General features: G+C 38.0%; 8 protein-coding genes, 1 long non-coding RNA gene, 1 other non-coding gene and 1 pseudogene across 13 annotated transcripts; 7 read left to right on the top strand and 4 right to left on the bottom strand.

Annotated features, from left to right (window-relative positions):
* Positions 1-5,916: 5,916 nt before the first annotated feature.
* Positions 5,917-7,597, top strand: LOC126710047 (cytochrome P450 94A2-like; annotated as a pseudogene).
* Positions 7,598-8,651: 1,054 nt separating this feature from the next.
* On the bottom strand, positions 8,652-10,659 carry LOC126709609 (uncharacterized). Its single transcript, XM_050409909.1, has 2 exons — positions 10,248-10,659; positions 8,652-8,961 (listed from the first exon to the last, which is right to left on the bottom strand). The coding sequence occupies exons 1-2, from the start codon at positions 10,559-10,561 to the stop codon at positions 8,865-8,867; spliced, it is 411 nt and encodes a 136-aa protein (XP_050265866.1). The 5' UTR covers positions 10,562-10,659; the 3' UTR covers positions 8,652-8,864.
* A 5,907-nt stretch (positions 10,660-16,566) lies between these two features.
* On the bottom strand, positions 16,567-34,094 carry LOC126708290 (vicilin Jug r 6.0101-like). The gene is given in 8 exon segments (XM_050408092.1): positions 16,567-16,724; positions 17,387-17,702; positions 19,670-19,942; positions 20,040-20,103; positions 21,962-22,175; positions 28,246-28,331; positions 33,699-34,043; positions 34,045-34,094. Coding segments are annotated over 8 exon segments (1,506 nt in total).
* A 12,448-nt stretch (positions 34,095-46,542) lies between these two features.
* Positions 46,543-46,615, top strand: TRNAK-UUU (transfer RNA lysine (anticodon UUU)). Its single transcript has one exon. It is a non-coding gene; the product is annotated as a tRNA-Lys (tRNA).
* Positions 46,616-76,008: 29,393 nt separating this feature from the next.
* LOC126709445 (major pollen allergen Ole e 6-like) lies at positions 76,009-77,106 on the bottom strand. Its single transcript, XM_050409692.1, has 2 exons — positions 76,617-77,106; positions 76,009-76,183 (listed from the first exon to the last, which is right to left on the bottom strand). Exons 1-2 carry the CDS (start codon positions 76,816-76,818, stop codon positions 76,158-76,160), a joined length of 228 nt encoding a protein of 75 aa, XP_050265649.1. The 5' UTR covers positions 76,819-77,106; the 3' UTR covers positions 76,009-76,157.
* A 1,198-nt stretch (positions 77,107-78,304) lies between these two features.
* LOC126709851 (non-specific lipid transfer protein GPI-anchored 16-like) lies at positions 78,305-80,049 on the bottom strand. 3 transcript variants are annotated; one of them, XM_050410208.1, is made up of 6 exons: positions 79,636-80,047; positions 79,505-79,531; positions 79,301-79,360; positions 79,173-79,232; positions 79,038-79,097; positions 78,305-78,779 (listed from the first exon to the last, which is right to left on the bottom strand). In XM_050410208.1, the coding sequence occupies exons 1-6, from the start codon at positions 79,964-79,966 to the stop codon at positions 78,580-78,582; spliced, it is 738 nt and encodes a 245-aa protein (XP_050266165.1). In that variant the 5' UTR covers positions 79,967-80,047; the 3' UTR covers positions 78,305-78,579. The 3 variants fall into 3 exon arrangements, with proteins under 3 accessions (XP_050266165.1, XP_050266166.1, XP_050266167.1); XM_050410209.1 differs by lacking the exon at positions 79,173-79,232 and having other exon boundaries at positions 79,636-80,048; XM_050410210.1 differs by lacking the exons at positions 79,038-79,097; positions 79,173-79,232 and having other exon boundaries at positions 79,636-80,049.
* Positions 80,050-80,709: 660 nt separating this feature from the next.
* On the top strand, positions 80,710-85,317 carry LOC126709777 (non-specific lipid transfer protein GPI-anchored 5-like). The gene is made up of 5 exons (XM_050410115.1): positions 80,710-81,145; positions 81,368-81,463; positions 84,302-84,619; positions 84,727-84,771; positions 84,957-85,317. The coding sequence occupies exons 1-5, from the start codon at positions 80,875-80,877 to the stop codon at positions 85,085-85,087; spliced, it is 861 nt and encodes a 286-aa protein (XP_050266072.1). The 5' UTR covers positions 80,710-80,874; the 3' UTR covers positions 85,088-85,317.
* Positions 85,318-91,093: 5,776 nt separating this feature from the next.
* Positions 91,094-91,975, top strand: LOC126708289 (uncharacterized). The gene has a single exon (XM_050408091.1). It carries the CDS (start codon positions 91,094-91,096, stop codon positions 91,973-91,975), a length of 882 nt encoding a protein of 293 aa, XP_050264048.1.
* Positions 91,976-104,045: 12,070 nt separating this feature from the next.
* On the top strand, positions 104,046-108,845 carry LOC126709170 (F-box/kelch-repeat protein SKIP30). Its single transcript, XM_050409283.1, has 2 exons — positions 104,046-104,260; positions 107,512-108,845. The coding sequence occupies exon 2, from the start codon at positions 107,590-107,592 to the stop codon at positions 108,619-108,621; it is 1,032 nt and encodes a 343-aa protein (XP_050265240.1). The 5' UTR covers positions 104,046-104,260; positions 107,512-107,589; the 3' UTR covers positions 108,622-108,845.
* Positions 108,846-110,512: 1,667 nt separating this feature from the next.
* LOC126707905 (uncharacterized) lies at positions 110,513-116,048 on the top strand. 2 transcript variants are annotated; one of them, XM_050407639.1, is made up of 11 exons: positions 110,534-110,727; positions 111,288-111,452; positions 111,685-111,722; positions 113,046-113,226; positions 113,408-113,464; positions 113,558-113,628; positions 113,945-114,023; positions 114,110-114,169; positions 114,918-115,021; positions 115,117-115,177; positions 115,539-116,048. In XM_050407639.1, exons 2-11 carry the CDS (start codon positions 111,417-111,419, stop codon positions 115,914-115,916), a joined length of 1,065 nt encoding a protein of 354 aa, XP_050263596.1. In that variant the 5' UTR covers positions 110,534-110,727; positions 111,288-111,416; the 3' UTR covers positions 115,917-116,048. The 2 variants fall into 2 exon arrangements, with proteins under 2 accessions (XP_050263595.1, XP_050263596.1); XM_050407638.1 differs by lacking the exon at positions 111,685-111,722 and having other exon boundaries at positions 110,513-110,727.
* A 1,890-nt stretch (positions 116,049-117,938) lies between these two features.
* LOC126707906 (uncharacterized) lies at positions 117,939-123,689 on the top strand. The gene is made up of 5 exons (XR_007649160.1): positions 117,939-118,381; positions 122,007-122,157; positions 122,273-122,351; positions 122,439-122,498; positions 123,496-123,689. It is a non-coding gene; the product is annotated as an uncharacterized LOC126707906 (long non-coding RNA).
* The last annotated feature ends 20,490 nt before the right edge of the window (positions 123,690-144,179 follow it).

Here is a 144,179-nt window from a genome sequence, read left to right as displayed (position 1 = left end):
TTGGACTTGTTAGAGAGATAGAGTTTTACTCCTTATTAAGTTTGGACTAAACAAAAATAATTTTTTTTTTTTAAATGATAATGATAAGTTTGAGTTTAAGTTGGACTTGTTAGAGAGATAGAGTTTCACTGCTTGTTAAGTTTGGACTAAACAAAAATAATTTTATTTTAAAAAAGTGATAATGATGTGGCAAGCTTTGGAGAGGTTAATAAAAAGTCAAAGGCAAAAATGATAATGATGAATTTGAGTTTAATTTTAAGTTGAACTTGTTAGAGAGATAGAATTTTACTCATTGTTATGTTTGGACTAAACAAAAATAATTTTATTTTAAAAAAATGATAATGATGTGACAAACTTTAGAGAAGTCAATAAAAAGACAAAGGTTTCGGTTATATATATAGATTATGCAAAAGAAATTATAATTAGAGAAAGATGATAACCAACCTCACATATATAGTTATACATATGCCCTCCATAGGGGTATCTGGATGGTGAATTTATTAGTCTGGGGCATGGCATAAACTCGAAAGTCTTGAGTTCAATTCATCCTACTTTCGGTAGATAAAGTTTCTGAAGTATCTCAGGAAGTTGAATGGTGACAAATGTTTGTTAAAGGAATCTAAATGATTAGCAAGACTATAATTAGAGTGTTTGACAGGCTCTTAGAATATTGTTTGAGGACCACCATAAATATTATAGCCTTAACAACCAACAATCAGATTACATGATAGAGAGGAAAAACCTATATCTAGCCAACTACTTTTTTTGTTTTTGTTTTTTTCATTACAACAAATTTTCAATGGTTAGACTCATGCATTAAAGGGAAACAAAGGGCCCATTTTGAGACCCATTCATGGTTTGTACCCTATTCATATGCTTCAATGGATTATTATATCCATTCAAATTTTCCACGTCAGCACAATATTTAAAAAATAAAAAATAAAAATAAAAACAAAAACATTATAACTCCTCAAAACCCTAACAACCTTACCTCCCGCTCAAGTTAAGAAATATAAAGCCACGGTTTCTGCAAACTCTCTCTCTCCAAACGTAAATATCAAATTCAACCCCTTTAATTTCTCTTTATATTTTTGAGGCTTCTATAGAGTTATAGTGAGCTATGTTGATTTTTTTTTTTGTGTGTGTGTGTGTGTGTATAGATGGTCATAATACTCCGGTATTCCAAGAGAAGTTTGTGTTTTCGTTAATTGAAGGCCTTAGAGAGATAAGTGTTGCAGTTTGGAACAGCAATACAGAAGACGATTTCATTGGCAGCGGAAAGTAATTACTTTGTCTCATATTTTTGTTTTCTGAATTGATTTTGGGTGCTTTTTAGACCCTTTTGGATCAATTTTGTTAATTGGGTTTTTGTTGTTGTTGTTGTTGTTGTTGTTGTTGATAGGGTCCAATTGGGGAAGGTTCTTTCAAAGGGTTACGATGACTGCACTTGGTGTTTGTATACTAATAGTGGGGGGTAAGTGCTATAAATTATTAATCCTTTTAAGTGTATAATCTGTTTCTAAAATTTAAGTGGATGGAGGGGTTTAAGTTTGCTCAAATTAACAGAATCTTCACATGTTCTTGTAGTGGAAAGGCTTTGATAGTTTTATTGAGTTAATTCAAAGTCCTGATATATTAATAAGTTTGGATTATATAGTAACACAATCAAATTAAATTCGTTGCTACCCGTAGAATACTGTGTGAAGAAGTTGTTACAATGCTCAAATTTTAACTTCATTTTTGTTCACCATTGAATACTCATATAATCAATTTCCAATTCAGTGTTCAAGAATTAAACCAAAATTCTAACTGCGCTATCATAAAATATTATTATTAGTATGAATTTTATGGAGTTACAATGTTCAGGAATTAAACCAAAATTCTTTTAAATTATCTATAATATTTTGTCCTCCGAAAATTTTCTCTCTTTAATTTTAGTATATTGTGTTTCTTAAGCTATAGAGAGATTTTCTTTGTTACTTATTCTCAATAATAAATCATTTTATTGCAATACCGGTAATTGTTTGAGAAATCCAATATGTTCATATCTCTATAGAATAGAGAATAGTAGAAGCCAATTTTATTACAACTACTTAAATTGAGTTGACTTAATTCCGTACAATTACAAAGTATAGCATGAAAGATAATGGAATTAATTGTTGTAATTTTTATTTTCTTTCCATGTTTTGAATTTCCTCTATACTAGTCGCAGACCCACGCATTGCGCGTGATAATGTTTTAAATAAAATACTATTCTAGTCCCTAGATTTTATAAAGAGTTTTTTCTTTTTTTGATAGTTTTATCATATTTTTCGTAATCTTATCTATAACATTTTTTACCATTATCATATATTTATTGGTTGATGATTTGTATAAAATATACATTAAGTGAGAGGTAGAACTATTCAATAATTTTTTTTAACTCATGGTGTATGAATATTATGATTATATAAATAAATAAATAAATAAATATATATATATATATATATATATAAAATTTCCCTAGTAGAGTTTGATTAGTTTTAAGTTTAAATTTTTTATTATTGTATTTAATTATTGATTTTATTGCACTATAAAGTTTTTAATGTTCTCTGTATAGCCATCTCTATTTTATTTCTTACTCCTCTTTACCATCTTTTTATTTTCCAAATAACAGTTATTAATTGACGTTTGATTTCATTTCTTTTTTTCTTCCTTCATTTATTCTTTATTATTTTGTATGTTCCTTGCTAGTTGTAAATTTTATGGTTGTTAATAAGAAATAGATATCATGGATGGCTTAAATAGTCATAAATGTAGTTATGTTAGTGGTATGTCAAAGGTTTTTATTTTTATTTTTTATGGGGGATGTGGCTGAATTTAAATGTTAATAAAATGATATGAGAAAAAAATAAAAATGAAATACATAACAATAAAAACTAACTTATCCAAATAATTCTATGTAATATAATAATAGTACATTCTTATATACTATTTTTAATTATTTATAATGCAATATGATTATATTTAACAATCAAAGTCATAAAAAATAAAAATAAATAAAAACTTAAAACACAAAACTAAATCCCATCAACCAAAATAGAGTTCAAAAGAATACAAAACTTTATCAAGCTAAAATAGAGATGCAACAAAAATAAAAATAAAAATCCAACAAAAAATTGAGGGAGAAAGAGTTGGAATTAGCCACTTTTTTGTGAGAGAAAATTATATAAAGAATGGAAGAGTGAATGACAAACTTATACTAAGAGGATAATAATAAAAAGAAACAAAATAAAGGAAGATAAAAGGAAAGAAGAAGAGTGATATCAATATAGAATGTTTGGGAAGATGAAAAGATAAAGAGAAGGAGAAAGGTTGGAGAAAGTGTAAATGTTAAAAAAAATTAGTACAATTTGATGAGCACAATAAAAAATTACATTTTTTTTAAACAAAAAGAGAGAAAATATAAATAATTTAATGATAAGGAGGATGTGGTTGAATTTCAATATTGAGTAAAATAAAAGAGAAGAAAAAAAGAAGAAAAATTAAAAGATATAACAATAAATACTAAATTATCCAAATTATGGTATGTAATGAAATACTATTTTATTGTTATCTACTATCTTTAACTTTTTATAATGTAATCGGATAAAATTTAACAATCATAGAGCAAAATAATAATAATAATAACTTAAAACACAAAACTAAATTGTATCAACCTAAATTAAAGTTCTTAAAAACATAAAAATTTAAAAACCTAAAATGGAGATGTAAGAAAAAATAAAAATCCACCGAAACATTGAGAGAGAGAGAGAGAGAGAGAGAGAGAGAGAGAGAGAGAGAGAGAGAGAGAGAGAGAGAGAGAGAGAGAGAGAGAGAGAGAGAGAGAGAGAGAGAGAGAGAGAGAAAACCTTTTTGTGAGAGAAAACTATGCAAAGAATGAAAAAGAGTGACAAATTTATAGTAAGAGGGAAGGGATATGAAAAGACAAATAAAAGAAGATAAAGGAAAAGATGAATGACAATATTAAAGTAGATGGTAGTGAAGAGATAAAAAGGTTAGGGAAGAAGAAAGGTTGAAAAAAGTGTAAATATTAAAAAAAAAAAAGTGAATGTAAAAAAAATTATAGGAAAATTGAAAATAAAAAAGAAATATATATAAATGTTAAATCGACAGACATGAATATGTAAAGTCAATAATCTATTTATATATATATATATATATATATTGTAAATAATAATAAATAATAATTATGTGGCGAATGACGTGGCGATGAGAAATTAAGGTTCAGTTGCACAATATGTGTAAATTCTTCAGAAGGCTACTTTAAATAGTAAGTCAATGTGTCTTTTATATTTGGGTATTAGTTAGAATTATTTTCAAATGATTGTACCAATAAAAGTGAATGTGTATAAATTTTATTTAACTATTCCGTGCATTACACGGATTAGCGACTAGTCTATATATATATATAAAACCGAAGCCTCTGCTGGCACCACAATTTTCCACGTCAGCACAATATTTAAAAAATAAAAAATAACCAGGAATGAAAAAGCATATGAAGCTCAATAATCAATTTTAACATGGCTTTTACATCGTATTAAGCGTGTTCTAGGAATCAATATATGTTTCATTTTGCATTCCTATATTTTTCAACGATAGGTAATGGACCAACTATACATATGGCATATGTGCAGTTATTTTCATTGTATAATGTATTGCACGTACTCAATTCAAAAAAAAATTCTGCAAACTCTCTCTCTTCAAACGTAAATATCAAATTCAACCCCTTTAATTTCTCTTTATATTTTTGAGGCTTCTATAGAGTTATAGTGAGTTATGCTGATTTTGTTTTTTTTTTTTTGTGTGTGTATAGATGGTCATAATACTCCGGTATTCCAAGAAAAGTTTGTGTTTTCGTTAATTGAAGGCTTTAGAGAGATAAGTGTTGCAGTTTGGAACAACAATACAAAAGACGATTTCATTGGCAGCAGAAAGTAATTACTTTGTCTCATATTTTTGTTTTTTGAATTGATTTTGTGTGCTTTTTAGACCCTTTTGGATCAATTTTGTTAATTGGGTGTTTTTTTTTTTTTTTTTTTTTTTTTAATAGGGTCCAATTGGGAAAGGTTCTTTCAAAGGGTTACAATGACCGCACTTGGTATCTGTATACTAATAGTGGGGGGTAAGTGCTATAAATTACTAATCCTTTTAAGTGTATAATCTGTTTCTAAAATTATCTATAATATTTTGTCCTCCGAAAATTTTATCTCTTTAATTTTATTATATTGTGTTTCTTAAGTTATAGACAGATTTTCTTTGTTTCTTATTTTCAATAATAAATCATTTTATTGCAATACCGGTAATTGTTTGAGAAATCCAATATGTTCATATCTCTATAGAATAGAGAATAGTAGAAGCCAATTTTATTACAACTACTTAAATTGAGTTGACTTAATTCCGTACAATTACAAAGTATAGCATGAAAGATAATGGAATTAATTGTTGTAATTTTTATTTTCTTTCCATTTTTTGAATTTCCATGTTTTTATTGTTGATGAGAAATTAAGGCTCAGTTGCACAATATGTGTAAATTCTTCAGAAGGCTACTTTAAATAGTAAGTCAATGTATCTCTTACATTTGGGTATTAGTTAGAATTATTTTCAAATGATTGTACCAATAAAAGTAAATGTGTATAAATTTTGTTTAACTATCCCGTGCATCGCACGGGTTAGCGACTAGTTAATCTAATAAGGCAAGAACTGTACCAATTAACCAAACAAAGGGAACATCGACAAAATGATCGTATGTTATTACAAAAGACAAAAGCAAGAGAGCAATGGTCAAGGAAAGCCCAAGGCCCCCACCAAAGACTTCGTCATTGACTCTATTGGACCAATAGAACTGGATCTTGTGCTTCAAAAAAGACAAAGAAAACATCTGAGAAAGTGGAAGACCAGCCCACATTCACAAGCCGAAGCCATGTTGCCCATTTTCCTTCTCATTCTAATTCGTTTACTTTCCCTATTCTTCTTCTTCTTCCTCACCACCTCCAAATCCAACTCCAAAGCTCCCAAATCCTACCCTCTAGTGGGTTCATTCTTCGCCATCCTCGCCAACCGAGATCTCCAGCTCCAATGTTTCTAAGAGATCCTCCTAGATTCACCTTCCGCCACCTTCGTTCTCCGCCGCTCCTACTCCAACCGCCAAGTCTTCTCCGGCAACCCCGCCGTGGTGCAACACATCCTCAAGTCCAACTTCCAGAACTATGAAAAAGGCGAGACTTTTCGTTCAAGACTCACAGACTTTCTCGGCCATGGAATCTTCAACATCGACGGTGAGTCATGGAAGTTCCAAAGACAAGTCGCTAGCCACGAATTCAGCACCAAATCTCTCCGCAAGTTCGTTGAAACCGTTGTGGACACTGAGCTCTCTGACCGCTTAATCCCCATTCTCTCCTCAGCTGCCAAAAATGGAACTGTCCTAGATTTCCAAAACATTCTTCAAAGGTTTGCTTTTGATAATATATGTAAGATTGCTTTTGGGTCCGACCCGGTTTACTTGTCGCCCTCTCTTCCACAAGCCAAGTTCGCCTTAGCCTTTGAAGACAGTGTTCGAATCAGCTACGGGAGCGAGGCTCACTGCTTCAATCCCACTCATTTGGAAAATCAAGTAGTTTTTCAATATTGGGTCAGAAAAGAGTCTCAAAATGGCTGTCTCAGAAGTAAAAGAGTACGCCATGAACATAGTAAAACAAAAGAAGCAAAAGCTAGAGCAGCTGGGAGAGAAAGAGAGCCTCGATGATGACCTTTTGTCCAGGTTCTTGAGCTCTGGCCATGTGGACGAGAAGTTCGTGACCGACATTGTGATCAGCTTTCCAATCGATGGGCCTGACACTACATCAGCGGCTTTTTAACATGGTATTTCTGGCTTCTATCTCAGCACCCAGAAGTCCAATCCAATGTTGTGAAGGAAATCAAGGAACATTCCGAAGAGCCTGCTTATGAAGAAGTGAAAGACCTGGTGTACATTCACGCCTCTTTATGTGAATGCATGCGGCTGTACCCACCAGTCCCGTTGGACACGAAAGAGGCTCTGAACGACGACGTGTTGCCCGGAGGGATGGTGGTGAAGAAGGGGATGAGAGTTTCTTACTTTCCATACGCGATGGGGAGGTTGGAGTCGCTGTGGGGATCAGACTGGGCCGAGTTCAAGCCCGAGAGGTGGCTGCAGAAGGAGGAGAATTCCAAGTCATGGAGGTTTGTGCAGAGGGACTCATACCATTACCCGGTGTTCCAAGCGGGTCCTAGAATTTGTTTGGGGAAGGAGATGGCTTTCTTGCAGATGAAGAGAGTGGTGGCTGGGGTTTTAAGGTGGTGCCAGCGTTTGAACGAGAAGTTGTGGAACCAGAGTATAATATTTCCTACTTGACTGCCAAGATGAAAGGTGGGTTTCCTGTGAAGATTGTGGAGAGGGGTCAAGATGAGAATTGAGTGAACTCTTCCTACTCCTACTACTTACTTTCTGTGATTGAAGTTAATAAATTTGAATGATGATGTGAAATGTGCAATTTTATTTCCGTAAGTTATGATCAGATATTTGATTTATGTTAAGTAATTTTCAATGTTATAGATTAATAGTCACCTCCCTTCCTTACTTCCTGTGTTCTTTCCAATTCTTTAAATACTCTACGTCTCTACCCAAAACACCATACTGGTCAAAATTCAACAAGTTTGTCACTAGTTAATAATCCATCTAACTCAAGTATGATTCAATTCCACTCTTCTAAACAATTTAATAATATATATATATATATATTTTATATCTGTCCAAAGGTCAAACAAAGATGTCTTAGATATTAAAACCACAGTACACAAAAGTTTTCACTGTAACAATTAATCATGCCCTATAGTCTTTTGTGAATCACTTGCTGATACATCTAGTGCAGCACAAACTTGCACCTCATCATGTCCTATTAGCTAAAAGTAATTTTCTAAATTGGGTTTTCTACATTCATATAATTAATGATATGAGTGAAAGATAATTATGAAAGTTTCTTTTTCTTGTTACATTACTAGAAATTAGATGATGGTATTCAATTCTTCATACGTGGTTTAGTAAATCATCTAAAAAAGGTGTTGTACCTGAAATGTATAAGGATGAATTAGCCGTGTTGTTCTCAGTCTTCCGGACACATACAAGGACTAAATTGCATTTGCTTTGTGGATGCAATAGAAACATTTTACTGTAGGCATTAGGGAACTTCAATCATTAGATGATAATTGTGATGCGCTACAAAATAGGATGTCAGTACTGCACAACAAATGCTGTAACGTTTCCGAGAATCATAGAAGTTCATTGAGAAAGACACTTTATCAAGGAAAAAGAAAAATTGTTACAATTTTTCAAGCAAGGATATTTTAACAAATAGATATTATACGCTTCTAAGAACTATATATCAGTAACTACATTTAGATTATATGCTTCTGATCGAGCCCATATCAGTAACTACATTTAGGAAGAGCAAGACCAAATTTGGTCCAAGTACTATATTTCAGTAATAGTATAATACCTTAGTGGAAAATATATAAGCATAACCACATATCTAGTTACAATTTAAATTTTATTAAAAATTAAAATGAAATTCACAATCAATGTCATTACTTCCAGAACACAGAAGTTCTGATCCTAAACAAACCACTGTGGCTATTCAAGACCTAAAGATGTGTTAACTAAAAGAATCATGTGATGCCCTTTGCAAAAGTGCATGCCAATCACAAAAACCTGAAAGCTATGCACTGCAAATGTTAGTACTGGCTAGGAGTAGTTTGAGAATATGTGAATGCACTTTTCACAGTTGAACACCAAACACACTTCACAGCAATCATCTTGCTACCTTGCAATTGCTTCTTGTCTCCCCCGATTTGTCGATGAGGATCTGTTTACCGCGGCACTCTGAGGAACAAAATGCTTGCAAATTACTGCATTGCATCATCAAGTAAAGTCTAAGAATAGAGTGTAATAAAATTAATTTTACTTAAAAGGAATCAGAAAAATACATTTGACCCAAAAAAAATAGTATCACAATTATTTCCACAACTTGTTCATTTAGCAACTTGTGAATGGTGGAATTGTAGACCTCCATGGATCTACTATTGTAGGCAAGTTGTAGCCAAAATTGTGGAACTACAAATTTGGGAGGACAAAAATAAAGATAAATGGAAAAAAATATCCAACCAATCAAATTGTACCACATCATATAATCAAACAATTATGAAAAAAAAAACTAATTTGGATTTAATTTTCTGTTATTTTCTTAACAAATATAAATAGAGAAAAAATAAAAAATAATTTGATTCTAGATGTGTATTTTAATGATTTTGATCACGAGTTAAAAAAAAAAAGAGATTTTGATCACTGTTTTTCTTTTAAAAACTTAAAATAGACATAAAATTAAAATATGCTAAGAAATATATAAAATATACCATATATATATATATATATATAGGGTTGGGTTCAAGTTACACCTGGTGCAATGTTATACCACTCAATATTTTTTAATTGAATGCGAATATTGACAAATCCACCGTTAGATTACATTATCTTCGTATATTCTTCATGCTTGCAAAATTTCGAGGTGATCAAAGATTAATAGTCATGTCATCAATTAATTGTTAAAATTCAAATTTTTATAATTTAAAATAATGCATAAAAGATGAGTTTATAGATCAAATGGTAAATAACATTCGATTGATATGAAAATTGGCATGCATGTTAAGAACATGTAGAACATGTAATTCAACGGTTGGATTTTCAAAATATTAATTCAATAATAAGTTATTGAGTGGTGTAACATTACTTAGAGTTACACTAGGTGTAACTTGAAGGTTGAACCCAACCTATATATATATATATATATATAAATTAATTATGAGTTGTGACTTAATTTTTCAAGAATTGTCATGTCCAATTTCTATGTAAATTACAAGACACTTTTAGCTAAATTTTAAGAAGAAAGAATTTGCAATAAAATTGGCATAAAAAGAAAATATTGAATTTAATTTTCCATTATAATTTGCTATAACATTGGCTAAAAATATCAAACAATGACAACAACAACAAAAAGAAGACTAATTCGACTATAATTTTCCATTTTTATCTCAACAAATAAATAAAACCAAAAAGAACTTTCTTTTCTTTAGTTTTCTTTATTTTCTCAGTGGCCAAACAAGGACAAAGAAAAGGAAATATAGGATGCAAGACATACCCATACATGTACATGTCATTGTCACCGATCCACTTTTTGCAAAGGTGGCATCTTTCCAAGAAGTTCCCAAGCTGTGGTTGAGAGCTCTCCATTTTCACCAGAGCATCACCACTCGTCGGAGCCATACATGGCCAAAACATCATCGGCACCACTGGTACCGGCATCGCATAAACTGCATTCATCAGAACCATACTAGGATTGCACCAGAAGTCCGTAGTCGACGCCGGAGGCAAGACTTGGTTGAACATGAAGCTGTTGTTGTTGCCATCGCTCGAGGAGGAGGAGCTAGCAATTTGCGTGCATTTTGCTGACATCTTGATGAGAAAAAAATAGCAGGGTTTTAGTGAGAGAAAGTTAGGGTTTTAGAGAGAGAGAGAGAGAGAGAAAGGGTTTCAGAGAGACTGAGAGTGAGAGAGAGATAGGTCATGCGTAACTTGTGGAGGTTAAACGTTAGATTTATATATATATATATATATATAGGCTATTGTGGTCCCAGCAAAAGAGCGTTTCTTTTACTACTAAAATGGGAATCGAATTGTGTATTCCAAAATTTCCTCATTAGTATTTAAAAAAAAAAAAAAAAAAGTAATGAATGTTTTAGTGTAGGATGTCTGCTCTTAATGATAACTTTTTATCATTAAACCAAAATACTAATCGGTTTTTGGTATATGCCAAGATTAAACCCCAAATTTTTTATTTAACAATCACCAATTTTACCAATTAAGTTAACTAGAACTCACTAGTTGATAATTAGAAATTGTGGAATTCTTTTTCCTTTTTGGGTTGTGATGCGATGTGAATTGTAATTCAAGGAATTTAGGGGGACTATTAGATCCCACAAAATCTTGAATCTTATTCTAAATAATGATTGCTAGTGTGTGTTGTTGTGTTGTCAAACTCCATGATTTTTTTTTTAACAATTTATATAATTAGGTGAGATAATTATGTGTTGGGACTTACAAAAATATATGGTAAGAATTAAATCAGCAGCAAGTATAAAAGATTAATGGTGTGTTATCAAACTCCCATAGGGGTGTGCATGGGTTGGGTTGGGTCGGGTTGAGGGGATTTTTTGACCCAACCCACCATGGTGGGTCAAAAAAAACCCAACCCAACCCAACCCATCACATAAGTCCAACCCAACCCAACCCAACCCACATGAGTCGGGTTGGGTCGGGTTGAACCCATGGGTTTGAAATTTTTTTTATTATTATTAAATTGAGTAGAAAAAAAATATATTAAAATATTAAAAAAACCTAAAAATTAGTATCAATGTAACTCCTTAAAGGCAAACAACATTAATGACTAAACAACAATAGTAATTTATTAGAATTTGTGTGAACTAATTGGCTTTTATATAGGATAGGAAGAACTGGCTATTTAAAAAAATTTATTAATTATATAATATATTATATATATATATATATTAAATTAGTATTAGTAGGAGAAATTAAGGAAATGCTGCTCTACAACTGTTTTTTTTTTAATTATTAAATATAATATATATATATATATATATATAAAAGTGTCCTACAATTGATTTAAAAAAAAATTATTAAATATAAAAATATATTTTAAATATATATTAAATATGGGTGGGTCGGGTTGGGTTTGGCGGGTTTGTAATTTTATGACCCAAACTCAACCCAACCTGCCATAAATTTTTTTTTGTAACCCAACCCAACCCACCAAGCCTTAAAAACCGACCCAACCCGGCGGGTCGGGTTGGGTTGGGTCGGGTCGGGTTTGGCAGGTCGGTGGGTTTTCTGCATACCCCTAAACTCCCATGATTTGACACTTCAAAAAAAAAAAAACTCCCATGATTTGAGAGTCTGTGTTCTGTTACACCCAACTTGCACACACTAGATAAGATTTTTTTTTTTTGCTAAATCATTAGATAAGAAATTAACATGGTTTTAATAATACCAACTCATAGTTAAAAAAAGAAAAGAAAAAAGAATCAACTTATTATAGTTTTTGTACTTCATGACATTTAATTTCAATGTGTTTAGTATGCTTATAAAAGATAGTAATAGCAAGACCATGAAGTGTTGTCGGGTTGAATGCCCAAATCAAAATGCATGGATTGAAGCCTACCAATTCACTGGTTGTTGTTGCCTTTGCCTTATATTTGAATTTTATAGAACATTTTGACAATGTTATGCATTGTAATTTGCTTCTTTGTGCTCCATTTAATATGATTATTCGAATGTACAATGAATGACGGAACTACATTGCGACTACGAGGGGTCATGACCCACTGGAATTTTGAAGTTTTTTAATAATTTAAATTAATATATAAAATTGGAAAGTCTTGGGATCAAAAAGTTTTTACTTAGCCCTCCAAATTAAAAATTGTAGCACTCACATTGAAAATTGATCCCAGAATACCTAAAAAATTAAGGTTTTATTTGATTGTTTGGTAAGGAAGATGGAAAAGTGGAAACATGAAATAGAAAAGAGGAAGCAGTGCACAGCTAGAGGGACAAAGCTAGTCTTGTTGCTTCAATTTCCCTTTTCCCCCCTCAAATGGAAAACATCTAGAACCACCAATTTTCTCTCCTATTTTTCACTGTAAACTAAATAATGAAAAGACATCTTTCCTCTTTACTTCTCCTTCTTATATTTTTCATTCAATTATTTTTCACCCGACCAAACCCACTATAAAAGGATCAACAGTCAACAAACTCAAATATGTCGCCAGTGGCTCCCAAAATACACACACACACACAAAAACTCCTTTTATTTTATTTTATTTAAAAAAAAAAATCAAAACAAAACAATTCCCTTCTTAAAATATTAAAAAAAAAAAAAATCTAAAACTTAGAAACTAGGAAAATGACTTATACGTTATAGTTGTTTTATTTGGCATTACACTTTGGTTGTTTCTATTTTTGCCTATAGTTAAAAATTTGTCTTTTCGAGATTTGAATAAATCACCAGTTTAGTGAAAACGTATTGAAAATTAGTTATTAAAATAGTTAGCATTACACTCTAGTAGAAAAGTCTCTGATAGTTGAATAAGAGATCTGAAATTCAATTCCCGTTTACACTAAAAACCGATTCGTGTCTTGGTTTGATAATAAAAAGTTATATCATTAGAAGTGGACGCCATAAGTTGAAATTCAAAAAAAAAAAAAAAAAAAAACATTTTAAATATGAATTTAGTTATACTTGCACATAAGAAAGAAAACTCGAAAGGCCAAATTAAACCTCAAAAAATACCTGCACATAAGAAATGGTATTTACAGGATTAAGCTTGCGCACTTTGAATTGCAGGGTCTTGTCTCTACCTTCAGCCCTTCTCTTATTGATCCCAACAGTAGGCAGCTCAGTTGTTGTTTCCATTGGAACCACTTTTTGTTGGTCTCTGCTGCTTAATTAGAGTAATCTGGTGTTTTCTAGTACTGGTGTTTCTGCGTTTTTTTTTTTTTTTTTTGTGTGTAGCTTCAAACATTTATTAACTTGAATTTTTATTTTGTGTTAGCTTCAGCTTCTTCTTTCGTGAAACAGAGATTACACTATTATCTTTATGTATATTGTTGCTTATTGTTGGGCTGTGTTTTATATAGAGAAGACTCATACCTCAATTTTGTTTTAAATTTTAGGCAAAGCTTGAGTTCAGTGTTTAGTAGCACTAAATCGTGTAATAGCACTGAACTTGTCATAATAGTGACATGTGTCCATTTTTAATCACGTGTTATCATCTCAAAAGGTCCAATACACTGGAGATACTACACTTAAGTTGAGTCCTTATTTAAAAAAAAAAATTTAATTAAAAACAAGTGACAGCCCCCTTGGCAACTTAAGTGGCATAAAAATTTATCACCATTAATCATATCAACATTTATTACTATTTTAATACAATTCCAACCATTCCAAATTTACACACTATAAATTATGTTTAAATTTTATTCTATATTTAAACTCTTAATTAATTAGAATCTTACGTCATACAATTACTTAGAATCTTATGTCATATTTTCTTTAATTGATAGTCATAATTTCATATTTTCTGTAATTAATATATTTTCTTTAATTAATAGTTTCTTTAATTGATAGTCATATTTTCTTTAATTGGTAGTTTCTTTAATAGATAAAATAAATAATTCTCTATACAAACACTCATAATAAATATCTATTAATAATTATTATAATAATATATTTAATAATTACATTTTAAAACACATCATATTAAATACCTATTAATAAATGTCATAATTATCAAATTCATATTTAGTATTTCATACACAGATTCAATCATCAAAATAAATTTGCATTAATAACTATTATAATTTTCAAATAGGCCAAAATGTAAAACTCACTTTCTAAGTTTCATCATTTTTTTTTCATTTCAGTCCTATAAATTTGGGTTTTGTCATTTCAGTTCTCTAAGTTTCATTCTTTCCCAATTAAGTGTCTGTTTGACATGATTAATTTTTTCAATTTATTTTTGCTCGTATTCATGGGTCCCATTGTACTATTTTAGTTAATTTTTACTTTTATCTACATTACTTTCAGCAAAAAAATTTTAGTTTCAACAAAATAAGCAGATCACAAACAGACCTTAAGTCGTTCGTTAATATGTTATTAATTTCTGCCGTTAACATATATATATATATATATATATTATTTTTTTTAAAATTTTAGAAAAAATGTTAAGTAAAAAAAAAAAACAAGAAAGCCATTTAAAGGATCGTTCCCTCCCACACGAGAACGTTCCCCCAACATGAGTAATAAATACTCTGAGTAAGCTCAGATCAAATCGATACCCATTAAAAAAAGATAAGATAAAAAAAAAAAAAAAAAAAAAAAAACAAGAAAGCTATTTAGAGGAACATTCCCTTCCACACGTGAACGTTCCCCCAACCTGAGTAATCAATACTTTGAGTAAACTCAGATCAAATCGGTACCCATTAAAAAAAGAAAATAGAAAAAAAAAAGAAGAGACAACCCATTTAGGTTCATTTCATGTTTATACATTTCTAAACAGAATTCAGCAAAATAGTGGATTGGATCAATGACTCGCCGAGTTGACTCATAATTTTGAAGGTTAATGATTTACCAGTGTAGCACAGCTACTCATGGAAAATAGGATTCAAATCTGTAACCATTAATGCAAATGAGAAACTGAACAAACCCCTTTTTGGGAAATTTAATTTCTCCCTCAAATTCCATAAATATTTGTTAAAAAGTGAAGTCCAAACTAGACTCAGCGAGTCAACTCGTCCCCAGAAGAAGAAAATAACTATAAAAAGCTAAAGCAAGTCCACACCTTTTGGCAAATAGTGAGGAGGCACTTTCCATGAGCGTCCATGAGAATGATTTCACATTTGTCAACTCTCTCTCTCTCTCTCTCTCTCTCTCTCAGAGATCAGGGTGGGGTTTCATTTTTGTTATTCAGGTCTGGAAGGGAACGATACTCTAATTGGCTTCCTATTTTGCTAAAAAAAAAAAAAATTGCCTTTCTACTTTTTTTTTAATTAACATTTTTTCTAAAATTAAAAAATAAATAAAAAAGTAAAAAATTAATTAATTAATTAAAGACAGTATATTAACAAAACAGTAACGAAAATCTTAATTGAAATGAAATAAAACTTAGAGAATTGAAATGATAAAACTTAAACTTATAAAATTGAAATAAAAAATTATAAAACTTAAAAGATGTTTTTTGCATTTTGACCTTTCAAATAATATAGAATCATATTAAACTTTGTTGTGCATTGTTAAAATCGTAGTATTTAATATTTTATACAAAATACAATCATCATCAAAATAAATGAGTATTAATAACTATTATAATTTTCAAATAATATAAAATCATGTGTATTAATAGCTATTATAATTTTCAAATAATATAGAATCATAGTAAACTTCCTTATTTAAATTTTTTTTTTTTTAGAAGATAGTAAACTCCCTTGTTCATTGCAAGAGTTGCTGACTCATGTTTGGGGGAGAGACTAAAATTTTAAAATACCTTAACCTAGTCCTAGACACGGACGAGGAATATATATAATACAATTTGGATAGAAGCATCCGTGTCTTTGAGCTTGCAAGAATAGTCAGTCACCAGGAGAGGGAGAACACAGAAATAAAATCCAAACTCCTTTTTATTTATGTGTCTCTTATTCAAGGTTAGTACTCCAGCATATATTTACAACATTGCTCATATACTTAAGCATATTTTTACATCATTGCACATACTCAGCATACATCATACATATAAGGAAACCACAAAAACTTAAAACCCTCCTCAAAAGCTCTTATAATATAGCCACTTCCTACACCAACTTTCGACCCCCCATGCAATCCTCCTTACTCACAAAGCACGACCATATTCCTCTTCTCGTTCCTTTGGCCCTTGGAAAAATAAGTCCCCATCTTCGAGGTTGAAGATCCTTTCCACCTCTCTTGCCGGCGAGTTAAAGGCCAACTCCTTTGCCTCCTTCTCTAACTTATTCATAACATTCCCTTTCCCTAGACAATCAAATAAGGAAGAAACTAACACACAACACAGATAGTAACAACTTTAGAATATATAGCTAATTTGCAAATGTCCAATAACACAGTTCTAATCTCCCTAGTTAACTTTTTACTAATTATTTTTTGTCAAGAGTAAAAAGTTAACTTAAGTCGATGCCAAATTTGCAAATATGGGTGTCCAATAACAAATTTCTAATCTCCCTAGGTAAGTATAGGCGCCATTCATCAAGGTGATCCGTAAAATATTGACTAAGAGAAATCTATGAATATCTGATGAATATATCACATGAGAATTGGAAAGTGAAAAGGATACTCCTAAAATTGTAGTACACTCTCTATTCATTAGAATTTAGGAGTACTTTTCTTGTACCTTAATAAGGTATTTTGCTTGTATAGCACTAGAGGGATGCACAAGACTTGTGTCTGAGACTTAAACTTCGGACTCCAGATGCATGTATAAGGCCAAAACTACTGGACAACCCCTGGGATATATTCTAGTCTATTTATTCATGAGAAGTACGTACACCTTGCTTGTAAATTAATACAATATTTTGCTTCTACAGTGCATGAAGCTCCTACAGAGTAACATTACACAGTTTTCTCATTATTTTTTAAATAGAAAGCAATACGGTGGATCAAGGGAAAGACAAATATACCAGCAAGATGGTACCTAATGTTTCGTTTGGCAATGATCTCGAAGCAAACGACTTTCAGGTCACTATTCCGTGAAGCAATGACTGCAAAAGGATGGCTAGCAGGAGTTACAAACACCACGCCGTGTCTCAAGGCACCGCTAACCTTCCGGTATCTTGTGCTACTCTTTCTTGGTCCAGAGCTTCCCTTGCCACCTCTTTGCCCTCTTGATCTAGAGGAAGAAAGATGAGGGCATGCCATCTCGAAGTATCCTTCACCTTCAACTATGACAGAGATCTTTGTCGCCTTTGAGTAGTAAACAGGACCAATCATAGATACCTGTAGTTCAAATTTTACAAAAACATGTATATATATACATCAAGAAAGGAATGAGTAGAAAGTAAATGAAAGTTCAAATAGTGTAAAAACACCCTTGAACGTTTAAACCCCCAATTTACAAATTAACCAATTCAAGTTTTATGTCAAACAACTAGTGTGCGGAAAATGAACAAAAGTTATAAAACAGAATTGGAAAACAATCTAAGTTAAATTAAAATCACAACCCACAGCAGATAATAAAAGGTAAAGATAAAAGGGAAGGAAGATGCAAATACAAGGACAACACGCGATGTGTTATCGAAGAAGAAACCGAAGCCCTCAGCGTAAAACCTCTCCGCCGCCCTCCAAGCGGTAAACAATCCACTAGAAAATGTAGTTGAGATATATGGACAACAATAGACCCTCCAAGCCTAATCTACCAAATGCACCTAAGGCCTCCAAGCTTCTTGCTCCAACGAGGTTGCGCCGAACCTATTTCTTTTCTAGCTTCCCGGATTCCGCTACTTGACTATAGCATCAACCAATGTAAATTGGTTCCTTCCTAACTGCTTCCCAGACCACCAAACAACCCTCTTACAGTAATGGATATGGTGAGAAAAAGGTTTTGGTAAAATGCCTTTCAGGGGTTTAACATTGGAGAGGAAGAGAGTTGAGGAATTTGAAGAGACTCTTATGTAAAGATTGTAGATGAATCAATCTTGTTTTACTCAAGGGTTTCTTTCTCAAAATTTTATCTAGAAGCTCTCGTTCTTTTGTAGGAATAAGGGGTATTTATACTGGAGTGAGAAAAGAATGTGAAACGTCAGGTTTTTCAAAACAGGGGTGGCTCGCGGCTTGGACTCGCGACTTGACTGAGTTGCGAGATCCAGCCGCGTGATAACAGAACAGCCAGTTGTCCTATTTTGTCATATAGTGCTCCAGCTAGCATGACGCTTCAACTTCTGGCATGCTTGGCACGTGTGCTGCTTCTGGCGGCTTGCAGCCGCGAATCACCAGCGAGATCAAGCCACGAGACTTTGTTTTCTTGCACATTCTTGAGCATTCAAACACTCTATCTCACTCACTATCCTTACAACAAACCCACCTAAATACAGGGTTACTAATTGCTGAAATACAAGCAAATTTGGCACGGAATAAAGCCAACAAGATGGATGATTAAATTCAACCTTACAGTAAATATTTTTAAATGAAATGGAAAGGAAAAAAAATTCCTATAGAAAAAATAGAAATGGAAAGTAACGTAATTATATTTGTACTTCAATGACGTCACCTATATAATAACTCTATATAATAATCATATGAGTTGTTTAATCACTTATGGATGCTGTTAATGGACACTCGTTTAACGGGATAAAATTTAAAATAAATTATTCACTTTTTTTTAGGGATGTGAAAAAAATTAAATACGTATTAAATGTGTGTCAGTTTAGATGGAAAAAGTCAAATCATTTTATGATAAGCCACAGTTGAAAAGTAAAACTTTGCCAATTTCCTATGCAGTGGGATTTGTGATACATCATAAATGAACCACAGCTAGTTCATTAATAGGTGCTGGCCGGCACCTGTTAACAAAGTCCATCACTTATATATCAATCATATGATTGTTAAACAATCATTTAACAACACAAGTGATTAAAATATATACATGTGAAGATTGAAGGGAAACGTGAGTAAATTATTAAAAATCAATTATATAATCATACAAATGCTTGATAACTTCTTGTTTGTTGTGTAATATATTGATACATAATCAACTTTTTGTTTGTTTGTGTAATATATTGATATATAATGAGGTGTTAGTGTTGGACAGATGTGATACACAAAAAAATGTAAAATGATATTTCAATTAAGATTTTCACTTAAACAAGTTTAAAAAAAAAAAAAAAATTTGTATTTTTAATATTTGATCTTTAAATATAGATGGGATAAAAATACATTTGAAAATAGAATGGGAGATTTTTTATTACTCTGGTGATGTTAGCAAAGGCAACAAAAAGGTCGGGGTCTTGTAGCTGCTTGTAATCGTTGGGTAGGGCTTCATAGAGACTGCCATATTGGTTCGACTTAGATGGCTGTTTGTTGAAAAGATTGTATGGAGCGCTTGGAAAGCTACCAAAAGGCCAAATGCCAGCTGAACCTTGCTTGTGTTGACGCAAGGCCTCGATTTTTTCTTTGGAGGCTTTCATAATGCTTCCTTTCCTCTGCTTATGAAAGAGCTTGTCCAATTGAAACCCGTTTGCCTGGCTGATCATTTTGAAATTGAAAGAAGAAATATAAGTGTCAATCAAAGTTATATATAGAATCTCCAAGTGAACAAATTAGAGAGAGAATCTATACCTTCAGAGCGGCATGAAGAACTTCCCGATTGAATGCCGTGTAGAAAGATTCCAAGTCTTCGCCCCTGGCCCATTGAATGCCTACACCACAAGAATTACTGCAAGCAATTAGCGTAAGTTACAAAAATTAAGAGTCCATTTGGATCAAAGGTGATAGGCCAAGAATGTATTGACCCATTGTGATAAATTAACCAATTGATTTAGCCAAGTTAATTAATTAATTCAATTAACATGCAAAACGCAGTTAACAGCCTTGGTTCCTTCATAGGTTGTCTGGAGAATGATCCATGCTTCCTTCGCAGTTTCAGTAGAGGATATTTTCTTGAACTCCTCATTCGTGACTGCACTAAATAGAGCATTCAATGCCTTACTGTTGAAGTTTGCCACCTTAATCTTAGTATTATCCCAGTCGGCCGGCGCTTTCATAGGCTTAGTCCAGCCTATCTCCACAGCTCGCCACATTTTTTCATCTAATGACTACAAGAAAGCTATCATGCGTACTTTCCAATATGCATAGTTAGTGCCATCAAATAAAGGAGGTATGATAAAAGACTATCCTCTATCTATGATAACCAAGGGTCAATGGATCACACAGCAAAGATTAACACCTAATTAGAGTGAGCCTGCTTTGATACCACTTGATAGGCCAAGAATGTATTGACCCCTTGTGATAAATTAACCAATTGATTTAGCCAAGTTAATTAATTAATTCAATTAACATGCAAAACACGTGATAGCACAAACAAATCACCAATTAACTAAAGTGCAACGAAAATTAAATTGACACGGTGATTTGTTTATAAATGGGAAAAACCTACACGGCAAAAACCCTACCGGGTAATTTTAAGGTCACCACTCCCAAGAATCCACTATTATAAAAATAAGTGATTACAAGTAAAAGAATCCCAGTACCTTATACCAACCTACAGTTGAACCCTTACCCCAATACCCAATTGAACTTGTTCTATAGTGATAATCTCTCATTTTCAATGCATGGCTCCTAGTACGTGACCAACCAATATATATGCGGATCATAATACGTGACTTAATCACCAACTTGAGAAAGATGTTGACTGCAAAGTTCTTCAATTCATCACACGATGAAGATTAAGAAGTTCCTTGGTCACAAAAGCCTACGGTGTACAAACACAGCAGCTTCTTCAATAGAAAGATGAACTAGGGCAAATTCTATCTCCGGTCACAATTTGCATGAATAAAACTTTGTTTCACACTTGCGCAACTTTTGACGGCCCTTAAAATAATACCTATATATGTTTAGGGTTGTGAGAAAAGAAAGTCTAAACATGTACTCATGGATTGGATGAAAATCAATTCTGAAAAACTAAATTCCATAAACCTCGATAGATAGGGTATCTATCGAGCTAGTTGTTGAGTTTTGTGTTTCAGCAGCTTTTTAAACCTCGATAGATGCTAACTGTCGAGCTTTAAAATTCAATACTTCTTCCCTTGTTTCTTAGACAAATTTTCATGGTTTTAACACTTGAACTTGAAACCTTGTTTCTTGAAGCATTAAACACATTCTAAATCTACCAAATTACAAGTAAAGTGCGTTTTGTCAAAGGATTAGTCAATTACCTAAAATGTTGACATATGTTCCTAATATGATTCACATATGTCCTAACAAAAGGCGAGGAAATGGGAGTAAAGTAGAGTAGATTTAGTTTAAAATTAGCCTATTTTCAATCAACTTACTTTATTCTCATTCACTCCCCCTCAATCCCCCTCAATCCAAACGGATCCTAAGTGTTGCTTGCTAAGATGTCATGGTCTTGGAACATATTCAAACCAGTTGGAATGTAATGTTACCATTTAACCCTAACCCTATGATCGATGTTATTTCATTATTATTCTTTTACTCTAATTTCATTATGCCATCTTTGTAACAAGAAACTATATGGAGACATTGAGATTACCTCGAAATGCCCAAGAATAGAGATGGTTTGAAGGATTTTGACAACATAAAGCTTCTCATTTTCATCCCTATTGATCATATATATAGGCATTCCCACTTGAACCCTGAGTACATCTCCACATTCCAGGTTAAAGCTCTTTCTATCCTCATCACTCACAACGCTCATTCTCTTCTCATCCCTCACCATAGTAATAGTTGCTCGCCCTGATCACATTATACAATATTAACAAGAACCACAAATTTAGAATCCAAGCTAGATCAAGAATTGTAAATGACACAGCGTAGTTCTTAAAACTAACAAAATAAGTAATAGTTTTTTTAATAACATATTTCACATTAGATGACATGTGACATGTCATAATTCTGTTGGTGCAAGATTATGCATGATACAAATAGTATAAGTAGGAAGCCCATATAAAAGTAATACTACCCTATGAAAAATGAATGGAGATTCGATTTGATTTGATTTGATTTTTATAAATTCATGACACATTATAACATATTATAATGTATTAAGGTGTAAATGTGTACTGTGGGGCCCAATAATTGATGGGCCAGGCCCACTTGCTGATGGGGAGTCCAAAGGCCTAAGCCGAAAAAGGTCATGGCCCGAGCTCAAGAATAATAAGGCCCAATTGGCCCGGAGAAGCAACCGAGGACAGTGCAGTCCTCGGCTGACCCAAAGATCCACCAAGAGGAGGGGCAAAACGGTAAAGGGACGTACTTGAAAGGAAATCTAAAATATCTAGGAAAGGCTGCCCTTACTACCTTCCCCATGCATAGCTCTGCGCCTAAAAGAGCCTTATCCTTTAGCTTTATCAACCACTCCCAACCACTTTGGACTTGGACTGACGGGACAAGTATCAGTCTTGGAAAGGTTGACCCTACACGTGGACGAAGGAAAGTGAGCGCAGGCTAGTATAAAAGAAAAAATAAGTAATCTGGAGAGGGGGGGGGGGGCTGGAAAGACTGGCCAAAAAGGAGGGGCTTCTAGTCCACCTCCAGGAGAAAGACTCCAAGGGTGAAGGTACTTTAATCACATATGAACACCACCAAAACCCACCGCTGGGTAACTAGGGCCTAGCCTTGCGAATCCACTCTCTACAAATGATATTGTTTGGGCCCATTCACGTGCGAATCCAACACCACTACGGTTCGTCGCGGAACGTGACCCTACAATTGGCGCCATCTGTGGGGAAGGCTTGTGTGTTAGTTCGAGCGGCGGTGGAGTTAAGCTTCTGTCGAACAAGGGTCTACGAGGATGCCTTTACGACCGGCGACACGTTGTTGTTGTTCCGACACAAGTTCCCACTAGGGGCTACGCCTCGTAGCGCCAATGGTATAGCAAGTCTAGGGGCTTTAAACATCAAGTTAGCTTCCCCCACCTTATTCGAGAAGCTAACCTTTAGGAAGTAGGTAAATTAAGAAACGGAATACAAGTTTTGGACAGAACCAAGGCCTTGTATGGTCCTCGGACCCAAGCCTCTGGGGAAACCAACTACTTAAAAAGAGAATACAAGTTTTGGACAGAACCAAGGCCTTGTATGGTCCTCGGACCCAAGCCTCTGGGGAAACCAACTACTTACAAAGAGAATACAAGTTTTGGACAGAACCAAGGCCTTGTATGGTCCTCGGACCCAAGCCTCTGGGGAAACCAACTACTTACAAAGAGAATACAAGTTTTGGACAGAACCAAGGCCTTGTATGGTCCTCGGACCCAAGCCTCTGGGGAAACCAACTACTTACAAAGAGAATACAAGTTTTGGACAGAACCAAGGCCTTGTATGGTCCTCGGACCCAAGCCTCTGGGGAAACCAACAATTTAAAAGGAAAAACTACGTTACGTGGACCTTAGAATCTTCCCAAGGAAAACTCTCCATTAACAATTGGGTTAATTCCTGAACTACATGGATTCTCTAGTTTGCCCTCGGATCCTCAACACCAAAGGGACTAGTACGGAATGGGGCAACATGTTTCCAAAAGCATAAGCAAAGTCATTCAATGCTCGGTCATCCCCTTGGATGAATTATTTAGAATTTGTCGTTCTCAGACAGTATTCTCACACTTATTACAGAACGTTCAACCATTATCTCGGTTAGTTTCCTAAGTTCAACTTACTATGAATTGTTATTATTGTGCCTGGTAGTGTCGGCAAATTAGGATTAGTTGGATTGTATTTCGCGGGTTCTTGCTTTAAATATCGCCGAGAAGAAACAAACATATGGAGCACACCCATTCACAAAGTGGTGTTGCCAAAAGAACGGTATTCAAAACAAGTAAGTAAATTTCCCTTTTTACTAAAACAAAGAAATAGTACAGCGTACATTGAAAAGCTGGAATCAGCTTATGTCAGAGCTCACTACATAATTGAAAAGAAAGATACAAGAGAATAAGATAAAGCCGAGGAGGCAACAAAGAAAAGAGGTTGGCTACTGCCTCAAGACCTTGCTCTTCTTCAATGCTTTTACATGCCCATAGTTTAGGCAGTAAAAGAACCCAGCTTAGGGCTTGCACCGTCGAAGAAAAGGTGCAGAGAGAAAACCCAACTTGAGCCTCACACCGCCGAAGGAAAGGCGTAGGGAGCCGGAAGTTGAGGAGCCTTCACTAAAAATTTGCCTGCGACAGGGCAGAGACGCTGATGGCGGAGAATCTTTCTTCTGACACACCAAAATTCTGGCATGAATAGAACCTGCTTCGGATTTTGACTAAAAGAGGGAGAAACACCCTTTCCCCTCTGTCGAAACGGAATATTCTTTTGAATTTAGGCCTCCTTTGCCCGTACCTCACTACTCTGAGTCTCAGGAGGACACGGCGCCTCTGTGGCAGAAAGAGTTCCTTTTCCTCAACCCTCGCCTCAGACATGATATACTAAGGGAGGAAACTGAAGGACTTGTGCGAAGGTAAAACACCTTTCTCTCCTATTTATTTAAAAAGATCAGGTTGTGGCATTTAATTCTCGCAGCGTCCCAAGGAACGCTACAGACAAAATGACTCTGGCTCAACTTCCAACGCCACCTGCAACCATGAGATTAAAGGAGCCTCGTAAAGGCGCACCTCGAATACTGGGACGCCAAAAAGTACCACGTGGCCAAAGACTACAAGAAATATCTCTTAACTTGTGGGCCTAGTGAATTCGCGGCCCAGGCCCGTTCTACATGGGGGCCCAGGGACTATGGCCCACGTCGAGGAATAGTCGTTTCCAAGGACAATCTCCTGCTCGGCACCTCGTGAAATACCTGAGGAAAGGAAAAAAGTTTTGGACAAAACCAAGGCCTTGCATGGTCCTCGGACTCAATCCTATGGGGAAACCAAGTACACAAAAAGTTTTGGATAGAACCAAGGCCTTGCATGGTCCTCGGACTCAATCCTATGGGGAAACCAAGTACACAAAAAGTTTTGGACAGAACCAAGGCCTTGCATGGTCCTCGGACCCAAGCCTATGGGGAAACCAAGTACTCAAAAATTTTTGGACAGAACCAAGGCCTTGCATGGTCCTCGGACTCAAGCCTATTGAGATGCTAGTTACTCGGATGGGGAAAGTCCTCGACTCAAATACTGTAAAATGTTAAGGCCAATGAAAGCGTTTGGAGGATAGCGAGACGCCCCACTATTTGGTAGCCTACGGGGGTTGTTCATTCTTGCGGGAAATATGTCTTCGGATGATTATATCCTACACCGCATAGAGCATCCAGTTCTAATGTCGGCATTGTTTTGGGTAAGTATCGTTATTCACAGTTAGGCATTGCTGTGTCAAATAATGCTATTAAAGTTATGGTGACATCTTTTTATTAGCAAGTATTCCGGCCTTAGTTGTCATTGATTCAAATGCTATATTATTGTGCCGAGCAGCGCTTGTAAACTAGTAAAAACATAGAAACAAAACATGCGAGGTAAAATAACAACAATTTTTATTAATATGAAAAATTATTACAACGTACAAAGAGGGGCTTAAACAAGCCTATACAAAAGGTAAACTGCCGAAACAACAATAATATTTGCAATACAGATAAGTAAACAGTCAGGTGTCTTTTAAACTCGTCTTCAAAGTCTCTCCAATCTCTGCCTCAGCATTGCTCATATTGAGAGAAGAACTTTCTTTAGAAAAAGTTGAAGGAGAAGGAAGAAGAAAATGAAGGACAAGGAAGAAGAAGATGGAGGAGATGAATGAGGAAGATGGAGGACATGAGCAGAAGATGGAGGAGATGAATGAGGAAGATGGAGGACATGAGTAAAAGAAGGAGGAGAAGAAGAGGGAAAAGATGAGAAGGAAGAAAGAGAGGCAGAAGGAGGCGCCAGTGAACGAAGAGAGGAAGAAGCAGGGGCATTTAGTCCCTGCCCCAGTCCTGACTCCTAACACACTGGGGCCATATTAGGTATGCTCATAAGAGAGCGGGTAGTAATGATGATGTGTGTCCTCGGCTCAGTCACGCCGAAAGTGTGACGTGACGAGTCCCTGCTTCGGATTTTGGCTGAAAGAAAGGCGAGACAAATTTTGAGTCTCCGCCATCCTTGTCCTGACCGAGCCATTTCGAGCTTCATTAGAACACGGTGTTTTTGGGAGGGGAATGGTTTTTTCATTGCTTATTTCTATGGAGAATATATTTCAGGTTAGAGTATGACCGGAGAGTAAAAGTAAACTCAGGAAGGAATCTGAGGTTTTCAAATTTTGGTGGGGTTAAAGGGATTCATCTGTGGGAGAAACAACTCTTGTTTCTTCTCTTTATATAGGGGACGAAGAGGAGAGTACTTAATGTGTTCAGATCTCCAAGAAAATCTGTAAACATGAATGCGTCCGTTTCATTCCCCCACGCCATCAAAAACCGTTGAATCTGGGAAGTCTCGTAAAAGGAAGATATTAAAGACGCGCTTCGGATAACCAAACGGCATAAGAGCATCATGCGCAAATTAAGGGGAATCTCTTGCAAACCGGTACATTCCCTGGGCAGGTGAAGAGTCGCCAGCGTTAGTCAAGGGCTGAATTAAATGAGCCATGATAAATGCTCGGTATTATCAAAACCCTCCTCTCCAACCAGGATATCGGACAGCAGGGTTTTGAGGGGCTATTGTGGGGCCTAATAATTGATGGGCCAGGCCCACTTGCTGATGGGGAGTCCAAAGGCCTAAGCCGAAAAAGGTCATGGCCCAAGCTCAAGAATAATAAGGCCCAATTGGCCCGGAGAAGCAGCCGAGGACAGTGCAGTCCTCGGCTGACCCAAAGATCCACCAAGAGGAGGGGCAAAACGGTAAAGGGATGTACTTGAAAGGAAATCTAAAATATCTAGGAAAGGCTGCCCTTACTACCTTCCCCATGCATAGCTCTGCGCCTAACAGAGCCTTATCCTTTAGCTTTATCAACCACTCCCAACCACTTTGGACTTGGACTGACGGGACAAGTATCAGTCTTGGAAAGATTGACCCTACACGTGGACGAAGGAAAGTGAGCGCAGGCTAGTATAAAAGAAAAAATAAGTAATCTGGAGAGGGGGGGGGGCTGGAAAGACTGGCCAAAAAGGAGGGGCTTCTAGTCCACCTCCAGGAGAAAGACTCCAAGGGTGAAGGTACTTTAATCACATATGAACACCACCAAAACCCACCGCTAGGTAACTAGGGCCTAGCCTTGCGAATCCACTCTCTACAAATGATATTGTTTGGGCCCATTCACGTGCGAATCCAACACCACTGCGGTTCATCGCGGAACGTGACCCTACATGTACATATACCAATTTTTTTTTTAAAAAAAAAAAATATATATATTTATATATATATATATATATATATATATATATTTATATCAATTTATTACCTTAAACAAGTGACGAAAACATATCCACTCTCAAGGAAAAAGATCATCTCCATAACATAACATATCAAATTAAGAAGATCATCTCCATAACTTAACATATCAAATTGTAAAGCTTATGTACTAAAATTTAAAATATTTCTAGAAATACTTTATTCCATATTTCTGTTACCAATTTATTAAAAAGCTGATGATCGAGAATGAATCGATTTCATAAAGCTAAAATGGGATTTCATAAAGCTACAATGGGATGTGATGTAAGTTTCAGCTTATTTGAGTTTTTAGCTTCTTTTTGGTACTATTTATGGGTATTATTCAGTTAACTTTTAACTTTTTCTTTCTAAGTATTCATTTGAGAAAATAATCTTTGTTTAAAAACTGCCCCTAAAGGAGATGATCATATCCCTTATCCTCATCATTGCTCTAACTAATAACTAAATAAGATAAGAATTAGTAGGACGAAAAATTACGTGCCCTTGGCAACAAAGAGAATAAGTTCAGCATCAAAGTGAGCTGGGCTTATGAATGTCAGAGGATCGGCTTCAAGAATCACCACACGATAGTTCTATAAGAAAGCACAAAGAATCTTGAAGAAGAAACAGAAATCTAGAGAGAAAATTGGTGAAGAAAATTGACTTTTCACTGAATGAATGAATCTGTACAAGTAATTGTGACTAAATACAAAAACAGAGCAAAGCAAAATATCCCAAATTACATGGGATTAGTTATAGCACGTGTGTTAATTAGTTATCTCACGTGTGAACACATCCTACTTAAATACATCACTAAACTACAGGTAGCTTTAGTCTGCATTAAACTACAGTACTACAATAACTACACTACACTGCTGTCGTTTTATCTTAAACTTCATTTCTTCTCATCTTTCTTCTTTTGCTTCGTTCCTTTTCTTCCTTTCTGATTTGATTCACAACTTTGATACTCCCCCTCAAGATGAGAACCAGGATTGTGAATGTTCACAATGCTCATCTTGGTAAGTAGTGCTTTCAATTGTTGACCACTAAGAGCCTTTGTAAGAGGATCAGCTAACTGTGAATAAGTAGGAGTGAAGAACAATTTGATGACCTTATCTTGGACCTTATCTCTGACCAAGTGGCAATCTATTTCTATATGCTTGGTCCTTTCATGAAACATTGGGCTCTCACCAATATATATGGTTGCTTGATTGTCACAGAAGAGCATTGTAGATTTTGGATGAAATACTTCTAAATCCTTCAACAAAGCCAAAATCCAAGTGATTTCACAAGTAGTCACTGCCATAGCTCTATACTTTGCTTCAGCAGAAGATCTAGAGACTATGGATTGCTTCTTAGATTTCCATGAAATTAGAGAATCACCCAAGAAAATACAATACCTAGTAGTGGACCTTTTGATATCAATACAAGATGCCCAGTCTGCATCTGTGTATGCTTTCAAGTGCAAATCAGACTTGGATGACAAAAGAATACCCTGACTAGGACTTCCTTTAAGGTATTGTAACACTTTATAGGCTGCATCCAGATGAGGTTTTCATGGGTTGGACATAAATTGACTCAGTTTATGTACTGAGTAAGCAATATCTAGTTTGGTAATAGTGAGATATAACAATCTGCCTACCAATCTTCTGTAAACACCATGATCAGGTAGCAACTCTCCATAAAACTTGCTCAATTTTGAGTTTTACTCCATAGGAACTCTGCTAGGCTTGCATACTGTCATGCTTGCATTTTAAGTATCTCTAAGGCATACTTTCTTTGGCACAAAGATGTACCTTGTTTTGATCTGGCCACTTCAAGTCCAAGGAGGTTTCCAAGATTTTTGAGCTTGAATTCTTGATCCAAGAACACCTTAAGTTCTTCAATAGCATGAACATCATTGCTAGAAATGAGAATGTCATCAACATAAACTAATAGGGCTATGAAGGACTGATTGAACTTCTTGGTAAACAAAGAGTAATCGGACTTAGATTGCTTGAATCCACACTTCAAAATGGTAGATGAAAACTTGGAATACCACTGTCTTGAGGCCTGTTTGAGACCATACAATGATTTGTTGAGCTTACACACCAAATGCTCCCCTTTGCTGTGAAAAGCCTGAGGCAGCTGCATGTAAAACTTCCTCATGGAGATCACCATGGAGGAAAACATTGTTTACATCAAGCTGAATAAGGTGCCAACCCCTCACAGCAGCAATAGCAAGTAAAGTTTTGACTAAAGTCATCTTGGCTACAAGAGAGAAGGTTTCTGTGAAGTCTAGACCTTCCTGTTGAGCGAAACCCTTAGCCATAAGCCTTGCTTTATACCTCTCCACTGTCCCATCAACCTTATACTTGACCCTATATACCCACTTGCACCCAATAGCCCTTTTATGAGGAGGCAAGGGAGTGGCAGTCCAGGTCTAGTTAGATTCCAATGCTGCAATCTCAACAGCCATGGCATCCTGCCATTTAGGGTCTTTGACAGCCTTATTATAAGATTTGGGCTCAGGAATAGCAGTGATAAGAGAACAAAAATGGGCATAAGAGGGTGACAAACTAGAAGAATCAAGATATTGAGATAAAGGGTATTTAGTACCTGAAGTGGAGGAGGTGGATCCAGTCTTGAAGGTTGGATTGGAATGAACAAATTGATCTTGAACAACATTACTGCATTTATAATCTTGCAAATAAGCAGGAGCTTTAGTGATTCTGGTAGACTTCCTTAAAGGAGCAGAATTAGGAAGAGGAATAGGTACAGGATCTGCATTAGCAGAAGGAAGAGGAACGGTTGAAGGTGTAGGAGTAGAAACAGAATTTGGTAAATTAGAAATAGGTAAATCTGAAGTAGTGTGAGGTAAAGGTAGGTCAGAATTAGACAAGGCAAGTGTAGGAGTTGAATGACCAGGCGAATCAAGAATAGAAATGTCGATAGGATCAAAAGGATGAGAAACAGAAGGTAAAGAGTCATTAGCAATATCTAAGGAAGGGAAAATATGAGGGAAAGTGATGGTAGAATGAGGTGAGGAAGAATATGTGGAGGAAATAAAAGGAAAGACAATCTCATGAAAGAGAACATCTCTAGAAACAAAAATTTTCTTAGTTGCCAAATTAAGCACTTTAAAACCTTTAACACCATAAGGATACCCCAGAAAAACACATGGAATAGACCTAGGATCAAACTTAGATCTATTTTGAGACAAAGTAGAAGCAAAACAAAGACAACCAAACACCTTTAGATGATCATAGGAAGGAATTTTGTTATAAAGCTTCTCAAAAGGTGTTTTGTTACCTAGGGTGAAAGAAGGTAATCTGTTGATAATATACACAGCAGTTAAGACACACTCACCCCAAAGTAAGAGGCACATATGACTGAAACTTTAAAGGTCTTGCAATGCTCAATATGTGTTGGTGTTTCCTCTCCACAACTGAATTCTGTTGTGGAGTGGCAACACATGAATGCTGATGTAAAATTCCATGATCAGCATAAAAATATTTAAGGAAAAACTCTTGAGCATTGTCAGTCCTAATAACTTTGATATTAGTGTGAAATTGTGTGGATATCATGGTGAAAAAGGAAATCAACAAGGGTCTGGTTTTTGATTTAGTTTTCATAAGGTATACCCATGTGGATCTAGTGGCATCATCTACAATGGTAAGAAAATACCTAAAACCATTATGAGTAGACTTTGCAAAAGGACCCCAAACTTCACAATGGATAAGATCAAAAGCATTTTCAGACAAATGATTAAAGAAAGAAAAGGGTAAACGTTTCTGTTTTGCAATGGGACAAAGAGTACAATCTTTATTGCTATGTACATTGCTTACATCAAGAATACAATCATGTAAAGCATGAAGTTTGGCATCTGAAGCATGTCCTAGTCTAAGATGCCAAAGATATGGCTTGGTAATGACAGGAATATCAGAAACATTATTAACAAAAGTACCAAAAACAGAATCTAGAATGGAAGATATTGCAGAATCTGATTTGCAAGAAGTTGTAGATAACAAGTAGAGGTTGTTATGCAATTTACCCACTCCAGTCGTTTTCCAACAAGAAAGGTCCCGTATAAAGCACAAATTGAACAAGAAAATAAAGCAACAGGACAGACATTTTGTCAATTGACTCACTGAGATCAAATTATAAGTGAAAGCAGGAACACATAACACATTTCAAGAACCAAACTAGCTATAACTTGAATAGTGCCAATGTGTGTGACAAAAACTCTTTCACCATTAGGTAATTAAACAAAAGATGAAATGGAACTAATTATTTTAGTGAATAATTTGACAAAATGGACAATATGATCTGTTGCCCCAATGTTAAGGACCCAAGTTTCCTTACCAGAAACTGTTTTATTGACTGGATTCTTGGCAAAAATGGAATGTTGCATATTCAAGCAAATAGAATCTTGAAAAGAGGCAAAAAAGTTACCTGGAAGAGCAAAATTGGATGTGGTAATAGCATCATTGGAATTACTAGAAGTGGATGCATGAGAGTTCAACAGAGAGAGCAACTGTTGATACTGTTCTGAGGTGCAAGGGAAAGGGTTATTCTAATGCATAATCTTAGATTGCCCTTAATCATCATCAACCATAACCTGATTAGCCTTGGCAACTCTTCCCTTTTGCTTGTAACCTGGAGGAAATCCAACAAGCTTGTAACATTTCTCCATAATGTGACCAAGCTTTTCACAGTGGCTGCACACAGGCCTTCCTTTCCCAACATTGCCCTTGAAATTCTTGCCATTACTGTTGTTTGAAGAAGAACCTTGATTAAAAGCTTGGTTCTTAACAGCAAGTGCAACTGATTCAACAGAAAGAGAACCATTAAAGGTTGAAGACCTTTGCCTTTCCTCCTGGATCACCAACGAGAAAGCCTTATCTATTGGTGGAACAAGTTCCATCATAAGGATTTGAGTCTTAACTTGTGAATAGCAATCATTCAATCCATTGAGAAATTGCATGATTGAATCTTGATGAAAAAGATGTGCAATCTTATCATTTACTCTACAAGTGCATTTACCACATGAACAACTTGGCAAAGGCCTTAGATTCAACAATTGATCCCAGGTAGCTTGAAGATCAATGAAAAAGCTTGTCATGGTAGAATCCCCTTGCATCACAGTGAAAATTTGCTTCTAAAGTTAAGAAATCCTTGGTCCATTGGCTTGTAGAAAGTGATTCTTGAGTGCATTCCACACTGCAGGAGTTGTGTCTTTGTAAATGACACTAGCTGTGATATGAGGTGAAACAAAATTCAAGATCCATGATGAGATCATTGAATTGCACTTTAACCAGGCTTATTTCTCGAGTGGTGTGATTGCCATTGAAGCAGTGATGGAGCCATCAACAAAACCAAGTTTACTCTTGGCATCCAAAGCCATTCTCATTGGCCTAGCCCAAGTTGGGTAATTATCCTCAATCAGAGGTTGAGCAACGAGGATTGCACCAGGAGATTCACCATGATGTAAAAAAAATGGACTGCGAGGATCTTCCATTGGAGAAAGCTCGCACTGAGATGAAGAATGTGAAGTGGTTTCAGTGTTTGACACCATTGACAAAGGCTCAAGCTCTGATACCATATAAGAGAGCACAAAGAATCTTGAAGAAGAAACAGAAAGCTAGAGAGAAAATTGGTGAAGAAAATTGACTTTTCACTGAATGAATGAATCTGTACAAGTAATTGTGACTAAATACATAAACAAAGCAAAGCAAAATATCCCAAATTACACGGGATTAGTTATAGCACGTGTGTTAGTTAGTTATCTCACGGGTGAACACATCCTACTTAAATACATCACTAAACTACAAGAAGCTTTAGTCTGCATTAAACTACAGTACTACAATAACTACACTACACTGCTGTCGTTTTATCTTAGACTTCATTTCTTCTCATCTTTCTTCTTTTGTTTCGTTCCTTTTCTTCCTTTCTGATTTGATTAACAACTTTGATAAGTTCTCAATGCCACGAAGAAGTTTGAACCTCTTTGTAAACCTCTGAAGAACCTGAACACTACCTTCATCAGTCTCAACCCTGGACTCAAAATCCTCATCTTCAAACAAGTAAGGATTATCTTCCTCCTCTTCTTCTTCTTCTTGCTTCTCTCTCTCCTCTTCCCTGTCATAGCCTTCCCTTTCCACTCCACCATTTCCCTCTCCTCTTTGTCTCTCGCGCACTTTTTTCTCTCTCATGTGCTCGTCACAATTTCGCTCACACTGTTGCTTTTGTCGCTTACATTGTTTTTGGCATATTTTGAGCTCCGGGTCCTTGGCCTGAGCTAAACTAGCACATAAAACCCAAGAGAGACAAGAGCAAGCGAGCTAAAGAAACCTTAGCTTTGGAAGCCATTCTTGGTGTTACTATAGACTATAGAGTTTAGTTCTTGATGAAGAGTGTGAACATCGTGGTGGAGTATACATAGTGTGAGTGAATTAGGGAAAGATATGGCGATGAGAATGAGAAAAGGGAAGCCATGCTTGAGGACGAGTGGACCCAACGTGGCTATCATCTGAGAAGGGATTGACAAGTGCTAGCTATAGCAAGGACAACAAATATGTCATCGCCTTGGAGCAATTGTTTCTTCGATCTTCTACATCATTATATGGAAAAGGACTACCATTTTTTTTTAATTAAAAAAATTAGGGTGAAATTCAATTTTCAAACTAGTACTTTTGATTTAATTTTTGTGAATTTAATTCTATATTTTAAAAAATGATTTAATGTGATCATTTCGTTCAAATATGTTACTAAATTATGCCATTTAATTATATAAAAAAAAATATAGAGGAAAGCTTATTCAAATGTGTGCCATTTATTAGACCTTGTTATTTAGTGAGTAATAATTTAAAAAATTACACAGTTTCATTTGCTAATAAATTCGAGTGGAAGTACCTAATTAATTCATTTTGATAATATAAAAGACTAAATTGACAAATTAAATTTTAAAGACTAATTTAACTATTAAAGTAAAAGTTAAGGAACTGTACGACACCGAGGTACTCGGATCCAGTTGGGCCTTGGGTTTAGGCCCAGAGCATGGCCCACATCTCGCCCACATCTCCAATCTCTTTCTACTCTACCCTCACAAACTACAAGCCCAAGTTTCATCACCTGACCATTGCTTGGCATAACGTTCCCGAATAATAAAGAAAGACTTAAAATCCGAACACACCATAGCATGCTCGACAGTTACCAGGAAACATCACTACCGAGCATTCTTACTTGAGTTGGAACCAAGTTCCAAGGCCACATTCGCCACATTCCACCCCCACCTAACCACCCACATACAACTGATGATATTGGACCCCTAATTGCACTAACTATGGTTGTAATCATAGTCTCCCCACTAATCCAGAGCTATAAATATAAGAAGATGGAAAGGAAAAAGTGGTTGTTGAGAGGTTCACAAAAAATAGAGAGTAGAGAGAAACAGTGATTCAGAAAGAGAGAGGAGAAACTACGTTGAGTCTTTGTGCCGAGAACGACCCAAAGTAGGAAATCCTAAGCCCACCTTATAAGTAAGTTGTGAGCCCAAGTGAGGTCAAGCCCAATAGCCTCATTTCCGACGCGCACAATTGGCGCCCACTGTGGGGCTATCCTACGAAGTTGTGGTTCGACTGACTCAAGCACGGGAAATGTCCGAAGGGCGTTCGGGAGGCCAAGCCGAGAGCAGATCTGTAGGATCTTCTCGGGACTCCACATGTCGGGAAAGAAGACAGAAAAGGCATGAGGATAGGGAGCGTGAGCGTAGAGAATAAGAATTTGGCCTTGGGGAGGGGTCAGACCAAACTCACAGAACAATGTCGGGTGCCTCGGGGCACGAACAACATGATGAGAGAGACCAAGAGCTGGAGCGGTTGCGCAGACTGGTGAGGGATTTGGAGTTAGAGGCAAGGGGTTGGTGCCAAAGAAGGGACCGAGACAACCGAGAAAGGAGGGATGGTAGTGTGGGAAATCGAGACGAGGAGAGGTCCAGCCAGTCCGGTTCCCGTCAATGCCGAGATCGTTCCCTTTCCCAAGAATCACGCCGACATAGGAACCGCTCACACTCCCGAGAGTCGCGACAACACCGGGACCGTTCGCGTTCGCATGGATATGCCAACCGTGGTTCATATTCCTCGGAGGAATGGTAACCCTACAATGTTGCCATGGACGCAATGAGTCGGGCCTTACGAAGAGCTGCTCGGTCACCATTCTCAAACGAAATTGAACGGGCCCCTATGCTGAGCCGATTTACGCGGCCACTATTTAACTCCTACGATGGGAAAACGGACCCGGTGGAGCACGTCAGTCATTATATCCATATGATGTCTTTGTACACACACAACGATGCACTGATGTGTAAGGTGTTTCCCTCAAGTCTTGGCTCCACGGCTTTGAGATGGTTTAATGGATTACGAAAAGGTTCCATTCATAGTTTTACTGAGCTGATCCAAGAGTTTGGCGCTTGATTTGTGACGTGCAGCCGGGTGCCACAACCGGTGGATGCATTGCTATCCATAAAGATGAGGTTTGGCGAAACCTTTCGGAGTTATGCCAATCGGTATTGGGAGCTATATAATGAAATCGGTGGGGGTAACGAGAAGATTGCGGCAAGCACTTTCAGGATGGGACCGAGGACTCTGAATTATAGGAGTCGTTGACAAAAATACCTCCCGAGGATATGAGGAAACTTATGAGGTGTATGGAGGAGTATAAACGTCTTGAGGATGATCGGCTACAGAATAAGGGTAAGGCCCCATTGCTGAATCGCTCCCGGTAGGGCGTTTTTCCCACGAGACCGAGGAAGGATTTTAGGATGCAGGAACCAGAAGTACAAATGGGAGGGGTGAATGTAGCATTCAAAGAACCGGTACACAAGATTTTAGACCTGATTAAGAACGAATCGTTCTTCAGATGGCCGAACAAGATGGGGGGTGACCCGTCTAGAAGGAATCAAAACTTGTATTGCACATACCACAGAGATAAAGGGCACACCACCGAGCAGTGCCGGGTATTAAAAGATCATCTGGGGCAATTAGTGAAGGCAGGATATTTGAAAGAGTTCGTAGTGGATTCTGGGAACCGGGATGCTGGTCATGGTGCTCAACAAAAAGGGAACCCCCTTCCGGCGCCATTCGGGGTGATCAAGGTCATCCATGCTGTTCTGAGGGGTGAGACTATAACCAGAAGAGGAGTATTGATAGTGGCGCCCAAAGAAACTTGCACGGAAAAACAACCACCCAAAAAGAGGATGAAAGTTGGCCGGCTGGCAATTTCTTTTGACGAGGAAGATCTGGAGGGAACGATTCAACCGCACGATGATGCGTTGGTATTAACAGCGCAGATAAGCAGCTTCTTAGTGAAAAGGGTGATGATAGACCAAGGAAGCGGAGCCGACGTAATGTACCCAGATCTATTCGAGAGGCTTGGATTAAAAAATCAGGACTTGACGAAGTATGATACGCCGTTGGTCTCATTTGATGGAAGAGTGGTGATTCCCGAGGGTCAAATTTCCCTTTTGGTAAATATGGAGGGCAAGGAAGTGATGGTGACCTTTATTGTAGTAAGATCGTTCTCCCCATACACGGCAATCCTGGGAAGGCCGTGGATTCACGCAATGAGGGTTGTTCCGTCCACCTTGCATGTGAAGGTTAAATTTCCTACCGAGCATGGAGTTGTCGTAGTACGAGGAAACCAGCAAGTGGCTAGGCAATGCTTGGTCACCACGGTCAGGTGGAAGGGCAAGCAGGTTGAACAAAAGGAAACCACCGAAGAAGCATCTTCGTAGCAATTATAGAAGCCCCGAGAAGAAGTGGGGGCGAGTTGTGCCTAGGAGCTGTTGAAGGTTAAAATATTTCCAGACATTGACAGGTATTTTCAAATAGGGATGAGCATGAAAGACCAGGATAAGGTAGAAATGTTGTTATTCCTTTTGCAGAATGTGGATGTCTTTGCATAGAGTCCGTACGAAGTGCCCGGGGTAGACCCCAAGTTCATTGTCCATAAGCTCAATGTGGACCCGTCATTCCCCCCGAAGAAGCAGAAGCCGAGGAAAGCGGCAAAAGAGCATGTTGACGCAGTCAAGTTGGAAGTCCAAAGGCTGAAGGAAGCCAGGGTGATAAGAGCAATCTTCTTCCCGGAATGGCTAGCAAATACCGTGGTAGTGAAGAAGAAGAATGGCAAGTGGAGGGTTTGTGTGGACTTCACAGACTTAAACCAGGCATACCCGAAAGACCTGTTCCCTATGCTAAAGATTGATCAATTGGTAGATGTCACATATGGACACCCGAGGATGAGCTTCTTGGATGCCTTTCAGGGGTATCATTAGATTGCCCTGGCACCTGAGGACCGAGAAAAGACAGCATTCATCTCCCCGGATGCAAACTATCACTATAACATGATGCCATTTGGATTGAAGAATGCCGGAGCCACGTACCAACGGATGATGACAAGGATGTTCCGAGATAAAATTGAGTGCACGATAGAAGTATACATTGACAATGTGGTAGTGAAGAGTAAATAGGAAGCACAGCATGTAAAAGATCTTCGGGGAGTGTTTGAGGTGCTCCGGCAACATAAGTTGCGCCTAAATGCCGAGAAGTGCACTTTCGATGTGGGAGCTGGTAAGTTCTTAGGGTATCTAATCACTAATCGAGGAATAGAGGCCAACCCCGATCAAATCGAAGCCGTAAATCACCTCAGGCCGCCAAGCAATCCAAAAGAAGTGCAAGTATTAACCGGGATGTTAGCCACACTTAACCGATTCATTTCTAAATTTGCTGATCGCTGTAGACCGTTCTATCAACTTCTGAGGAAGTGGAAGGGATTTCAGTGGGATGAAGAGTGTGACAAAGCCTTTCGAGATTTGAAGAAGTATCTGACGCGAGCGCCTATGTTAACGGCCCCAGATTCCGGGGAAGATTTATTCATGTACCTCTCGGTGTCCGATCATGTCGTAAGTACCGTGCTACTGAGAGACCGAGGAATACAACAACCAGTGTATTACATAAGTAAAACCTTGGTTGACACCGAGACAAGATACCTACCTTTGGAGAAGTTAGTGTTGGCCCTGGTGCACGCCATGAGGAAGCTGCCGCATTATTTTCAGGCTCATACTGTATTCATCTTAACCGAGTATCATTTACAGTCATTGTTAAAAAAGTCAGACTTCACGGGTCAAATAGCTAAGTGGGGGACTCGGTTAGGTTCCTTCGATATACGATATAGGCTGCAAAGCTCAATAAAGGGGAAGGTCCTTGCTGATTTCGTTGCGGAGTTCTCCCCTAAGAACGACAGGAAGATGATCTGTATTGTAGAGAATTGCCCATGGAAAGTGTTTGTGGACGGCGCTTCGAGTGCTATGGGGGCCGGAGCTGGAATTGTCGTAATTACTCCAGAAGGGATACAATTGGAGCATTCCTTCAGATTGGGGTTTAAAGCCTCTAATAACGAGGCTGCATATGAGGCCTTTCTTGCCAGATTGACGATCGTTTTATGCCTAGGCGCACAGGATGTGGAGATTTATTCTGATTCTCGACTGGTTGTGTATCAGATCCAGGGAAGCTTTAAAGCTCGGGATTCTCAGATGAAAGCCTATTTGAGTGCAGCAAAGCAAATCATTAACAAGTTCGGAATAGTGAAGGTGGCCCAAGTCGGCCGGGCACAAAACAGACACGCTGACTCACTAGCCACGTTAGCCTTGTCAATGACCGAGGAGGTTCGTCGGCTTATCAAAGTAGAGCTTATAAGGGAGCCAAGTATTGGTATGACAGATAACTGCATGATGGCTGGGGTCGGCGTCGCCAGAATTTCAACAACCAAGCCGTGCTGGATGGACCCGATTATTGACTTCTTGGCCGAGGATCGAGTTCTGGATGACGAAAAAGAGGCCAAAAAGATTCATCAAGTGGCTTCTCGGTATTGGCTATCAGCAGATCGCAAGTTATACCAAAGGTTTTTTGGAGAACCGTACCTTTCATACTTACACCCTAAGAAAGTAAATGAGCTTCTGTCCGAGTTGCATGACAGAGTGTGTGGTAGTCATGTAGGGGGGCGATCGTTAGCATACAGAATGATGACTCAAGGATTTTGGTGGCCGCAGATGCAGAAAGATGCAGCAGAATATGTTCGGAAATGTGAACAATGCCAAAAACACGCCCCCTTGATTCACCAACCAGCAAGTCATTTAAATCCCGTCAATAGTCCATGGTCGTTTGCACAATGGGGGCTAGATATTCTCGGCCCATTCCCCCAAGCAACAAGTAACCGCCGGTTCGTGTTGGTGGCGGTTGATTATTTCACGAAATGGGCGGAAGCCGAGGCCTTGGCAAATATCCGGGATGTAGACATTAAGAAGTTTATGTGGGAGAACATAGTCACGAGATTCGGGGTGTCGGACTCACTGATATTAGACAACGGGCTACAGTTTGACAGCAAAGCTTTCCGAACCTTTTGCAATGATCTTGGCATCAAGAGCAGGTATTCTACTCTAGCGTATCCCCAAAGCAACGACCAAGCTGAGGCAACTAACAAGACAATTTTGAACGGGTTGAAGAGAAGGTTGGACGAGGCGAAGGGAAGGTGGGCCGAGGAACTACCTAACATTTTGTGGGCTTACCATACAACCCCTAGAAGGTCCACAGGGGAGACTCTGTTCTCCTTAACGTATGGGGAAGAAGTCGTGATATCGGCCGAGGTGAACTTGTGCAGTGCACGAGTTTCAGGATTTGACTCCGTCCAGAACGATGGTTTTAATGCTGAAACACTTGGATTGGTTGGAAGAGTGCCGAGAAGCAACAACTTGGGATGGCAATTTTTCCCCGCCCCTCCCTCGCTTCGCCCCTTGCGGGTTTCCCTGCCCCACAAAGATGATGGGGCGGGGATGGGGCAAGATTTTAGCCCCGTACCATGGGGCGAGGCGGGGATGGGTTTAGACTTTTTAAACCCATCCTGCCCCATTCAAGTTGCTAAGGGTTATAATTGTAAAATTTTCATATCCTAAAACCCTACTATTTAAATAACATATCAATATTAGCTTATTTTATTCTACCAAATGTGGTTCTCTGCCTTTATTTTGTTATGTGTTATACTATGAGGTTTTTTTTTTTTTTTTTTTTGATTGTCTTGTTAAATGCTTGGATATATTATTCAATTTTTTTCTAAAAATTGATTTGATTTGATGGGATAAATTTAATTTTAATTTCAAGTATTTTTTTATTAATGAAATAGGTTTCATTGAAAAAGTTGTACTAATTGTAGGGAAAATTAACAAAAAGTAGAGTTTTACGATATGGGGCGGGGCTTCGTGGGGCCCCAACGGGTGGGGATGGGGTGAGAAAGTTTTCCCCGTCATGCGGGGTGGGGCGGGGATGGGGCAAGACAAAACCATGTGAGGCGAGGACGAAGATTCCATCCTTCGGCCCTGCCCCGCCCCATTGCTATCCCTAGCAGCAACAATACGGCTAGCGGAATACCTACAGAGACTTTCCCAACGATACAACCAAGATGTAAAAGCTAAGGAATTCAGTGCCGAAGACTTGGTGCTGAGAAAAGTTGTGGGGAACATGCGGGATGCAAGTGTTGGGAAGTTAGCTCAAACTTGGGAGGGATCGTACAAAGTTACTGCCATTGCAGGTGCGGGAGCGTACTATTTAGAAGACCTTGATGAGAGGACACTTCCCCGGCCATGGAATGTCCACAACCTTAAGAAGTTTTACCACTGACCATTCGTGCGCGGAAATGTAAGTCTGGACCCTGTACACCGCTTTAGTCAATATGATGATGAGGTTCCTTGTTGCAATTATATTCAATTTCATTATTGCACATTTAGTATTAATTTATTGCATATTTAGTATTAATGAATCACGTCAAGGACAGAAACCTCATTCTCGGTACAATCAATATCACCAAGCAGGTAGAAACCTTATGCTAAAAAAAAATCCTAAGAACAGAAACCTCATTCTCAGTTCGATCAATATCACCGAGCAGGTGGAAACCTTATGCTAAAAAAAATCATAAGGACAAAAACCTCATTTTCAGTTCGATCAATATCACCGAGTAGGTGGAAACCTTATGCTAAAAAAATCCTAAGAACAGAAACCTCATTCTCAGTTCGATCAATATCACTAAGCAGGTGGAAACCTTATGCTAAAAAAAATCTTAAGGACAGAAACCTTATTCTTGGTTCGATCAATATCACTGAGCAGGTGGAAACCTTATGCTAAAAAAAATCCTAAGGACAGAAACCTCATGCTCAGTTTGATTAATATCATCGAGCAGGTGGAAACCTTATGCTAAAAAATCCTAAGGATAGAAACCTCATTCTTGGTTCGATCAATATCACCGAGCAGGTGGAAACCTTATGCCAAAAAAAATCCTATAGACAGAAACCTCATTCTCGGTTCGATTAATATCACCGAGCAGGTAGAAACCTAATGCTAAAAAAAAAAATCCTAAGGACAGAAACCTCATTCTCAGTTTGATCAATATCATCGAGCAGGTGGAAACCTTATGCTAAAAAAAATCTTAAGGACAGAAACCTTATTCTCGGTTCGATCAATACCACCGAGCAGGTAGAAACCTTATGCCAGAATATGTGGAAGCTTGCTGTTCATCTTCTCAAGAAGGCAAATATAGGTTTTGTAAAACACCCAATATTTGGGGGCTTGATTTATCCTACCGTACAAATCATCCCAGGCCATACATGCAAGAAGATAAGTGGTAACAAAAAAAAAAGGGGGGGAAGGTAACAACACAAAACAAAGCAATAGCCAAGCATTCACGAACATGATCAAAGCAAACATATGGCGAATAAATCATCAGCCAAATAAAGTTAACAGAGAAATAAAATCAATGTTTCGTCGCCATACCCGGCAACTGCATACGGGTTATCCCCGGGAAATAAAGAGATTGTTCAATCACCATAGCCCAGTGACATAGGCAAATTTACTAGAAAGGAGATAATATTAGAAGACAATAAAAAGAAATAAAAGCAATAAAGAGTCGAATCGGCAATTAGGTTGATGGTATGGAGGGTCTGGTCTGGTCGGCTGCGTCGTTCTACTGCTGGCTGGCCACGGGAGAAAGCAGATCCACACCTGGCTGATCATAAGCACGGGGGATGCTGGTGGCTTCTGTTTCATCTAACTCTACATGAGTATCAATCTGTTCCACCAGTTCCCTCATGATTGTTGTTTCCTCCTCGTCAATAGGCACCGGGGGATTCTGCGCAGCAAGGGTTGAGCTCGAGAAGGGTATTTGACCGGGATCTTTCAAAGGGGAATCCTCAGGGTCCCCCAAAATCTACAAAGCGGCAAACCATCCGGCCTCAAAACCTAACCTTTGAATCTAATTCACAAATGGCTCCGCAGAATTCTTGGCATCTACGAACCCTTCATTAGACCATTTTTCCTCGCAAGCCTCCAAAGCCGCTTTCAGGTCGGCAAGTTCCTCAGCTTAAGCAGTGTTCAAACTTATTGCCTCGATTAACTTAAGGTCCGTCTCGTTCTGCTTGGCCAAGAGTTCTGCGGACCTTTTCTCCGCCATTGCCCTGGCCTTCTCCACGGCAGCAACTTTTTTCTCGGCAGTATCAGCCGCCTTTATTTTCTCCTTATCTGTTTCAACAGCTATCTTCCTTGCAGCCCTCTCCCAGTCAGCATCCTCGACAAGTTCTTTTGCGTGACCATCTAAGATGTGGGCTAGTTGAGCAGCCTAACAAAGCAACAAGAATTAGTACGGCAATAAATTGAAAGGTAAATGAAAGATAATGAATGTGTAAAGGATAGTAAAGAATTAGTAGGTGAAGGGTTACCGCGATAGTACGCCACTGTAGCCTTCGCCCCATAAACTCCTCAAACCCTTCTTCGAAGGCGTGCACGTCCTCAGGTAGAAGGAGGCCCTGCGCCAGAGTTTGAGCAATGCGGCCCCCTTCACCTTTCTCCCAAACCCGCACACAAGTGCTAGCGGGAAGTGGCTTGCCATCCAACAAAAACTTGGGCTTCCACACCTGCGCGGCTTAGGAGGAGGATGCTACACTCGACCTGACCTGGGTTTGCGGCTCTTGAATAACAATGCCACCGGTCGGTTGGGGAGAAGTCTGGGTTGCTGTATCTCCCAGGCTAGTAGACATTTGCTCGGCAACTCTTTGCCTCTTCCGAACTCGTCCGGTTTAAGGAGGAGGTGGCAGAGGAGGCGCTTGAACTTGGCTCTAAGGGGCTGCTGCACGGCTTGTCTCGCGCTGGGCACGAAACGGTCTATGGCCATAGCCCTCCGGGTCACCATATCTTCACTAAGGCAGGGTTCGGTATTTGAAAGGTCGGTTATGTCAACAACAAATTGCTCGGCTTCCTCTACGGGAGCCTCAGGTTCAGCAGGTTCCTTGGGCTGTGCAGCTTCTTCATGGACAAGAGCTTCTTCTTGGACATGTTCGTGGGCAAGCTCTCGGAGACGCTGGGACACACGCTCCGCCGACTCGTCCCGCAACGGTGCAAGTTCGTCCGAGCAAGTGTATTGCCTACCCAGTTCCCGAGCTTCTTCAACTGTAAATTTCGGTGGAAGAAAATTCGCGTGCCGAACGTCAATATATGACAAAAGGGGGCTGTCAACCAAATTCAGGTCCCTGATGTGAACTGTCCTGATATCCGGGACAAACACTTTACCCTCTGCAAAAGGAATATATATATATATATATATACATTCATACAAGAAAATGAGATACAATGTTAGTGTCCAAATAGATAAAACTACCACAAGTAGAAAAACAATTAAGTTAGAGATCGGTACGAACCCACTTCGCGTCGTGAGAGAGGGGGGGAATTTCTCTTGCAAACCAATTGCCGCGCACCCGGACGAACTTCCCGGCTGAATTCCTATTTGAATCAGGTAGGCATGATATTAGCCGTACTCGTGTATATCTAACTTTTAAGTAATAATTGGTGTTCTTATTCCTACAAAGACTGTACATGTGGTTTATATCATGGTGATCCAATTGTAAATCAAATGTATGGTTCAACCTGCTGACACAACTAACTACCTGGTAAAAATTGGGGGAGAGTTGGTCTGGGCATAACCCATAATACCTAAATGTGTTGACTAAGAGAAGGTCCACAGGAAACCTAACCCCGCCCTCTAGAATCGCCATTAATGGGAAGAAAGCAATACCGTGCCCTCTGTGGAGAGCAATTTAGCTCTCATGGCAGTATGCCACTTCCACATCATCGGGGATATCAAACTTTTGCCTAAATGTGGCTAAAGATGCCACAGTATCCAGAAGAAAGGCAAAACCCATTTTAAAGTCTAAATACTGAAGGAAGAAACTTGAAGAAACAAGCTGAAGTAAGAGGAGGGGGTAGAAAACTTACTTTGGGCTCTAGGGAAGAAAGGGTGTCTGGAATTGTGAGTAAGCGCACAGATGAATGCTCGGCAGAGAGTAAACTCAGGAAATGGGGAGTGAAAAAGTGAAAGAACGTTTTGAGATGAACTATTTATAGAGGCCAAAGAGGACAGAGAGACGTTTAATTAGCAATAAAGAGGCACGATTAACGAAAAACTCTACGAATGCCAATGACAACTGACACGCGCGTCGCCTCGGTTCATGAACCGTTAAGTAATAATGACAACTGAACCTAGCACCCCAGAACAACACGTCTTTTGAGAGAGCATTAATGGGTTGCCGTAACCGCCCAAGTCTTTACCTATTAATCTCCTCAAACGAGAATGCCTTTCTGGTTCCTTGATTCTTCCCGGTATCCAGGCATGAATCAAGGGGAGGCTAATGTACAGCACCGAGATACCCGGATCCAATTGGGCCTTAGGTTCAGGCCTAGCAGCATGGCCCACATCTCCAATCTCTTTCTACTCTACCCTCACAAACTACAAGCCCAAGTTTCATCACCTGACCATTGCTCGGCATAACGTTCCCGAATAATAAAGAAAGACTAAAATCCGAACACACCATAGCATGCTCGGCAGTTCCCAGGAAACATCACTATCGAGCATTCCTACTTGAGTTGGAACCAAGTTCCAAGGCCACATTCGCCACATTCCACCCCCACCTAACCACCCACTTACAACTGATGATATTGGACCCCCAATTGCACTAATTGTGGTTGTAATCATGGTCTCCCCATTAATCCAGAGCTATAAATATAAGAAGATGGAAAGAAAAAAGTGGTTGTTGAGAGGTTCACAAAAAATAGAGAGTAGAGAGAAACAGTGATTCAAAAAGAGAGAGGAGAAAATACATTGAGTCTCTATGCCGAGAACAACCCAAAGTAGGAAATCCTAAGCCCACCTTATAAGTAAGTTATGAGCCTAAGTGAGGTCAAGCCCAATAGCCTCATTTCCGGCACGCATAGGAACTAAATTAAATTTTTTTTTTTTTTTTTTTTTTTTTTTTTTTTTTTTTTTTTTTGTAGAAGCAAAGTACTAGCCATGCTACACCAAAAATAAATAAATAAAATCTAAGGTTTCTACTTTCTATCTATCCATGATTGCCATGACACATAAAGTTAAGGAACTAAATGATAATTGATGTGGCCTCAATATCATCATATGTAATTGTTTCCAATTATTTTTTGTTTTAGTTCGATTTAAAGCAAATTGATTATCATTTATTAATTATAAATTATTATGTATTAAAAATTGTACTATTGTATTGTTTGTAGCCCTGTGGTAAATCGAAGCTGGGTTTTGCACTCAAAACGACACGTTATTAGAGTGTTCCCGTGATGGTACGGACAAAGGAAACTAGGGGAGGTCGGTGACTGTTCTGAAATTTAGATTGATTAAAAAAGGTGGCAGAAAAGACAAACAGCAAGCCGTCTTAGCTCAGCCGGTAGAGCGCATGGCTTTTAACCATGTGGTCGTGGGTTCGATTCCCACAGACGGCGTGTTTATTTTAATTAGGCCTTTTATGCCAAAAGGTATACTTTTTACTTAACAGCATAAGACACTCCTGACCTGAGTCCTGACTCCACTGCTACTATTGAAAAAAAAAAATTCAGTTTTGTGATTTTTTTTTTTTTTTTTCATTTCTCCTTTAAAATTTAAGCTGACAAATTAAGAACATTTTTAAATTTTGGCATGCAAGTTTAACTCTTTTTATTAATGATTATATATATATATATATATATATGCTTTAATAGATCATAAGAGAATGATTAAATTTTAGTTTTGCCATCAATCTATCGCAACCATTCTCAATTGCCTCGGGTTTGAGACAAGTTATGGACTAAATATATGACACTAAGCATGTGCACACACAAGATTGTTGGAAATAGTGTGTGTATATATATATTATGTGTTATTGGAAATAGAATGTATTATGGTTGTGAAATAGTAAATGTATATTGGGAAAAAATTATTTTATTTTAATTTTCTAGTTGCAATATTCATGTTGTAAATGAATATTTTGATTCATATAATCATTTGGAATTACATGTTAATTAATGATTATTCATGCGAGCAAAAGTCATCATTGGACATGGGAAAAACAACTTAATATTTTAGAAAATTCTTTATTAAAATAAGTTAGTTTTTAGCTAATTACTACAACCCCACTCAATATTTTTTTGTTAGATAGGAATTTTAACAAATCCATCATTAGATTACATTTTCTTTTTATATCCTCCATACTTGCAAAATTTCCCAAAAATCAAAGATTAATCGCTATGTTATCAATAAAATATTTACATTTTAAGTTCTTGTAGTACAAAATTATATGTAAAAATAATTTTATAGATTGAATAGTAAATAACATCTTATTAGCACAAAATTTGACAAGCATATTAAGAACATAAAATACATGCAATCCAAACTGTTAAATTTTCAAATATGTATTATTGTTAATGTTTTTAGCTGGAGTTGTAGTTATTGCCATTAGCTATAATGAAGTTTGTTAAGGGTATTTTTGGTAATAAAATTGGGACCCGCAAACAAACAGAGCCCATCAAGGAAAAGGCCGACGGCTTCAAAGGAACCTTCGGCCCTATAGAAACCGTGGGATTCCTAAGGAACCAACGGCCATGAGGATAGATCAAAGACAAAGCTGACGGGTGCGCCTCCCTGCCAAACCGACGGAGGATCCCCTAACTGACGGAGAGGCATATTGACAGGTCTTACATGGTCTACACTCATATTCATATATGGAAACATTTTATGCATCACGCACAAAGACCCTACCACACGATTTTCACCTTCCCAGAACGGAGAGTATCCCCAAGATCTTGATAGCATTAATTCCACCTTCTCCCAATAAGGAAAATCCCCCTATTCTCAGGATCTAGGGCTCTTCCCCACCACTATATAAGCAACAATTCTCTTCCTTTCCCAGGTACACAGAAAATCCCTAGCTCTTTCACTATAGAGTTCTTGGAGATTTCTCATTCACTAACTTAACCTTCGGAGGATCTTTGGCCAGTACCCCACCGATGCCTTCTATTTGGTTCATGTTATCATATTCTTCAGATAACTATCAGAGCAATCAGGAGCCATCAACTCACTGACGATTTTTGTGCATCATTAGTTGGTGTCGTCTATGGGAAACGAGTGATTAGCCATACCACCACTTCTGAGACAAAGAGTTGCATGGTCCAAACACGATCGATGACTACCATCAACCAGGAGACAGGGAATCCCTCCAACGCCTTGAAAAGGCAAGTGTAGACCCTAGTAGTAGCAGTTGAACGGCTTAGCCAACGCAACCAGGAGTTGGAGCAACAGCTGAACCAAAGGAACGAGCGACGTACCGAAGACCAGCGTGACAAATAGGACAACGATGAGCAAAATGGTAGTCATCTCCTGACGGGGGACCGTCAGGAGAAGGAAGATCAGGAAGAAAGCAATGTCCCCGCAAACGAGACCGACCAGAGGACACTAAGTGCCCATTAGAAATAAAAATCAATGCGATGCGTAAGGCCCAAGACAGGTAAATGATAAAGGAGAAGATGGACATAATGATGAATGCCATGAGGGGACAGATGTCCACCAACTTGGACAAGTTAGTTCAACGAAAGGACTTACCTTTCATAGTGCAGGTGACTTCCTTCCCCCTCCCTGCCAAGTTCCGGATGCCACAGGTGGAAACATACGACAGATCACGGGACCTGCTTGACCATTTGGAGTCGTTCAAAACCCTCATGCCCCTACAAGGAGGCCCTTTTGATTGATGAAGCCAATGACAAAGTTCTGGTCACCGTGTTCACCAACAGGTTGCAATCTGGAAAGTTCCTCTTCTCTATCTAGAAGAATAACCCAAAGACGATGGCCGATATGCTGTACAAGGCCATGAAGTACATAAATGCTAAAGATGCAATGATTGCCCGAGGGAGTAGGTTGAAGAAGAGAGAAAGGCAAGACGATCCCCGTCTAGACAAAAGAAGAAAGTCTACCTGAACAAGTAGCTGGAAGGGACAATAAGAGATCAAGACCTCCCCCTGGAAGGACTGTAAACTTCACACCCCTAAATACCCTGTTGGACCAAGTCCTCATGTAGATGAGGGACGACATGGCGTTAACTTGGCCGGACAAGCTGAAGGGCGATCCGAACAAGAGGCCCAGAAACAAGTACTGGTCACTTCCATCGATACCATAGGCACGACACTTCCAAGTGTTATGATCTTAAGTAGCAAATTGAAGCCCTCATTAAACAAGGAAAGTTACAACGGTTATGGGCACAAGGGAAAAGAAGTGTCAGAGTTGCCACCTAGTTATATGGTCTAGGAACCATGAATATAGCGTCCTTTCGAGGAAGGACCTTTGGTCTTACTACCAGAGTATGAGTTTGGAGTTTAGGTACGCTCTTAGGAAGGTGTCTGGCACCCAAGATCGCCCAACCCTAAGGTTGGCCTCCCATCATTGTGTCTTACGTCCTAACCTTATTAAAAACATGTTCAACACTTATATCTATACTCACACACACGCTAACATACATCTAAGCATACAATCATGGCATCATTCATCCCAAAACACATATCCATTCTTAAAGCAAAAGAGAGCCAAATACAAAGGAAACCCTGGCATTCATCTAACATATGAAAAACCCTACCATACATCTAAGCATGTTCCATCATATCATCAAAGTGAAACCCTGACATAAATGCATGGACATTGCTAATGCATGACTTACCCTTTACTTACCTCTCAACAGCATAGCACCTATGACATCAATATATGAACATGTGAATAAATGGCATTAAAACTAAGAAAGCCTAATCCAAACATGTGATAACAAATAAACATGTTAAAAGATAAATAAACAGTTATGAGGTTGAAAACATATGAAAAAAGAGGCTGCATAGCAACCCAACATGCTTAAAAACATGAAGAAAACCTAAAACTAACCTAGACAAACATATATAAACATAAATTAAACAAAGAAATAGATTAAAGGTAGAAAAGAAAAAGAATAGTTCAAAAGAATACCTTAAAGCAAAAGCTCCTAGGCTTGATTTTTTACTGTTCCCCTCAATCAATCACAATTCAATAAAACAGTGATTAGTAATCTTAAAGTCAAAGGATTGGGGCCAGAAAAGGTTCCAATCAAATAAAAAAGACTTGAGGGTGTTTTATGAAAAAATCTCTTTTGATTCACTATTTTCTAGTGAATCATAGGTTTTTCCCATGAGATTTATATGTGTTTTGAAAATGTACCATGTAAGGATTTTTATAGTTGAAAAAATAAGGTTTGGAACGGCTCCCAGATGATGTGGGATTCATTCCAAACCTCAACCATTATTGCAGAAAACTTGTATTTCATATGCTTCTGAAACTCTAGCTGCATATGCAAGAATGTGCCTACGTACGCATGCTTAGCTCTCGTACTTAAGCCACAACTCACGTATGCAGGCCGAGGGCCACTTTGGTCGTATAATTTTCCAAATTTTATTTTTCTCATTTAAAAGGTTATATTTTCCATTTTAACACTCCTCAAGTCGATTTAACATCTGATTGGGCTTTAAACTGGCCTTAGGCATTAGAGTTCGAGCATCATTAGGGAATGGGAGCCCAAGTCGTAAGGAGTATAAAATGCGGTGTCTATAATGGTTCGTTAGGGGCGGAGAGAACCCACCAAGGGACCCCAAACCCAACCGATGGGTCGAAGTAAAACCAAGGGCCTCGCTTGGAGAGATAAGGGTGATCATGGAGGGAATACAATGGCTGGCTCCTCTAAGAAAGCAAGGAAAGCGTACTTACTGATAGTGCAAAGTGTCCAGATTTTTGGACGACCGCCTAAAATGACTAGGGTCAACAACCTAGCCATCAGTTTCACAGAAGAGGACGCTCGACGACTCTAGCACCCTTATGACAATGCCTTGGTCATCAACCTATCGATTGCGGACTTCAACACTCAACGAGTGCTAGTGGACAATGGAAGTTCAGTAGATATCCTCTACTACCCTGCATTCCAGTAGATGAGGATCGACAAGGAATGTCTTTTGCCCTCAAATACATCTTTAGTCGGACTTGGCAGTACCAAGGTTTTCCCTGTCGGAACTATCACCCTGCCAGTAACGCCATCATTGGGTGTCCTACGCTCAACGCATAAAGAGTGGCCACATCTTCATACCACCTACTGGTGAAGTTCCCAACAAAGTACAGGATAGGAGAAGCACGTAGGGACCAGATGGTCGCTCGTGAATGCTACATAGCCATGTTAGAAATAGACAATCATTTGCAAACATTAAGCATCGAGGAGCGACGAGTTGTAGTAGAACCAGTAGAAGACCTAGAGGAAATCTCCCTGGATAACAACATACCAAGCCGAATCACTCGTGTCGGCACACAGACCAATCCTTCAGTTAGTAAGGAGCTCACCCTTTTCCTGAAGAACAATTAGAATGTCTTCACTTGGAGCCATGAGGAGATGCTAGGGATTGATCCAAGTATCATGGTCCACAAACTCAATGTGTGCCTATCCTTCCCTCCAGTCCGACAAAAGAAGAAAGTCTTCGCCCAACAAAGAGACAAAGCTATAACCGAGGAAGTTTGCAAGCTACTAGAAACAGATTTCATTAGGGAGGTATATTATCTTGAATGGTTGGCCAACGTAGTGATGGTCAAAAAAGGGAATGGCAGTATTAACCTTCTTGTAGACTCAACGGCCGAACACCAGCTGTTGAGTTTCATGGACGCCTTCTCTAGATACAACTAGATTAGGTTGGATGAAGTGGACCAGGAGAAGACCTCATTTGTCATGAGCTAAGGGCTCTTTTATTATAAGGTCATGTTGTTTGGATTAAAGAATGCAGCGGTGATGTACCAAAGGCTTGTGAATAAAATGTTAGTCCAACAAATTGGGCAGAACGTCAAAGTATACGTGGACGACATGCTTGTAAAGAATGCAAAGGAGAAAAGTCACCTGGATGACTTCTGGGAAACATTCGAAACCCTGCGCCTCTACGACATGAAGCTTAATCCTAGGAAATGCGTGTTCGAGGTATCATCGAGAAAATTTCTAGGCTTTATGGTGTCGCAACTAGGTGTGGAGGCCAACCCCAAAAAAATTTAGGCCATATTGAAGATGACGCCTCCAAAGAACGTCAAAGAGGTGCAAAGCTTAAATGGTAGGGTGGCAGCTCTCAATAGGTTTGTCTCTAGGGCAATGGACAAGTGCTTACCTTTCTTCAAAACACTAAAGAACGCTTTCAAATGGACCGACAAATGCTAGAAGGCTTTCGAGGAACTGAAGGCATACTTTGCGTCCCCACCGTTACTTAGTCCATCCAAACCCAATTAAAAGCTCTCCCTTTACTTAGCTATGTCTCCAACAGCCGTCAGCTCAGCTCTTATTCGAGAAGAAGATTGCATATAGTTATCCGTCTACTACACCAGTTGAGCACTACAGGGAGCGGAAGGAAGGTACCCCCCATGGAAAAGTTGGCCTTTACCTTAACCACGGCTGCCTGAAAACTCAGGCCATACTTCCAAGCACACACCATAATGGTCCAGAAGGACAAGCCATTGCGAAGGGCGATGAACAATCCAAAGGCAGCCGAACGAATGATTTTGTGGGCAATAGAGCTCAGCGAATTCGACATACTATACCGACCAAGAACTGCGATTAAGGCCCAGGCCTTAGCTAATTTCGTTGCCAAATTCACAGCGAAAGAAGATGAAGACAAAGGACCAACAACATGGATGATGTGGATGAACGGTTTGTCTAACCAACAGGCTGAAGGAGTCAGGGTCGTCTGATAACGTCTTAAAATGTATACTTGTTATATATTTATATGGGCATTATCTCCTTGTTACTATGCTTAATTTGTATAATTAAGCCATGATTTGCATTAGTCCCTATTATTTATCTTTATACAATTTATTGAATAAGATGTCATTCATTGCGTGTATTTTCTACTTTTAGGAAATCATGTGAAAAAGATGAGTTTACAGGAGTTTGTGAGAGAATGGAGACCAAACTAGAATTATAGAGTAGCTGAAAGACCATGCGTAAATGTCTAAGGAGGTGTAGCTAGAGTGCTTGGGCCATCTACCATGTTTAGAAACTTCAAATATGGAAAGAAATCAAAGAGGCAAAATCTGAAAAAGGCAAAAAAATCAGATTTGAGCACTGATTAGTATTTTGGGCGTACCTTTCTCCTCCAAAATCCAATTGACACAAGGCTAGATGGTTGGAACCGTGACTTAAATATCTACAACTTTCTAGTTTTGAGTTTTTCGAAGTTCACAATTTTTGAGTTTTGATTCACCGCAATAGCTCATAAGTTACTGTTGTAAATCTGGACGAAAATTAAAATAGTAAAAGTTTTATTTTCTTTAGACACTTTTACATTAGGGTTTTGGAGGGGGGCTGTGGAGAACTAATTTTGGAGAGAAAAACCTTGTATTTTCCTTCCTCTAATGGCAACCTAAACTCTTTGCTAGGGCTAGGGGTTATGTTTCTTCTATACAGTATGAATATTTAATGTGATTCTTTCTAAGATTTTAGACAACAACATATTTGATTGTTCAATTAGATTTCTTTTGATATATTAGTTCTCCTATGCTTTCAAGAAGTTCAATCATGTTTTTCTTATTGTTTAGATGAATTTCTAATAGTTTCAAATAGAAATCAGGTTTTAAAGTGAATGTGTTTTTTTGAAAACTATTCTAACCACATTATTAATCTAGGTTATCATGTGTTCTTGAATTGTCTTAGTTCAACAGAATCATAGGTTTTTAATTGTTTAAGAACAATCAATTATGAAGTATATATTTTCTTAGATCACAAAAAATTTCATATCGATATAGAAAAACACCCCGATGCTCTGGTATTTACATTATTGATTTAAATCAATTTTTATTATTATTCTTGTTAACAATCACCAAGCTAAAGTACTTTTATTCTTCACCCAAATTGTTGTTTAATTATATTGTCTTTGAATTTACCCTACTCCTTGTGGTTCAATCTCGGTACTCTGAGAATTATATTGCTACGATCTCCTACATTTGGGAGTGAGCAAGCATCTTCCTACAGTCGCCAGAGAAAGATATAGTGGAGTGTACGATCCATCTCCAATTTCCAACAACCAACAATGAGGCCGAGTATGAAGCGGTCCTCTCGAGCCTCAACCTAGCTAAAGTAGCAGGGGCCTCATCAGTAGTCATACGCTACGATTCACAAGTTATTGTCGGATATATCAATGGAGACTACGAGGCCAAAGCGGAACGGATGAAGGAGTATCTAAGCATGGTCAAAGGAAGGGTGAGCTAGAAGCTCTTGGCCAAATTTGTACAAATCCCAAGGGAAAAGAATAAGCAAGTGGACCATCTAGCCAAGGCTGCATCCGCGGAGCACATGGTCATCACTGGCTAGGTACTATCCTTTGTCCAAACTCCCCTACCATTGACAAAATAGATGTACAAGTGATTCCCATGGGAGCTAATTAGACGACACCAATTGTATCCTACCTTAGGAACGGGATGCTCCCAGAAGACCACAATGCTTCCTACAGGTTGAAGGTGCAGCCGTCACACTTCATACTAATCGAGGATGTCCTTTACAAAAGGGGCTTCTCTCATCTGTACCTAAGATGCTTCATCCCTGACAAAGCAAACTACGTCATGAGGGAAGTCCACAAAGGAGTATGTGGGAACTACTCGGGAGCATGCTCGCTAGTCCACAAGCTGATATGAGCAGGATACTATTGGCCCACTATGCAGAAGGACACCCAATCCTATATAAAGGAGTGCGACAAATGTCAATGCTTCAGCAACATCATACGGCAACCATTGGAGGAGCTTACCCCAATGAACGCTCCCTGGCCATTCGACCAATAGGGGCTTGACATAATGAAACCTTTCCCTATAGCAATGTGGCAACTTAAGTTCCTTGTCGTAGGAATCGATTACTTCACTAAATGGGTCAAGGCAGAACCCTTGGCAACTATCACAGAGAAGAATGTCCGAGGCTTCATCTAGAAGAACATTATTTGCCGCTTCTGCATCCAGAGTCTTTGTCTTCAATAGTGGAAAACAATTCGATAATGACACATTCAAGGACTTCTACCAATAGCTGGGAATCAAAAATATTCATCACCCGCCCACCCACAAGCCAATGGTCAAGTTAAGGTTACAAACCGATCTTTGCTCAAGATGATTAAGACTCGGCTCAAGGGAGCAAAAGGGATATGGCCGGATGAATTGCCAAGTGTGTTATGGGCATATCGGACGATGGCTCATACACCTACAGGTGAAACACCCTTCTGCCTTACGTTTGGGAATGAAGCCATCATCCTGAAAAAAGTTGGGTTAACCAGCTACAGGGTGGCCCATCATAATGAAGGGAGGAATGAGGAGGGAATGTGCCTACAGTTGGACCTTCTAGATGAAGTTAGGGCGACTGCAAAACAACGGATCACACGTTATTAGGACCTAGTGGCAAAGCATTACAACACCAAGGTCAAACCTCGGCACTTTCAAGTTGGGGACCTAGTCTTAAGGAAGGTGACAATAGCTACCAAAGACCCCAAACAGGGCAAGTTAGGCCCCAACTAGGATGGACCTTACAGGATCATTGATTGTCATAGAAAAGGGACCTACCACCTGGAGCCCCTCGATAGACAAAGGCTCCACCACCCATGGAACATCGAGCACTTAGAGAGATACTACCAGTAATAGACGACTGTAAACTATGTTACCGCTTTTTTTCCCCTTGTGTTGTTAAAGTAGGATATTAAGTTTTTTTTATTATTGAAATAAGACTTTTGAGGATTATCAAACAGATTATCTACATCATTCGTATTTTTTAAGAGATCTACCCTTTATGAGATTGATCACAAAATTACTAAGTCCAACCTAAGGGGTGAATGAATGACCAAGGATATCGATGGGTACTTGATCACCAAAAAATTATGAAGTCCTACCTACGAGGTGGACAGATAACTAAAGATACTGACGGGTGTCTGGTCACAAAATTCGCAAGTCCTACTATGAGGTGAACGGATGACCAAGGATACCAATGGGTACTTGGTCACGAAATTAGCAAGTTCTACCTACGGGATGGATGGATGACCAAGGATACCGACGGGTACCTAGTCACAAAATTAACAAGTCCTACTTACGAGATGGATGGATGACCAAAGATACCAATAGGTACCTAGTCACCAAAAATTGCTAGTCCAACCTAGGGCAACGGATCCCTAAAGACACCAACGGGTGCCTAGGTCCAAAAAATTACTAAGTTCTACCCATGAACCTAAATTATTTTGTCCAAAGAAATGCACAATATCGCTAAAAGGTGGACGGATGTAATAAATGCATAATACCTGTTAGGACATATGTGATTTGATGTTAGGAACATATGTCAATATTCTATGTAATTGGCTAATCCTTTGACAAAACGCACTTTACTTGTAATTGGGTAGGTCTAGGATGTGTTTTATGCTTTAAGGTTTTAAGTTTAAGTGCTAAAAGTCATGCAAGTCTGTCCAAGAAACAAGTGAAAAAGTGCTAGATTTAAAAGCTCGATAGCTAGCATCTATTGAGGATTAAAAAGCTGCTAAAGTTTGAAGCTCGACAGCTATCTCGATAGATACCCTATCTGTCGAGGTTTATGAAATTCAGTTTTTCAGAACTGATTTCACTTCAATCCGTGAGTATATGTTTAGGCTTTCTTTTCTCACAACCCTAAACATATATAAGGATTATTTTGAGGGCCGTCAAAGGTTACACAAGTTGCACGAGTGTGAAGCAAAGTCTTATTCATGCAAATTGTGACTGGAGACAGAATTTGTCATAGTTCATCTTTCTCTTGAAGAAGTTGCTGTATTTGTACACCGTAGGGTTTTGTGACCAAGAAGCTTCTTGAACTTCATTATGTGTTGAACTAGAGAACTTTGCAGCCAACATCTTTCTCAAGTTGGTGATTAAGTCGCATACTTGGATCCGCGCATCTATTGGTTAGTCATGTACTAAGAGCCGTGCATTGAAAAGGAGAGATTGTCACTACAGAACAAGTCCAATTGGGTATTGGGGTAAGGGTTCTACTATAAGTTGGTATAAGGTACTGGGATTCCTTTACTTGTAACCGCTTGTTTTGATAATAGTGGATTCACAGGAGTGGTGACCTTAAAATCACCCGGTGGGGTTTTTGCCATGTAGGTTTTCACCATTGCCTGTAAAAGAAAAGAGGTGACAGTTAGGATAGGGAGAAAACAAAATAAGAGAAAATAAGTAAGACTAACGGATACTTACCCTTGCCAAGTTAAAGAGGCCAGAAGCCCCCAGATCCTCAGTGGCACGCTTGCCACACTCGTCTAGGTCTGTCTCCTTGATGATCGAGTTGACCATCTCGACAGCATACTCCTTATGGCTCACCAGCCTCTGGATGGGGTCAGGGACAACGAGACCATGTGCCATCATAAGGCCCTTGCCAACCCCATGATAGGGAGGTGGGGGAGACTTCTGCTGCTGATCCACTCGCTTAACCCCAGTGGATTGGCCTGTAGCCTTCTTGACAGGATGGTCATCTTTCGTGGTGCTCTTTCTCTTGGGAGCCGCCTTGGAAAGGACCACCTTAGGAGTTGAGGCCGACACCGCCCCCTGCTGCTTAAGGCGAGCAGTAGCCAACTTCCTTACCATAGCCTTTTACCTACTTTGCGTCCATCTCTAAAAAAGGTGATGGAAGAGATTAGAAAAAGAGGGAAAAACTAAAATGAACTAACAGAAAGATAAACGGATGGAAAGAAAAAACTTACGTTGGCGAGAGAAAGCGTCCGACCATCGGGCTTTAATCGTTGGCTTTGGACCACCGCAAAAAGCATGGAGAGTATCAAGGGTGACTAGGTCCTTCCATTTTATCTACTCAAGTGGGATCACCCAAACTCACCTAAGGAAGTTCTCATGTTTTTCGTTTATTTGTGGATGGGCTTGAGCTGAAAACAAAAAGCAATAGGTAAGTTACATAACTAAAACTAACGGGGTAAGATGAGATAGACACCAACAACTCACATGATTCCCTTAAAATACCCCAAGTGTTATCAAACCCATCGGGCATACTATCCTACTCCTCGGGTTTGCACACCGAGTCCGTCCCCTGGACAAAGAAATACCTATTCTTCCAATTCCTATTGGAGTCAGGCATATCTAACACCAACCTAAACGACAGCTTTCTTGCCAAGAAGTCATAAATACCCTTCAACGAGTATATCTGCTACGGCTTGTAGCAATAAAAGAACTTATCAAGGGTAAGACGATGGTTGCCACCACTCAACTGACCCCATATCACCTCGACTCCAATAAATATCCTCCAGGCATTAGGGGCGAGTTAACTAATGGATAGACCCAGATAATTGGTGAGCTGACAGTGCAGCCCTGTCAGCAACAACCTTAGTCCTACAGTAAACATGGCATCATACATGCCGATGTCCATTGTCTTACCCAAATAGCACTTCTCAAACTTCCTTGGCAACTGAAAAGGGATATGTTCAGGAATTTGGTAACAATCGTGAAGGGTGTTAAAGACCTTTAGGGACAGGGTCGGGTAGAAATCATTCACCGTCCATATCATAAGAAGGATGAAGGGCCTATGATTGCTACTGTCTACCTGACTTACGGCCCCGTCACCTTCTCCATGATCCCCTTCATCACCGTCACCTTCTTCTTCGCCCTTATCTCCCTCCTCTTCATTTTCCTCCTCCTCATCCTCCTCTTTTCCTTCCTCCTCATCCCTTTTGTACTCCTCCTTTTCTTCCTCAACAGGGGAGTGAGCAGACTGCTCCCTTTCTGGGGACCGTGTTAAATCCTCCATGGGCTCACGCCCTGACGGATAAACTTCGTTGTAGCCCGCACCCTCACAGACTGACGACGACTGTTCACTCGTCGCTTCTCTATCACCTAACATCTATTCACCTACAAGCGACATGTTAGGACATATGTGATTCACTTGTTAAGAACATATGTCACTATTTTATGTAATTGGATAATCCTTTGACAAAACGCACTTTACTTGTAATTGGGTAGGTCTAGGATGTGTTTAATACTTTAAGAAAACCTTGTTTCAAGATCAATGTTAAAGCCATGCAAGTTTGTTCAAGATTCAAGCTGAGAAAGTGCTTGTCATTAAAGCTCGACAGCTAGCCATCTATCAAGCTTGAAGAGCTGTTCCAACCCTGTGGCTCAACAGCAGCTCGACAGATAGCCATCTGTCGAGGTTTATGAAAAACAAAATTTTAATTCTGTTTTGACTCCAATCTGTGATTATGTGTTTGGGCTTTCTTATCTCACAACCTTAGACATATAAAAGGATTATTTTAAGGGCCGTCAAAGTGGACACAAGTTGCACAAGTGTTGAGCAAAGTTTGTTTAAACAAATTGTGACTGAAGACAGAATTTGGGAAACCAGAATCAGTTTCCATCCTCTTTTGCTCATCTTGGAGATCTTCTCAAAGCCCTCATGTTCCTTTCGAACTTGAATGGTTTTAATTCTTCCCCCTCACTGCCAGATCAAAGGTTTGCTAGATAGAAAGGTTCTTCCAAGGTGTGAAAGGAAAAGAGCTCCAAGTGATTCTATCACGGTTTCTCTCTCTCTCTCTTCTTGTTTTTGTTTGCATTACTTGTGTGTTTTACTTTACTGTTTTAAGTCAGTCTAGTTTTCATGCTTTGCTTTGCTTAACATGTTTTTGTTTATTTTCAGTTTTGTTTATTTTGTTTTTTATATAGATAAAAAAATTTTGAAAAATAAAAAAAAAATGCAAAAATAGTGTATGTTTGTGTACATTGGTACTTGTGTACCTTGGATGGCCATTGAAACAAATTTTTCTAAACTTTGTATCTTTTGTAACTTAGATGAGCATCTCTATGCACAACTAAGCAAGTGAGCTTTGTGGCTCGTGTTTATGATGAGTAATATTAAGTAATCTCTTGTACTTAATACTCGTATCACTCTTTTTGACAGAAAGGACTAGAAAATCCTAAGAGAAAGACATAAATAACCATCTCACCACTGTTGCCCACCAATCATGAAATGACATTTGTATGCTTCGGCATAGCAAAAGTGGAATGTCAAATGCTTAACATAATTGGGTATTTCTTTTTTATCTCTTATATGCCCATGCATGATTTGCTCAAAAGAAAAATATGCAAAGAAAAATACAAGCAAAAAGATCAAAATGCTTTTAAATATGATTGCAAGCGTGTATTCTAGGAGATGTGGGAGTTATAGGATGTACCTCGAAGGTGATAGTCCCCATCAAATAGTTATGATTGTGTGTGAGTTAAAGTGATTTTCTCATATCTCAAATCATCATAACATGTATACACTTATGCAATCTTGCAATGTTTTTCACACACAACATGCAATATTCTTTGCTATTCTTGATACGTGTGCAAGTACAATGTGATTTGGCCATCACAAGGTTTACATGTGTTAATATATGCTCACTAATTTGTCTTGACTTGTTTTTGAAATATAAAATTGGTAAGACTTGTTGTGTGTGTGTGTGTGTGTGTGTGTGTGTGTGTGTGTGTGTGTGTTTTTGGGATCTATGTGCTTAAAATTTTTGATTGAGAGATGATTTTGAGAGTTCAAAATGTTGTTTGGATCCTTGGTGGTGTTGCATGCTTGAATGCATTCATATCTGTATTTTTCCCTTCTTGAAAAACTGTTTTTAAGCCTCCTCGACACCTCTCGATACTTGACTTATCTATCGAGCTCTTCAGTTGATTTTTATTGCAATCTCAATACCTCTCGATAGCTAGGTGGATCAATCGAGAAATCTCCATCCCCTCGATAGATCCTCGATCCATCAAGCCTACTTTGCTGTGGACACCTGGACACCTCTCGATAGCTGTATATGTTGAAGCTTATAAATCTCGACACTTGTCTCGATACCTCTTGACACCTTGATTTGTCGAGATTTATTGAACACCTATAAATAGGTTTCAGCACGATTCGATCCTCACTTTCTCGATCTCTCTCAATTTGTCTGCGCCTATTCACCTCCCAAAACTTCTCTCTCTCACCTTAAACCTCTTCCTCAAGGTTTCTTCAAGATTCATCTAGTTTTTCTTCTCTTGGTAAGTCTCTAATCCCTTATTTTCATGCATTTCATACTTTGTAACCTAAGTTTTTGAGATTTTTGCAAAATTTGGGGTTTTTCAAAATCAAAGAGGTTTTTATGCAATTTTTGGGATGGGTTTTGAAGATTTGATCTTAAAAACTTCATGCATTGCATTCCATGTGCATTATAACTATATTTTCATGCATTTAGATGTGTGTTATATATGTTAAACTGTTTGTGTGCTCGTAGGTTTGGATTGGGCTGAGCCTATGATGATATTACTGTTGCACGTCACATGCTCATGCATTTTCATGCATACGTACCTTACATTCAATATATTTCTATATATTTGAACTATTTTGGGACTTTTCTAAGTGTATCTTTCTTCCCCCTCACTCTCTAGTTTACGTTAGTGCGCCAATTGCACCAAAACGTAAGTCTGCTCCGTTTTGGAACCCTCTTCGTTCCGGGGCATCGTCTTCTTCTTATCCTACCCCTTCTTCTATTCGGTTCCGTGATGAGGATGCCCGAAAGGACTTCTCGGAGAAATTTTCTCAACGAGGTGTTCATTCGAAACGCCGAGTTATTTTGTCAGACTTCTCCGACACTGACCTACCCACTGTCATTCATAGTCGGGGTTGGGAGTCACTGTGTGACATCCCGGTCACCTGTCCATCTGTGTTGATTTAGTAGTTTTACTCCAACATGCATGGACTTGATTCTTCAGTACCTCCCTTTCATACTCGCGTTCGAGGTACGCGTATAGTTGTCACACCGGAGTTGGTATCCGATGTGCTCCGTGTCCCAAGGGTAGAGCATCCTGACTACCCCAGTTGTGAGCTTCTAAGGATTGTGTCCAAAGACGAGATGATTTTTGCTTTCTACGAGCGTCCCACTAATTAAGGCGATCATCAGTTTACACCATGTTCAACCTTTGCTAAAGGTCCTAGATTCATGAACATGGTGATGACTTTCGTTTTGCACCCTTTTTCTCACTATAACTCTATCACAGAGCCTCGTGCTTAATTTTTGCTTTCCCTTCTTGAGCATCTCACTATAAATTTTCCTTTACATTTTATTCTTTCTATTATAGATGTCTATAGGGATACGACGACCCGTGATAAGCTCATCTTCCCTTCAGCTATCACGTGGATTTTATGTCATTTTTTTGTTCCTTTTCCCTCATCCGACGACTTCTCCGTTATATGTGCCATTGACTACACTACCGTTAAATGAAGCGATGCATAGTTTCAATCGAGGTGGTCCGGTACGGCAGCTCCTCCCATTCCTTCAGCTCCATCCACCTCCGCTCCCTCTTCTTCAGCAGGAGGTGTGACTCTGAACACTATCATGGCGCAGCTTCAGCGCATGGATGCTCGCCTTGATACACTCTCTACTGAGTTGTATTAGATGAACACCCGTGTCGGCCATACTACTAGACGGTAGGCTCACCTTGGTGGTTTTGTAGAGACTCCATATCCTCCCCCCGAGGCACCCGAGGCATCCGAGGACGATGATGACTCCGACGACGATGATGATGGTGAGGATGGAGATGTTAGCTCTTCTAACTCTAACAAGATATCAACTTGACACTCTTACCCTTTGTCACTCATGACAAAAAGGGAGAGTAGTTTTGGTTATGAGAGTAGTCATAGTTAGGGGGAGGGTTAGTATAGGAGATTTTTGTTAGGGGGAGAGTGCACATTGAGAGATGTAGTGAGGCTTATTTGTATCTTTTTCTTTTCTTTCTAATTTAGATACATTGTTCATGTACCTTAGATCTTGTGATCATATTGTGATAGCAAGCCTTGTACTTGTTTATATATATACATTTGAGGTTATTATTACAGTTCTTTCACCTATCTCTTCATATGTTGTTTTTTTTCTTTCTTTATACACATGTTTCTTATACTTGTATGCAATTTATTATTTCTGTTTCACACAAAGATGCCTTGATGAGTTTTGTTTAAAGTGTTTCAGAATTACAAGTTGTCAAAGTCTTCTTGCCATAAACTCTCTTCTTGCAAAGTTTTTCAAGAGTTTGTGTTAGGATAAATTTTATTTTATTTAACAAGTGAATATGAGTTGAGTGATTTATGACTTCTCTCATATCTCATTTGTTTGTTGTGGTTTTGTCATAGATTGCCAAAGGGGGAGATTGTTAGGACATATGTGATTCACTTGTTAGGAACATATGTCACTATTTTATGTAATTGGCTAATCCTTTGAAAAAACGCACTTTACTTGTAATTGGGTAGATATAGGATGTGTTTAATACTTCAAGAAACCTTGTTTCAAGATCAAGTGTTAAAACCATGTAAGTCTGTCCAAGATTCAAGCTGAAAAAGTGCCTATCATTAAAGCTCGACAGCTAGCTTGACAGCTAGCCATCTATCAAGCTTGAAGAGCTATTCAAGCCCCGTGTCTTGACAACAGCTTGACAGATAGCCATCTGTCGAGGTTCATGAAAAACAGAATTTCAGTTCTGTTTTGATTCCGATCCGTGATTATGTGTTTGGGCTTTCTTTTCTCACAACCCTAGACATATAAAAGGATTATTTTAAGGGCCGTCAAAGTGGACACAAGTTGCACAAGTGTTGAGCAAAGTTTGTTCAAGCAAATTGTGACCGGAGACAGAATTTGCCCTAGTTTATCATTCTTGTGTAGAAGTTGTTGTGTTTGTACACCGTAGGGTTTTGTGACCAAGCATCTTCTCGATCTTCATCATGTGATGAACTGAAGAACTTTGTAACCAACAACCTTCTCTAGTTGGTGATTGAAGTCGCATATTAGGATCTGCGTAATTAATTAGTCACGTACTAGGAGCCATGTATCAAAAGGAGAGATTGTCACTACAGAACAAGTCCAATTAGGTATTGGGGTAAGGGTTCAACTATAAGTTGGTATAATGTACTGGGATTCCTTTACTTGTAATCGCTTGTTTTGATAATAGTGGATTCTCGAGAGTGGTGACCTTAAAATCACCCAGTGAGGTTTTTGCCGTGTTGGTTTTCCTCATTCGTAAACAAATCACCATGTCAATTTATTTTCCAATGCATACTTAGTTTAATTGGTGATTTGTTTGTGCTACCACGTATTTGCATGTCAATTTGATTAATTAATAAACTTGGCTAATTAATCAATTAATTCATCACAAGGGGTCAATTCGTTTTTAGCCTATCATGACAGATGTATTCTAAGAACCTATTCAATGGGTCTTTAAAAAACGACGAACAACTAGAAAAGCAATAAAATGGGGTAAAGAGAAGGAGACTTACGAAGGGAGTCAACGGTTGCTTGTTAGTCCAAGTGACGGATTGCTTATTGGTTAAAACGATGGATGAGCGTAGCAACAGAATAACTTAAGATCAACTTGGGATCACAGCTCTCAAGAATTGAAAATAAAGTAAAAGGAAAAACTAAGGGAGGAAGAACTATTTATAGAGCGAAGGAGCGCAGTATAAGAAGCAATGCTTTTGATTAGAAATGAGACCAATCAAAAAGTGCCACATGACATCTAGCATTCATTCTCAGAGCTAACTACCCCATTAATGTCACACTCTTCAATAAAGCAATTAATGCTCATAAAAACCCTTATTACCCTAAGACCCGTCGATCATAGCCGATGGGACCACAGAGTATGGGGCAGCTTATAAGGGTATTTTTGGTAATAAAATTGGGACCCATAAACAAACAGAGGCCGTCAAGGAAAAGGCCGATGACTTCAGAGGAACCATCGGCCCCATAGAAACCGTGGGCTTCCTAAGGAACCAATGGCCATGAGGATAGATCAAAGACGAAGCTGACGGGTGCGCCTCCCTATCAGACCGATGGAGGATCCCTTAACTGACAAAGGACCCCTAATTGACGAAGAGGCATACCAATGAGTCCTACATGGCCTTATGTGGTCTACACACATATTCATATATGGAAACATCTTACGTATCACGCACAAAGACCCTACCACACGACTTTCACCTTCCCAGAATGGAAAGTATCCCTAAGATCTTGATAGCATTAACTCCACCATCTCCCTATAAAGAAAATCCCCCTATTCTTGGGATCTAGGGCTCTTCCCCACCACTATATAAGCAACAGTTCTCTTTCTTTCCTAGGTACGCAGAAAATCTCTAGCTCTCTCACTATAAAGTTCTTGGAAATTTCTCATTCACTGACTTAACCTTCGGAAGATCTTTGACTAGTACCCCATCGGTGCTTTCTGTTTGGTTCTTGTTTTATTATTCTTCAGGTACCCATCAGAGCAATCAGGAGCCATCAACTCACTAACGATTTTCGTGCATCATCAAAGTTTGTAGCAAAATCTTGTCTTTCTTAAAATACATTTTCCACCAAAACAAAGTATAAAATCCAAGTCTGCTTGGCTAAATTGCCTTAGTACCGTTATTAAGCTTTGGCCGAGTAGACTCACGTTAGCATTACTTACTTGTTGGCTCATTGCTATTATTCAATGCATGGGAGAATCCTTAAGCTAACTATAATGTAAAAGTGAACTATAATGTAAAAGTGAGAAAGAATCCCTCTCATTTAAATCCTCCAAATGTCTTTAACTTTTATTTAGACGTAATAACATTTAAAAAAAACTAATGAACTAAAAATAATAATAATAAATTAATAATGCAAACCACACAAAATCAAATTAATGTCATGTATATCACATCTTAGTAAAAATTTACATTTAAAATTTATCTATATATATGATAAGTAAGTTTTGGTTTTAATGGAGGGGGAATGCTTTGGGATAACATTCCTTCTCATTTAAATTCTCTTTAAAACCAAAACTTACTTATATATTTAGATAAATTATAAATGAATTATTCTTGGTAATCCTCCTAATATAAATGAAAGTAATAAGGCTAGTGGGTATATAGTACTCCCAAAGTACCATAAATACGTATTTTTCACTCTCACATAATAATGAGTCTTATTAATTAAATTCATAATGGAATCCACAATTAATTTGAGGGGGAAAATAGGTATTTATGGTCATCTAGAATATTCTATAATATATATATATATATATATATAATAGGTGAAATAGAGAGAAACTCAAATTGCAATTCCAAATTAGAACTCTAATTTTGTGCCATGTGTCTACATCTATATGGCGATCAGTTCATAATTATCCTTCCAATCGTTTAATTAAAATCTGAAATTGAAGTTGAATTTTGTTCCATGTGGCTAAATGTATGTGGGTCCATTCTCATTAAAACCATTTCTATGTATCGGGTCAAGTGAGTTATTGTGCTAATTAAGTTTTTTCTTGATTTTGCAGTCAAACGTGAAAACCAAAGAGGTTATTTTGATACCCAATGAAATCACTGATTTCACAAGAGACGGGGAGGGAGAGAGTCGTAGAGATTTCTTTGGAAACTTTCATTTAATTCTTTTAATAATGATTGTTTCCTCCTTTGGTTCAGACCTGCCAGGTCCAAGCACTGCAGCATTTGTGATCGCTGTGTTGCTCGCTTTGACCATCATTGTGGATGGATGGTAAAATATCAAACTATTTTGTTTATTATTTTTTAATCTTTTGTAGTGAGATGGTTTGTTTTTTAATTGTTAAATATTACTCTCAATTTCCACTTAGCTCTTCATTGGTGCAGAATAATTGTATAGGGGAGAGAAACACTGGCTACTTTATGGCTTTTCTTTTGTGGTGAGTAATATCTGATTTGCAACAGAGTTTATACTGTCTAGATATATGCTATGGTAAATAGGATTCTCTGGCTACATAAAATAGTTCATTATTTTAGTTAGTGCCTCCTTAGAAGATGTTGATAATGAGGGGTAGCAAATCTATCTCTACAGCTAATGTTATGAGATGGGCCTTTGAACAAAGCTTTAATTTTCTTCGGTTTGGAAATTTGACCATTTAATCCTCATGTCCAAGATTGTGAGGTGATTAGGAAAAACAAGACATACTTTCTATGCTATATAAAACTTTTGAAATTCATGGCACAATAGTGGAGAAGTTCCAAACTATTTTCTTAACTTTCGTTCCAAGTTTTAAATAGCGTCAATCAGTGAGAAGTTTCCTTGATGTTTCTTCTATATTTTTGTATCAATTATTGTAACTTTATTTGAGATGTAAGGCAATATGTTGTATCTGTTTATTCTTCTCTGATTTTTATGTTAAGATTGTTTTTCAGGTTTTATTTATTTTACATGCTTCTTTAACAATTTGCAAGCATTTCCTTCTCTGCATATATGGAGCAATTACCATTAGGCTGATTCTTGCTAGACGATTAAAAGAATTAAGAGTTATATATATTCTAATTGGTAAAATTCTGATTTGCATTATATAATTTCAAGTTTATGACTTAGTTGCATCTGAGCCTAAATGTGACATCTTTTCCCCGTTTATTTGTTGCAATTTATTATGGTGTAGAAAATTCTTTTTTAAGTTTAGCTCCACATGTTGTATAGGTGAGTGCTCTATTTCCCTACTTTTTCTGTCATGATTTGATATCTCTAGATTCCTCCTCAACTAAAGGTCCGCTATGAAGAAACTTAAAGGAAGAATAATCTTTAATTGCTTTAAGGGCATATTTGAATTCTTCTCTATCCACCTAGCACCTCCCCCCCTATAAGTTCTTAGTGGAGGGTGAGGTCATAGGTTCAAGACCCACTAGGTGCAATAAAAAAAAGAATGTTTCAGTAAAGGTTTATTGTTGTCATGCTGATGATTGATGATTAATGGCATTGAAAATTATTTTTATAGTTTAGCTCCACATGTTGTATAGATGAGTAAGTTTTTTCTTGATTTTGCAGTCAAACGTGAAAACCAAAGAGGCTATTTTTATACCCAATGAAATCACTGATTTCACAAGAGACAGGGGGAAGGAGAGAGTCGTATGGCACTGTGAAGGAGAGATTAAGGACCACCACCATGTTAGACCATCTCCCACCTTTAATCCAGCCTCTTCCCACCAATATATATTGCCTGAACCACTATTGATACAGGTTTCTTTAAACAATAAAAATTGGTATCAAATATGATTTAGGTTTTGTTATTTTGGGTTGATTTTTATTAATTTAGGTATTTGGGTTATCAGTTTTGATTAAGCTTGAATGACGAAGAAATAAAGGGCATGATCAAAGACGTTTGAAACCCATTTAGCTTAGGGTTGACAACCATTGAAGGTATTGCCAAGAAACAAGGAATTTTCTTTGCTTAAACGTGGTTTGGTTGTCATCCTGTGTGATGTTCTTTTCTTCTTCTTCTTCTTATTTCAATTCATTCTCTGAATTTTATTTAGTGTTTTTTTTTTTTTTGATCATTTGTTTTTTAATTCCTTTTAATTTTGGTGTCCTTTTTTTTCTTCAAATTTCCATATCTACTGGTTTGGGTGTCAATGTTAACTTTCTAATTTAATGAATACTCCAAACTGGATTGAGTATTGCAGACCAACTATTTGATTTGTATTACCCTTTTCTTATTATAATTATGATTGTTGTTTGGAATGTAAAATTGTATTATTTTATTTTTCTATTTGTCTACAGGGGACAAGAACGAGGCACTCCATACATATAGCAAAACTCTTGCAAAGGTCTATTTCTACCCTCTTTTGTGAAACTTTATTTCTTCTGCCATCGCACTACCAGAGCCATTTTTTGGGTAGGTTCCTTTGACTCTCTGTTGATTCGATTTTAATATCATTTATCATTGATTTATTTCAAGTATATATTCCCTATGAGATCTCGACTGCACTCTTTGTTAATGTTTATTTATTTATGGGTTTGTAGGTGGAAAGGCCAAGCCTTTGAGGCAGTCCAAAGTCCAGGAAGAATGGGTACGGTTAGGTCTATTTTTCCCTTTATTGAAATCCTATGAATTTAGACTTAACTAAGCCTTTTAAACATGAATAAACTCATAATTAATAATATATCCATTCTCGTGCGGTAGCACGGGTTACATACTAGTTTTCTATAATATAGATAGTCAAGCACATTGTAATAGTATTTTACCTATTATCAAAAGTGAACATCATAAACTGAAACTCTCTAAAATAATAATAATAATAATAGCATCAGGAATCTTTGGCAATGCTTCTTTTTCTCATTTGATAATTTTATTCTTCCTCGTAATATATTATACATAATAAAATGAGCTATAAGTCTAAAAAAAAAAAATGTGCTATATTATTAATATATTACAGTGGAAGTTTAATTAATAAACCATAATATGATGTCAAATGCCTTAAAATTTTTAATAGGCTTCAACTTTGTGCTTCTATATCTAAACTTAAAAATCATAAAAGATTCAATTAAAGTATATTATGCTTCGAGTTCCATTCAACTACTAAATCCTGTATTTTTTTCTCGCCCTAGTCGCTCTCTGAGTTGCCCTAGCCGCTCTCTGGGTTGCTAGAACGTAGAACTTTGTTATCTTCCCAGGAATGATAACTCATCCCCTCTGTTAATCTTCCTTAGCAGTAGGGCCTTCCTGACCACCGTAATCCTCCCCGTGTGGTCTGCATTTTTTCTCTTTACTCCTTCATTCTAGCATCAACACCATGGACGATATTCTTCAAGACTGGAAAAAATTATCCCTGACAGAGGAAGAGGACACAAAACTCAGTCTGTCAAAGTCGAAAAACCTTCGCAACAAGGAGTTTGTTTTGGCTGCAAAATTCCTTACAAGGAGAGCCTTGAACGTGGAAGCAATAAGCCGCACCTTTAAACCACTTTGGAGAGCCAAAAAAGAATTCAAGGTGCGTGAGGTTGGTGACCATATCCTTCTGTTCGTATTTGAAGCTGAATCAGATGCGGAGCGGGTCCTCGCCAATGAACCTTGGACTTTCGACAAACATGTCATTCTGTTACAGAAGTTTGACGGATCAACTCCGGCGAGATATTTGCGATTTACTAAGCTAAAAATCTGGGTACAACTCCACGGATTGCCGATGCGAATGCTTGATTCAGACACTGCAATCGAAATAGGAGAATCAATTGGCCAAGTAGTACCATTCGAAAACTCCAGTGATCTGGTTGGCGGTGACTTCATACGCATCCAAGTAGAAATCGACATCTCGAAGCCTCTGCGCCGGGGTCGCCGAATTGCACTGGAAGATGACGAAGAGAGCTGGGTTTCTTTCAAGTACGAGAAACTCCCTAATTTCTGTTATTGGTGTGGATTAATCTCACATGATGGAAAGGATTGTGATCATTGGTTGGCAAAAAGAGACACGGAAAAAACAGAGCCTCACGAATATGGACCATGGATGAGAGCGCTGCCGTATAATCCTGGAAAAAGTCCGTTCGTGGTGGTTCCTGGCATCGACGATGGCTTGGGTGGCGTCCCAAAGCCAACTCAGCGTTCAAACTATGGAAAGCCCACTGAAACGGTGATCAACTCTGCCAGGGAAGAACAGGTCCGATCTGGTTCAGGGAAGAAGGACGGCGCTGAACATAATAATGCAGAAAAATGGGAAAAAAGTGACTCAAGGGAGCAAACCTCGCTGAATGGCCAAGAATCTCGCAACCCATTGTCTGAGGTAAGTATCTCTAATTCCAATTTAACTGCCTGCCTTACTGATAATGCTGCCTTTGAAGCGCAGATACAGGAACTTGACTTAGAAATCAATAAGTTTGATAAGCAAGAGGCACGTGTGGAAATTGACTCTATAGTTGCACCATTAGCCACACCAACCAATGAGAAGCCTCCTACCCCGTCCATGCAAAATCTTGAAGCACAAGATCAAGCACATCACGTGATGGACAACTCCCTTCCATTTGTTCAAGGAAGCAAAACTTTGCGGACTTGGAAAAGATTGGCAAGAGACAATCCCATGGAGACTGACCCACCACAAAGTCCCACGGCAAAAAAGAGAAACAGAGAAGAAGAAGTAGAGTATCTTCCCGAGTTACCCATAAAAAAAACACAGGTTTCAAAGGGAGAAAGCAAACAAAATCTAATGGCGGAGGCTGCTCAGCAGTCCCGCCAAGCACAATGAGTTTTATAGTTTGGAACTGTCGTGGGCTTGGGAACCTGCGAACAGGAAAAGAGCTCGAGGTAGTGATTCGGGCAAAAGATCCCTCCGTTGTGTTTTTAGCCGAAACATGGGCAGATGAAGCTAGGCTAAAAGAAGTACAAAGAAGCATCAAGTTTGATAACATGTTTTATGTGGAAAAAAACCCTAGAGGTGGTGGAGGTTTAGCTCTTTATTGGAAAAACTCCATTGATGTCTGGGTGGATTCTTTCTCCAAATACCATATTGATTCCATAATTAACAAAGGCAGCGACGAAGCATGGAGATTCACAGGTTTCTATGGTGAACCGGCTACACACAAGAGAATGGAAGCTTGGAATAAAATGAGGTTGCTCAACACTAGACATAATCTTCCCTGGCTTTGTGCTGGGGATTTCAATGAAATCACAAAAAGTTCGGAGAAGTTGGGAGGAAATAATAGAAGTCAGGCTCAGATGCAACTTTTCCGGGATGTTATAGATGAGTGTGGATTTCTTGACCTTGGATATATGGGAGAGCAATTTACTTGGAGAAAACATTTTGCAGATGGTCATTCTTTGTGGGAAAGACTGGATCGTGGGATGGCTAACCATGAGTGGTTCATGAAATTCACAGGCACAAAAATCCACCATCTGCACTCAGACTCTTCGGATCACTCTCCTTTGTGGATCTCATTGGATGGGTTAGACATTCCATCTTATGCTAAACCATTCAGGTTCGAAGAGGTGTGGCTCTCTGATCGTGGGTGCTCAAATATTATTGAATCAGTTTGGTTGTCAAGAGGAGAAGAGGAGGATCGTGATCATGTCATGCATAAAATTGATAGATGTGGTAAAGAACTCCGAATATGGGAGCGGGAATGCTTTGGGAATGTCAAAATGGTACTGAACCGAAAGAGGAAGGAATTTAAGGAGGCTGAAAAAATAGCCATGAGAACTGGAAATAACCATCACGTTCGTGAGTTGCAAAAGGAGATAGCGGAACTGGTTGATAAAGAAAATAGACTCTGGTTCCAAAGAGCAAAGGTTACGTGGGCTAAATTCGGGGACAGAAATTCAAAATTCTTTCACAGCTATGCGTCCCAGAGGAAGAGAAAAAACTTGATCCGAAAATTGAAAGATCCAAATGGCCGTGTGATGGACACTAATGAGGACATTGCTGAAAACCTGGTACACTACTATCAGGACCTGTTTCAGTCAAATAATCAACCCTTCTGCCCCGTGGCTACAAACTCCATTCAGAAAGTTATCTCTGAGGATATGAATTCCATGCTCTCATCCGAATTCACTCTCTTGGAGGTAAAGCAGGCCACCAGCCAAATGGCCCCACTAAAAGCACCAGGACCTGACGGTATGCCTCCTCTCTTTTATCAACATTATTGGAACTTAATTGGACATGATATTTCTCATTCGGTGTTGCATTATCTTAATTCTGCATCTTTACCTGACCATCTAAATCACACTTTCATAACTCTCATTCCAAAGAAGAAAAATCCTGAATTTGCCTCTGAATTTAGACCGATCAGTTTGTGTAATGTTTTGTATAAAATTTTCTCAAAAGTGCTAGCAAATAGACTTAAGAAAATTTTGCCTAATATCATTACTGAAAATCAGAGTGCTTTCACAAAGAGTCGACTTATTTCTGACAATATTTTGGTAGCTTTTGAATCTTTACATAGTATGCAGAGACACACAGGGAAGGACAGCTATATGGCTATCAAGCTTGACATGAGCAAAGCTTATGACAGAGTGGAGTGGGATTACCTGTCCTCAGTCATGGAAAAAATGGGGTTCAATGAACATTGGATCCGCCTTATGATGCTATGTGTCAAAACTGTGACATATTCCATACTGGTAAATGGGGAACCCAAAGGCATGATCACTCCAACAAGAGGCATTAGACAAGGAGACCCTCTCTCGCCATTCCTATTCTTACTTTGCACTGAGGGTCTCAATGGGCTGATCAACCAAGCCTCTCAACAGGGCCACATAAAGGGTTATGCGCTTTGTAGAAATAGCCCAAAACTAACCCATCTTTTGTTTGCAGATGATAGCTTGTTGTTTTGCAGGGCTACCATAGAGGAGTGCCAAAGAGTCCTGGATATTTTGGAAGTTTATGGAAGATGTTCAGGACAACAGATTAACCGAAGCAAGACAACGATCTTCTTCAGTAAATCTACTTGTGATGATATCCGAAATCAGATAAAGCTGGTACTGGGGGTTCCAGAAATTGTTCAGTATGAGAAATACTTGGGATTACCATCTCTGGTGGGCAGAAACAAAAAAGCAAGCTTCAATTACATAAAAGAGTGAGTTTGGAAGAAACTACAGGGTTGGAAGGAGAAACTCCTCTCACAGGCAGGAAGAGAAATTCTAATCAAAGCTGTTGTCCAAGCTATCCCAACCTATACCATGAGCTGCTTCAAACTCCCGTTGGGTCTTTGCTCAGAAATTGAAAGTCTAGTACGGAAATTTTGGTGGGGCCAAAAAGGTGAAAGGAGGAAAGTGCACTGGGTGAAATGGGAAACACTCTGCCTCCCAAAAAAGGAAGGTGGTATGGGCTTTAAGGATCTAGCCAACTTCAACGATGCTCTCTTGGCTAAGCAAGCTTGGAGATTACTTCATAATAAGGACTCCCTATTCTATAGAGTCTTTAAAACAAAGTTTTTTCCAGATTGCAGCATCTGGGAGGCACAGGAAACTAGCACCGGTTCGCATGCTTGGCATAGCATCTTAAAGGGAAGAGATGTTCTTCTAAAGGGTGCAAGATGGAGAATTGGCTGTGGAGAAGCCGTGAGCATATGGAATGATGCATGGTTACCATCCTTAGAACACCCACGAGTTTTATCTGATATTGTTCCAGGCTTTGAAAATGGGAGAGTGTCTGACCTCATCAATCCACTCACAAGAACATGGGATCACAACTTAGTGCATGGATTATTGTCTCCAGATGAAGCTGATTTAGTTCTCAGCATTCCATTGAGCCGTATACCTGTGGAGGACAAGATCATTTGGCCCTTCACCCCATCAGGTAAGTATACTGTAAATTCAGGGTCAAAATTTCTAACTAAATCCAATTTTGTGCAGAATCCTTCAGCCAACCAGCAGCGGCAAAGTGGTATTTGGAACCAGGTTTGGGGGCTTAATGTTCCAAATAAAGTGAGACATTTCATATGGAGAATGTGCAAGGAAGCGATACCATCAAAGCATAACTTAATGAGGAGAAAGATCTTAGTGGAAGACAAATGTGAGCAGTGTGGAATGGAGTCCGAAACGGTGATTCATGCAGTATGGGAATGTACCAAGCTCGATGAAATATGGGAGGTTGTTCCAGGCTTTGAAGACCGAAGACAACATGCCATCTCAAATACTAGAGACCTGATTTCTATTCTGCATGAGAAAAAGAAAAATCTGGAATTAATGGCCATGATAATGTGGACGATCTGGTACCGTCGCAACCAGCTCCGAGTCAGTTCAAATGAGTTCCCTAGATCACAGGTCCTCCAACAAGCAAATCAATTCCTGGCAGCCTTCCAGCAAAGCCAAAGATCCTTATGCCAGCTCCCTATGTCTCCATGTCATCCCCTACAGACACAGTGGAGTCCGCCCCTTATGAATTGCTTCAAACTAAATTTCGATGGGGCTTCTTTTCCGGAGTTGGGTAAGGCTGGATTGGGAGTGGTCGTCCATGATAGTCAAGGGAACGTGATTGCTTCATTGTCGGAACAAGCGCCGCTACCATTCTCCTCAGACATTGTGGAAGCCATGGCAGCTGCAAGGGCTTTGGTTTTTGCTCAAGAATTGGGTATAGCTGAATTCGTTCTTGAAGGAGATTCAGAAGTGGTGATCAACTCCCTTCGCAGCAGTGAAGCCTCTTTCTCATCGTTTGGACACCTACTGGAATCAGCTAAGTCCATGCTTGTGTCAAGTAAGTGCATAAACTTCTCCCATGTACGTAGAAGCGGTAACAAAATAGCTCATAACCTAGCTAGACATGCTAGAAATGTCAGAGGTTTGTCAGTGTGGATGGAGGATGTTCCACCACACTTAGTTGATGTACTCTTCGCCGATCCTGGCTAATTTTATAAAAGTTTTAGTCTTCTTTCTCAAAAAAAAAAAAAAAAAAAAAAAAAAAAAAAAAAGTATATTATGCTTCGATATAACACTTTAAATATATAATACTTCTAACCTATTTAAAATTATTTTAATTAAATTCATCTAAAACTGCTTCTAATTTTATATTTAAAATCTATTTGAAACCATTTTTAATCCATATTTTCTTATAAAAACTTATTATTAGTTCAAATATAAATTTAAATAAATAATTTGCATGTTCTAAAAAATTGGTTGTTCATTTTCAATATAAGTTAGTAATGACTCAATTTTTATAACTTACTTTGAAAAATGCAAACATAAAATAAATTTATTTCATCCCAATAACAAAATTAAGTTGGTTTTTTCTTTTGAGAATAATAAAATAAAGTTAAAAAGAAACAAAATATCTACTTCTTGTTTTTTTTCCTCTAAAAAAAAATAATAATCAAGATTGAAGAACTTGCATACTCTACCAAATAATATCTATATAAGGCCTTTTCAAAAGTTACAAAAATGTAAAATCTACCCTTAGTAATATTCAACTTAAGGGGGAATTTTTAATATACACTTAATTATATTTATTTTTAAATATATTTATGTATAGGATTACAAGTCAGTTCATAAGATTGATAATGTTAATAACACATTGGATGACAATATAGCAATCTCTTTAGAGAAACAAAATATAAAAAGATCACAATTAACAGAATGTCATACGTATTATAAATTGCAAAATGAATACATTGGGATTGGAATGAATGTCTTAAATTAAACAGCACAACTTAATTTATCGCACGATTCATCTCCCTCTATTCCTTTGAGTAAGACTTTGTGCTTCCGTTCATTTGCTCAGGGTAGATTGATGTTAAGTTTTTCTGCACAAAGAACAAACGCATATTAAGGCCGATTCGTATGGTGTCCAAAAATTCCATAGGATTAGGGGGTTTTCATGGAAAAGAATTGGAAAGAAACAAATTAAAAGAGGACCTTGTTACTTGTTTAGTCTATAGAACAATTTTTTTTTTTTTTTTTTTTCACAAGCATTGAGGTAGTAAGTTGCATGTCAATTATATTGTAGACAAAATTCTGGTGTCACTAAGTTACGAAGGCCGGTTTGTATGGCGTCCAAAAATTCAATAGGATTAATGGGGTTTTCATGGAAAAAATGGAAAGAAACAAATTAAAAGAGGGCCTTGTATTTGTTTAGTCTATAGCACAATTTTTTTCATAATTTTTTTTTTCAAAAGCATTGAGGTGGTAAGTTGTCAATTGTAGACAAAAAACTGGTTATTCATTTCTAAAACTTACCAGCAAGCTCTTTTTCACTACAGTCATTATCACACTTCTTTTCACAGAAGGTGTTACCATTGCCTTCACCCAAGCATCCTTTGCCGCAGTTGGAGAAGCATCCCTTGAACTTGTCCAACTCAGCAGCCTTAGCCTCTTGAAGGCTGAATGCTGCAACGACAACAATGCACATGAGAAACACTGCAACGAACTTGTTAGCCATTCTCTTAATTTGCTTATGTGTATGTGTGTTAAATTTTTTATATTTTTTTATGCTTGCCTTTTCCTTTTTTTTTTTTTTTTTTTCAGTGTTCCATTGACAATGGCGTAGAGGGTATATATAAGGGGCTTGTAAGGCTGTCGTTTTTTTGGATACTTCCTAGAATTATGGGATGATTTGTGATTAAAAGTATGGTTGATGTATAGGATTTGCTAAACTTGGGTTGGTGAATGATTCAACTTTGTCCAATTTTAGCGTTTGCTTAAGAAATCATTGGAAAATCGGTCTTTACGCATCTTTGGTTGCAACCACTTGTAACCAAATCTCTCTCTCACGCACAAGTATGCTCAATGATAAATGAGTTCTTTTATGACCACAATTTTTAGATGCGTACACGTATTTTCTTAAGATAAATTAGATGCGTGGAAGGAACCCTTGTGAAATGGCGTCTGTGTCCACAAGAACTAAGAGCAAGCTTAGCAGCTCTACTGGGACTTGCAGCCGCAGCTTCTTCTTTTGACTGCAAGATAGAACTTCATTGATATAAAAACCGTATGAATAAAAGGGAAATCTCCCAGACAAACAAACATGGGGTATCCATATGTACAATCCACAGAGGCATGCAAAGTTCTGTTCTGGATGTGTTTGTTTACCCTGAAAGCAGGAACAATTCCTTGCATTACAAATGGCCCGTGCACGCAGTGGACACCACACCAATATATGTTTTTTTTTAGAATTATGATTGAAGTTTAACTTTACCATTTTCTAACGGTTTAAACTTTTAAGACTTTCCGAGCATTTTAGGTCAACAATCACTAATTTACTGTATACATTCATCTACACCATTTTCTAACAGTTTAAACTTTTGAGATTGTAAGAGCATTTTAGGTCAAAACAGTCACAAACTTACCATGTACATTCATTTACGTGGGAAGAATGTTGTTGCACACCCTCCATGTGAAGACTTTAAGCTTATTTGAAACATCTAACTTCCACAATTGTGATTAGGATATCTAGTAGTTGTTGAGATTGGTATGAAAATTTTGTTGTGAGACTTGGCCATCTAATTATTGTTGACTTTTAACATCTTGAATATGTTGTGTGGGTACCATTTAATTATATATATGAGCAAAGCTTCCATCAACTACTCCATTGTATTGGATGGGGATAACACAGTTATTTTAAATACATGACGTGCCTATGTGCATGGATTTTCAGCTCACAAGAACACGCAATCCAAACTCTCCATGCATTGAATGTACCTTCATGGATGAAGCGAGTTGGTGGAAATCCCAACCTGGAGGACTATTGCTTAGAAGTTGAATGCATGAATGGTTATTGATCAAAGAAAGACATGCTAAAGAAAGAAAAAACATGAAAGATCTAAATTAAGGGATATGGAGTAAGTGACTATTGGTGGTACTGGTCTGAAATTGAGCTTGTTATTAAATGAGATGTAAAACCTAAGGATGTAAATAACTCAACATGATATTGTAAATTTGATGCGCCATTGAATGTTTTTATAAATGGATCTCAAATTTGATACCCATTTCAGTATTGCATCAAACAACCAAAGATACTTGACATACAATGGCCCTCATGGAGCTCCAAACAAATCTAAAAGAAGTATATTCTCAACCCTGAGAAACAGAGTCAAATATTTATTGAAGGAAGGACTACAAAAACAAAATAGGAAGCAACTTTAGTAGTACTTTTTTTTTTTTTTTTTTTTTTTTTTTTTTTTGAGATAGAACTTAGCAGTACTCAAAACACCATAATTCCAACAAGTAGTGCTAGGAGAGGTGCTGGGGAAACATAAGATGAAGCAGATGCTGGTGGGGTCAGCACAGGTCGAATTCCCGGATTTGTTGTGGGTGCTTTTGTTTCCACTGGTGGAGATGCTGGTGTCAATTGCAGAGTTGTGTCAGATTGTGGTGCTGGAGCTAGTGCCACTGCCTTAGAAGCTGTCCAATAAAAAATTTAAATGAAAAAAAGTTTAGGTGTCAAGCAAGATTACACGTGACCAATCCTGATTAGTCTACTAAGTATTCATAGCCAACCCTAAAAATTTGTGACTAACGTTTGATTGTTGTGTTGTAGTTAAGGAATCAAGCATAACAATATTGGCGACTTTGTTTCCCATTCTAGTTTCAGAGATATATATATTATAACAATACTCTTTCAGTGAAACGAATATTATTGAAATTTCAGAACAGAATTACCTCGTGGACTCAAAGGAGAAGCAGCTATAGGTGAGGAACTTGGTACATGTGAGATAGGACCTATCAAGAAAGTTCACATTGCTTATTGTAAGCACAAATCACAAATGTAGACGAATTGAAATTTAAGACAGTTACCTCGTGGACTCAAAGTAGATGCAGCTATAGGTGAGGGACTTGGTACATGTGAAATAGGACCTGTCAAGAAAGTTCACATTGCTTATTGTAAGCAAAAATGTAGATGAATTGAAATTTAAGACAGTTACCTCGTGGACTCAAAGGAGAAGCAGCTATAGGTGAGGGACTTGGTCCAAGTGAGACAGTACCTGTTACGAAAGCTCACATTGTTTAAAGTAAGCACAAATGTAGATGTGAAATTTGTGTTTTACTTGCTTCTTTGCCATTGGATTTTTCAATTTTATGTATCTATGTATAGAAATATATATTAAATCATAGGAATTTTTTAGTACCCGGAGCTGGTAGGGGTGCACTGGAGGCTGCAAAATGCAATGAATTGCACCATCAGATATCTTTCACATTTCAAATGAACTCTAAGAGTCATTAAAAAGTTCAAATTCAGATTAGATAATGTGATTCACACCTTTGCATTGTACGGGCACGGCCATGTTACATGCTTGTGGAAGAGAAAGTGCTAGAGTTCGGTTTATAGGGAGTACAGGCACATTGGCGGTTAGTACGAGACAAGCACAATCCACACTCGTGCTGGTGAGTGACTGCAAGGAACTGCAACACTCAGATGTTGGTGATGAACCATTATTGCTACTTCCAGTAATGAAATTAAAACATGGGGTAAAGCTATTGATCATTGATGTTGTACATGGTGTCCTAATCTGCCCTTTAACTAATATTGCTGAAATGACTAAAAGAGTTGCTGATATTGCAATAAGTCTAGAACCCTTGATAGTCTCCATGAGTTCTAGGAATAAATCAACTACAAATGGTCTTCAGTCTGCAATCTGTGAAGAAATGGTTTGGTTTGGCTTTGGTTATTGATGAGGTGTTTTATACATATAGGATCTAGGAAATTTGGAGGGAAAAAACAGGTAGATTTGACATGGGTTTTGGAGTTGAACTACTCTTAACTAATACTCATGAGTGAAGGAATCCTTATATTTCTAGTTAGGTAGGTTTGACATGTCAGATATATAACTTTTTGTTTTTATTTTTGGTCAATAGGAAGTTATAAATTTTTTTTTTCATTTAAATTTTGTTAATGACTCAAGTAATGATATCATAGTGCATAGTCGAACTTGGTCTACAACCTTATGTCTTGGACTTGCCGGGCATTTAACTTTGTATGGAAATCTGGATTATGCAATTGAAAGTGATGCAAAAAAAAGGTATTCATTAACAACTCTCCGTAGCAATAGAAAAAAAAAAAATCAATTGTTTGATCACAGAGCTTGCAGGTTTTACTATTTGCTATTGAGTGGGTATATTGAGATGATTGATCCTAACTAATCTAAATTTAGATTTTAGACATATTCTTACAAAGTTTTGTCCTTAAAAATGTCTAAATAATTGCGTATTTTCTTTAATGTCGAGAAGTTCTTAAGTTATCATGACAAGTACTCCTAGTTTAGTAAGAGTTGGTCACCCAAAAAATACCAATTCCTTTGTCCCTTCCAAACAAGTTTGCCATATAAAAATCTCATCCTTCCCTTATTTTCTCAACTAAAATCCATATCTCACTATCCTGAATATTGTTCACAGAGTTCATCTATCCTCACTTATAGACATTTCAGGCAGTCAAAAATTCCAACATTAGTAAATTGCTTTTAAAGGAATTGAAAAGGGTCTAGTCCTGGTCCTTGTGGCCATGTTATGGAGTGGAGACAAGGCTCAGTCAGGTTGCACAAGTGTGCTCTCCAACCTGGCCCCATGCCTTAACTACATAACTGGAAATTCATCGACCCCATCATCATCATGTTGCTCACAGCTCTCTAATGTTGTTCAATCATCCCCACAGTGCCTTTGCACTGCCCTTAATGGTGGTGCTGCCTCATTGGGTATTAATATAAACAAAACTCGAGCTCTGTCACTACCTAGTGCTTGTAATGTGCAAACTTCACCCATTAGCCAGTGTAAAGGTAAGCTCAAGTTTCACATATACTTATGCTTATGGATCGTTGAATTAAGCCGATAATATATTATACCCACACATTTTTTGCATAAAATTGCATGTTGTTATTGTTTAAAAGTACGAGTATTTTCTTATTAATCCTCGTAAAATGAATGTCAATTTTCATTTTGGTCCTTGTAAATTGTTTTTCCTTTTTTGTTTAACAACTCACTATACTATGGTGAAGCAGGTGCCAACGGAACTCCACCAGTTGGTTCTCCAGCAGATTCTTCTGATGAAACACCTGCAAGTGCAACTACCACTTCAGCATCAGGCATTCCTTCAGGTATATATAGCATGATACATGTGTTCAAGTTTTGGTATATTTTTTCTCCAAAAAAGAAAAAGAAAGACATATTTAGGGAACAAGCTTCCATATTTAGCTTTCATTTGACATTGTGTCATGCACATATTGTCCAATTAGAAGAGTTCCATAGATAAAATATCCTATGTTATTGACACAATATGAAATTGTTATGTCATGACTCTACCAGGACTGCAATTGTTATTGAAACAGCATTGTCCCTAATCGTCACCTTTTCAAAACTTAGTTATATGTTGAGACAGGTCTCCAACAAGTTACATGCACTTGTCAATGATTTTTTCCTTTCTTTTATTTTATTGCTAATTTTTCTATAGACTGATGTTTTCATTTCAATGCTTGTATGATTGCCGGAGCAGGGTCAAAAACAACCCCATCAATGAATGGGGGTTCTTCTGATGGAAACACCATCAAAGCACCTCTTCATTTCACGGTTTTCCTGCTCTTCATTGTCTCTTGTGCTTCAACTGTCACAATGTTCTGAGAATTAGTCTTCCATAGGGATTTCCTGTTCTAGTTTTAGAATAACTCTTTGCCCACCTCGTTACGATGTTGAAGATGATCCTTGCTTTTACTTGGAGGACTGTGCTTGTATTATTTAGTTTTATTATTTGATGCAATAATAAGGGCTTCTCTTTGTCTCTATTATTTGTTTAAAGACATTATCTTAACTAACCAGACCAGATATCAACCATCATGTTCAAACAAGATAAAAACAAAGCCATAAAATTATAAAAAAAGAAGTTAGTTTCCAAGAAGGTGCAGGGACAAGAATGTTGGAGTTCACAATAATATCTTACAGTCATAAGATGGAATGGTTGTAAAATTCCAATTAAGCGCATAAGAATAAATTGAATGAGTCCCTTGGAAATTCAGCCAACATTTTTTTTTTTTTTCTGAAAGAATGAAATTCAGTTTATATTATACGTTTCAAGTCAGTGCAAAAGATGGACTATCCACCACAATATATAGCAAAACTTCAAAACCAATATATCATTTTGTGAAATCATGAAATTTTTGGTACTGCCAAATCTGGAAATGGTCCAATTTTTATGATGGTTATGGCCTGCTTTCTGAAATTTGTACCTTTGAGCAGAATCTTAAAATATAATCATAAAAATCTCATTTCCATTGCATGCCTATTATACCATGTCTAACACTTCCATAATGTTAGTGATTAATGCCAACAAAAAATTGTGTAAACATACAAATTCGAAGTCATGTGACAGAAATCTTTTCTTGGAGTAAGCACCATGGAATTTCAAAACTGCAGAAACTGGAAACTTGGAAGGAATTCCAAACTGTGGACAGTATGTAGATGTTTTCAAAGCATCAAATACAAAAATAATAGTCTGCATCAATAATTAACCATTGTGACTGAATTTTTAACTGGGAAAAAAACTAATACATTCAAGATTTCCCTGCAAAACTATGATATTGATGTGGGTTTGTTTTTAAAATGGTCTACTATTGAGTTTAGGTCTAATGTCCTCAGTGAAACAAAATACAGTGCTTCCTCCTTCCAAGACTTGAGACAGATACTTTATCCAATCCTGGCATAGATTTAGATAATATTGGACATAGGAAATTCTCAAATTTTTAGAGTACAGACATGGGAAACAATATAAGAAAATCAAGGAAATGGCATATTTTTGCAACTATTTAAGGAAATGAGATCCCAAGTTAAGCCTGATTTTCTTAGTGCTTTTGAGCATCATTGTCATGATATCCTTAATTAATGCTTTTATAATTATCATAACCAGCATAATATTGAATTCTGTTTGAATTGGGTTCTAGTGTTGCATGCGGTGACTGTCAAGCATAATATCCATGATACTAAAGGGCCATTTCACTTGGTCTTTCCTGTGGTAGTTGAAAAAGAGAAAAAAGTAATTCTACATACACAATCATCTTGTTAGGTGGCAATTTGTTATGATTTTCACATAAGCTCACCATCAACACAACTTTATTGTTTACCATTGACAACTTGTGACTTCAACAATTGTGGAAAAAATTGTGTAAGAAGTTGTGCCTCATTGAAAGTGAAAAAGAGCAACATGCCATGTTGTAAAGAATAGAAGGAGAAGGTATCTCATGCCTCAGATATATGTATCTTATTTCTTATTGTGTGTGGCCTCCACACATACTATAAGAGAAAGGATGATTATATCAAATGCATAAGATAATTATTGAAACACTAAGTGCTAGCTGAATATGAACCAGAATATTCAACCACCGCCTGAATCAGGTTTTGTTAACCTGCATCCAACCACCAGAGTTTTTCAATTCTGAATAAAATTAAACAAGTTTGAACATAATCATGAGGATGGTCGATGCTTCCCTAGATTATTCCTCGTTCTGACCTGCTCATACTGGACCATGGCCCAGCCTTTCAATTTGGACACGTATAGCACATTAGATGTAGAAAACATAGCTCGTTGTACTCCTAAAATTTAGCATGTTTTTCCTGAATTATATTACATAAAAAGATGGTAGTAGAAATACATAAAGAGAAAGGCACAAATAAACAAAAGCTAGCACACTCAAGAAAGACTCAAAAGGTTGACTTTATTATTTTATTTAATAAAGTTCCAAGGATTTAGTTGCTTTCCAAGAATCTGTTAAAATGTAGGAAAAGTTGGTGACCCACATATAAGCCAGATGCCTCACTTATGTTCACAACATTCCCTTTATAAACCACATACAAAACTCAGAAAAGACACAAAAACAGGAGCTTCTTTCATTGCTTATTTGATCATAGACAATATTTTGGCCAGAAAATCTTATATTATCCAATGGCAGATAAAAGAATGCAGATGGTTCTAGCTTTTGTCCTTGTGGCAGCTCTATGTGGAGGATCAATGGCTCAACCGAGTTCAAGTTGCACCAATGTGATCATTAGCATGTCTCCATGCCTAAATTATATAACAGGAAACTCCTCCACCCCCTCTTCTTCATGCTGTACACAGCTTGCTAGTGTGGTCAGGTCACAGCCACAGTGCCTGTGTGATGTCCTTAATGGTGGTGCCTCATCTCTCGGTATCAACGTTAATCAGACTCAGGCTATGGTACTTCCTGGTGCTTGCAATGTCCAGACTCCCCCTATTAGCCAATGCAATGGTAAGAATAAAACCTTCAAACCGAAAATGCAATATGAATTTCAATCAAATATGGAAACTATTTACACTTAGGATGAACTTTCTAACACATTATCTGCAATTGGTCAGCTTCATCTCCAGCAAACTCTCCTGCAGGAACACCATCTTCTTCAGGTACAAAATTTGAGTCCAACTTACATTAGTTCCATACTGGAATAAAAATTGGTCCATTCTCATAATATTAGCAATATGTGCTGAATGTGAAACAACAAAAGTATGCAGCAGCTTAACCTATGAAATTTTGGATTTTATGGTCACATGTACATTAACATTTTAGTCTTGTTACTCTATTGGTGCAGGAAATGGATCTAAGACAGTACCGTCAACTGGTGGGGACACATCAGATGGGAAAACTACCGAATTGACATCTTCTCTGCTTCTCTTCATAGTTTTCATAGCATCATATGCTTTGACTTTCACCATCATCTGAGCTATATTACTGTGTTTCTAATCTACTATCACCATACATATATAGGAGTGTTGTAATCTTATATGATTTTTTGGTATGTTCCTTTGGTCAAAGGCAGCATATCATTATACTCTTCTTTTTTTCTTTCTTTTTTTCGGAGTTGGATTCATTTTATTCCCATTTTGGAATAAATTTTGTATGAATTTGGAGAAATCCATTGCATAAAATGGAAGTGAATAATTATTAATCTATTGTTGCGATAAATTTACATACACAATTTTCATCAAACTTTTTTATAAAAGCTGAGATGATAAGTTGTGGATGATATAGACAAATAAAATAATAATAATAATGGTGGATCCATGTGAAAATTAATAACAACTTGTTACCTCAATAAATTTTTATAAAAAAAAAAAATCGTGTCTTTAACATTACTTGGTTTGTTAAGAGGTCAAATTAAAAATACTGCACCAAACTTTCTGATTAAGATTCTCAAGAAAATAATAATAAAATAAACTCAGCCAAAAGTTACAAAAAGAAAAGGAAAAAAAAAGGGGTTCAATGATGATAGATGCATTGATCTATATCAGAAGCTTCCGGCAAGGTCAATTTTATCCCAACAACATAAAATATTATACAGCAAAAAAGGGAAACCATATCAGCAAGCAACCTCAAAATCAGGGAAGTTTGACCCGCAAACCATTGCTGGTTAAGGTCTTGTTCTTTTAGGATTTGTTGCTCTTTTAGACTTAATTTTATTTAATTCTTTCACATACACGCATACTTGATGTAAGGTCCAATTCCTAGTCAAACAAAATGACCTTCCAAATGACCCATTAACCACGTCTTAATGTCTTATTAATCATTGGAAAATAGCCCTACAACCCCTCAAAATGTTGACATTATTAATCATGGGCAAAGATTATTTTTATCAACTTAATTATTTTACTATTCAGCTTATTTTTGCTACTATTTATGGGTTCTATTGCACTTTTTGGTATTACTTATGGGTTATACTGTATTATTTCAGCTAATTTAATTTTATCTTTATTTACACTACTTTCAGCAAAAAAAATTCAATTTCAATGAAATAAACGAATCCCAAATGAATACCATATGTGAGCAATTCTCATTACACTATACTATATGTAAAAATTTTGGCCGTCCCTCTTGGATTCGGTGCCTGAGTTTTGACATTGGGATATAATGGTACTTGTAAATTGTAGTGCCCTAGACTTTTAACTTCTAGATAATTGTAACCTCAAGGTTCTCAACAGGTAGATAACATGTTACCATAAAGTAATTTTCCACAACCATGCCAATTTATTCAATTCAAAGTTCTTTTATATCATCAAAGTGTTAGTTTTGTTTGTAGGGAATGCAAGTGGAAGCTATCAATTTTTGGCTCAGAGATCAGAATTTAATCATGTCCTTCTAAAACAGACGAAAATCCAATTATCATTGAGTCGGATTTAACTCAAGATATATTGAATTTATTTTCATCTTAATAAAGTTACAAGTTTTTTCATCAAAAATGAAAACTCAATCAACAAGGGAAGAACAAAAACCACGTGTTATGCCAAAAAATGTTGCTAATTTGTCCTTACCAGAAAAGATTTGGCACCCAACATGTGACGTAATTATCCAAAATTGGACCAAAAGCAAAAATTATCATTCTATCATGAATGAGTTCTAAATTAAGGGTTTATTTGGGATCCGCTTATTTTACTAAAACTAAAAACTTTTTGCTAAAAGTACTATAGACAAAAGTAAAAGTTAGCTGAAATAGTACAATAAGACCCATTAATAGTATCAAAATGTGCAGTGGGACCCATAAATAGTAGCAAAAATAAGTTGAATAATAAAATAAACTAGCTTTTTAATTGGTAGCCAAACGCACACTAAATTATTATTTTTTCCATAAAAAATTGATAGAGAGTGAGACAAATTTGTTCATATTATTGTTCTAATACAAGTCTATCTATTCTCCCTATATATATATATATATATATAATAGGTGAAGTTGAGAGAAACTAAAATAAGAATTTCAAATTAGAGTTCCAATTTTGCGCCATGTATCATAAATTATTTATTTTTAGAGAATTTTATTTCTTAATTTTAGAATCAAATGTGAGACCACATCATAAATATTCATCCAAGTGAGTTATTAAGTACAAAAAACAAAGAGTCTAGAATAAATGAATCATAAAAATAAAATAAAAAAGTGCTTCACAATAATTTAAAAAAAAAAAAAAAAACGTGGAAAATTTACATTTTATACCTAATAATATCCTTACAAAATTTTTTAAAGAGTTAACAAAATATAAAAATGACTATCAATAGTATTTAAATTATATATATAGAGAGGAATTATATTATGCACCTTATTGTATTTATCTTTAAGTGTATCCATACATATACATGGGGTTACAAGTTAATAATAATAATAGGTGAAGCTAAGAGAAACTTAAATTAGAATTCCAAATTAAAGTTCCAACTTTACACCATTTGTCCTAAATTATTTATTTTTAAAAAGTTTTATTTTTTAATTTTAGAATAAAATGTGTGACCACATCATAAATATTCATCCAAATGAGTTATTAAGTACAAAAACCAAGGAGTCTAAAATAAATGAATCGTATGGAAAAAAAAAAAGTGTTTCACAATAATTTTAAAAAAAATGGACAATTTACATTTTATACCTAATAATATCCTTACAAAAATTTTTAAAGGGTTAACAAAATATAAAAATGACTATCAATAATATTTAAATTATATATATATATAGGAATTATATTATACATCTTATTGTATATCTTTAAGTGTATCCATGCATATGCATGAGATTATAAACTAGTATATATTAATAGCCAAATTAGAGAAAATCCAATTAGATTTTAATTGGATTCTCAATTTTGTGCCACGTGTCCCATTTAATTTTTAATTTTGTGTCAAGTGAATTATCGAGTGTAAAAATTGAAGAGTTCAAATTCAAGTAGATTCTATATTAGATTTTAATTGGGGTCCGATTTTTCACCACGTGTTCATCTAAGTTTTTACTTTTTGTGATAAATGAATTATTGGATGCAAAAATTGAAGAGTCTAAAACTAATTAAATTATAAATATGTATATACATATATATATATATATATATATATTATAATAATAATAATAGGTAAAGCTAAGAGAAAATCCAATTATATTTTAAATTGGAATTCAATTTGAGTTTAATTTTGTGCCATTTGTCCCATCTAATCTAAATTTTTAAATTTTTGTGCCAAGTGAATTAATTCAATGTAAAAATTGGATTTCAATTAGAGTTTAATTTTGCGACACGTGTCCCATTTAATATAAGTTTTTTTAATTTTTGCACCAAATGAGTTAATTTTGTGTAAAAAAAACGAGGAGTCCAATACAAGTATACCATAAAAACATAATTTTTAAATGATTTTTATATTTATTATCCTTTTTTTGTAGAAGTAAAAAGAATTCAAGTTTATAAGTCATCAATTAGAGTCTAATTTTGCGCATCGCGTCCCATCTAATCAAAAATTTTAAAATTTTTGTACCAAGTTAATTAGTTTAGCATAAAAATTTGATTTCAATTAGAGTTTAATTTTACAACACGTGTCCCATTTAATCGAAATTTTTTTAATTTTTGTGCCAAATGAGTTAATTTAGAGTAGAAAATGAGGTGTCCAATATAAATAAATCATAAAAAAACATAATCATATATCTAACACTATATATAAAATTAGAGGAAGAGAGAGCTTGAATGATTTTATATTTATGAGCCTTTTTTATAACTAAAAACAATTCAAATTTATAAGGCATCTCTCTCTCTCTCTCTCTCTCTCTCTCTCTCTCTCTATATATATATATATATATAAATTTAGAGAAAATCCAATTAAATTCTATAATTGAAGTCCAATTTTGCATCGTGTGTCCTAAATTATTTATTTTTAGAGAGAGTTTTATTTCTTAATTTTGGAATTAAATGTGGAACCATATCATAAATATCCATTTAATTGAGTTATTGTGTACAAAAACCATAGAGTCTAAAATTAATGAACATAAAAATATTTAAAAAATGGACAATTTACATTTTCTACCAAATAACATTCTTACAAGATATTTTAAAGAGTTAAAAAAAAAAAAAATATATATATATATATATATATATAAGAATAACTATCAATAATATTTAAATTATATATGTAAGAATTATACTATGCATCTTAATGTGTATCTTTTAAGTATATCCATGGATATGCATAGGGTTAGAACCTAATATATATAATGAGAAAATATTACATATTTTAGAAATATATAATTTTTAAAAAGTGTAAGCTAATACCTTGTATAATTTAAATATTTTCTAAAAAAATATGTATAATTTGAATTATATAATTGTAATTGTTTTTAATTGTACCTGTACGACACCTAACATCCAAGTCCATTTGGGCCTTCGGCCATGGGTTAATAATATGGGCCGGGAGTCCAACCTCCGCACCACTAAGGATCCCGTCCCAAGCCCACAATAACTACGATTCCAAGCTAGGTGTTGTCCAAATACTTGAAAAGCAGACTGCAAGTGCCCTGCTCACATACAGCTCGGAAAATCATCCTCGGACGATATACACATGCTCGGTCATATCACCATTTAAGTGCTAGACAGAACCCTAGGAAACTCCGCTGCCGAACACACTTGCTGTAGTGGGAACCATTTCCAAAGCCATTCATACCTAAATATCCACTTAAATTTATCAACATTGGACCTCTCTTTGCACTAGTTAAAAAGATAATGATAATCCCCCCATTAACAATGGACTATAAATAGGAGAAATGAATGAATGGAAAGGGGATGCAATTTTGGGAGGAGAAAAGAGAGAGAGAAAGAGAGGGTTTGAAAGGAAGAAAACGTAGAGAAAGAGAGAAAAGTAATCTCATTGAGTCTCTTAACTTAGAACAACCCAAAGTAGGATACCCAGACCCACCATACAAATAAGTTGTGAGCCCAAGTAGTGGTTTGGCCCAGCAAACCCTTCTTTGGTGCGCACAATTGGCGCCCACCGTAAGGCTCTCCTATGATGCTGTGGTTCTAGAGGGACTCGAGCTCGAGAAAAATGTCTGAAAGGCATTCGGGGGGTCACGCGAAAAGTGGATCCGTAGGGTCTTCTCGGGGGTCTAGCTGGCGAGAGTGTAGACAGAAGGAACGAGAAGATAGGGAGCACGACCAATGAGAAGAAATGTCCAGTATGGGAGAAGGATCGTACCAAACCCAACGAACAGTCTCTGGTGCTACGGGACATAGGCAGAGGGAGGAATGAGATGAAGAGCTTGAACGGCTGCGCAGACTAGTCAGGGTTTTGGAGCTAGAGGTAAGGGGTAGGCGTCGGAGAAGAGACAGAGATGACCAACAATAGGAGGTCAGCATTGGGGGAAATAGATATGGGGAGGGATCTAATCAGTCCGGATCTTGGCTACGGTGAAGTCGTTCACATTCCCAAGAATCCCATCAGTACCGAGACCATTCACATTCGCGGGGATCTTGACGATATAGGAACTGGTCTCCCTCCTGGGAGTCGGGGCAACGCCGAGACCGCTCACGTTCTCGGGAAAATCAAGTTAGGAACTCAGTCTCCCCGGAGGAAAGGCGGCCTCGAAATGCTGTCATGGATGCTATGAGTCGCGCTTTGCAAAAAGTAGCTCGATCCCCGTTTTCGGACGAAATCGAGCGGGCCAAAATGCCAGACAGGTTTACCCGCCCACCATTCAATTGCTACAACAAGAAAACTGATCCAGTAGAGCACGTCAGTCATTATATTCAGATGATGTCTTTGCATACTCATAACGATGCACTGATGTGCAAGGTATTTCCTTCGAGTCTGGGACCAACTGCTTTGAGGTGGTTTAATGGGTTACGGAAAGGATCCATACGTAGTTTTTCCGAGCTAATTCAGGAGTTCGGCGTTTGGTTTGTGACTTGCAGCTGAGTACCTCAGCCGGTAGATGCGCTTCTGTCAATGAAAATAAGGGCGGGAGAGACCCTCCATAGTTACGCCAGCTGGTATTGGGAGCTATACAATGAGATAGGTGGGGATAACGAAAGGGTCGCAGTAAGCACTTTTAGGATAGGGTTGCCCGAGGATTCCGGGCTACGAGAGTCATTGACCAAGAAGCCTCCCGAAGGCATGCGGCAGCTTATGAGACGCATTGAGGAATATAAGCGATTAGAGGATGACCGGCTGCAGAGCAAAGGTAAAGCACCAATGATGAATCGTCCCCGGCAAACTGGTTTTTCGTTCAGATCTCAGGGGGGTCTGACGATTCAAGAGCCGACCACACAAATGGGAGAAGTGACGTTTAAGGAACCGGTACACAGGATTCTTGATCGGATCAAACACAAGCCGTATTTTCGATGGCTGAATAAGATGAGAGGGGACCCATTCAGGAGGAATCAGAATCTGTACTGCCCTTATCACTGGGACAAAGGTCACACTACCAAACAGTACCGGGTGTTGAAGGATCACCTAGGGCAATTAGTCAAGGCCGGACATTTAAAGGATTTCATGCTGGACTCGAGGGACAGAATTGCAGGGCAAGATACTCGACAAAGGGGAAACCCTCTCCCACCCCTTGTAGGGGTGATTGAAGTTATCCATGTTGCCCCGGAAAAGCTCAGTGCAGGAAGAAAGAAAGGAGTGTTGACAGTAGTACCAATAGAGGGTAACCTGGACCTACAGTTGCCAGGTAAGAAGATGAAGTTTGCACGGGAACCAATCTCATTCGACGATGACGATTTTGAGGGGACGATCCAACCACATGATGACGCATTAGTGATCAAGGGCCTGGATAAATGGCTTCTTAGTAAAAAGGGTAATGGTAGACCAAGGAAGTGGGGTTGACGTAATGTACCCGGATCTGTTCAGGAGACTTGGACTGAGGAAAGAGGACCTGATGAAGCACACTTAGCCCTTGGTTGGGTTTGACGGTAAAGTAGTGATTCCTGAAAGGCAAATTTCACTTCCCGTGATTATGGGAGGGAAGGAGGTGGCAGTGACATTTACAATAGTAAGTTCATTTTCCCCGTATACAACCATCTTGGGAAAATCGTGGATCCATTCAATAGGGGTTGTCCCGTCTACCCTACATGTAAAGATCAAGTTCCCAACTGAGTAGGGTGTCACCGTGATAAGAGGAGACCAGCAAGCGGCCAAACAGTGTCTTATTGCCGTAGTTAATTGGAAGTGGGGGAATCAAGTCAATCAAGGAGAAACAACCGGACCACTAGTAAGAGACAAGAGGACTGGGTAGTCCGAACAGGAGCAGGTTGAGTGGGAAGATGCATCCCGGAAGGTCCGTTTATAGCAATCACAGGGGCCCCAAGAAGGAATGGGGGCTGGTTGCGCCGAGGAGTTAGTAAAGGTAAAGATATTACCGGACACTAATAAATATTTTCAGGTTGGAGCGAGCATGAATAATGAGGAAAGGGTCCAAGTATTGCTATTTCTGACTCAAAACATAAATGTCTTCGCTTGGAACCCCTATGAAGTCCCCGGGGTTAATCCCGGGTCTATTGTCCACAAGCTTAATGTAGACCCTTCGTATCCCCCGAAGAAGCAGAAGCCGAGAAGATTAGCCAAAGACCATGTTGAGGTGATAAGGCAGGAGGTAGAGAAGTTAAAGGAAGCCAGAGCAATAAAGGAGACCTTTTTCCTGGAGTGGCTGGCAAATACCGTGGTCGTCAAAAAGAAGAACGGCAAATGGAGGGTCTGTGTGGATTTCATGGACTTGAATCGAGCATGCCCAAAGGACCCGTTTCCCATGCCAAAAATTGATCAATTGGTGGACGCCACTTACGGGCACTCGAGGATGAGTTTCTTGGATGCCTTTCAAGGATACCATCAGATTGCCCTGGCCGCTGAAGACTAGGAGAAAACGGCATTCATATCCCCCGACGCTAATTATCATTACACCGTGATACCCTTTGGGCTAAAGAATGCCGGGGCGACATACCAACGGATGATGACGAGGATGTTTCGAGATAAAATTGGGCATTCGGTTGAAGTGTATATTGATGACATGGTGGTGAAGAGCAAGCAAGAGGCACGGCATGTAGAGGATATTCAGGGGGTGTTTGAGGTATTGCGAAAACATAGATTGCCGCTTAATGCGGAAAAATGTGCCTTTGGAGTGGGGGCTGGCAAATTTTTGGAGTACTTGATCACTAGCCATGGGATAGAGGTTAATCCCGACTAGATAGAAGCCGTGAAGCGTCTCAGGTCACCGAGCAATCTGAAAGAAGTACAGTTGTTGACTGGGATGTTAGCCGCTTTTAATCAGTTCATCTCAAAATTCTCAGTTCGCTGCCGTCCATTTTATCAGATTTTAAAGAAGTGGAAGGGATTTCAGTGGGATGATGAATGTGAAAAGGCTTTCCAGGATCTCAAGGAATACTTAATGTGGGCGCCAATGTTGACTGCACCAGAGCCCAAAGAGGAGTTGTTTATGTATCTCTCGGTATCCGATCATGCTGTAAGTGTCGTGCTTTTAAGAGACCGGGGAGTACAACAACCCGTGTATTATATTAGCAAGACCCTAGTCGACGCAGAGACCAAATATTTGCCTTTAAAGAAATTGGTGTTGGCCCTAGTACATGCCACCAAGAAGTTGCCTTAGTACTTTCAGGCTCATACCGTGTATGTGTTGACCGAATACCCCTTACAGTCATTACTGAAAAGATTAGATTTCACGGGGCGAATAGCTAAGTGGGGGACATGGCTCAGGGCATTCGACGTAAGGTATAAGCCGAGAAGTTCAGTAAAAGGGCAGGTATTAGCTGATTTTGTGGCGGAATTCTCTCTTAAGGGGGAAATGGTCTGTCAGTTGGAACATCGCCCGTGGAAGGTGCATGTGGACGGTGCTTCCAGCGCCAAAGGGGCCGGAGCCGAGATCGTCATAATTACCCCAGAGGGTATTCTCTTGGAGCATTCATTCAGATTGGGGTTTAACGCCTCCAACAACGAGGCAGAGTATAAAGTTTTGCTTGCCGGATTGAGGGCATTCGTAAGGTTAAAAGCCCAGGATGTTGCAGGGAAGTTTTGAGGCTCGTGGTCCTCGGATGAAAGCGTATTTAGAATTGGTAAAGCAAACCATAAGTAACTTTTGTACAGTGAAGGTGATCCAAGTGGCCCGAGCACAGAACAGACATGTCGACTCCCTCGCCACACTGGCATCGTCAATTGCCGAGGAGATTCCCCGACTAATCAAAGTGGAACTTATCCCCGAGCCTAGCATAAAGGTGGCGGGAGATGAGGGGGCTGCAAGGGTCGAAGTCACAACAGTCACAGCACTTGGACCGAGCTGGATGAATCCCATTATTGACTTCTTGGCCGACGATCGAATCCTGGACGATGAGAAGGAAGCCAACAAGATCTGCAGGGTAGCCACTCGATATTAGTTGTCCAAAGACCGGAAGCTCTATCGCAGGTCATTCGGGAGACCGTATCTTTTGTGCTTACACCTAGAGAAAGTAGGCCAACTCTTGGCCAAGCTACATGAAGGGGTATGTGGCAGCCATGTAGGAGGACAATCATTGGCACACCGGGCAATGACTTAGGGATTCTGGTGGCCCCAAATGCAGAAGGACACCGCAAAATACGTTTGAAAGTGTGAGCAATGTCAGAAGCATGCCCCTCTGATTCACTAGCCTGCCGACTATTTGAACCCGATTAGTAGTCCTTGGCCCTTCGCACAATGGGGGCTGGATATACTCGGACCATTTCCTCGAGCAACGGGCAACCGAAGATTCATTTTGGTAGCCGTGGATTACTTCACCAACTGGACGGAGGCGGAGGCGGAGGCTCTGGCTAATATTCGGGACGAAGATATGAAGAAATTCGTATGGAAGAATATAGTCACTAGGTTTGGGGTTCCGGACTCCCTTATATCGAATAATGGACTGTAGTTCGACAGCCGAGCTTTCCGCGAATTTTGCAGCAACCTCGGTATCAGGAACAGATATTCCTCTCTAACATATCCCCAAGGTAATGGCCAGGCTAAGGCTGTGAATAAGGTAATCGTGAACGGCTTGAAGAGAAGACTGGAAGGTGCAAAGGGTAACTGGGCCGAGGAATTACCCAATGTTTTGTGGGCGTACCGGACAACTCCTCGGAAGTTTACAGGGGAGACCCCATTCTCTCTCACGTACGGGGCAGAGGCCGTGATACCAGCCGAGGTCAATTTGTGTAGCGCACGAGTTTCAGAATTCAACACGTCCCAGAATAACTGTCAGCTGATGGAGCGTCTCGATTTACTTGAAGAATACTGGGACACAACGACTATATGACTAGCTGAGTATCAACAAAAGGTTGCCCGGCATTATAACCAAGATGTAAAGGTGAGAGAATTCAATGCCAGAGACCTGGTACTGAGGAAAGCAGTAGGAAGCATGCGAGATACAAACGCCGGGAAGCTAGCCCAAACTTGGGAAGGACCGTACAGAATTACAGCCATTGCAGGTGTAGGGGCGTATTATCTGGAAGACATGAACGAGATACCGTTGCCCCGGCCTTGGAATGCTTATAATCTTAAGAAGTTTTATCAATGATTGTCTATGCACGGAAAAATGTACTTTGTACTAACTAATATAATAACGATGTAACTAGTTCGTGCAGGCCCAACCAATTCTATTTTTTTTAGTACGTCCTGTTGATAAACACGGAGGAAGCTGAAGAGATTCAAGTAGTTGGTAAATTTCTAAGGACAGAATCCTACTTCTCGGTTCAATCCCTATCACCGAGCAGGTGGAAACCTTATTCAAAAATTTCTAAGGACAGAAGTTTACTTCTCGGTTCGATCCCTATCACCGAGCAGGTGGAAACCTTATTCAAAAATTTCTAAGGACAGAAGCCTGTTTCTCGGTTCGGTTCCTATCACCGAGCAGGTGGAAACCTTATTCAAAAATTTCTAAGGACAAAAGCCTGCTTCTCGGTTCGGTCCTTATCACCGAGCAGGTGGCAACCTTATTCAAAATGTTCTCAGCACAGAAGTATTACAAAAGAAAATATTATATTCCAGGACAGAAACATGCCCTGTTCATTAGTGAAACATGCATGCACAGAAACTTTGAAGTATTTACAAAGAGGTTAAAATATAGATGCATAGTCATAACAACGATTAAGGTAACTGGCCGGCAAATAAACCTTAGTCAAAATCAATCATGAAAAATCAATTACTTCATCACCAAAACCTGGTGACATTAAGTTTAAACCCAGAAATTAAGTAACTGTTTAGTAAAGAAATCAGAAATTAACTGTTTAGTCGCCACAGCCCGGCAACATGGGCAAGCCAACTCAAAATAAAAGTTACTAAATAGAAGCAAATAAAAGATAAAGTAAAACAGGTTCGGCAATTAGGAAGTAAGATCCACGGGCTGCGTCTCAGAGGCCATCTCGGTAGAATGGTGCCCGGATACAGAAGGCTGGAGATGAACATTTTCACTAGAAGGGCCGTTAGTAGGGGGGTTGCTGGTGGCTTTTGTCCCGATCATTTCCACATGAGCGTTAATCTGCTCCACCAGCTCCTTCAAACTATCTGTCTCCTCCTCATCATTTGGTCTTGCAAGGTTCTGTAAGGCTGGGGCAGGGTCTGGAAAGGGGATCCGGCCAGGGTCCCTAAGAGGGGAGTCCTCGGGCACCTCTAAGGCCTTTAGGGGAGCCATCCAGCCCTCTTGAAAAGACAGCTGTCGAGCTTGCATTACTACTGGCTCCACGCCCTTCTCTGCATCGGCAAAACCATTATCATACTACTTACTCTCACAAGCTTCCAAGGCCGCCCGTAAATCAGCAACTTCCTCGGACAAGGTAGCGTTTAAACTTGCTGCTTTGGACAGCTTCACTTCCGTTTCATTTTGCTACGTCACCAGCTCCGCCAACGCCTAGGATTTCTCTGCGGCAGTGGCCTTCTTTTTGGCAGCCGCAGCAATTTTCGTTTTCTCCTTAGCCATTTTTACAGCCTCTTCCCTGCCGACCTTCTCCTGATCAACCTCCTCAATAAGGTCCTTCACCCTCTCATTTAGGATATGGGCTAGCTAAGCAGCCTATTAGAGACAACATTACTCACGCACGGTAACTTAAAGGAGCAACGTATATGGCAATAATAAGAATATGTGTAAAAAGCAAGTGTACAAAGGAAGAGAAGTTACCGCGACAGTGTGCCATTGGAGTCTTCTCCCCATGGACTCATCAGTCCCATCAGCAAAAGCGCTCACGTCCTCGGGTAAAAGGAGACCGTGCACCAAGCTTTGGGCAACACGGCCCCCTTCTCCTTCCTCCCATACCCGAACACTGGCACTAGCCGGGAGGGGCGTGCCATCTAACTCAAATGTGGGTTGCCATAATTGCTCCAGTCTAGAGGATGAGGCCACGTTTGTCCCATCTTGGGCCGGGAGCTCCCGAATAGTGACACCCCTAGACGATTGGTGGGGAGTTTGAACCTGAGCATCTCCCGGGCTAGTGGAGGTTAGGTCAATAAACCGTTGTCTCTTATGAGTCCGCCCGGAAGGAGGAGGAGGTGGAGGATGATCGGGAGGAGCCGGGACACGCCCTTAGGGTGGCTGCTGTTGAATGGCTTGACTTGCCCCAGGAATAAAACGGCTAACAGTCAAAGTCTTACGAGTCACCATGTCTTCAGAAATAGAATGCGTCCTGGAAGAGTCATTGGATTCTGCGGCTACTTGTTCGGCTACCTGAATAGGAGCCTTGGGTTCTGCAGGTACAACTTCACGCTGAACGGCCTTGTGAGCACATTCCCGGAGATATCTAGAGGCTGCTACGGCTGATTCGTCTCTTATAGGCACGAGTTCGTCCGAACAGGTGTATCGCGGGCCGAGGTCTTGGGCTTCGCCTATGGTAAAATTGGGAGAAAGAAAGTTCGTATGCCGAACGTCTATGTAGGAGAGGAGAGGACTGTCAACAATAAGGGCTTGGCTGAAGGGTTGCCAAGTGGAGTACATCGGATCTACGCCGAGGATGAGCTGAGATGCACGGAGTTGCCCATCTCGGTGCACAAAAATTTCGGACCTGAGCACAAAGTTTAGGTCCCGAATGTGAACCGTTCTGATGTCCTGGGTAAACACCAAACCGTCTGCAACAAAAGATGGTGAGTCAGAGTTAAGGTAAATAAAATAATTACAAACGGAAGGGATATAATAAATTAAAGATTAGAACGAACCAACTTCACACCGAGATAAGGGGGGAGGGATACCACCGGCAAACCAATTGCCGCACACCCGGATGAATTCCTCAGCAAAGTTCCTATTAGAGTCCGGCAAACATGAAATTAGTCGTACCCTCATGTCTCTAGTCTTTAAATAGTAATTGGATTTCTTCTTTCCACGTAGGCTGTACATGTGATTTATGTCATGATGGTCTAATTGCAAACCAAACGTTTGGTTTAACCTACTCACACAACTCACTACCCGGTAAAAGTTGGGGGGGAGTTGGTCGGGACTCAATCCATAGTATCTAAGGGTATTAAGTAAAAGTGGGTCTATAGGAAACCTAACCCCGCCCTCTAGAATAGACATCAACGGGAAAAAGGCCGTGTTTTCCCCTTTGTGGAGAGCGATCTCGCTTTCATGGAAATACGCCATCTCCACATCATTAGGGACACTAAAGTTTTGCCTAAAAGCGGCTAAGGGCGCTCCGGCATTCAAAAGATAAGCAAAACCCATCCTGAATCCTAAGAATCAGAAATAACTCTGGGAAAGGAAATAAAAGCAAAGGAAAGGGGAAGAAGACTTACTTTTGGCTATAAGGGAGAGGAGGATTCTGGGTTTGTGGACAGGTATGTAGGTGAATGCTCGGCAGAGAGAAATTTTAGAGGAACAAAGAATGAAAAGTGAGAAGATGGATTATGATGAATTATGTATAGGAACCAAGGGAAATGAGCTTTGGTTAATAAGCAATAATTGGTATTAATTAGTAATGATGAAGTAAAAAGGAGTGGCCTTAGAAATACCCAGAGCAACCAACACGTGCGCCTCGGTTTGTGAATCGACAGGTAATAATGACGGCAGAACTAGAAGGTCAGAAGCAATGCGCCTTTTGAGAAACACATTAATGGACCACTGTAACCGCCCAAAACGCACCCGTTGGATTTCTCGGGGAAACTGCTGCCTCTTTGGCTCCTTGATTCGTCCCTGGGAGCCATGAACGAATCAAGGGGGGGCTATTGTACGACACCTAACATCTAAGTCCATTTGAGCCTTGGGCCATGGATTAATAATATGGGCCAGGGGTCCAACCTCCGCACCGCTAAGGATCCCGTCCCAAGCCCACAATAACTACGAGTCCAAGTTGGGTGTTGTCCAAATACTTGAAAAGCAGACTGCGGGTGCCCCGCTCACATACAACTCGGAAAATCATCCCCGGTCGATATACACATGCTCGGTCATATCGCCATTTGAGTGCTCGGCAGAACCCTAGGAAACTCCACTGCCAAACACACTTGCTACAGTGGGAACCATTTCCAAAGCTACTCATACCTAAACATCCACTTAAATTTATCAACATTGGACCTCTCTTTGCACTAGTTAAAAAGATAATGATGATCCCCCCCATTAACAATGGGCTATAAATAGGAGAAACGAATGAATGGAAAGGGGATGCAATTTTGGGAGGAGAAAAGAGAGAGAAAGAGAGGGTCTGAGAGGAAGAAAACGTAGAGAAAGAGAGAAAAGTGATCTCATTGAGTCTCTAAACCTAGAACAACCCAAAGTAGGATACCCAAACCCACCATACAAATAAGTTGTGAGCCCAAGTAGCGGTTTGGCCCAGCAAACCCGTCTTTGGTGCACACAGTACCCATGTATATATACGAGGCTACACACTAGTAAATTATAAAGGCTAACAAATTTGTTTCAAAATCTTTCTATAGCTACTCATAAGTCATGAACTTTTATTCTCAACTAGCATGTAGCCCGTGCTTATGCTTGGAAACATTAACAATTGTGATGATAAGATGTTCATCTTGGTAGATTCGGTTTCCACATTGAGCATTATGAATGGAGGTAACTTGACACCAACATTTAAAAATCAAACTGGACACATAACACAAAATTAAACTACAATTAGAAATTAATTTGATTCGATTTGAATTCTAAAATTGTACTTCAACTTAATATAATATATATGATTATATTTTTGTCCACTTTTAACAAATTAACAAAATATTAATCCAAACACACTAAAAACTATTTAAAAAAAAAAAAAAGTCAAAGAGATCTTGGTTTATTTTTAATTTCTTATTTTGTAGGTTTTTTTTTTTTTTTTTTTTTTTTTTTTTTTTTTTTGTAATTTAAGATATTAATATAAGCTACAGTTTATAAAATGCTTCATCAAAATATGAGATTATTGTTTTTGTGGTTATTTCAATTTTGATAGTTAAAAACGTAATTTCAATTATTGGGATGGCAAGTTACAGGCTCTTGGTTATTGGAGCTGTAATGTATAGTGAAGCCAAGAACAAATTCAAATGAAACTTGTGTGTGTTATCATCAAGCTAGCACATTCAATCATCCTTTTACTTGGCATAGGGGACACTATCAAGATTTCGATACCATGGTTCAACCTCTTGCTAAGCTAATGCCTTTAATTTGCCTACATAACTTTTACTATTTGGAAGTTAAAAGATAGTTTCCATTATTACATACCATCAAAATTTAATAGGAAGCAAGTTCTATACAAAACCATTGATCTCCACTTATTAGGTTGCATTATCAGCTTTTGTTTTAGGGTATTGCTGGGCCTAATGGATTCAGTCATTTCTTTTTAACCCTAAGACTCTTCGGTGCTGTGGGTTTCAGTTAGCTCAACTGGTAAAATTTGTCATGGTTGAATAAGAGATCCAGGATTCATTCTTCACCTAAACAAAAAAGTGATCGGTGTTTTAGTCTGATGATACTGAGCACAATCATCAGAAGTTGATGTTATAGGTTGAAACTCTATAAAAAAAATAAATAAATAAACTCATCGGTGTCATACCTTGATTAATTACTAAAATATTTTTCAATATTTTTTTAACAAATTCATTATTAGAATCTAAGTTATAGTGTTGTATGGGAGCTGTACAATGTTTATTAATCTACCAAACGTGTTTAATAATTATTTGTGCCTTCCACAGAAATTAGAACTTAACATGTCTGATAATTATTATTATTATTATTTTCATGTTGATAATTTTTAAAATAAATTTTTAACAAAAAGAATAAAATTTACATCCAAAATACAAATAGAAAAAAGAAAAAAGCATTATGAATCAAATATCTCTGACAACAAAATTTCATGTAAACAGCCAAAAATTGTTCTATCTTTCTCTGTCCATCATGAACCTCATGTGGCTGTAATAATAATGATAGAAATAATTACAGTAAATCCACAGGGTTTTATCCACTTGAACTTTTCATCTATTTAAATGATATTCACATGAAAAATCATGGTTACATCAGATAAATACAAAATAGCCCTTGTTAAGACACATTTTAATGATTCTCAAAGCACCAAAATACAGCAATGCCGCAAGAAAATGTCTTTAAAAGAATCGCAATTTGTGCATGGATTCTGACATTTCTACTTTATTTTCAAACCAAATGTTATTACCATATCTAATTCATATTTTTGCAAAATACACATATGGCATAGCATCAACCCAATACATATTGGATCCCCATCCAAAAAGCTAAAGAGTTACGTACGTAGATATGTGCACATTTTTTTAAATAAAAAAATCTTACTTCTAATAGACTCTAGTTTGTGTGCCTATGTGTGTTTGTAGAAGTGGGATCTACGATACATAACTTAAACCATTTTGGCTCGCTTAGTGTAACCTGAAAAGTCTCATTCATAGCATGTTATAGCTCTTAAGAGAACTGAATCTAAAATTTTATCTTTTTTTGGCGATTCATGCAGCACAGGAAGTCCAAGACAAAGGCAACATCATCTGGTTAACGAAAAGAACTGATCATTGAGATTGGAATCTTCTTGGAGGCGCCAATGAAGCGTAATGTATGAGAATGTGAAGCAAAGAAGAGTGGGATTGAACATTGTGTTTGAACCCGGGCTTGCTCTTAGAAATCCAAAAGGAGGAGGAGAGGGTGGTGTGTGGATCTAGTTGGTAGAGGTTGAGAGAGAAGAAGGAGGAGACATGGGATGACGATATGGAATTAGGAGAAGGAGATGAGGTTTTATTTTTAAAGTCTTTCTCGTTGGACTCCTCAGTTCTGGTAGTGGTATTAGAAGAGCTCCAGAGTCTACTGAGTTCACCAATAAAAGTGTGCAGGTGGAATGTTCTTGCTTAGGCCAATGAGCATTATTATTGTGATTTTCATGGCTTCCGTGTTAAATGTTAATGCATCATTTATTTTGGCACAAAAATTATAAAATTTGGATAAGACATGTGGCATAAATTGGACTCCAATTTATAATCTAATTAGATTTTTTTTTTATTTTTATTTTTAAGTTTTGGGTAGGACAAGTGGTGCAAAATTGAAAATCTAATTAAAATCTAACTGGATTTTCTTTCAGTTTTCCCTATTAATATATATATATATAGATTACATGGAATAGTGTAAACTAAAATGCCACTTAGCTCTGCTAATTTGTCAAGCAATCTGGCTAATTTCCATATTTTCGTGCCAAATGCTGAAAATTGAGAGCACTTCTGACTTCTGTGTGCATTGGGCACCCCATCTAGACATATCTTCATGCCTTTCACACTGGCTCTTCATTAAAATTCTTCATATATCTTACACACCACTCTCCAAGGAGACAAAATCTGTACTAGATGGCCAGAAAATTTTAAAATAAAAGATGAACATTTTAGTGTCAAATGGAATGACATTAATATTATTTTCAAAATTGATAAGTTTAGAAACATCACAATTTTTTTTTTCAATTATTGATGTAATATGTTGTGATTGATGCATAATAAATATGTTGCCTAGAACTAATCGACAATGTAAGTTAAAAGTGTGTAAATTTCAGTTAATTTGACTAGTAAAATGTTTTGTCACCCAATAAAAAACTTGAGAACAAATCCACTAATACTAAAAATAGATCCTTTAAAGCTTTTGACGTGGTAAATGAAACAAAAAGAATGTAATAGTCTAATTAGAAATCACCCTAATCAAGAAAGGGTCCTTGGTGTTCATAATATACTTCTTTTTCTTAATTTTTTAAAACGTTCTATATTTCTTGAATATATAGATCTAAATCACAATTAAACCTTCTAATTTAATGGTATTCTCTAGGGAAAAGCCAAAAGTCACTTTATACATCATTAATGTGAGATTGTGAGCTAACAACCCTTGTTGGTGAAAAAATCAATTCAATTTCAAAACCACACACCCCCCCCCCCCCCCCCCCCCCAAAAAAAAAAAAAAAAAAAACCCAAGTGATGAAACGTCAACAATCGCACGCCAGCTAAGCTAAGCATGAAAAAGCCGGCAGAATTTACTTCTATTTTTATTTTGATCATATCAACCACGTGCCATAGATGTGTCAAACCTAGCATGGTTCATGAAGGAAAAATAACAAAAGTGCCATTTTCTGCAGTGACAAGAGGGAAAACAAAGAAAAACCCAAAGGAATTAAAAGAATATCCCAAGTGCCTATTCTATGTTCAGTAGAGTACGCCAATGCTATGCCCCTATAGCTATATGCCGTATACGAATTGAAATGTTAGGAATACACATTTTTTTCACTCTGACCCATTGATTGTATTTTGTAGAAGAACACTATTTTTGTTCAAGTCTATCCAAAAAAAAAAAAAAATGTAAAAATTGTGAAAAATATTGTTTTTTTAAAGGTTTTTATATTTGAAACTTAATAATAATAATAATTATGAGAAAATAGAATTCATATATGTAAAATAAAAGGGTCTAATAATAACCATATTCTTATAAGGTATAACGCTCTCACAGAAAAGAAAGTACACATTTCCTTGGACACAAGTTGTCATAAAAACCTTTGCTCTTGAAACTCTGCGTTTTTATTTTTATTTGTAAAGCTGTGAAAGTCCATCCTCTTAGGCAAAGCCTTCTAAATCCTACGCTACCCTCTTTCTCTCTGTAGAATATCTAAGCAGCAAAGTGCCAATCTTTGGTTCTTCAAGGGGTCTCTGGCTTTGAGGTAAATAACTGCTTGGCTTTCTGTCTCTCTTTTGCAAGCCAAATTTGATAAAATCAGAGTCTTTTTTTAGTTCTTCATTTGAGAATAATTTGTGGGAAATCGGTTTAAATTTTGGTTTATTTTTGAATTCTGTTGAATACCCATTATTTCTGAGGTTGAATTCCATATGGGTTTTATCTTAAAGCCGAAGGATTGTGCTTGTATTGGTTTTTTTGGTTAAAAAATATTTCTTTTTTGTGTTTTGTTGGTGGGGTTGAAAGTGGGGGTTTTGATTTTGATTTTTATTTCTGTTGCTTTGAGGTTTTGATTTTCTTGTGTTTGTACATGAATTGGTCAATGAATTAGGCATAAGGGTGCTTGGTTGTGATTGTGGAATTTGATTAACTCTGTGCAGTTAAATGAATTTTGGTTGTTTTATTACCTGTGAGTTTCCTTGATTCTGTGTTAATATAAGTACAAATGCATGTGGGTTTTACTTGAGAGTTGAGAGTTCTGTTGATAATGTTAGTGTTTTAGACATGGATGGATCATGTGTCAATGGGGACGGTTGGTGTTCTTTGATCAAATTCTTGTGTTCATCTTCTTAGTTCGTGAGGTTTCTTTTAGTTTCTGAAGGATGGAGAAGCTCTATTATAGATCCCATACTATTTACCTTTGTGTTTTCAGCGAGTTATACTCTTAAATCTATGTTAAACAATGCCTTTTTTGTTGTGTCATATGGTTGGGTTCCCCTCAAGCCAAATTTATGTGTCGTATTTTGAATTCCTATTTTTGGAAATTTGAGTGTTGGCCTGGTGTTAGTTTTAGGTTCAAATCTAAATCATTTGAAAAAAGTACCATGTGGAATTTCTGCAATCAGTTTGCTTTTTGTTCAAAATTTGGGACTAACGCTGTTGTTTATATTACTTCAGAATTTGGTACTAATGCTCTTTGTTGACATTACGTATACCACATAAGTTCATACCATAATCTGCTACTCCAAATTTTCTTATATCTGGATATACTTGAATGTATTTATTGACATCAGCTGGACAACCAACATAAAAGTTTTAGTTTGAGAGATCAACCAACAAAGTTTGGCAATGAGTTATAGCTCAAATGACACTTCCTTCTCCCATAAAAATAAGTGAAAAGTGAGGTTGTGGGTTCAAAAATAAAGGGTATTACTCATTCAAAAATCATGGATAGGCTATTTATGTATGGATACTCATATTGTTATGCCATTGGCTTACTACAAAAGGATTTGGTTTTGCATTCTTTAGAAAATTACAAGAAAAGATATCCAGTCACCTTCTTGTTTAACTATATTATACTTTTACAAATTAACAAATTACTATGACTTAGAAATCATTGTGACATCAACATTTTTTCTGTTGCTCATTTGGTCGCAAGAGCCGTGTTTGTTGTTTCATTGTATGTATGTACGCATGCATGCTTATGCATATGCACATATGGTCCCAAGAGCCTTGTAGTTCAATTAGCACTTCCTAGTTTTTCCAACAGAGACATTCAGGGTTCAAAATCCCCCACCCCCATTGTTATAACCATCAAATATGCATATGTACAAATGTTGTTTCATTAAATGTATGTATGCATGTAGCTGTGACATGAATATGTCCATATCGTGGGAAAGGAGAGTTCTTATGAATGTTTTATAGTAAATTCACTCTTCCTTTCTATCTAATAAGCATTGAAAATTTTTAAGTGAGCTGGCTAAATTTTCTTCTAACCAAATCCTCATTTCCTAGCTCAACTTTGGTCATTGCTTAATCTATAATTAAGGCCAATTGGGACATGGAAAGTGTCTAAACTCTGTTTGGATATGGGAAAATTGAGGAAAACTATCAAATTGATTAAGAAGTCAAGTTCTTATTTGAAGCAGTTTTTAAGTTTGCTTTCCATTCCTCATCCTTTGCGAGATTTAGTGGTAGCATTTATTGTCAATGATTTAGAAGGGGCAGTTATGAGTTCCTATGTCTTAATTCCTTGTTTCTAAAGGCTTTGTAACAATTCATATTTGAAAGCATTTTGTGACTCAAAACTTTAGATTTGAAACTGACAGCTGAGTTCTGTTTTTCAAAAATCCATATATCATAGGCTGTTGGAAAATTGAGATCTCAAATTGAAAGTTATGTGTCAAAACATTACCCAATGGATTAAAGATATGAACCAAAAATTGGTGAGATCAGATCTCTTTTGTTTGGTTTCATAGGGGACCACAAGATTGTTGAAGAGTGATACTGTTTTTGTAGTTTAATAGGTTAATGATGAATGTGAAGTCAGAACACTCATGGGGTTATAATATTTGAAATGAATATATATATATATATATATATATAGTGGGGTGTGAGGCTTTCAGCCCTATGATCGTTATATAGGGTGTTCATAGGGTCAAGCCTTCTTTTCCTTCTGAATGTTTTTATCTTTTAGAAAATATACAGTAGGACCTGCAGTTTTTTTATGGACATTTGACATTTGACATTTGATGTAACTTATTGCCACTCTAAAATATTTTCATGGTACCTTAAAATACTTATTGCTGGAGATTTTATGATCCATTACAGTACTTTGTATACTGGTTCTAATGGCTGTTATATCAGAATAATTGTCTACCCTCTTTTTCTTGTCTTTGTTGAAATCAAATCACCCTACCTACATGCTTGTTTGTTACCCTTTTATTTAACTTAGATCACATGGAATTGACCAGTTTTTTAAATTGATCACAAATTCTTGATAAACCGTTGAGGCCATTACCATCTATGGTTAATTACCCTCACAAGCCTCTTCTTTATTGGATGTCACACATCAGCCGCATAGATAAATCCTCATAAATGCCTAAATTAGAAATCACACAGAAATTACCAGCTATTCCCTTTTCCGTTGCTGCATGACCTCTTCCCTACCAATTCCCCTTCTTTTAGATAATTTGTTCAGGTCACTTTGGATTACTCATGGATAATTGGATATACATCATACAATTCTGTATTTTTGTTTGCAAGGAGTTATAAAGAGCCCACTTCCTTGTCACTGTTGCTTTTATGGTTCTATTGAGATAGTACAGTCACAAATATATGTTACCACTGTTGGTGGTGATGCTTGCAGGCTTCAATTAGATGCTTCAAAAGAGAAACATAGTGATTCCATTATCATTTAAACCTTCAATTGCATCTTGATTTGTAATTTATGTTGAGATTCAATAGTGGTGACTTTGTTCTCATATATCCATATCCCTCTATATTTTGATCTTTCAGATTGCATGTGTCAATGCTCCTGTGCATCAAGAAATAACCAGTGAAGAATCATATGAAAAGGATGAAACAGTGATTATTATGTCTGAGCTGATTGAAGGACTTCCTGACGCTGTTGCCCTGAGGTGCCTTGCACGGGTTCCCTTCTACCTCCATCCTAGGTTGGAGCTTGTTTCTCGTTCGTGGAGAGCTGCTATCCGTAGCTCCGAACTATTTAAAGCTAGACAGGAGGTTGGAGCAACAGAGGATCTATTGTGCGTGTGTGCTTTTGAGCCTGAAAATTTATGGCAGCTTTATGACCCTCTCCATGACCTTTGGATTACGCTCCCTGTTCTCCCCTCCAAAATTAGGCACCTTGCCCACTTCGGTGCTGTTTCCACTGCTGGAAAGTTGTTTGTGCTTGGTGGTGGCAGTGATGCTGTTGACCCCTTGACTGGTGACCAAGATGGGAGCTTTGCTACCAATGAGGTATGGTCATATGACCCTGTGACTCGACAATGGTCCCCTCGCGCATCTATGCTTTTACCTCGTTCTATGTTTGCATGTTGTGTTTTGGATGGAAAAATTGTTGTTGCTGGTGGTTTCACCAGCTGCAGAAAATCAGTTTCTCAAGCAGAAATATATGATCCAGAGAAGGATATATGGATTCCAGTACCTGATCTCCACCGCACCCACAATTCAGCTTGTTCAGGGGTGGTGATTGGAGGCAAAGTTCATGTCTTACACAAGGGGTTATCAACAGTCCAAGTCTTGGATGATGCAAGGCTTGGATGGACGGTTGAGGATTCTGGTGGTCTCCAAGGCCCAATGGCAGTTGTTAAGGGTGCGTTCTATTTAATGAGTCATGGAGTAATCTTCAAGCAGGATGGGAAAAAGGTGGTTGTATCAGCATCTGAGTTTCGTCGGAGAATTGGGTTTGCAATGATTGGGCTGGGAGATGAGATTTATTTTATTGGAGGAGTTCTTGGCCCTGACCGGTGGAACTGGGACATTGAGCCAATGTCTGATGTTGATGTACTGATGGTAGGGAGTGAGAGACCAACTTGGCGCCAGGCAGCTCCGATGACAAGGTGCCGCGGAACTATTTTTGGGTGTACACAGCTGGTAATTTAGGTCTCTTATTATTTGTTCTTGTTGTTCCTTCTTGTGAAATTGTTCTCTTGTTGAGAGAACACAGATCCCTCCTTTTTAAAACACAAGGAAATGAGCTATTTTCTAAGCTACCTTGTTTTGTTTGTATCTTTTAAAGCCATAATCCTTGGCCTTATTTTCTCTTCTATTGCTTCTTTGTAGTTCTGACAGGAAGTCCTATTTATAGAGGCAGCATTCAAAGTCTAGCACCAGTAAAATAGTAATCAATCAATCAATCAATATATCTATTACTATAAATAATTGTAGAAGACATTTCCACACCCCATATGTCATGGGTCATGTCAAATTCAGCATCGAACCAACACAATTATTCATACACAAATTACAACGTTTGTATGCAGCTTAGGTCCAGAGTGTGCTGTGACATTGGACCATTGTGATTATGACATGTGTTCTTTTTTAAGAACACATGTCATGATCGTGCATAGTTGTCAAATCGTAAATCGTATTGCGAGTCAATTTTTGATTTTTTTGTATTGTGTATTATATCGAATCGTATATCGTAAAATACATAAATACCTAATAAAATTATAAAATAATTATTGATATGCATATATAAAAGTTATTTATTCATTATAAATTCAAAATATATTTAACTAACGACCAATTTAATCATTACTTATGTAATAAAATTTAACAAAGCTAACTAAATAAATCAAATTAACTTATGTTTATAACATGTACATTCAAATTTGATTAAACTCAGAAGTAATACATGATATATGAACCAAAATAATAATATATTTTCGTCATCTTGACTAATGAACTCCATCTAAGTCAATGTTATCATCATGTTCAGCATCTTGTAAAATTATTTTTTGATAGACATTTTCTTTATTATTATCAACATTTACTTCTTCTTTTTTTGGTTTTTTTTTTATTCTAATAATTTTTTCTTTATATGTTTTCTTGGCATTCTAGCCTTTTAGACTCAAAATAATAATAACAAAATAAAAAAAAATTATATTTTCATTTAATACATTATTAATAGCATAGAAAATAATTTTGCACATATGAAAGTGTTTGTTATGAGTATAGTCTAAATTTTGTAGGTGAAAGAGAATGGAGGAAAAAAACTCATGGATTTGCTATTTCATTAGACTCAATTAAGTTTCCCAATAATTTTGTGTTAACAAAGTCTAACAACTTGTTTAAATCAAATAAAGTCACAAATTTTAACAAAAAAACTCATTTTAAACCCACATGTCTATGTATCGTATGATACGTACGATTCACCGATACGATACAATTCATATAATATGCATCTATGTATTGGACGATTCATGATCATTTACGATACGCTCTTACAATATGAAACTTTTTGTAGACAATACGATATGTATCGCGTATCGTACGATATTGACAACTACGACTGGAGGCACTGGACGTAATCTGCACCCACAATGTTTTACACAATCTCGTTCTTCTTGAATGAATGACCACACTTTTTCCACCATTTTCTTGCAGTTTACTCTATAAATTAAGTATGAAAGAATTCAACATAAATTCATATAATTATTATTTGGTCTAATTTTTTTTTTTTTTTTTGGTGTGTGGATAATTTGATAATTGGGGGAAGGAGTATAGTTACAAGGCTCTTTTGCCTATTTGGTCATATTTTTTTTTTTTTAGATAATTACAATATATTGCTAATTCCGTAACTCGAATCATTTACCCTACTTTAAAAATACTCACATGTCTTATACTTGTTATGTGTAGTTTATTTTCTTGTCATTTTCTAGTTGGGCTTCACAAAAAATGGGCTTGTAGTCTTGTATTGTTTCTTCACTTATCATAGGCTCATTGGGCTTCATAAATAAATCCCAGATGGGCTAAACCCATCAGAACACTTTTTGTTGGGTCCGAAACCCTGAAACTGAAACTCAAAAAGAAAAACCCTAGTTGTCTCTCTTCGCGAAGAAGAAGAAGAAAAATGGAAGAAACTCTGATCGAAGAGGGAGAGACCAACAAAGATATAGAGGTCGCTCCGGCTCTTATAGCGGTTCACCCGACCCAGAAATCCGTTGCCGTCGCTGTCGGGTCGGACCTTCGCGTCTTCGATTTCCAGTAAGTTAAAAACATGTTCTCCCAACTTTTGAATTTGGTTTATCCAATATTTATTCGGATCTGTTACATGGGACAACCCGGTTTTAGCTCATTTATTGAAAAAAGATAAGCTTTTTAATATAATTAGTCTCTCTGTTTGTGTTTTTTTGTTTAATTTCGGATTGGAGGTTGATAATGTGTTGGTGTTTGCTCAAGCATGAAGTTTATGCCTTATTTGGTTGCTGAGAAATGTGAGAGAAAGTTAATAAAAACCCATTTTTTGGTTATAATGTTTTATTTAGTTCAATACTTGCATCAGCATAGTTTGGTAATTTTATTAAAATTCAGTTTTTTACGTTTTCTCGGCTACTAAGTGAGCATTTAAAGGTTGATTTTGATGAAAGTTCTTACCTTTTGGCTTTTGTAAATTGAAATAAAGTTCCCAATTTATCAGAATTTATGGGGAAAAAAGTGTAAATTTGATGAGTGTTTGACTCTCTGAACTAGCATTGACGTTCGATGAAAGTGTAGAATGTAATTGAGCAACAATTTTTTTCTCTCTTTTTTTCCTTCCTTTACAGAGGGGTTAGTGCAGTTTCTTTGGTGGATGATACCAGCGGGCCCTTTCATAAGGATTCCATAAGAGCTATTCGTTATAGTGCCGATGGTTATCTCTTTGTATCTGCAGGGGATGATAAAGTTGTGAAGATATGGTCCACGGAGTCTTGGTGCTGCATTTGTACTGTGTAAGTTCTTGAAGCCCCAATTGGCTTATCTATTGTGAAACTTTTAAGGCTTAAGAGTTCTTAATAGAGGAGATTGTGAAATTTTCATGTTTAAGATTTTGTACATGGCTGGTTAAGGTTAGGCAAAATGTTGGATGGTATCTGATTGGTATAACTTTGACATTGAGGATTTGTTCTGCTTGTCTCATCTATGCCATATGTGTCTTATAACCATGGCTTCATCTATGGCTAGGGGTGGCAAATGGGCAGCTTGGGTCATAAATGGGTTGGGTATGTAATTATCCTTTTATCCCTTTATGATTTGTTTATATATAAATTAATTATCCATTATCCGTCCAACCCATTTAATTAGTAACCCACCCATTTAACCCATTTAACTCAATATGACCCCTCTAAAACTAGTTGCACTTAACCAAGCGAACTCTCTCTCTCTCTCTCTCAAACAAACAGTGCCAACCACCCAGATCAAAATTATAACAGTGCCTTTGGATTATGCGATTTCTGGTAACTTCTTTATATAATATTATATAATATTTATAGAAAAATATATATAATTTTTGATAAATTTTATGTTAAATGTGTAACGAGCGGTTAAAAACTAACTCATTTTTTAATAAGTTAAGATTTATATTATTTGAAAAATAAATAAATAAATAAACTGAAAAAAAAAGGAAAAAAAAAGAAAAAAAGAAAGCAAAAGGCAAAATCAACTTCTTCCAAAGGCACACTTAAATAAAAATTTATCCAAAATATAATATAATCTTTTCTTTTTCTTCATAAAATTAAAAGAACATGATCCCCAAAACTTTCAAAAAGCCTAATAGTCCATTTAGAGCTAGAACTCAGCCCATGAAACGTAGTTTAACCGAAGATGTTTCCGCTGTCAACGTCACAAGCTCCACCGTGAAACCCGTTTTCCTAACCAGAGTGGAACGATCTCAGCACAACAGCAACAATCTCAGCAAGAAGCAGCCTTAGCCCTAAAACGCCATAAAAAAGAAGCCGATAAATCAACAAAAGCCGTCAAAGCCTCCTCTCCTCCGCTTCCAACAACCACAGCCACAACCACCACAACAGAAACGATCTTAGCAAACCCTTTGATTCCGATCGCCACAGCGATTGCGACCGAGACCGCGACTGTGATTGTGATCGTGATTGTGACCGTGACCGTGACCGTGACGGGGACTGTGACAGAGACCGGGAACGAGATTGAGATCGACGTGATAGAGACCGTGAGTGTGACGAGGATGCTAAGTCTCGCGAGCTGGCACGGTTGGAGAAATTGGCAAAGCGTGAGCGTGAGAAAGAGAAATTCAGATTCTCGTATTTGGGTTTATTTAAATTTAAATTTTAGATGGGTTTAGTGGGAATTAGTGGATTTATCCATTTAGACCCATCTAATTAAATAACCAAATGAGTCTGTATCCATTTAACCCAAATATTTAAATGGGTTGGGTTAAAACTTATCCAAATAAGGTGGGTCATGGACGGGTTCATGGATATGGATAAAAATTGCCACCCCTATCTATTGCATTCAATCTGCCAGTGTTTTTCTGTGTTGTCTCATATTAAGTTTCCCAACTTTCTGAATAGGCCCTCTGAGAAAAGAGTGAGTGCAGTTGCCCTGAGCAATGACAGTTTGTATGTATGCTTTGCTGACAAATTTGGCGTCGTTTGGGTTGTGGACCTAGATGGCTTTGATGGCAATCAACTGTTAGTCAATAAGAAGGCAGCACCATTGCTTGCTCACTACTGTAGCATTATCACTAGCCTGGTGAGTATTGATAAAACAGCAGAGCTTCTCGTAATTTCCAAATTTTTTTCAATGACTCCTCAAGAAAAAAAGAAAAGAAACTTGTTATGATGTTAATTTTTATTTTTTCATTTATTTGCATGGATTAATTTCCCTCTTACATGATTTTGACATATGAGCTGGCTATGCATACTCTTTGCAGGAATTTTCACCAGATGGGAGGTTTGTTATTAGTGCTGATCGGGATTTCAAAATTCGTGTAATCCAACTTTTCCTACCTACTGCATAAGTGCTCTAGCTACTTTTGTTTCCCATTTTGCCATCTCTTGACAAAGTATTTGTCTTATGTCAGGTTACTGTGTTTCCAAAGAAACCTTTAGATGGAGCTCATGAGATACAAAGTTTTTGCCTTGGTCATACTGAGTGAGTGGATTCATCTTCAAAATAATTGTTCTATTTCCTTCTTCAAAATTCATCATTGGGTTTGATCTTATTCAAATTATCGATATCCCAAAATGTGAATTTGGAACAATATCTCAATAAGCTTACTTTATTTGACTTGGCATTTTTCTTTTTGTAAGCATTTACATGGTTGGTGATTGAAATTTTTGTGCCAATTGCAGGGTAGTAATATTCCCTGTTAAATCTTTATTGCATAAGTTATCTTTTATCTTCATGTTTGACTATTGTTGTAGCTGCTAGAGAGTAATTTCTGCCACTTTCATGTATCTATTGCCAGATTTGTATCCTGCCTTGATTTTGTTTTCACTTCAGATTACCCCCAGGGTTTTCTTGTCTCTGGAAGTGGTGATTCAACAGTAAGATCATAACAACTTTGCAATATTAAATCATTTGTTTTAAGGTACTGTTTTGGACTAAAAGTAGATCCATGCCTCTCTTGCAGGTTCGCTTGTGGGATATATCCTCTGGATCTCTCCTTGATACCTGTGAAGTTGGAGCAAAGGTATTGCACTTGTTCTAAGTTTTTCTGAGGTTCCAGCTGACCTGTTGTTCTTCTGAAATATCACTCATTGTCCTCACCTGGGTTGGTGTAGTAAGTCATGAAATTTGTCTCCAATGCCAATGAGCTCTAGCTCAAAGGGCATCTTCTCTCCTTAAAAAACAAGGTGGATCAGAGGGTGAGGTCATGCTTTCAAGACCCACTAGGTGTGTAATTGCATTTCAGTGAGCTCTAGCTCAAGCAACACCTCCTACTCCATGAGAAGGGTGTAGGGTAAGGCCATGGGTTCAAAATTTACCAGGTGCATGCGTAAATTAAATAATTAAAAAAAAAGTAATTACCAATTAAAACATGTCTTTAAATAATTACCTGATCCTTATTTGTTCAGTTTTTGAACTAGGGGTAGAATGGTTTTTTGGTTTTGTATGGAATGGACAGTTTTTTAGCCGTAAGAAACATAAGTGGTCTTTGAATTACACCCCAGGCTGCATTAATGATGTTTATACTACCAAAAATTCAAGGTCATTTACCTTCACCTAATAGGTCGGGATTTTTAAAACTAGGAGGTGCAATTTTCTTAGGGCCTATTTGGTAAGCAAGCTCAAACTCACATTTTCAGTTTTTAAATAACTTTACACACATTTCCACACACTTTACTCACACGTATTTCAAAAAACTACAAACAACATTACTCAAACTCCTCTACCAAACTGGTTGTTTACTTTGTTTCATTTTCACATACTTCCTGAAGGCAGAGCTTTTAGAGTCTAATGGAAAAGAAGAGGAGTGCAATCTGGCTGTTACTGATCTATGCACCTTCCCAGATGGTACACTGATTGCAGTGGCCACTCAAAGGCAAGTCACTAAGCCTTTCTTATAGAATCTTGTCCTCATGGTGGATTCTTTTTTTGGTTTGTGGTCTGAGTTCTTACTAACATTTTGGATTGCAGCTTGCAAGGAATAGTATTGTTGAGCTGTGACCTCTCCACTCGAACTCTTTCAATAACTAGGGTAAGGACATCAACCACTTGAGCCATAATAATAGTATTACAGTGCAACTCCCCACAAGAACAGACCGCCTTTTGATCAGGCACTTTTTGATGCATTGATTTAATAGATTCATTGTCTAGTGGATCTGCTTCTTGATGTTGATTGACGTTACCATAGATATTTATAATTGCTCTATCATGTTCAGCCTTTTAGAATTAGATTTCATCTGTTGTGTTAGCATGAAATAGGCATACTTCTTGTCTTGTGTTAATAATTGTGTGAATTCCAACATCTTCACTGAATTTCTAAATGCAGACTCATATATCACGAAGCATACTAAAATTTATGATTTTTATATTTTTATCCTGTTCAATTCTTCCAGTTAGTTTCAATAATGGGTGAGGCCTTCATTCCAACAAGCCTAGGGATGAGCTCTTCTGCCGGATTATTGTGGATGGTGACAGGTGTCTCTAACTTGCATGGTTTTGATAACCCTCCTTTGGCCCGTGTGAGGATCATCTCAGGTTTTGAGAAAAGTAGTCCTGGTGATCCAACCATCTTGGAAGATAATGAGATTCTTGGCGGAGATAAACTGCTTGAGAAGTTGCAAGGAAGTGTGTCGGTTGAGGAAAAAGTTTTCCTGGCAGCTGCTGAGGCTGTGAAAACAGCAATGAGCAATTTGTTAGTTAAAAAGCAGTACTCTACAGAGAAACGAGAATTTAGAAAGAGGGCAAGAAATGATAGAAAAATTAAACAGTGATGAGCTGCTTGCAATGTCAACAGCCCATTTATATCTGATTTTTTGGAGCAACTGAGTTTGATCTATAATTTGTAGTTCTCAGGTTCTTGTAGTCCTAGTTATTTATATTACTATTTACAATTTAAGAGCAACTATGGCAGGGTGTAGGTGTGATATTTCTTTAGGGCTTAAAAGCTGAGCACTTATATGGAGAGGGCCGAAAGTGCCTCTAAGCCGAAAGACTCTTACTAGCAAAAGCCGTACTCAACTCTACCAAGAAAATTTAGGCCTTAAATATTTTTGGTTGCTCCCAAACAATATTTCTAAATGTAAATTTTGTTTTCTTTGGTGATGATCCTGCATTCTCTTTAGGAACCAAAAACAAAGCATAATAATCTATACTTATATAAAAATGAAAATTTCAGTGTACAATTAGGTGCCTATAAATTTACTGGTGTACCAATACTCTAGTTGCTTTGTAAGCTGTAGATTCTATCTATTGGTTTGTGTATATTAGTTTTAGATATGTTTTCTTGTCTTTGGTAGTACGTGTTTACCTCTTCAATAAATAAAAAATTAAAAGTAATGCTACAGGCACAAATTGTTTTTACAAACAGCAAATGTGGTGATGGTTATTGGTAATTAAAAATGTGATATTAGTAGTGGGTTCAATTGAGAACTAGTAAGGATTTTTAACATCAATATATTGTAAAAATGTTGTAAAATAGTTTGTGTATATAGCATTACTAAAAAAAATTAAAGACAAGGCCTGGAGTGCAGTTCTGCGGCAAGATGAATCAAGTTTCTGTTTCTCAAATCTTAGACACAAGCACATTCAGAAAGCAATGAAAGATTGCTGTGATAAATTGTATCTAAATAACAAACTAATAAGATCTAACAAAATAAAAGGCCAAGGGAAGGAATGTACTGTAAAGTGTAAACTAGTGTAGAAAAGGAGGAAACAAACTATATGCATTTCAAACCTGGGAAGATACAGCAATAACAAAGAAGCCAGTAATTGGTGAGGACTCGGTTGCTGTCTCTGCGTGCGACAAATATTAGAAAATAGGATACAAATTAAAATGGCTAAAAAATACAATAATTAAATTACAAGAATGTAAGAACAAATAGTGATTGATCATGCCTAGTACTATTCGTTAATATTCATGTCGATAACAACCTTGACATTACCAAAGTGTCAGCACAGGAAGAATGAAACCCCGTGGGCCATCACTAAGGTAGTCAAGTCAATTCCGTGTGGAGCCCGATGTGGAATCACTAATCAAAGCTTGCATATAGGCTAAGAAAGAAAGGTGAAAATTTAGGCTGCGTTTGAATCGACTTCAAAGTGATTCCGGAAATGATTTTCAGGAAAATGCATACGTTTGGCTGTCACGGAAAACATTATTTTCCGGAAAATGATTTCCGGTTGACCACAAATTTCCCCTTTGACCACGGAAATCCATTCTGTCTTCATTTTCACTTCAATTCACTTCCGGAAAAAGAGAGAGAGAGAGAGAGAGAGAGAAGAGAGAGCCCAGATCAGAGAGAGAGAGGGACGATCGCGCCGCTCGTTCGACGATCGCACCGCGCGGATGAGTGGCACGGTGCACGATCGCGATCGTCGATCGAGCGGCGCGATTGACAAGCGCGCTCGTCTCTCGTCGATCGACGAGAGCGCTCGTCTCTCGTCGATCGACAAGCGCTCGTCGATCGACGAGAGACGAGCGCATTTGTCCGAGCGATCGACGAGAGACGAGCGCGTTCGTCCGACGAGCGCGCTCGTCGGACGCTCGTCGAATGAGCGTTTTGCCGGATTTGATGCATTTTCTGGTAAAATGATGAAATGAACCAAACACCAAAATTAATTTTCCGTAAAATGAATTTTGTGACAGCCAAACACATGAAAACGTTTTCCTTTCCGGAAAATAGCATTTCCGAAAAATAGAATATTTTCCAGAAATGATTTTACGCGAACCAAACACAGCCTAAGTGGAATCTACCGAATCAAGTCCACTGTCCACGCAGTGTGGAGCCAAAGGTAGAAACTTACGCGTAAACTACAGTATGGAAAAAAAACCCATTAGGCCATGAAGCACAATAGTTGATTAAGCATTTCTGTTTTGGCAATTCACTTCTCTTGAGCTATCCTGTATTACGATCTCAATTTGTTGCGAAAGTGAGAGAGAGAGAGAGAGAGAGAGAGAGAGAGGATATGGCTGACATACTTCTTTCTGCCCTGGTGAGCTCTATGGTGGGAAACTTGAATACTTCAGCACTTCAAGAATTCGGAGTTGCTTGGGGCCTAAGAACTGAGCTTGAAAATCTTGGAAGCACGCTTTCTACCATCCAAGAACAGTGAGGCTGTCAGGAATTGGCTGAGAAAGCTCAAAGATGGAGCTTATGATGCAGATGATGTCTTGGACGAGTTTGCAACTGAAGCTCTAAGACGAAAGGTGGAGAGAGAGAATGGTGTGAAAAGCCAAGTAAGTAGCTTCTCTTCTCTTCTCTTCGAAATAGACTTATATTTTGCATGAAGATGGCACATAAATTGAAGAATGTGAGGTATAAACTAGAAACTATTTCCATAGAGAGATCTAAGTTTCACTCGAGAGAGGGAGACAAAAACATGGAAGTTTTTGATACTGAAGCATGACAAACTAGCTCGCTTGTGAATGAAAGTGAGATTTATGGAAGAGATGAGGAGGAAAAAAGATAATTGAAGTGTTACTCACTAACGTTTCTGACCAAGATAACCTTGCCATTTATGCGGTATGGGGCAAGGGGGGTTTGGGGAAAACAACACTTGCACAGTTGATATACAATGATCAAAGGGTTGAGAGGCGTTTTGGGATGAGAATTTGGGTGTGTGTTTCAAATGACTTCCCAGATAAAAAGGTTGGTGAGAGTGATCATAGAGTCCATGGAAGGCAGTGCATGTGGTCTAGTAGAGAGATGGATCCACTACAGCAATGCCTGTAGGGAAAATTGCATGGGAGGAGATTTTTTCTTGTTTTGGATGATGTTTGGAATGAGTAACATGAAAAATGGTACGGCCTAAAAGATGTGTTGAGGTGTGGGGCGAATGGGAGTAAGGTTATAGTGACAACTCAGATTGAGAAAGTTGCACTTATGATGGCCACACTACCTATACACCACATGGGATGTTTGTCCGAGGATGATTCTTGGTCCTTATTTAAAGGGCGTGCATTTAGATGAGAAGGGTAGAGGAGAAATCAGAATTGGAATCAATTGGTAAGGAAATAGTGAAGAAGTGTGGAGGCGTACCTCTAGCAATAAAGGCTCTTGGAAGCCTTATGTGCTTAAAAAGTATAAAAAGTGAGTGGTTATCCGTGAAAGAAAGTCAAATTTGGGATTTACCAGCAAGTGAGAATTCCATCTTACCTGCCTTGAGGTTGAGTTATCACCATCTACCTCCTCATCTAAAGCAACGTTTTGCTTATTGTTGTGTATTCCCCGAAGATTGCTACCTTGAGATGGACAAGCTGATAAAATTATGGATGGCCAATGGTTTTATCCCCTTCAAAGGATCATTAGAGTCGCATGATGTTGGGCTTGATATCTTCAATGAATTAGTTTGGAGATCTTTCTTTCAAGATGTTAGGGAGGTATATCCTAGCTGCATAATGTGTAGAATGCATGATCTTATACATGACCTTGCTATGTCTATTATGAGGTTCGAATGCTCTACATTGGAATTTGGTAAAGAGCTAAAAGTTCCATACAAGATTCATTACTATTCTTTTACCATGGTTTCTTCAAATGAGGACATATACAAATTACAAAGCCCAATCCCTACGCTCATGCATTGGGGTAGCAACTGATTATAACTGTGAGCGTAAAGCATTTTTGTCCTTTCTTTTGAAACAAAAGTATCTTCGGGTATGGGGTTTTGATTATGATGCTAAAACACTATTACTATCATCAGGCAGCAATTTATAACATTTGAGGCATCTTTATATATCTTTTTCTACAATCAAAGTTTTGCCTGAAACAACAACTTGCCTCTTGAACCTGCAAACGCTGAAACTAAATAATTGTTGGTATCTTTGTAAATTACCTAATGGTATGAAGAACATGAAAAACCTTATGTATCTTGAGATGGCTAATTGTAATTCTCTTACTCGTATGCCTGAAGGAATGGGACATCTGATTTGCCTCCAATCATCGAGTGTTTTCATCGTTGGCAGGGGCATTGGTTATCAGATAAGTGAGCCAAAGGGACTAAACCTTTGAGATAATTTGACAATAAAGAAACTTGAAAATATAAGAAATTTACTGGAGGACAAAACTGCAAATTTGATTGGGAAACAAAATCTTCACTCACTGAGTTTGGTTTGACAAAGAGAGGACGAGAGCCGTGTATTGGAACATGTTGAAGATGTTCTTGTTGGTCTCCAACCTCATTCAAACCTAAGAGAGCTGTGCATAAATCACTATCATGGTTCAAAGTTCCCAAAGTGGATGCAAGATTTATTTCTTCACAATCTCATTGAAATTCGGCTATCTTATTGTGAAAGATGTGAACTTCTGCCAACCCTTGGCAAATTGCCAAGTATGAAGCACGGGTGTGTTTCCGGATTCGGGTGTTAGTGCAGGACTCGGCAATTTTTGAAAAAGTTGGGTGTGGGTGTGGTGAGGTGCGGTGATTAAAAAATTATTAAAAATATTTTTATTTATATTTTCTATATATTTTTACTATTAAAATATTCTTAAAAAACACATTACTATGCCTTCATTCACAAAACAAAGAAAGAAGAAGGCAAGAAACACAACAAAACACAAAACAAAAAAGAAAACACAAAAGAAGCAACAAATATTCAGAATAAAATTAAGAAGTGACAGATTTAGGATGCTTGGGCCTCATTTAAAGCCGATTTAGGCTGTTCTGGCATGATTCAAGGCCGATTTTGGCCTGTTTCGGCCATTTCGGTCCCCGGCCGATACGACTTGATTCGGCCAATACAGCTTGATTCTAGTTGAATTTGCCCGGTTCGGTGCAAATCGAAGCTGAGTTAGCCTGAATTGAGCCGAGTCGGTGCGAATCTGTTAAAAAAAAAAAGAAAAAAAAAGAAAAGAAAAAAATCTGAGGTGCTGCATCGACATGCGGGAAGCCGCGTCAGACGCTGCACCCCACGTTGGACTCCGGTGCAGAACCCTCCCAGTCGCGTCCATGCTTCCTAGACTGCCATTCCTCAAGGATCTTACAATACCTGGCATGCATGCTGTGAAATATATTGGCAATGAGTTCCAAGGGGACAGTGCAATATCGTTTCCCTCATTGAGGAGTATGGATAATTTGGAGAAATGGGGAACAATAAATGAAAGAGAGAGTTTTTCCCACCTAAGCAGATTATCCATCTCATATTGCCCAAAGTTAGTTGAGTTACCTATAATTCCTTCACTTACAAGTTTGTATATTACGTCTTGCCCAAAGATTATTGAGTTGCCTATATTTCCTTCACTTACACGTTTGTACATTGAAATCAATAGTGCAACGTTAATTAGTTCAGTGATGAATCTGACTTCACTTTCTGACCTTACGTTATTTAGTTCAGTGATGATAGTTGGACCGTTTCAAAAACATAAGATGCTTGAGTCCTTGAATATTCCCTTGCTGCGCAATTTCAAGCCACTGGCAAACCAGCTGAATAATCTTTCCACATTGAATGATTTAAAACTTAGTTGTTGTGACGAGATTGAAAATCTTCTTGACACACTCCAGAACATGCATTCTTTACGGCTACTGGAAATAGTAGGGTTTAAAATTTTTTGTCATTTCCTGCGAATGGTTTGCGGGGCTTATCTTCACTACAGAAGCTATGGATTCAGGACTGTGACGCATTATGCTCTTTATCTGAAGGAATTCAATATTTAACTAACCTTGAGGACTTAATAATTAAACGGTGTCCGAAGCTAATCTCACTACCAGAGGGTATTCAACATCTCACTGCTCTTAGTACTCTACGCATCTATGTTTGTGAATTTGCCATGAATGAATAACTGAGTATGCATATTTTATGTGTCGAAATGTACTTGCTCTTTGGTAAAGCCTGATGGATCTTAATTTCCTATTGTGTGTGCTTGCAGTAAACCTGGTGGCTGAGGTTCAAGTCTACAAGGCACTTGGAATCGCCAAAGACAGTTCAAATCTCCCAAGAGCTAAATTTAGCCTTTGCTTGCTATCAGCCTTCAGGAGCCGAAAAGACTAAATTGAGTCGCTGAGGTTTGAGTCTACAGGGTATTAATATTCCCTATTAAATCTTTATCATATAAGTTATCTTTTATCTTCCTGTGTATGTATTGTTGTAGCTGCTAGAGACTAATTTCCGTCACTTTTTTGCATCTATTGCCAGATTTGTGCCCTCCCTTGCTTTTGTGTTTACTCTAGACCACCCCCAATGGTTTCTTGTCTCTAGAAGTGGTGATTCAACAGTAAGATTGTAACAACTTTGCATGTTATAAGTTGTTTGCTTTAAGGTACAGTTTTGGACTATAAGTAAATTGATGCTTCTCTGACAGGTTTGGTTGTGGGATATTTCCTCTGGATCTCTCCTTGATACTTGTGAAGTTGGAGCAAAGGTATTGCAATTGTTCTAAGTTTTCCTGAGGTTCCTACTGACCTCTTTGTTCTTCTGAAAAATGTTGGCATATTCTGGAAGCAAGGCGGTAAATTAGAATGTGAATAAGATTAAGAAGGGAAAACCATGGACAGACTAGACTTATTTCTCCTGAATTTTTATTGATAGAGCAATGGATTAGAAATTTGGTTTCTATCCCTATGATGCAGAGCTACTGCTACTGCATAATACCAGACAGAATTCTCTGTTCTGCATAAAGGCATTACAACAATACATATTTATAATTGAAAAGCTCATTCTAGAACCAAAGAGCTCAATCTGGATACAAAGACTGGCCCTCGAATACTCCAACAAAATAATTGGAAATACAACATCCCCTCATCTAGAATTTTCTTTAGTAGATTACAAATTAATTTCCAACAAAATATCACTCACTGCCCTTGCCTAGGTTGGTGTATTAAGTCATACGAAATTTTCCTGTAATGGCATCTTCTTTCCTTGTAAAAACAAGGTGGAGGATGAGGTCATGCATTCGAGACCTACTAGGTGTGTAATTACTTGTCAATTAATTTTAGCTCAGGTAGCACCTCCTACACCATGAGAAGGGGTGGGGGGGTCAGGTCATGGGTTCAAAGTCTACTAGATGCATGTTTGTGTAATCATTTTTATAAATAAAAAAACAAATTAAAACATTGCCTTTAAATAATTTCCGGATCCTTGTTTGGTTGGTGTTTGAACTAGGAGTAGAATGTTCTTTTTGTTTATGTATAGAATGGACTCGTTTTTAGTCATATGGGCCATAAGTGGTCTTTGGATTACACCCCAGGCTGCATTAATGGTATTTATATTACCAAAAAATCAAGGTACATTTAGTTTTACCTAATATAAAAAATAACAGAAATGAGTTGGGATTTTTAAAACTAGAATATGCAATTTTCTTAGTTTTTTACCATTAGCCTGCTTGTTTACTTGGTTTCATTTTCACATGCTTCCTGAAGGCAAGGTTTTAGAGTCTAATGGAAGAGGAGAAGAGTACAATGTGACTGTTACTGATCTATCCACCTTCCCAGATGGTACACTGATTACAGTGGCCATTGAAAGGCAAGTCATTAAGCCCTCCTTGTAGTATCCTATGTTCATGGTGGATTCTTTTTTTGGTTTGTGGCCTAAGTACTTATTAACATTTTTTGGATTTTAGCTTGCAAGGAATAGTATTGTAGAGCTGTGTCCTCTCTACCCAAACTCTTTCAATTGCAAGGGTACGGACATCAACCACTTGAGCAATAATAATTTTAGTACAGTGCAACTCTCCAGAAGAACAGACTGCCCTTTGATCAGGCACCATTGGATGCATTAATGTAATAAATTCATTGTGTCCAGTGGATCTGCATTGGGTCCAATACTTATCAGAAGAAAAAAAATGTCCAGTTGATCGTTTCTTGATCTTGCTTGATATTACCATAGCTATGTATAATTGCTCTATATTGTTCAGCCTATCAATTTTAGGATTAGAATCCATATGTCATGTTAGCATGAAATTGGGATACTTCTTGTAGTGTGTTAATAATTTTTCTATTTCCATCTGGTTTAATTCTTACAGGTAGTTTCAATTATGGGAGAGGACTTCATTCCAACAAGCCAAAGGATGATCTCTTCTGCTGGATTATTGTGGATGGTGATGGGTGTCTCTAACTTGCATGGTTTTTTTATCACCCTTCTCTGGCCCATGTGAGGGTTGTCTCGGATTTTAAGAAACGCAGTCTTGGTTCTACAGATGATGAACCAATTGTCTTGGAACATAATGAGATTCCTGGTGGAGATAAACTGCTTGAGAAGTGGCAGGAAAGTGTCTGTTGAGGAAAAAGTTTTCCTGGCAGCTGCTGAAGCTGTGAAAACAGCAATGAGCAATTTGTTAGTTAAAAAGCAGTACCCTACAGAGAAATGAGAATTTAGAAAGAGAACAAGAAATAGTAGAAAATTAAATAGTGATGAGCTTCTAGCAATGACAACAGCTCTTTTGAAACTGATTCTTTGTACAACTGAATTTGGTCTATAGTTTGTAGTCCTCATGTTCAAGTAGTCCTAGTCATTAAGGGTTGATTTTTTATTTTTAAATAAGGGAAATGCTTGTAACAGAAACTGTTGCATACATATTTACATGCTAGAAAATTTCACTGAAAACATGACTTGAAGTGCCCATGTTATGCACACATCTATATATATATATATATATATATATATCTCTAAAAGCTGAAGCGTAACATTTACTGTTACTACGTTTCTGTAAAGCCACATTAACGGCCATATTATCCACTTATTTTTTACCTTATTTTCTCTTTCTAAACTTTTATTCTCTCTATTCTAAAAAATAAATAAATAAATAAAAAGACTATTCTTCTCCCTATTAGTCCACATTTACTATTACACTTTTTTCAACATTTTCCCTCCCTCTTTACCTCTTTGTTTTCATACTACTCTCTACTTTACCTCTTTATCTCCCCACTACTCTCTACTTTACTATTACACTTTCTTCATCATTTTCTCTTTCTTATATTTTGACTATTCTTCTTCCTATTTTCTTTTGTATAAATTCAATATCATTTCTCCCATTCAATCCATATTTTCCCCACAAAAAATTGTGAGTACTCTCTCTCTCTCTCTCTCTCTCTCTCTCTCTTTACTTTCTTGTGGATTTTTTTTTTCTTTCTTATAATTCTGTTTAAGGTTGATGGTTTATTTTTATGGTTTTGTTAAAATGTGTTTTGGTATTGTGTTTTTTTAATTTTCCATTATAAAGTCTTCACTCTCCCTCTTATATAGCTTTGCTTGAATTTTGATTTGGGTTAATACTTAATTTTTAAATTTATTTTTTGATAGGTAATAAGAGTAACATTAATCATGATGAAAAAAAAAATACATGATGTTCATGATGGTGAACATAAGAAAAAACAACATCAAAGAAAAAATAACTCAAGGGACAATTCTAGAGTAGAAAGAAAATGATATAAGAACAATTCAAAGAACCCTAGCACCTAGACTAATTGAGAAAAGTTCTCTGTCATAAAGCTTATACTTAGTTTTTTGGGAAATAGGAATTTGAGTTTATATCAAAACATAATTTCCATGACTGAGAATTTGAAAATGCCTACCAATTTTTTGAGTGATAAATTATTATAAAGTCTATTTTTTATTCCTTTTGTTTCATCTTAATTTTGGTTAAGATAACATTGTAATTTTGTGATGAATTTATATTATTATGATAATCTCATTATTTCTTAAGAGATGAGAAATTTGAATAATAAATTTGAAATTTATAAAGTTTAGTTGTATATCAAATATAACACACTAAAACAGAAGTTAGAAAAATATAGTTCACCATAAAAAAATATTAATCAAGCATACAAAATATAATAGTATGATATATTTATACTTTGTAGAGATAAAACGATAAAAAATACTTGTAATTTTTTTTAAAATAAATAAATAATACTTGTAGTGATTGTTACTTTTTATATATTACACTCCATTACATAATATTTATATATTCCCACGCATTGTGTGCGTCTGCAAACTAGTTGTTTCATAATTTTTTACACAACATGTTGTGATTGGAGCAATGTTACTTTCATCTATCTCTATCAGTGACAATTTTTAATTATGGGTCAAACACAATAAGCCATGTTAGCCATTGGAAAAATGATATCTCCCTAAGCGCTTTTTTTTTAGGATTGAAATCTGAGCTCCTCCCTATCGAGAGAGTAAAAAAAGTCACTAAGCTGGATGCTTGGCCGAAGCATCTATATAATATATAAAGGATGAAAGTGTAGAAATTATTGTTACCACCCTCCTGTTGAGCCACATTAGCATAGTATTTCGATCCATTTGGTCTAATTCGGTCCACGTCGATCCATTCGATTTATCTCAGTAGGAATGGCAACGGGTCGGGTTTCTTTATGCCTGGACCCGACCCGCGGGTCTATACCCGTTACCCAAACCCGACCTATTTAATAAACATGTTTTTTTTGTTACACCCAAACCCGCCCCGTCGGGTTCGTGGATCCCGGCCCAAAATCACAAACCCAGAAATTAGTACAAACCCAAAATCACAAATCACAAAATATACATGTAATTTTCTTGGCAATCACAGCATTTTCTTGCCATCCAAACGGATACCAAGATCTAACAAACCAATTTGTACAAAAAATCCATCAAATCCCATAAATTTTGTAAACCCAGAAATAAAATTAGCAAATCTTAAAACCCTAGCAACAAAACACCAAAAAAACCCAACAAATTTGGCTCACAAAAAAAAAAAAAAACCCAAACCCAAATTTTGCTCACAAAAACACGAAAAGAAAAAAAACCCAAACCACACCGATTGTAGAACTGTAACGGGTGAGGGGTGGTTCATGGTGGATCTATAAAGGGCAAGATGCTTGATCGCTTAATTGTGGTTGGGCTTGTCGGAGAGCATTATCTTGTTTTTTGGGCTTGGTTTTGGTTGTGGTGGCTTGGGTGAGTTGCTGGTTGTGTGGTGCTTGATCACTTGAGGGAGGGCAGTGACAGCTTAGGTCGATGGTGAGATTAAGAGTGAGTGAGCGTGGGAGAGGAGAGAGGCGGCTGGTGAGTTCAAAGTGTGTATTGTGAAATGAGAGAGGATTAGGTTTAGGGTTTATAAGTGTGTGTGTGTGTGTGTGTGTGTGTGTAGGAGGGTTTTTTTTTGTAATTGTATTAACTTGTAACTGGGTTGGGTTAGGTCCGGGTTCGGGCTGGGTTTTACCAAAAACTTAGACTCAACTTGGACCCACTTTTGGTTTTTTTAAAAAACCTAAACTCGACTCTATTCTTTATCGAGTCGGGTAAAACCCGATCCATTAGGGTCGGGCCGGGTCGAGTATCCGTGGGTTAGGCAACAATTGTCATCCTTATATCTCAATCCATTTGGTTCCTCTGGTCCATTTTGAACTAATTAGGCCTTAAATTGATTTTTTTTTTTTTGTAAGTTACCTTTCTAGTTTTTGGTTTAATTTTTCGGTTGAAAAATATGAAATTTTATTCTATTTGGGCCAAACTCTTTAGTTTGGGGCTAAAAAATATAAACAAAATAAACATTAGAAATTAATGATATGGACCCTAATAAAAACAATAAAAATGATAAATATTCAAAAGATTATTTTAAAATTCAAGTTTTAATACTATAGGCATTATACTTATATTTGAAAAGAAAAAAAAATGCTACAATTCTAAATTTATATAATAATTTAAACTTAATGAAACATGTTACATGTGCTCCATAGAATAGGGATGAACATTTAAAAAAAAAAAATTATTGGATATCTTTAAGTTAGTTAACCGATTATAGTATTTTTTTTTAAAAGTACTTTTAATAACATTTTCTCTATTTATATAAAATAATATTATAATTATGTAATTTAATTTTTTATTATTAAATTATGTTATATATATTACTATTTATTGTTATTGAATGCAAAATATATTATATATTTCATTACATAAAACTTATAAAATAGAAAATACTCTTAAAAAACATATATACTATTTAATTTAACTTACAATTTTTATATTATTTTCTTATAAGATAACTACATTACATTTTTCCCCGCCCTGCGTTTGCTACTAGTTCAACCTAAACCACAATAAAATGAGTGGAGACCTTTAAATTTCTTTTAAGGGACTCCCAAAAAAATCGAATGAACCCAAAAGCCCTTTCCCTACAAGAGGAGGTGGAGCTAATCCAAGGCAACAAAAAGATTAAAGATGGGCACCATGCGAACTTTAAGAAGGGGGAAAATGCAAACATAGGCCCGTGATTAGATTAGGGTTTCGTCAGAAAATCCTTTAAAGATGAAGTCATAGGGGAAATCTTGGGTGCCTATACCCAAGCTTTTAACCTTACTGAAATGATGGAGGATGATGATGCTGTCTTAGATGATGATATGCGGAATCTTTGAGCAGGCTTTGCGGCAGTTAAGCTGTCCAAGTCTACAAAACGATGGATTTGAGCACCGTGGTCTAAAGCTCTTATAGTAAAAGTTTGTGGCTGATTCGTAAGCCTTAACTTCATTCAGATGAAATTAATGGCTTTGTGGAAACCAACAGGCAGGTTGGATTGTGTTGATCTCAAGAAGGACTTCTTCCTAATTCGCTTCTCACTTAAGAAGGACCATGACTCTGTGTTAAGGAAGGGTCCGTGGTTCCTAGGGGAACATTTCCTCTCCATAAGGCCTTGGGAGCCCAACTTCAAGGCTGAAATGGCTAATGTGTTGTCAATAGCGGTCTGGATCAGGTTTAATGGACTGCTCATCGAGTATTATGAAGCTCAAGTCCTCAAAGAGATTGGAGATGCTGTGGGTAAATTTTTTAGGATTGACACACACACACACAGTCTCAGAAGCTAGGGGACGTTTTGCGAGGCTTTATGTGCATATTGATGTGGACAAACCTCTCATCACAACAGTCCTAATCGGGAAACTAGAGCAGCCAGTTTTGTATGAAAGGATTCAAAAACTTTACTTCGGATGCGGCAGAGTAGGCCACTGAAGAGAATCTTGCCCTTTCGTCATTCGTGGCCTAAGCCACCAAAGAAGGAGGTGCCGAAAAGCCAGTTAGAGCGAATGTCTATCCCACGTGACAGGCATGATCCAGGACCCTCTGTCAGCTCAGACAGTACGATTGGGGATGTACAAAAGGGGGACTATGGACGGTGGTTGGTGGTGACACAAAAAAAGGTGGACACAAAAGTCCAAAAAGCACAGAATGTGTGGGCAAATGAGGTGGGACCAACTCAAGCTAATCGTACTTCAAACGTTACTGTGATGGATAATAGGCCATTAAAGGACAGCAAACGAAAGCTTACTGTGGACCTTAGCTCTATCGGGCCCAACACAAGCATCAAGCTAGAGAGACCACTAGGCAAATGGGCCAGTCTAGTAGCGGCCCAACTAAAAGACCCGCCTATCCCAACCCCTTCTTGGGGGCCTCCGTTAAGGCTAAAAAGGTAAATGCCCATGCTAGGGCTTCTGGCAGCCTCTTAGAAAATCCCATTGGAGAAAAGCAGCCGTCCTATTTCAACCAAGTTCAACGAACCTCTTCGTGGAAAGAGAATGGAGTAATCTCTTCCCTCAATCCAAATTTCCAATTCTCAAGCATAGTAGAGGTGGGCCATTAATTTGGAAGGAGTAGTCATAGAAATTTCAGAGATAATCATAGCAAAAATTTGAGCGAGTCTGACCCGGGTGATGGGTTGGTTTAATCCAGAACTCAAGAAGGCATAGGAATTTATCTGTCCCCTCACCAAAAAAAGCATCAGAATAGGGACACTAGCTCTAGATGATCCAGCTTGGAAGGAGATGATAAACCCCTGGTGGCAATTCCTTATCGACGGCGCCAATCCGAAGGAGGAGAGGCGAGTAGTTTAGGAATTAATACCTTAGATATCACCCTTACCGATGCTGTGCGAAGTGAATCCATAGGAATCTCTAACAGAGAGGAGGATGTTGGAATCCAAACCAATTTCAACAACCATAATGGGCAACAAGCAGATCACCAAGATCATACAGATCTTTCGCCCCATAGAGGAGTTCAACTTTCAATTGATTGCACGCGAGCTAAAAATGGGGGTCCTAGAGCATTGCCTGACTCTAATGCCAGGGAAGGGTCAATATGGGGAAATGGTGAGATGAATAGGATGGAATTTGAGGGAGTACGTAAGAGTCCTACCTCATATTGATGAGTGCCCTACCCTAAATCACCAACTCATCATGAATATCATCATTTGGAACAACAAGGGCGCTCTGAAGCCCAACTTTCAAAGTCACGTAAGAGAGCTTGCCCAGATTCATAATCCAGCAATTATGGTGGTTATGAAAACCCAATTAGGTGGTCCTAGAGCGAAAGAGATCACTAATAGACTACTATTTGATAGTGAGATTCACATCGACACCATTGGGTATGCGGGAGGTCTGTGGTTGCTATGGAACTTGGATAAAGTTGAAATCACCCCTCTTGCAAACACTGAGCAGAAGATCCACGTGGTGGTAAAGGTACGTCCTTTAGACACTAGCTGGCTTCTCTCTGTTGTATATGCAAGCCCAAGAATAGCTTAAAGGCGAATTCTTTGGAACAATCTCATTTCTGTTTCTAAATTAAATAACATGCCTTGGATGTTAGTTGGTGATTTTAATGAACCTTTTGTAAATAGTGATAAATTTGGTGGGAGGGTTGTAAGTATTAATAACTCCCTACAATTCAAAGATTGTTTAGACAGGTGTAACATGGTAGGCTTAGGGTTCTCAAGACCAAGAAAGAATCAGAGCTTGTATTGCACTTACCATAGAGATACCAAGCAATGTCGTGTGTTGAAGGACCACTTGGAGTAACTTGTAAAAGTGGGACATTTGAAGGAATTTGTGGTTGGCCAAGAAGGGGTAAATATAGGCCAAGGCTCGGGAAGTCAAAGTAACAACGCATTTCCCCCGCCCTTGGGAATTATTGAGGTCATTCATGCAACTTTCGTCGGAGTCAGTATGAGCTTTTGGAGGGGGCATATTGAGTGTGGTGACCCCACCTGAAGCAGGCATTATAGACTGACCAGAGAAGAAGCTCAGGAGAACCTTGGTCCCGATCACATATGGTGAAGCAGACTGGGAAGGAACGTCTCAGCCGCATAATGATGCCTTGGTGGTGACTTCAAGGGTCAGTAGATTCTTAGTAAAGAGAGTGTTAATAGATCAAGGGAGTGGAGCTGAGATCATGTACCCTAACCTATATAAGGGGCTAGGGTTGAAGCCTGACGATTTGAGTAAATATGATACTCTGATGGTGGGATTTAATGGCAAAGTGGTAGTGCCTGAGGGGTAGATAAAACTCTCATTAGTAACTGAGGGAAATGAGGTTGAGGTAAAGTTCATAATGGTTAATGCCCTTTCACCGTACATTGTGATTTTGGGATGACCTTGGATCCATGGTATGGGGGCAATATCTTCTACGTTACATCAGAAGATCAAATTCCCAGTTGAAGATGGGGTGGCAGTGGTGCGAGCTAACCAAAAGGCAACAAGACAATGCTTGGTGGCTGCCATAAACTATGAGATCAAACAGAAAGACCAAGTTGAAGCAGAGTAATTATTGCAATTAAAGGATGTCAAAAGCCTATCGGGGGTAGACAGCGTGGAGGAGTTAGTTCAAGTGCAAATTTTGCCTTATGCTGATAGGTACTTTCGGATAGGTAAAAATATGCAATTGGAAGATCAAGTAGAAGTTCTCCTATCGTTAATACAGAATTTGGATATATTTGCCTGGAATCCGTACAAAGTTCACGAGGTGGACCCAACTTTCCTTATGCATCGGTTGAATGTAGATCCTTCGGTCATGCCAAAGAAGCAGAGACCCAAGAGATTAGCAAAATCACATGTGGAAGCAGTGAAGGAGGAAATGAAGAAATTGAAACAGGCAGGGGCTATTAAAGAGGTGTTCTTCCTTGAGTGGTTGTCTAATACGGTGGTGGTAAAGAAAAAAAATAGGAAATGGAGAGTTTGCGTTGATTTTACTGATCTCAACCGAACATGCCTAAAAAACCCATTCCCTGTACCAAAGATCGACTAGCTAGTGGATGCTACAATTAAACACTAGAGAATGACCTTTCTAGATTCCTTTCAGGGCTACCATTAGATCGCTTTAGCACCCAAGGATCAAGAGAAAATCTCCTTCATTAACCCCGAGGGTAATTACCATTACACAATGATGCTTTTCAAATTAAAGAATGCTAGGGCAACGTACCAATGAATGGTTACCAGGATGTTCAAGGAATAGATTGGTGAAACGGTTGAAGTTTATATTGACGACATGGTGGTGAAGAGTAAAAGAGGGGAAGAGCATGTTCCTAATTTCGTAGAAGTTTTCAAAATATTGAGGCAGCATAAGTTACACCTTAATGTAGATAAATCTGTTTTCGGTGTAGGATCGGGTAAGTTTTTGGATTACATGATAACTACACAGGAAATAGAGGTCAACCCCGATCAGATTACAACCATTCAACCCTTCCTTCAGTTGTTGAAAAAGTGGAAGGTTTTCAATGGATGGAAGAGTGTGACACGGCATTCAAAGACCTGAAGTCTTATTTGGGTAGCTTGCCTGTCTTGTCTTGGCCCGATATCGAAGAAGATTTGTATATGTATTTGGCGGTTTCCAATCACACGATGAGCTCGGTATTGCTAAGACAACAGGACGGGATCCAAAGACCAGTGTATTATCTCAACAAAACGTTGGTTGACACATAAACTAGGTATTTAACATTAGAAAAAATAGCGTTAGCCTTGGTGCATGCTACGAGAAAGCTGCCACATTATTTTTAGGCCCATATGGTGTAGGTGTTAACCGAGCACCCCCTGCAGTCGCTTTTAAGGAGGTCGGATTTCACTAGAAGGATAGCTAAGTGGGGAACTAGGCTTGGAATGTTTGACATACAATACAAGCCGCAGAATTCTATTAAGGGTTAGGTGTTAGCAGAATTTTTAGCTGAATTCACCCCCAAACCGGGAGTTCCTGTTAGGATATGCTAGGTTACGGTTAGAAAATGGTGCGTGTATGTGGACGGTGCATCTAATACAAGAGGATCTGGGATCGGGGTCATAATGATATCTCTTGAAGGAGTCTAGTTGGAAAAGTCACTGAGGTTAGTTTTTCACACTTCTAACAACGAGGCTGAGTATGAGGCCCTTATTTCCGATCTCAGGGTGGTCCAGCAGTTGCGTGCTGAGGAAGTTAAAGTGTTCTCGAACTCAAAACTAGTGGTGAGTCAAATTGAAGGGAACTTTAAGGCAATGGATTCCCGTATGCAGCAGTATTTGAAGTTGTACGAGGCTCTACAAATAGCTTTTCAAAAGGTGAGTGTGGTCAGGATAACGAGGAGTCAGAATAGTCATGCTGACTCATTTGAAACTTTGGCCTCATCATTGGATGAATGTGTTCCCCGAATGATCTTTGTAGAGTTATTGGAGTAGCCGAGTATAGAACACCATGAAATAGTAGCATTAAATACAGTACTAGGACCAAGCTGGGTGGATTTGTATATTTCATTCCTATCTAATGGATCTTTTCCGACTAATCCGAAAGAGTCTGAGAAAGTAAGGAGTATGTCAGCTCGTTTCTTGCTTTCCGAGGACAACAAGTTGTATCGACGCTTGTTTGGGCGACCTTATTTGTTATGTCTCCATCCGGACAGAGTTGCCGAACTTTTGGCCAAGCTGCATGAAGGGATATATGGAGGACATTCGGAAGGAAGGTCTTTAGCCCACCGAGCTATGACCTAGGGATTTTGGTGGCCGAGTATGTAATGGGATGCGGCCGACTACATCAGAAAATGTGACCAGTGTTAGAGGCATGCCCCAATCATTCACCAACCGAGTGGAAATTTGAACCCGGTCACTAGCCTTTGGCCTTTTACATAGTGGGGTCAGGAGATAATTAGACCGTTCCCTCAGGCTACGGGGAACCGGATGTTTGTGTTGGTCGCTACCGATTACTTCACAAAATGGGTGGAAGCTGAAGTTTTGGCAAATATTCGAGATGTGGATGTAAAGAAATTTGTGCGGAGAAACATCATTACAAGATTCGGGGTACCCTGAGCACTCATTTTGGATAATGGACTACAATTTGACTGTAAAACCTTTCAGGAGTACTATAGTAATTTGGGAATAACTAACAGGTACTCATCACTAGCTTATCCCCAGAGTAATAGGTAGGCGGAAGCAACGAATAAGACAATAGTGAATGGTCTGAAAAGGAGGCTGGAAGGGGCGAAAGGAAATTGGGCTGAGGAAGTATTGAACGTTTTATGGGCTTGCCGAACCACACTGAGAAGATCAACGGGTGAGACTCCCTTCTTTATGACATATGGGGCAGAGGCAGTGAGCATGTTGATACCGATTGAGATCAGCTTCTTAAGCATGAGAGTTGAAGATTTCACACGAAGTGATAATGATGCTTGAATGGTCAGGACTTTAGACTCTTTGGAAGAAAGGCGAGATATGGTATCTGTTCAGCTTGTTGACTATCAGCAAAAGTAGGCGAAGGGGTATAACAGGAATGTAAAGCCTAGAGAATTTGTAGTAGGTGATCTTGTGTTACAGAAAGTAATAGGGAGTATGAAAGATTTGAGTGTGGGAAAGCTTGCCTCGAATTGGGAAGGTCCCAACCGGGTAACGGCCATAGTCGGGACATGGGCTTATTACTTAGAGGACATGGAAGAAAGACCTTTACCCTGACCGTGGAATGTTTATAATCTTAAAAAATATTATCCTTAAGTGTGGAAGGGAAATTGTAAGATATGTTTCAGTTTGTAAATTAACTTGAATGGAGAGTACGAAATGAATTCAGTTGTTGCGTTATGTGTTGTTAAACAAGTATTGAATTTTTCTAAGGACAGAAACTTAGTCTCAGCCTGACTCCGGTCACTGACTAAGTGGAAACCTTAACGAATTTTTCTAAGGACAGAAACTTGGCCTCGGCCTGACTTCGGTCATTAACTAGGTGGAAACATTAACGATTTTTTCTAAGGACAGAAACTTGGCCTCGGCCTGACTTCGGTCATTAACTAGGTGGAAACATTAACGATTTTTTCTAAGGACAGAAACTTGGCCTCGGCCTGACTTCGGTCATCGACCAGGTGGAAACCTTAGTGAATTTTTCTAAGAATCCTGTCTTGATCCGAGTCTATTCGCCGATTACTACTAAAAAAAAGAAAAAAGAACGAAGCTTTTAGAAATAGAGACTATTTGTATAAGAAGGGTCTCGGTTGAAGTGACTCGTTGCGTGAGTTTGTAGTCCATGGGTTTTGATTGATAAACCCTTCGGACAAGGATCGGGAAAATTTTGGGAGTATGTTACCGACTATTAACACTTAGGATATTTTGAGGTATGATGCCAAGATTTAGCTTTAAAATAATAAATCATATGTATGAAAGGGGTTCATTCATGCAATTACACTCTAATGGAAGTGTTACGACAGCGTGAAAAATATATTAAATGCTACAGGAAAATAAAATGGGGAAATAAGCAAATGGGGTGATTAAAAAAAATTAAGCATTCAGTATAAAGCAGACCAAATAAAGTTTAATACATAAATAAAGTATCACTGGGCTAGATACAAAAAGTTTGAACAGCCCTATTCGAAAGAAGAATCAAAAAGTAGAAAATGATATAACAGGTTAGGTGGTCGGTTCCCGGGGCACAACAGAGGTGGTTATGGGAATTTCACAGGCAACTGGAGGAACTGTACTTGGGGTTGATTGAGGGGCATTTTGGGTCTTGGTGGGACTGGTTGTGATCTGGTTCTCCTCATCAATCACCACCACATGAGCATCAATCTATTGGGACAACTCCCTCATACCAGGGTTGTCTTCCTCCTCTTCTTCCTCAGCATCCTCGGATTGGTCATCTGCCTGAACCTCTATGGGCAGATCATTGGGCAGGGGAATTTGATTGGTGCCTCTGAAAGCGGAGTTCTAGGGGATACCAATTGCGTTAATTGCTGCCATCCAGCCTTCCCTAAATCCCAATCTTTGAGCCTGGAAAATGACTGCCCTGGCCAAGTTTTTGGTATCCTTAAAGCCCATATTATAAAAGACTTGCCCACAGTTCTTCATTGTTTCCTTTAGGTCGGCAAGTTCTTTGTCCCGAGCAGAGACGATGCCAGAGACCTCGGCAAGGTTGACTTCGGCCTCCCCGAGCTTTCCCTGTAGGTCCTCGACCTTCTGCTTAGCCAATTCTTTGGCCCTCTCCACCGTGATTGGTTGACGTTCTACTGAGTTCAACTCTAGGGTCTTTTTGTTCAAACTAACCTCGGTCACCTACTTCAGAGCTTTTTCCTTATCGACCTCCTCCATCATGCCTTTTAAATGACCCTCCACCACATGGGTCAGTTGGGCAGCCTCAGACAGTGATGGAGATAAAAGGGTAAAGTTAGTGTGATCAAGGTACTAACACTTATAAAATTGGAAAAGGTAAAGACATAATAATAAAGAAATGCTAACTAATGGGGAATAAGTATACTCATGGCTATAATGTGCCCACTTTAGCTTCAGGACAATGTCCTCATCCCGAGAATCCGTGTAGTGGTCTACATTGGCAAGCAACAATAGAGCCATGCCAAGGCTGTCGGAGACTTGTCCCTCGAGGCCATTCCTCCAGGTCCGAACGTAAGAGTCGGTGGGCAGGACTTTGTCTCCTAATTGAAAGTTGCACTCCCACCTAGAAGAGGAGGTTGAAGAGGTGGAGGTCACATGAGACCCGATCGTAATTGGTTTACTAGTGGGCCTAACCCCATGGGGGGTTTCCTCAAGCTATGGAGTCGGTGTAGTGCCTGTGGTGGTAGTAGGGGACTGGTCAGTAGGAGGAGTACCAGATTCGATGATACGGTCCTTGGCTACCCTCTTCCTCTTCCTACGTTGGCATGCCACAGGGGGGCGATTGGCTTGCTGGGAAATTGGCTGAGGAGCAACCTGTCCCCCGACCGGTTGTGCTGTTAGGAACCAGCGTTCAAGAGCCATGTTGTGCCGTTGAACCATTCTTGTGGTCAGATTTAGGGGAATCGGAGTATGCACTGCTTGACTGTGAAAAACCGTGTCACCCGAGCCGTCTCGTACCGGTTCAGGTGAGCCTTCCTGGACTATTTTGGGCCCTTGATGCCTAGCTTCCCCACTGGTCATCACTTGTGGCAGGAATCTGGGTAGCCGAACGTCGAGATAAGATAAAAGGGGGCTTTCAATTGTTAAAGCTCCCGAAGAGTCTTGGTAGCTAGTGTATGAAGGGACATACCCGAAAACCAGGTGAAAGGCTCTCAATTGCTCGTCGTAGTGCACAAAAAGTTTTGAGCGTAAGACAAAATTCAGCTCTCGAGCTTGTACAAGACTCAAGTCTGGCTAGAACCTTTTAGAGTCTACAATAGAAAATAATGAATGAAATTAGTAAAAATGTGTAGAGCAGTAGTAACAGATCGAATGTAAATAAATAAATAAAAAAAGGCTTAAAGTGAAAATGCACATGACATGGTTACATTGAAGAGTCAAAAAAGAGGGTACCAACCTATCTGACGGTGAGAGGTCGGGCAAGTGAGTTCTCCGTTGAGCCAATTCCCGCTCACTCTCACGAACTCCCCCGCGAAGTTCTTATTAGAATCGAGGAGGCAAGATATCAACCTAACCATAGTGTTTCGGGTTTGAAGGTAATAACCGTTTTTTAGGCTTCCCCAAATAGCATAAAGGAAATTATTGTCATGGTGTGTAAGGCTAAGGTCATACAGTCGGTTAAGACGCCCCACACAGTTTACTGGTCGGGGCTAAGCCCATAGAAACTGAGAGTTCTAAGTAAATGGGGACCTACTGGAAATCTAACCCCACCCTCTAGTATTGACATTAAAGGAAAAAAAGACCACATGAGGCAATCTTTGGTCCTCTATATCTCTCTCGTGACAATATGATATGTTCACATCACGAGGGATATTAAACCTAGTTTTGAAGGATTCTACATCTGCATTTGTGTTTAAAAGGTATGAAAAACCCATATTTTCCTATTTAGATAACTATAGAAGAATGAGAATGGAAGAAACAGGAGAAAGAAGACTTACTGAGTAAGTTCTTGACGAGAGGGATGGTTTCAGGAGAAATTTAAAGGCTCGGGAAGAAAGAGTAAGAAGGATTCTAAATTTGAAAAGAACTAAAGAAAGTTGTAAATGAAAGAGTGACAGTATTTATAGGGGGAAGGGTCATTTAATGCAATTGCAAGACAACTAATCAATACGTACCGTTGTTTCTACTCACGCGTGCCTCGGTATTCGAAGTGTCAACTCATCAAGACCGTTCGATGTGTCAGATGTTGCCACTTGCCACGCATTCATAAAGAACAATCTGTCATGTTCGCTGTGTTAATAGAGTGACGTTTTGTCTTCCTGAGGTATAACCGTCGTTTTTTGTAAAGCCCAATCGAGCGCCGAGATAGGAATCCCTAATCCTGTCACCACTTCATGAAAATAGGATCATGGGGGGCTATTGTTGGGGGTTTAGGCCCAGAAAATCAGTACCAACCCATTTAGCTAAGGCCCAAGATTGGCTTGAGTAGCCAAGGCTAGCCCATAAGAGGGAAATGGACCTTAAACTAGGTTGGAGTGAGCTCAGCCCAAAAACACATGTATTGGGACAAAGAAATTATTGTTCGGAGGAAATCCTATAGCACTCAGCCTAACACCAATTAATGAGATGGTGAGGAACCGACGAAGAATTGACCAAGCTAAAGTCGATAGCCAAGAGTTGTTAGTGCCTTTGGGGAACTCGCTACTGAATACTATTTGGCATCTGGAACAAGTTTCAAGAGAATCCTCAAAGGAATGATGATTCCTTGGGATTCTAACGAAAGTGGAAATGCATGTGAATTGGTGAAACAATAATGATTAGTATCCCATTAAAGAAATACTATATAAGGGGTGGGAAGACAAACAAAGTGGAGGATTTTGGGGGGGCAAAAAAAAGAGGTAGAAAAGGGAAAGACATAGAGGGAAGGGATTATGAGCAAAAAGAGAGGAGGAAGAACTGTGAGAGGGCGAGGTTTGTAGGTTTAGAGGTTATCAAAATGGATACAGCTTGGACTATCTAGTCGGTGCTTGGAGTCCTACCCGTAGGATTGTTAGAAAGCCCACAAATAAATAACTTAGGGGCCTAAATCCTTCGCTCAGTTTCACAACCATAGTAGGTTTGGGGTCCACATAAGGGTCGTTAATGGGCCAGCCTGGCCCATTTTTACTTGGCCTATGGGCATAATGGGCTATTAACTAGTTAACAGGCTGAGTCGAAAGAGAAAACCTCAACCCATGACCCTGCCCATGGGCAATGCCCATTTGGTCTTCAGCAAGGTTGGTATCAGGTTGGGCCTAATGGGCTACCCATAGACTTGTGTTAGCATATTATTTTATTATTTTTATAAGGAAAGAATCAATTTTTTATAAGGGAATAATCAATCTGTTTTTTTAAAGGAAAGAATTAAAGAATTTAGTACTTAATTACAAATTTTTTACAGTCAAATCTATTTAATTTTTTGTTTTGTTGATGGAAACCTATTTAATTTTTTTTTATTAAGGCTTTAAACAGTTTTTTATTTTTATCTTTAATAAAAAAATGTCAAATGGTTAATTCAAATTTTCTAGACTACTAGAAAAATATATATTTAGTAAACTAAGTTTAGCACAATTACTTTGAGTATCTTAGTGGTTGAGAGAGTTCTCTTAAGAAATTCCTCTATAATATCTCAGGATCAATCCTTCATACACTTCCTACATATTTTTGTTATGAATTATGAGTTATTGGGCTGGGCCAATGGATTAGGACAATGGGCTAGGCAACGGGTTAGGCTACTGGGCTAGCCCACCGAGTATCCATGGGCATAAAAACTAGCCCACGACTTGACCCACTGGGCTAGTGGGCTATCCATGGGCCTCAATAACAACGGGCCGGGCCACCCATTAGTCCAGTGGGCCGTCGGGTTTCTAGGTCGAGCTGTGGGCCATGGGCTATTTGATGACCCTTAGGTCCACATTGGCTATTCGAGAGAAATCGAGAAAACATCTAGTTACTCAGTTGAGTTGTGGGCATTACGGGATGGGCTTAATATTTGTCTAGAGATAAATTTCCTTGATATAGAAGTTCAGTTATATGCTAAGATTATTGTTGGTTCTCTAACAAATCCTCTTTTGACTAACTTGAGTCATTCTTCTCTCTTGGATGATTGCAAGCAGCTAAGCACTAGATTCAGCCACATTTGCTTCACCCATTGCTATCGTGAAGCTAACAGATGCGCAGATGCATTGGACAAGAAGGGTGCTACTCAAAGCGATGATTTTATTTTGTTTACCAGTCCACTTGTGGACTTAGAGACTAGTTTTAATTTTGATTTTAATGGTCTATACTCTATTAGACGATGTTCTGTTTCCTTGCTTTCTTAATTTAATGAAATTTCCTTTTCTACCAAAAAGAAAGAGGGACTCCCAAACAAAATTTCTAACCCTTTTTTTTTTTTTTTTTTAAATGTTAATCCCGCATTCTCTTAGTAACCCAAAAGCACATAATTAACGTGGAGCCTAACCCGAAAGCACATAATTAATGTTAAGAGACCAAGGTCACTGGTTAGTGATTGGTGATTGCATAAAAACAAAAGGAAAGTGAATAATGCTATTTTGGACAATTTGCCTTGTGGATTCATGTCCCCATGTGTCACATTTATTGAGAACCATGCGTGTTGAATGCAAGCACTATCGTGACCTTTTGGCTTTTTGTTATGATATGTTCTTCTTTTCCTGTATTCTTCGATTGGCCAGAAAACTGCAAAATAAGGAAAGTTTTGAAATGTCTGCTAACCGATTTGACGGCTTATGAGTAATTCATGCTTCTATAGATCAATGATAAATAGACTTCTTTTAGAAAGGGCCACATTAAAGTTTGAATGCTAAAATATTCAAGAAGATAAGGGAAAGCAATTTTTTAGTGGAAATAAATAAATGGTATCTGACTATCTGTTGTGTGATGATTTGCTTTTTGTAACTTACATAAAAAAAATAAATAAATAAAAGGAAGGTAATTTGCTTATTTTTATATAATTTTGCAATAGATAATTGAAAACTAGAAAGATAAATAGAAGTAAATTTTGTGCTATATAGATTTAGTTTGAGTTTCTTAATATTCTTTCATTTGATTGGTTCAATATGGTGCATTGGGTTTTCTGTGGTGGCTTATTCAACCAATTTACAACATCATTGAAGAAAAATACAATGTGGATAAAGTGTTTGTGGAGTGGAGACTCATTGAGGGAAATTCGCCACTTCACAAGTCTTCTTCAAGAGAACAGCACTTTGTTCTATGTGTCTCAGATATCCTTTTATCTACTCGCGAATGGCCTAAAGCCATCAGCAAGAATTGTGTTTGTAAAAACAGTGGAAGCTTTTGAGGCTTTTAATTTTGCGATATTCATAACAGTTGGGATGAAATTATTCTGTCACATTGAAAAATAAAAAAAGATAGTTTAAAATGTGAAATTTCAGTTTCGGATTATGTGTTGATAATATATATATATATATATATATATATACCCACATACATAAGTAACTAATTAGAGTGGATTAATCCGTCAACAATCTTATATATAGCAACTTAAGACACCTTTTAGTATTTTTAATGAAGATGTTTAGGGTTCAAATTACTACTCTCCGGTTGTAATTATTGGTGCAAACCAAGACTCTATACAGTTTGCGGCCAAGTTGAGGAAACGGTTACTCACGCACTGTGGGTATGTCCTTTAGCTTGAAATGTATGGGCACTAGTAAGAGGTAAATTGTAGAAGTGTGGAGCGGCGGCACCGAACTTTCACCTCCTCACTAGACAGATGGTGGCTAAGCTCATGGGACCTGAACTAGAGCTGTGGGCAATGGTGGCTTGGTCTATATGGAATGCGAGGAACAGGTACCACTTCGAAGCGAAGCAGTCCCAGCCAAGTGATATTCTCCGAGGCGCCACTTCGCTGCTACAGGACTATCATAGGCTACACCGAAGCCTTGCTTGACCCTAAGCACTTGAGTGTGCTATGCTGCTTTGTAATATGTTGGGTTTGTTTTTTCCTATTGAACTCAATGTACTGACAGTAGGGGTGTCCACGGGTTGGGCCGGGTCAGGTTTGTGCCCAACCCGAACTCGGCCCGCTCAGGTCGGGTGGGAGAGAATCAGACCCGCAACCGACCGCTGATCACCACGGGTCGAGTCGGATCGGATTCTAAAAAACGATCGATCGGTTCGGTTGAAACTGACGAACGGCGGCGACAAGCGGAGAAGAACGAACTGTCGTCGAATTTGGTTGGAGGAGAGCGAAACCTCACCGATCTGAGCTTAAACATTGCCGGATCTAAGCCAAAGTTATCGATCTGAGCTTACATGTCACCGATCTGAGCTTAAACGTCACCGATCTAAGCGATTTTTGAGCTTAAACGTCACTGATCTGAGCGATGTTTTGAAAAATATTGCCAGATCTGAGCCAAAAATCGTCGGATCTAAGTAGATCTGAGCAAAATCATCGCCGATCTAAGTGAAAGATGGCTAATTGTCGACGGATCTGAACGGAGGAGGCTTTCATCTGAAGTGGTGATCGGGCGGGTTGGGTGGCTACGGTTTTAGAGGAGAAAACCCGCCACTCGACTCGCCAGAATCGGGTTTGGAGGATTGAGACCCGCCGCCGACCGCCAGAGTCGTCAGGTCGAGCGGCGAGTGGGTCGGTCGGGGCGGGTTTCTCGGTTTGGTTGGGTAAACGGGTTGCATGGACACCCCTAACTGATAGTAAGTCACCATATACATGCATGCTTTGTAATACGTTGGGCTTGAGTCCCTTTACTTCAATATATTTCTATCTTTATAGTCAAAAAACTAGTTGGCATTTCTTAGTATTTCTAATGGAGACATTCTAAGTTCAAATTCACCAACTCCTAGACTCTATATAAGATTAACTTGACAAGCACCCTGTTTAACTTCCACGTATCCATATTTTGAGAGCAACATCTTACAATTTAACACAAAATTTGAATAGTATGGAGAAATCAAAATGTTACATTAATAAAAGATGTAAATTCATTCATAAAATGGGATAATATATATAAAAGATGTAATAACTTTAAAAAATGGGATAAAATTTCCATTAATAAAAGATGTAAATTCATTCAAAAATAAAAAATAAGCGTGTCGGACAAAATGGTTATTGTTATTTTTACCCCGAAAAAAAAAAAATATATATATATATATATATATATCTAATTGAATAACTAAATAAATAAATAGACATATATCTCTTAGAATAAACTTCAGATAACATCCAACAAAAAAAAAAAACCCAATAATTGAGCAAAACAACTAGAAGTATGTCCCACGTTTAAAGTAAAATCTAGAATGAACCACCATAATGATCACGGATGACACCACCTACTCTTGATGTACTGGGATTGTCATTTGAACTACCATCCATATTTAACTTAACATGACCAAAGGGGAGGAAGCGTCCAAAAGATCCAAGATGTAATTATTTCAGTCAACCTAGCTTATATTAGTTTTAGCGGCACAATAAATTAGTTGGACCACTTGATAAGGGATTAGAAGAGAGATTGTCTTGTTCAAATTACAAAATGGTTCACATCCATTTCCAAAAAAATAAATAAAATAAAAATTTGTTCACATCTATGGCTATCGTCAAACCATTTTGATGTGATTCCAAATGGTCAATAAAAGGACTTGTGTATGTGTATATATATATAAGCTACAGTGAGATTTCAGTTGTAACACTAGGGTTTCTATTGTTGTCATATATGAAGTTTTTATTTTATTGACTAATTAAGATGATTAGATCATAGGAATCCTTCCTCGATGGGGATGAAAAATATTTTATTGCACCAGCAAAAGCAATCAAAATCAGATTTTTTTTTCTATAATTTTTTTTTCGTCAAACTATAATTTTGGTTGCTATATTATATATTTGTCATAGTTCTAGTTTCGTCCTCATAAATTTATTTGTCTCAATTTAGACTTTAACTTTTAAAATCAAAGCCGTTAAATTATTAATTGGGTTAATTTAGTCTATTAATTTAAATTCT

Source organism: Quercus robur, chromosome 12 (assembly GCF_932294415.1).
Source record: "Quercus robur chromosome 12, dhQueRobu3.1, whole genome shotgun sequence".
NCBI lineage: Eukaryota > Viridiplantae > Streptophyta > Magnoliopsida > Fagales > Fagaceae > Quercus > Quercus robur.
This window is presented reverse-complemented; position numbering and strand designations above follow the sequence as displayed.

Coding starts and splice junctions, on each gene's coding strand:
- LOC126709609 (XM_050409909.1), bottom strand. CDS start 10,561: ATGTCAGCAAAATGCACGCAAATTGCTAGCTCCTCCTCCTCGAGCGAT. Junction 8,962..10,247: donor AATGACATGTACATGTATGG/GTATGTCTTGCA, acceptor GATGCAATGCAG/TAATTTGCAAGCATTTTGTT.
- LOC126709445 (XM_050409692.1), bottom strand. CDS start 76,818: ATGGCTAACAAGTTCGTTGCAGTGTTTCTCATGTGCATTGTTGTCGTT. Junction 76,184..76,616: donor TAGTGAAAAAGAGCTTGCTG/GTAAGTTTTAGA, acceptor TTCTTTGTGCAG/AAAAACTTAACATCAATCTA.
- LOC126709851 (XM_050410208.1), bottom strand. CDS start 79,966: ATGGAGACTATCAAGGGTTCTAGACTTATTGCAATATCAGCAACTCTT. Junction 79,532..79,635: donor CGTGCCCGTACAATGCAAAG/GTGTGAATCACA, acceptor TGCATTTTGCAG/CCTCCAGTGCACCCCTACCA. Junction 79,098..79,172: donor ATCTACTTTGAGTCCACGAG/GTAACTGTCTTA, acceptor CTTTCTTGATAG/GTCCTATCTCACATGTACCA.
- LOC126709777 (XM_050410115.1), top strand. CDS start 80,875: ATGTTATGGAGTGGAGACAAGGCTCAGTCAGGTTGCACAAGTGTGCTC. Junction 81,464..84,301: donor AGCATCAGGCATTCCTTCAG/GTATATATAGCA, acceptor ATCCAATGGCAG/ATAAAAGAATGCAGATGGTT. Junction 84,620..84,726: donor CCCTATTAGCCAATGCAATG/GTAAGAATAAAA, acceptor GCAATTGGTCAG/CTTCATCTCCAGCAAACTCT.
- LOC126708289 (XM_050408091.1), top strand. CDS start 91,094: ATGAAAATAAGGGCGGGAGAGACCCTCCATAGTTACGCCAGCTGGTAT.
- LOC126709170 (XM_050409283.1), top strand. CDS start 107,590: ATGTCTGAGCTGATTGAAGGACTTCCTGACGCTGTTGCCCTGAGGTGC.
- LOC126707905 (XM_050407638.1), top strand. CDS start 110,594: ATGGAAGAAACTCTGATCGAAGAGGGAGAGACCAACAAAGATATAGAG. Junction 113,629..113,944: donor TTTTGCCTTGGTCATACTGA/GTGAGTGGATTC, acceptor ATCTATTGCCAG/ATTTGTATCCTGCCTTGATT. Junction 115,022..115,116: donor ATTGCAGTGGCCACTCAAAG/GCAAGTCACTAA, acceptor TTTGGATTGCAG/CTTGCAAGGAATAGTATTGT.